At 38.3% G+C, this 120,129-nt stretch overlaps 2 protein-coding genes, 1 long non-coding RNA gene and 1 other non-coding gene across 7 annotated transcripts; 2 read left to right on the top strand and 2 right to left on the bottom strand.

The window, feature by feature from the left end:
- Window positions 1–2,306: 2,306 nt before the first annotated feature.
- Window positions 2,307–45,151, bottom strand: WDR89 (WD repeat domain 89). Of its 4 annotated transcripts, XM_060141667.1 has the most exons (4): window positions 45,083–45,122; window positions 43,208–43,345; window positions 25,116–25,244; window positions 2,307–3,895 (listed from the first exon to the last, which is right to left on the bottom strand). In XM_060141667.1, exon 4 carries the CDS (start codon window positions 3,863–3,865, stop codon window positions 2,705–2,707), a length of 1,161 nt encoding a protein of 386 aa, XP_059997650.1. In that variant the 5' UTR covers window positions 3,866–3,895; window positions 25,116–25,244; window positions 43,208–43,345; window positions 45,083–45,122; the 3' UTR covers window positions 2,307–2,704. The 4 variants fall into 4 exon arrangements, with proteins under 4 accessions (XP_059997650.1, XP_059997657.1, XP_059997665.1 ...); XM_060141674.1 differs by lacking the exon at window positions 43,208–43,345 and having other exon boundaries at window positions 45,102–45,151; XM_060141682.1 differs by lacking the exon at window positions 43,208–43,345 and having other exon boundaries at window positions 45,083–45,144.
- Window positions 45,152–45,524: 373 nt separating this feature from the next.
- LOC132515326 (uncharacterized) lies at window positions 45,525–87,783 on the top strand. The gene is made up of 3 exons (XR_009539135.1): window positions 45,525–45,608; window positions 85,168–85,332; window positions 87,084–87,783. It is a non-coding gene; the product is annotated as an uncharacterized LOC132515326 (long non-coding RNA).
- SGPP1 (sphingosine-1-phosphate phosphatase 1) lies at window positions 75,696–110,596 on the bottom strand. Its single transcript, XM_060141655.1, has 3 exons — window positions 109,753–110,596; window positions 84,946–85,035; window positions 75,696–78,154 (listed from the first exon to the last, which is right to left on the bottom strand). Exons 1-3 carry the CDS (start codon window positions 110,446–110,448, stop codon window positions 77,603–77,605), a joined length of 1,338 nt encoding a protein of 445 aa, XP_059997638.1. The 5' UTR covers window positions 110,449–110,596; the 3' UTR covers window positions 75,696–77,602.
- On the top strand, window positions 89,497–89,622 carry LOC132506270 (small nucleolar RNA SNORA61). The gene has a single exon (XR_009535767.1). It is a non-coding gene; the product is annotated as a small nucleolar RNA SNORA61 (small nucleolar RNA).
- Window positions 110,597–120,129: the final 9,533 nt, after the last annotated feature.

Below are 120,129 nucleotides of genomic sequence, written 5' to 3'. Positions count from 1 at the left end.
CAAATAACTCAATTTTGTTTCTTCTTATGGCTGAGTAATATTCCATTGTATATATGTGCCACATCTTCTTTATCCATTCATCTGTCGATGGACACTTAGGTTGCTTCCATGTCCTGGCTATTGTAAAGAGCTGCATTGAACATTGTGGTACATGACTCTTTTCGAATTATGGATTTCTCAGGGTATATGCCCAGTAGTGGGATTGCTGGGTCATATGGTTGTTCTATTTTTAGTTTTTTAAGGAACCTCCATACTGTTCTCCATAGTGGCTGTATCAATTTACATTCCCACCAACAGTGCAAGAGGATTCCCTCTTCTCCACACCCTCTCCAGCATTTATTGTTTGTAGATTTTTTGATGATGGCCATTCTGACTGGTGTGAGGTGATACCTCATTGTAGTTTTGATTTGCATTTCTCTAATGATTGATTAATGATGTTGAGCATTCTTTCATGTGTTTGTTGGCAATCTGTATATCTTCTTTGGAGAAATGCTGCATAGAAACTAAAGTTTAAAATGTTGTATGTCTTAAATGTTTTAAACTTCTCTTCATGTTTTAAACTTGAAGTATAGAACATGAGGGTAGTTTGGTCACAGAATTATAGGATGGAAAAGCAAGTATCTCCTGAAATCCAAATCTCTTTTATTTCCTAGGTTCAGCCATTGAGTTTGGTTAGCAACGAATACTGTTAGCTAAATAAATTTGGTTCCTGAGTTTCAGACAGCAAGAAGGAAGTGTTCACTTAGCAAGGGATGTGTCAAAAAAATTTATTGTAATCCGAGTTTAGATTGAATAGTTTGAATCTACTGTAATCTTCATGAATTTGGAGAGCATAAGTTCAGATAGCAGGAATATATCCTCAGAACTTTGAAGGCATTGATCTACCATTTTTTGTCATCCAGATTTGCTGAGTCTAATGCAGATGTTATTCTTGTTCCTAAGTGATTGTTTTTTACCCTCTCTTTGAAAACTTTTAAGATTTTCTCTTTATTCTTAGAGTTCTAAAACTTCACAGTGCTATGCCTTGGTGTGGGTCTTTTTCATTCATTACACTTGACACCCTTGTTGGGCCTTTCAACCTAAAGAATGAAGTTCTGGGATAGGCTCTTATGTTATTTCATTTTAATAATCCCTTCCTACCCCTTAGAAAGTTATTTTTTTTTCACTTTCTAACACCATCAGTCTGATATTAGACCCCTCCTGCGGCCTTTATCTTTTCTCTCACTTTGTCTCTTTCAGAGGTATTTCCTCACTTGCATCTTACAGCTCTAATGATTACTTCTGAATTTTAAATATTTTTTAAGAGCTCTGCTGTTTTATAACTCCTGTTGCATTTCCTGTTATTGCATAAAGGCAGTGTCTCTGAAAGTCTTTTTTACCAACTTTTCCCACTTACAATATAGTCAGCATTGTCTCATATCCTAAATATCTTGAAAACATGGTTTTTCATTTTAAACAGTCCTCTATCAAAAGATCAAAATGTATCAAATATTTTAAGCAGCATGAGGCATTATCAAATCTGTGTTTTCGATGTTCAGTCTAGAAGTAGTAGGGAGAATGAACTGGAGCAGATTAGAGTCTGTAATCTAGGAGAGAAATGATGAAAGTCTTATCTAAGGCAGTAGTGCCGGGGGGGTAAAGTCAAAAGAACAGGCTGACAGATTTTAGGAGGTGGAATGGCACAGGACTTGGCGATTGACTGGTTAAGGGAAAAAGGAAAAGTACTATATTACCCTCAGGTTTATGGTTTGGACAATACCAAGAATAGCTGAATCCCTCCAAATAAGAAACATGTATTTTTAATATATTTAATATAACAACAACTTACCTGTTGTTCAGTCTCATTTGAGTTAAGCTAAATCATATCTAAATATAAGTTACAAATGTTCTATAGAAAAATAAAAATTTCCCCCAGTGCTACAGTCTCAGAGATAAGATACCAAACCTTTAGAGGGATCAACTTTTTAATTAAGATTCTTTAGAGAAATATTTAAAAGGAAGGATGGAAAAATTAGCAGTAAACAAAAATTCAAGTTTAAAATTATGGATGGATGAAACACTATAAGAAAATTTTATCACAAAATATTGTAATATTTTGAAATAAAAAGTCATTCTACTATTATAAATACTTTTGTTTTTGTATATTCACTTTGAGTCTCAAAAAGCATTTTGCAAGGTAATTTCCTTTTCATCAGTGAAACACCTGTTTACTGTTTGACCAACAATATTAAAGTGTGGATGCAAATATTTACTAAATATACTTTTCTCAAATAAATGCAAATCACTATTTCAAATCATTATTTATAAATAATGAAGATGATTTAAAATGTAAAAAATTGAGCTTAAAAAACACAGCCCAAACCACCTGTTTTATAAAGTCACACCAGCCATCTACTTCTAAAAAGCCTTTATCAAAGCTATTTCTTCAAACTCAACATTTACTAATTCAACAGATGGGTTTTTAAAATGAGGAATGTAATTTTACTTTCAACTCACTGATTACATACTCAAATGGCGGCTTAAAAAAAATAATTTTGGAATACACAAAGACCTGAATTAAACCATTCTCAACATTTTTTCAGGACTGTTTGCTAACTGGCTTGTTTTTATTTACATATGAGCTTTAAACACGTCTACAACAGGTAGTACACAGAAATGATTATTTGCAACGATAAAACCTGTCAAGTAAACTCCCAATGTAACATCACTGCTTTTTCCTTTTCTTATAAGAATCATTACTATGAACTCGAACTCGCTGGTACACAGAGGATGCTATTTTCATGCTGTCTTTCTTTGTAAGCGTCTTCTCTACTGCTCCAGGTTTCCAAAGTAACAACTGTGCATCTTCTCCTCCAGTTAGCAAAGAATCATCCTGCATATTCCAACAGAAAGAACGGACTGTAGCAGCATGCCCTCCCTGAAGCCTGGTCACATGCACCAATCCTGATGTAGTACAGCTCATTATGTGAATAATTCCTGTGTTTGTTCCTCCAACTACAAACAATTTGTCTGTCTTTTCATGATATAGGCCGCCAATCAAATAGTCCAAAATCCCTTCTTTCACATTAATTACTTCTCTGACATCCGGGATGTTCAAACATGTAATTGGTTCATTGGTATCCAGATGATTAAGATCCCACCAGCAAAATCCTTCATCATGTGTCATGCAGTAAATCTGTTTATAATCTTTCCCAGACCAACCAATATAGCTTACTGATGAAACTGAGTTACAGGTTGTAACCAGTGCATCTTCTTCATTGTCAACAGTAATATCAAATACATTTACCAGGCCGTCAGTTGAACCTGAGACTACCATGTTGGGATTGCTGGGATGGAAACATACTTGAGTGATATCATCACTATGTGTCTCTGAATATGCACCAAGTGGGTCTTTAGTAGTAGACAAATCCTGAGAATTAATTCTTGCATCCCAAAATACCAACAATGCATCATCATCAACTTTTTCTGTACCAGCACAAATGACATGATCATTACAGCTGATATCAAAACTGATAAAAATATTGGAAGGGTAACCCTTGAACAGCTGGACAGGTTTTTCACTGGCTAATCGAGCATCCCAACATTTTACAGTGCCATCAGTGCATGAGGAATACACGCTGTCACAGGAATTTGCAAACTTGACTCCATTAAGTCCAGGATATCCTCTAAATTCTCGCAGTACATTTAATCTTTCTTTATCATATATTCTGATTGATCCATTAGAACATAAAACAGCAACCAAGCTTCCTTTTTCTGCTTGTACAGTCTTTGATGTGTCTATGCCAAGCAGATAAGTAGGCTCTTTAGTTTCTGAGGAACGTTTAACAATGTTCAAATTAGCAAATTGTTCCTCAATCTTCTCCATATCAGGAGTGCATCCAAGGGTAGTAAAAATCTGTAATAAAAACAAAAATTAAAATTAAACCCAAAGCGTCTCTACATTGTGATTAAATCAAGAACATTTCCCTCTGAGAGCTGGCACAAAACAACAGAACTAAAATCTAATAGTTTAATCATTTCCCTACCATGATGTAACTAAAACTCAGTTGCCTACTTCTAATTCAATCACTTTGTATATACTGAATCTACTGACAGTAAGAGAATTTTAAAACATGTACATACCTTGCTTAGTAATTCCTTTCAGCTCAAACCTAATAATTGGTCCTACGCACAGTCCTCCGCATTAGCCAGGATCTCCACTTTGAGATCATCTTCACCTGGCCCCAGCTGCCTTAACAACTATAGAATCTAAACATAGATGTGTTAGCAGAAAAATGGTCCCTCAAAGATGTTCATGCCATGGGGCTTCCCTGGTGGCGCAGTGGTTGAGAATCCGCCTGCCAATGCAGGGGATACAGGTTCGATCCCTAGTCTGGGAAGATCCCACGTGCCGTGGAGCAACTAAGCCCGTGCACCACAATTACTGAGCCTGCGCTCTAGAGCCTGTGAGCCACAATTACTGAGCCCGCGTGCCGCAACTACTGAAGCCCATGCACCTAGAGCCCGTGCTCCACAACAAGAGAAGACACCGCAATGAGAAGCACTGCAACGAAGAGTAGCCCCCGCTCGCCACAACCAGAGAAAGCCCGCATGCAGCAACGAAGACCCAACACAGCCAGAAGTAAATAAATTCATAAAAAAAAAAATGTTCATGCCTTAATCCCAGGAACCTATGAATATGTTAGGTCACATGGCAAAGAGGAATTGAGGTTGTAAATGGAATTAAGGTTGCTACTCAGTTGACCTTAAAATAGGGAGATTATTCTAGATTATCTGGGTGGGCCCAAAGTAATCACCAGTGCCCTTAAAAGTACTGGTAGAAGAAGCAGGCAGAATATGAGAGTCAGAGGGAGATGTTACTATGGAAGAAAGGTTCAGAGAGACACACTGCTGGTTTGGATAAAGGAGGCCAATAATTGGGTGGCCTCTAGAAAGCTGAAAAGGCAAGGAAACAGCCTCCTTTAGAGCTTCCATGTGAAAGTGCAGCCCTGCTAACACCCTGATTTTAGCCCATTGAGACCCATTTTGGACTTCTGACCTCCAGAGTTATAATAAATTTATGTTGTTTTGAGCCATCAAGTTTGCAGTAATTTGTTACAGCAGCAATAAAAAACTAATAGAGGTACCCAGTAGGAATTCTGGAGATGTGCTTCTCAGGCAGTAGCAGCTTGTAAATGTTGGAGATGCAATTTGAACTTAGGCATTCTGGCTTCAGGGACTCTGCTCTTAACCACCATGCTAGATTGCCTCTCTATGGTAGGTTGTATACAGAACAAGTTCAAGGCCAGAAAAATATGCATGCCTAGTGACTTTATCACAAACTTTTCTATCTTGCTTTCACCAATGAATATTCTAGCCTGCCTCACAAATTCACATTTTCATTCTTAAGATGAAATGCTTTTTTTTCTGTTGCTTTAGTGATAGCTTTTTAACCGTCTGTATTTTCGTCTTTACAAGGAGAAATGAACACTAATTCAAGAGTTGTTAGAAGGATTAACTGAAATAACGTGTCTGGCATATCATGATACACATTCAACAAATGTTACGTAAAAATGACCAGTATTACCATTATCAATACCACTAACACCACATGGGGAAGAATTTGGATCTATCAGAGTGGCTCCAAACAAAACAATTAAACCAAAAGGCAAAAAATATTTAAAAGTTGCATTGGGCTTCAAAAAAAGAATAAGCATCCTCCCCAACTTTAAATTTTGACTATTTAAAAACTTAAAAAGTTGAAAGAATAGTACAACGAACACACACACACATAGCCTTTCACCTCCGAGGTTCAACAACTTGCTTTCTTCTATCTCTATAAGCACACACACACACATTTTTTGATGAACTATTTGAAAGTTAACTGCAGACAAAATATCACTTCATTTCTAAATACTTTAACACAGAGCACCTCCCTAATCTTTTGTTCTCTTAACACTGAATTTTTTTTAAAGTCCAGGCCAGTTGTCTGATAATATGTCCCATATTCTGAATTTTTCTAATTGTTTCCTCCTCATGATTAGATTCCAGTTTAATATTGTTATCAGGGATAAAATTTAGGTGATGCTGGGTACTTTTTTTTTGGCTGCATTGCGTCTTCATTGCTGTGTGAGGGCTTTCTCTAGTTGCAGCAAGCGGGGGCTACTCTTCGTTGCGGTGCACAGGCTTCTCATTGCAGTGGGTTCTCTTGTTGCAGTGCACAGGCTCTAGGCACGTGGGCTTCAGTAGTTGCAGCACACAGGCTCAGTAGTTGTGGCACACGGGCTTCAGTAGTTGTGGCACGTGAGCTCAGTAGTTGTGGCTCATGGGTTCTAGAGCGCAGGCTCAAATTGTGGTGCATGGGCTTAGTTGCTCCGCAGCATGTGGGATCTTCCTGGGCCAGGGATTGAACCCATGGTCTCTGCACTGGCAGGCAGATTCTTAACCACTGCACCACCAGGGAAGCCCTGGGTACTTCCTATTGCATCACATCATAGAGACTCACAATAACAAGTTTGATCACTTACTTAAATTCTTCTTGGTGCTCAAACTGTCCCCAACTTGACCACTGAGAAACTCCTCAGGCAGCCAGCTTCTGTGTGCTTTTGATATGTCAATATCACAATTAGTATGTAAGCCCTAAATGGAACAACTCTGTACAAGAATAAGTCTGAAAATGGTGAGCATGCTTCAAGTATTCTGAGACTAAATGACCATTTATCTCTACAGCATAACTGTTGGTTTTACAACCAGATAGGCTTTTTAATGGCCTTCTCTCCTTCAACATGTCATGCTTGCTTCTGTCTCAGGACTGCAGCAATAGCTGCTTCTCTGCCTGGAATACTTTCTGTACCTTTTTTGTGTAACTCCTTCCTGTTATTCAGGTCTCAATATGTTATATCCCCAGAGAGAGCTTCCCTGATCAACCAACCTAAAGTAGCCTGTCACCCCCCATCATACTGCCCATTTTATTAATTAAAAAATTAAAAATGCTTAATTATGAAATATTTCAAATATACAAAGAAGTGTAGAAAAAAGGAAACAGACACCCAAGTACTGTACATATTACCCAGAGTTAACATTTTGCCACATTTGCCTCAGTTTTTTATTTAAAGAAATGAAACCTTATAGACACAACTCCTATGGTTAAGAAATGTTTTAAGTGGCATCACAATTATATGTACCTTTGTTGCAATTTGCTCTTTTCACTCAATATTTTTTAAAAACCTGATTTTACTGGTGAGGTGAACTTATTACCTGACTCTTTCTTGCTTTTTTGCTATCAATATGATTGTTGAATAAATGACTGAATAATTGATTCAACTTTCATGCATTAAGAGCTGAAGAGTTCTTCCAGGAGAAACAGAATAAATCTAAAATGATATTGCATGTGTCTGTGTGTTTGCAGGGGGAGCTGTGCTTATGGAAATTAGTAAAATAATGGCATTCTTTTTTTTTTTTTTTTTTTTTTTTGCTGTACGCGGGCCTCTCACTGTTGTGGCCTCTCCCGTTGCGGAGCACAGGCTCCGGACGCGCAGGCTCAGCGGCCATGGCTCACGGGCCCAGCCGCTCCGTGGCATGTGGGATCTTCCCGGACTGGGGCACAAACCCGCATACCCTGCATCAGCAGGCGGACTCTCAACCACTGTGCCACCAGGGAAACCCTGGCATTCTTTAGCAGTACTTTAAATAAAGTACAAAAAGGAAATATAGAAAAAGAATTTGTATTTGTGAAAAAAAAACTTATTTAACTTAATTTTTTTTTACTACAAGCTCTTCAAATACATCCTAAAATGTGTGTCCACTTAAGACTGTACTGCCTATACACTTCAAGGAAAAATCCTTTTTAATTCCAGATAGAAACAACTGCCCATTCTTGAAATACTAGTCAAAGTATTAATGAGATTACAAAAGAAACAATTCTTTGCTACTGCTTCATATTGATCTCTGCATATTAAATATCAGATTTTAAACAATAAGAAAGTTTAATGTGACTTTTAAGCTAATAGTAAGTTATAGGACTATGACTATGCACTGCTACCCCCAAGCAGGATAGTAGCGCAGTACTCCTTCCCTCCACAGTGCTGCCTGGAGAGTCTGTTTCACACTGGAACAGTCCCCTGCAAGGATTCTGGGGATTGATGAGGCAGGCAGAGTGGGCCCAGATGGAATGCTACAACAAACACTTTTAAGACAGTAGTAATGGTAACAATCTCAATGGTTGTCCACCTGACACACCGTTTAAATGCAGCATAGTACTTCAAAAAAAAGATAGATGTTAGAAGGTAGGTAGCTCCTACAACACTCTCATGCTGTAGAGTTTATATTCATTTGTCCATAGATACAAAGAGTAAAATAGTTTAATCTCTTAGGGAAAAGATGAAAACCTCTGGCTTATGCTTTAACACATTAATATGCAAGTGAATCATATTTGAAATATAACTTCCAAGGCTACATAGTTAATTTTAATTTAATATACTAATGGATCATTCTAAAATGATGAATAAACCCTTTTACTTCTATGTATGCCCTTCTCTGTGTTTTCTTTGTATGACCCACTTCCCAGTCCTCAAGATAAGCCATAGGCTCTCTTTTCTTATCACTTGACATTCTCACAAGGCAACCTCATTGACATTCATGTTTTCAAGTGCCACCTAAGTGCCAATGGGCTCATCTATTTACAAGTCCATATTTCCAAGTGTCTACTAGCCATTTCTCCTCGAACATGTCCCACTACACCTCAAAGTAAAACTGATTATTTATGCCCCCACCAACCTTCTCCTTAAAAACAAAATCAGAATATGCTTCTCAATGTTCTCCATGTTGGTCAATGGTATTGGCACCATGACAACACTCTGATCCACCCAGTTCTCTAAGCCAGAACCTCTGGGGAATATCCAACTCTCCTACTCAGGGCTCTCTTCCAATCCATTTCTTTTTTCTTTTCCTTTTTTGTTTTTAACATCTTTATTGGAGTATAACTGCTTTACAATGGTGTGTTAGTTTCTGCTTTATAACAAAGTGAATCAGCTATACATATACATATATCCCCATATCTCCTCCCTCTTGCGTCTCCCTCCCACCCTCCCTATCGCCCCCCCTCTCGGAGGTCACAAAGCACCGAGCTGATCTCCCTTCCAATCCATTTCTAAATCTCACTTCTGCTGAAGGCTACTAAGAGTATATTGAACTATAAGGTTCAATCTATTTCTGTAGATCAAAACAATATTGACAACTTCATATAGTTCAACCTAACAAAAACATATAAAGAAAACAAATAAGATTATCCATAATTTTAATCTTTTCTCTATTTATTTCTGTTAGATGCATAAAAGGAAGCTTAGTTAACATTCTAGACCTCAACAGGCTAGTGAGAGCTGAGGATGTAGAGTGAGCCTTTCTTATATTAATACACACACATACACACACACACACACACACACACACACACACACACACACAAATGAAAGAGGGGACAAAAAGAGAGGGACGGAAAAGAGTACTAAAGCAAAGAGTAGGGAGGAGAAAAGAAGAGAAATGAAGATAAGCCAAAAGAGAACAGCTGAGAAAAGAGAAAGTAATGGATGGAGTTTACCGCCACTACCTGTTGGATCATATTACAGTTCTTACTTTCCCAACACTGACATGAGACAAGGAGAAGAGGTCCAGGTAAAGGAAGTTTAGTAGAGTCTAAAGCTATGTTGGTTCACTTGGCTAAAGAGTTTTCATTAAAAAAAATTCCTTGTCCTTGAGTTAGCAGATGTAGCAAGCCACCATAACCAATTTAAATACTGGCCTAACTGTTCTGAAAAAATTACTAATATCTCATCTTGACCCACCTGGTACAGATCAGGAAATAGCAGACCCCCAGCAGTGTCCTGGCATTGAGCCACCACCACTGCTGTTGTGGTCTTTACTGGGATAAAGAATTCTCATGTCTGAATATAATGCAGTAGCTGGAAGATGTTTAGAAAGACACCCTAAAACAAACACCTTAGGCTAAGATTCAAGGGGGTGAAAATATTAACTTCTTGGTGAACTGCCACCTTGAAACACATTAGAAGGGAAATGCTGACTAATCTCTAATCTGAAGAAATGTCCTTAGGTAATAAAGAGTTAGTTACTTGATAACAAAATCCCTAAACATAAGTATTTCTTTTGTGGCTTTTGCCTTAGTAAAATTTAAGTTATCTTTATCAATCAAGATATTCTTTCATTTTACTTCCTATTAAAATAAACCCAATAAAATGTTATTTCTATATATAAAGTACATCCTAAATACATCTAGCCGCAACTAGGTGTTGCTCTTATTCCTGAATTGGCCAAGTTTGAATATGAAATCTGAAGGACAGCCTAGGTAGCTTAAGTCATTCCATGATGGAAGAGGAAGTAGCTTTCTTTCTCATTTAAACAAGATGAAAAAATGCATTAAACGAAAACACACATTTTATACCTATTTAGAAACTACTGATTACAAAAGGCACTATACTAAGTCTTTGGCATATTACTTTGTAGGAAGTCAGAAATGAGCAGTATCCTTAGAAATAGATATATTTCTGTCTTTCAGGTATGAATAAATGTTCATTATACTTGAAAGATCTGACAGCATAACCAACAAATACTATTACATTTTTACAACTAAAGAATAAGAGTTGTATTTGAACTGTACATTGGATAAAGGACTAGTTTTCTTTTGAAACAATTTAACAGACTTGGGTGAGAAAAACTAATTCCCCACAGCTGAAATTTAATACTGCCCATTGACCGCAAGGAACTAGCTCTGATGATTGCACAATGCAGAGATTCGGCTAATGTCCCCAATGCAGGGAGAAGCTAAATGGGAAAAGTCATTCAGGAATGGGCTCTAATAACTTCACAATCCACACTTATAATTTAATTACAATAATGCTAACATATCTATCAAATTGGGCTAGGATGATTGAGTCTCACAGAGAAGAAAATAATCATAATTGGAGTTCAACAAATGCTAGGCGGTGTGCTAGAAACTTATTGATAAATCTAATTTTTTTACCCTAATCATTTAACCCTATGAGACAGGTATTATTATCACCATTTTTCAGAGGAAACTGAAGTTCAGAGAAACTAGCTTGCCAATGCTCTCATAGGTAATAACAGGGGGAGTTTGATTTGAAACCCAAATTGTAACTTTAAAACCTGTGAACCTGTATTCATTTCAATTCTATGCTATTCCTTTTCCATGTAAGTACTAAAATATTAGTGTCAACTTTAATTAAGGAATATGCCTATTAGGCTTTGAGAGGAAAAATTACATATTAATTCTACATATAAGCAGAGGAGAAAGAAAGGGAGCAGGATGGGGGCTTCCCTGGTGGAGCAATGGTTAAGAATCCACCTGCTAATGCAGGGGACACAGGTTCGAGCCCTGGTCCAGGAAGATCCCACATGCTGCCGAGCAACTAAGCCCGTGTGCCACAACTACTGAGCCTGCACTCTAGAGCCCACGCGCCTAGAGCTCATGCTCCACAATAAGAGAAGCCACCACAATGAGAAGCCCGCGCTCCGCAACGAACAGTAGCCCCCGTTCACCACAACTAGAGAAAGCCTGCACACAGCAACGAAGACCCAATGCAGCCAAAAATAAATAAATAAATAAATTTATTTTTTAAAAAAGGGAGCAGGATGATTGAAAAAACACACAAGCACAGAAAAAGGTTACAGTAAGCAGCCATCACTTTTAATTTTTTTGTGTCCCATTTTTTATTATGGAATTTGTATGGAATAAAGAATAGTAAAAGAAACCCCTATGCAACCCATTATCCACCACGAACAATTACATTCCTCAAAACTTATTATTAGCAGTGGAGGGGTCAAACATATATCTTATTTTATTTGAAGGGCAATTAATAAACTGTAGAGGACATCTAGTATGATGGAACCCCTCCAACTCACCCCTCTTCCCCCTCCATGTGGCATCAACATTGTTTCAGTTGCCTGTAGCACCAGGGATGGATCCTGATTAACCTAACCATAGTAATGCCATCCTTTTAAACCAGTAATTGTTCAGAAACCTTACATTTTTGCCAGTCCACGCATGTATTCCCCTCCTAACTACAATCTGTTCACATGTGGAATGCTAATTCTAAAGGGTACCCAATCCAACTGATGGAAAGAACTTTAATTCCATGTGTATAAGATTCGACATTTTCTGACTATTTAAGTCAATTTGCAGTGGAGTTTTTGTTAATGCAGCCAGAACCAGCCTAACTAATTAGAGATAATCAAAGTCTTGGGTGTTATCACCAAGTACTGACTTAATGTAAGAGGCTCCTACAAATAAAGATTTAGGGAACATACTTTAAAAAGTCAAATGTCATTCATATTAAAGATGGGGACTTTGATCTTTTGTTCCCTTTAGAACATTCTATCCTCTCCCCTTTCCCACCTATTCCAAAAAATATGATACACAAAGGAATTGTCAGAAGACTATAAAAACCTATGCTCAGTAATAATGGTAGGATCCCTCATTCTAAAGACACCAACAAAACAAAAAAACAAACAAACCTCTAAAATGCTACAATATTTTAAAACTTAATATAAAACTCTATCTGGTAAGTTTGTGTATTTTTAAAATTTATCTATATTTTTGAATTTCTAAAATAGTCCCATGGCTCAAAATTCAAAAGTTTCCAAAACTAATATCTTAGAACATTTCTGTCCTCAAGCCCCTTTCTTCTCCCAGGAGTCGTCAAATGTTACCAGTTTCTTATGAATGTTTTCAGAGATTGTCAATTTGGAAATAATGCAGTGAAGTAATTTTCAGCTTGTCAATAATCTGTCAGTGTGGTACAATAAAAAAGCAATATACGTTTAAGAAAAAAATATACTAATTTCAAGCCCTTGTTCTACCACAAACTAGCAAAGTCATCATTGTACAAATTAACCCAACCTCAGTTTCTTCATCTTTAAAATGGGGATAGAAATGGACATACTTGATATTGAGCACCTTTTATAGCCAAGTACAGTGCTAAATGCTGGAGATTCAGATGAGAAACATACTTGCTGTCTTCAAGAAGTTAGGAGAAAGACCAGTAAACAATTACACTATAGGGTGATGGTACAAGGACAGAGATAATCAGAGGATGACACAGGAACACAAAGCAGAAGGATGTAGTGGGCATAATTCTTGGCATAAAGAAAATAAGCAAATATTGATTTCCTTTCTTTCTAATAACTTCATTTGATTTGCCTTATTTCATTTCACATTCACATTTTAAAAAATACCATTCTACAGCTTTTAAAAATGAAAGCATTCTGTTACTTTTATATTAAAACTATTTTTAAAAAATGAAACAATATGCAAAATTTCATGAATATCAAATCAGCAACTCTCAATTCTGAATAAACCACTGACATATCAAATTGAGTGGGTGTTTTGTTTGTTTTTTTTTTTTTGCGGTACGCAGGCCTCTCACTGTTGTGGCCTCTCCTGTTGTGGAGCACAGGCTCCGGACGCGCAGGCTCAGCGGCCATGGCTCATGGGCCCAGCCGCTCCGCGGCATGTGGGATCTTCCCGGACCGGGGCACGAACCCGTGTCCCCTGCATCGACAGGCGGACTCTCAACCACTGCGCCACGAGGGAAGCCCGAGTGGGTGCTTTTTAAGATTTCATTTTTAATTTTTTAATGAAAAATACATTTCTAAAGAGCAAATGAACTTCAGTATGTTTTAGAAGATGATATAGTTTCACTGAAGTGAAACAAGTTCTCAGTGAACTCCAAAATTCTTATCTTTTAGTTAGGTACCAATCAGAAAGGCTTAAGATCTACCCTATTAAAAATACCCTTGAATCTAAAAATATGTATATGTATAACGGATTCACTTTGCTGTATACCTGAAACTAACACAACATTGTAAATCAACTATACCCCCCAAAAAATTAAAACTACCTTTTGACCTCCTTGGACAAATGGCCTGAAATTGGGTCTGGACAGGGAAAATACAAGATGAGCCTACAGCATCAAATAGTGCCTGAAAGTAAAGAAGTGCTTAAAAAAAAAAAAAAAGACGCAAGAGCCAAGATCTCCCACTGGTCACTCTAGACCAGTTTGAGCAAAAAAGCAGCCAAACAATAAAATAAATACCCATGAATCCATACTGATAAAAATAAATGATTGAGTAAGTAAATAAATGAGGGAGAAGGGACATATCTTCCTTACAGAAAAATTCCAACTTATATAAGCAGATACAACCTCCTCTAGGAGGTGGAGCTCAGTTCTCCTCTTCTGGAGTATAGGCTGGACTTAATTACTTGCTTCCAAAGAACAGAGTATTGAAAGAGTAAAAGATAGTAAATTCAACTAGAGAAAATCAGAAGACACCACCTTAACCAACTGATCAAGGTCAGCATCTTTGGTAGTAAGTCATGTTGATGTCACTTGCCCTCTGATGTGATGTGATGAGAAAGATAGCTTACTTCTGTGGCATTCGTCTCAAAAATTCATAACCCCAGCCTAATCTTGAGAAAACGTCAAACAAACTCAATTGAGGGACAATCTACAAATACCTGGCTAGTACTCTTCAAGTTTCAATGTCGTGTTAGCAGAGCATTTGGAAGCAGTAGCTGCTAATGTCTAATGTCATGTGCTAGTGGCAAGGTCAGTGGCAAATGGGAAAAATCTAATGTTAGCTACAAAAGTTCTATACTGGACATTAAAGAACAGTCCCTCATATGCACTACCAGTATGCCCTAGAGAAATCAATACCTTGGGATAAAAAGCATGCATTGGTTTAACTTCTGCAGAACATTTCTGAGAAAACTTTTATATCAAAAATTTAGAAGGCTTCCCTGGTGGCACAGTAGTTAAGAGTCCGCCTGCCGATGCAGGGGACACGGGATCGTGCCCCAGTCCGGGAAGATCCCACATGCTGCAGAGCGGCTGGGCCCGTGAGCCATGGCTGCTGAGCCTGCGCGTCTGGAGCCTGTGCTCCGCAACAGGAGAGGCCACAACAGTGAAAGGCCCGCGTACAGCAAAAAAAAAAAAAAAAAAAAAAAAAAAGAAAAAATTTAGAGGAATTTGTGTGTATGTTTTAAACTGACACATAATTGGCCTTAAAACAATCTATCAAAGAACAATTTGTTTTAAATTGGGCAGAAGTGCTGCATATTTAGTGGAAGGTATGCTAAACTGACATCTGCTACAATTTCAATGTAATTTTCAATATCATATTCATTAATGACTGAGACAATGTCTTTGTAAATTAATCCTGGTTAGCGAGCCTGAATATACTATTTTTGTTCACACGAATGTTCAAGATACTGGTTGCAGCAACATATGGCACTTCATGCATCAAATACACTAAAATGCTTAGGGAGAGCACAGTTTTTAAAGTGCAGGAATTTGTTACCAAGGAAAAGAGGGAGGGGGTGGGAAGGAATGACACACACACACTTTCTCATGCAGTATGAGATTATCCTTCAGGTTCCAGATATAACATTCAAAGTATCTTTAAAAAACAAAGACATTTTCCTCAATAACATCTTGAGATATCCAGTTTCTCAAGTAAATCTTTCACCCAAAAGTCACCCTTTATAGTAAGTCTATGAATACCCAGCTTCTTTCAACAAGAACAATGAACTGCCTTTGCCTTTCCAAAACAACCAGCTGGTTAACCAAACAGAGAATAAACCAAACTTCTTCAGTCACCAGATGTCTTAATTTGGAACAGATAGTAGCAATGTGGAATAATCCAATTCTTGAATTGGTACTCTATGTTTACTACTTCTTTTTCTAATTCTCAATAGATGCTTTTAAAAACTAAGCAAATGCTCTCTGTAATAACTGCGATAACTCTGTAATAACTGCAAATGCTCTCTGTAATAACTGGAGGGGGAATAAAGAGTAGTGACCTATAATAGAATGATGTTAACATTATCAAAGAACAATCCACTTGAATATTATGTTATAGTTAAAAACTGATAAGCAATATCATTAAATCCCTAGGACTTCCCTGGTGGTCCAGTGGCTAAGACTCCATGCTCCCAATGCAGGGGGCCCAGGTTTGATCCCCGGTCAGGGAACTAGATCCCACATGGAGCAACTAAAGATCCCGCATGCCACAACTAACACCTGGTGCAGCCAAATAAATAAATATTTCTAAAAAATAATTAAATCCCTATTCAATAATTCAGAAATGATTCTCAAATGGCTAACATGACAGGCCTAAAACACAGTGGATTTAGCAAAGTCCCTTCTCTCAACAAAGAGCAGTGGGGAGACAGACAGATATATAGACAACTAATTATAATAATGAAAATAGTGATAAGTATTATAAAAAATAATATTGGGTAAGGCAAGAAATGGGGCAGGAATAGCCTTTTAGATTTGGTCATTAAAGGCAAGCCTCTCTCATGAGGTGAGATTTGAGCCAATACCAGAATAAAATGAGGGAGCAAAGTATTGGACCGTGCGAACCAAGAGAAAAATAATGAAACAAAAATAAAACCAAAAATAAACAAATGGGCCCTAACTAAACTTAAAAGCTTTTGCACAGCAAAAGAAACCATAAACAAAACGAAAATTCAACCCTTGAAATGGGAGAAAATATTTGCAAACGAAGCAACCGACAAGGGATTAATCTCAAAAATATATAAATGGCTCATGCAGTTCAATATCAAAAAAAACAAACAACCCAATCCAAAAATGGGCAGAAGATAATTTTCTCTCCTGGGCAGAGAAAAATAGCAAGTGGGCCAGTGCGGCTAACACTGAGTCAGAGAAAGAAAGTGGTGTAGGAAATAAGGTTGAAGGGGTAGCTGCAGTCAGATAAGAGCTTTGCAGGCCACGGTAAGGACTTCAGATTTTATTCTCAAGAGAGAAAGCAAGCCACTGCAGGTTGACAGCAGGTGAGAAACGTCTGTGAAGAGATTCCTCCAGCTGCTGGCTGGAAAACAGACCCAGGGCAAGAATGAAAGTAGTAAAGAGGCTTGTGCACAATTTTGGGCAAGAGATACGAAAGTAGGGAGAAGTGGCTGGATTCAGGCCACAATTATGAAAGAGGAATAAACAGCATTTTCTCATTAGACTTCAAGAGGGGTATGAGAACAATTGTCAAAGATGATTCTTAGGTTTCTGGCCTCAGCCACAAAGTGAATAGACCATTGGCATGTTACTTTTAGGATAATTATAAGCTTTCAGGATAATTACAAGATGATTAATTAGATAATTAGACAATTATCCAATTGTTTAAACAGTCTTTATAAACCGTGGTATATTAATACAATAAAATTATACACAGCAAAAGACAAAACAAAAACCCACACACCACTGGTACATGCAACAAGGTGGACGAATCTCAGAACTGTTTAGTGACAAAAGGTTGCTACAGGATTTCACTTATACAGAGTTTAAGAACAGGTAAAACAAATCTACAATGGTGGCAATCGGAATACCGGTTATCTTTTGGGGGAATCTGGACTGGGGAAGAAAGCAAGAGAACTCTGTGAGTCGTGATTATGCACAGATGTATACATTTGAAAAAACAAACAAATCATCACGGAGGAGAATGACCCTCTGCCTCCATCACAATTCTCACACTGAGTAAAAAGCATCAACAGTCTACTGCTGGAGGAGAAACAGCATGGTGAGAAATCCCCTATCTGGCACATGCCAGCAGTGCCTGCTAAAAGTTGCGAGTGGAGAAGAACAATGAGGAAAGCCCTCCAGCATCCCAGGCCCAACACTGCAGTGGCTTATTAACATCAAACAAAGGAGAGGTCTGAACAAGCACTATTAATTCACTCAAAATTATCATAGAACTAAATGTGAGGGCAAGAACTACAAAACTTCTAGGAAAGAAGCAGAGAAGTTACGACCCTGGGTTAGGTGAAGACTTCTTAGAATCCAAAAGCACAAACCAGCAAAGAAAAACTTGAATTAATTAAAAATTTAAACTTCTCTGCTTTTTGAAAATCAGTTAGGAAAATAAAATGTCAATCTCTGGGACTTCCCTGGCAGTACAGTGGTTAAGACTCTGTGGTTCCAATGCAGAGGGCACGGGTTCAATCCCTGGTCGGGGAACTAAGATCCCACATGCCGCTGCAGTGCAGCCAAAAAAAGAAAAAAGTCAGTCTAAAAGAAAAGAGGCGGGCTTCCCTGGTGGCGCAGTGGTTGAGAGTCCGCCTGCCGATGCAGGGGACACGGGTTCGTGCCCTGGTCCCACATCCTGTGGAGCGGCTGGGCCCGTAAGCCATGGCCGTTGAGCCTGCACGTCCAGAGCCTGTGCTCCGCAACGGGAGAGGCCACAACAGTGAGAGGCCCACATACCGCAAAAAAAAAAAAAAAAAAAAAAAAAAAGAGGTGAAGCTCAAGGTACCAGAAATCAAGTTTATTTGGGAACAGCAGAGGAATTGCAATTCGCAACAGCCAAGCTGCAACGAGTTACAGGCAAGTCTGTTGAAGGTTTAGGATGGGTTGCTTTTATGGGCAAGCGGTGCCAAAAAGCAGAGTCCAGTTGGGGGCCATGCAGCAAGTCACTGGTTCGAAGATAGGAAGAGATTCTTGGCGGATGCTCATTAGTCACAGGTTAAGTTTCGATAAATCTGTAAATTTGATAATTCTCTAAATCGGGTATTCATGGGAAATCAGTCTCTCAGTCTTTAAGTTTTGTTTTTCTGAGGGCACATGAATGGGTCTACATTTCATATCTTTTGGTTCCATTTTAGATTAAAATCCTTTCACTCTTCCCTCGCTTGAGCAGGATCTTTCACAGACAGTATCGCTGATCAACCTTATTGCGTGGGTATTTGTTTAGTCAGAGATGTTGTTAGATGTTGGGCTGTGTGTCCCTTGGAGCTGCAGAGGACCATTCTAAGATGTTCTGTTCCACCGAAGAGGGAAATGGCAAGTGGATTTTTGGCTTCATTTGAACAACAAGGGGAATCTCAGTCATAGTCCTCTAAGGTGGTCAGGTTGATTTCCATGGTCAATTGAGCCTCATGATGAGCCTTAGGAACTTTATTTTGTACATACGTCTGAGGGAAAGACATTTGCCTACTGAAATAAGACAGCAGAAATTTCATTAGGAGGATGACACCCAGGGTCAGAAGTCCAGTTATGGTTACTGACTGGAACAAACTTCTCAACCAGTTTCCCCAGCTACCTAATATTTAATAGGTTGAGAATGTCCCAAGTCCTGGAGCTTGGCCTATTTCAGTTAACAGATTGATACTGTCCATCATTTTTATTTCTTGCATTATTTTTCCCCATTTGTTAACATAAAAACAGCCTTCTTCCCCAAGCAGGACACAGGTTCCTCCCTAGTGTGCAGTGAGGAGGTGTAGTGCTCTGTGGTTTTGTAAGACTACTTCCGCTAGGCTGTCTGTTTGGGTTTGTTGATTTTCAAAGGCTCTAAGAGAAGCATTAAAGGTAGTTGCCATGACTACGGAGAGGTTTCAAATTGCTTTTTCAAGTCCGTTACTCCAACCCAAGGGGAAAAAGACTCAGGCAAAGGCACGCCCAAACCCCTTTCTATCTACTATGGGGTTATTTGTGGGCATCCATCCAAAATTATATCCATCCCAGCTTTGACGTGCTCTTTTAAGTTGTTAGGAGAAAGAACCCAGACTGGGTACATAGGCAGCGGAAGGGCAACAACTCCACAACGTCCCTTCCATTTAAGGAGGAGTGTTTCTGCACAGAAAGAAATAACCAGTGTTTTCTAAAGACAGGGTGTTAAGTGGGCCCCCTTTTTTTCCTGGTATAAAAGAAGAGCTCTCAGGATCAAAAACATGGTCATTTACACATAGCACATGACAGTCAGCATGGTGGGAATGGCTATAAGAACATTTTAAATTTCTATACATTTGGAATAATAGATGAGTTTGATTATTGCGGGTAAGTTTCTCATGGAGGTCTGGGGAATCTCTAGGGAGAAGGTGAGTCGAATTAAGTTCCCACCGTTCACCAGATTTTTGATCAATTCCCTATTAAGTACCATTGAAAGGAAGCACATCCGCTTCCCATTCCCTGGTACCATTATAATTTTCATTATCCCACCACAGAGCTACATTAATGGAGGAGACATTTAGTCTTCTTGATTCCAGCAGCGAGTGAATTCACGATCATCTGAGTCATACAGAATTGTATAGTTACAAGCGTTTAGTGGGAGGGAGGCCAGAGTTTTGCCAGTACCATAAATGTTTTCAAAACACAAAGAAAGATTTTGGGTAAGAGTCCAGACTTGATTAAGGGGTATTCCTTTATGGGCAGGGGGCACCCAATGGAATTCTGTAATGTCTGGTGCCAATTTGCTGCAAGGAATAACATGCACCTCTTCAAAGGTACCAAAGGAAAAGCCTACATCTCTGCCAGACAGATTTCTCCATCCTTCTAAGGTTAATGGCCAGGTTACCAGTTCAGGTTCATCATGAATGTTATTAGCTCTGGCACAAATCAAACCATCAGTAAGGCTGGCAGAATCAGGGAGTTTTGGTAAGGTGCGCCAAGGGATGCGCTAAAGCTAAAGAGAGCAGCAAGAAAGCCAAAGAAAGGGCAATTAGAACTTTAAGCAGCATGACACAGGCCTGTCTGGATATCTTGGGAAAGCTGTCTACTTCTGATGTCATCTGGTTCAGTAGAAAATTTTAGCTTTGAATCACCAGTTAGGTTGCAGATCCACTCAAGTTTGGGGGCCTTTTTACAGAAGAGACGCATGAATCCAGGAGTCCATCCCTTGGAGCTTAGCGACACAGGGGTTAGTCAGCAACAGCTGGTAGGGGCCCTTGCAACAAGGTTGGAGGGAAACTTTATGGCTATGTCTTCTCCAGCAGACGAAGTCACCAGGCTGCAAAGGGTGGTGTTTGACATCTTTGTCTCCTGGGAGCATGCTGTGGAAAGATTATTCCTCCAAAGCATTATTATTGTCAATGGATTTAATTAGACCTTTGCAAAACTGAAATATATCCCCTTTTATTATTTGTAGGTCAAAGGAAGCAGGGACTAAATGCATTGGCTGTCCTATAATTATTTCAAAGGGTGAGAGCTTATGAATCCTGAATGGAACGGGTCCAAGATTTAGAAGAACCAGCAGAAATATTTTTGGTTGAGGTATCTGGAGATTTTTAACTAATTTAGCCAATGGATCTTGATAATTCCATTTGTATGTTCAACCTGTCCTGAAGAGTGAGGATGATAAGCAAAATGAAAATGTTGTAGAACTGGCCAGATGGCACAGATTTGTGAAAGTACTTACCCAGTAAAGTGGGTTCTCCAGTCACTATGGAGTTCCAGGGAGGTTCCTCAAATGGAAGTAATCTTTTCTAAAAGGACTTTAGCTACAGAAGAGGCAGCTGCCTTTCTACATGGAAATGCTTCAGTCCATGTGAAAACATGCACACCATTACTAGTTTAATATATTTATATCCATGAGACAGGGACAACTGTATGAAATCCATCTGCCAGACCTCAAATGGTCTATTGGGTAAATCAAAATGTCCCCAGGCAGTGTAGACAGTCTCCTCTGGGTTAAATTTAGGACAAGATATGTGTTTTTTGTGGCCTTGCCAACGTTTCTCCACCAATATTGATTCATAAATGTTACCATTTTCTCACTGGACCAATGGTTTAATTCATATATAGTAGTTAAAAAGGGAAATTTTAGATTTTTTTTGGCAGGACCAATTTATTACTGTTTCCAAACCAGAGTCCCTTTACTTCACAGTACCAACAGCCTTTGATTTTCCAATTCTGTTTTTCTCTTTCAGAGGCCAACTGTTGTACTTCCCTGGCTAGTTCCCTTAGGTCCTTGCCAGGGGGAGTAGCCTTCTGGACTATGACAGAGGTTTGGTTTATAGATCTCAGAAGGGTGGCATTTTTTGCAGGATTCCTGGTGAGGTGGTTTCCTTTGGCTTCCAGAAAACCAGACTTGGAATGCCCAGGGACTTTAATGACAGCTAGAGCTGCTGGCAGCAGTACGGCATCCAACAAATTTTGGACATAAGGGCCATTCTTAATTTTAACTCCACTAGAAGTAAGGAAACCCCACTGTTTCCATAACATTCCAAAGTCATGGGCTATCCCAAAGGCATGTCAACTATCTGTACAGACATTTGCCGTCTTGCCTTTGGCTAAAACACGTTTGAGTGAGAGCACGTAAGTCCGCTTGTTGGGCTGAAGTGGTCGAAGGCAAGGGTGCAGCCTCAATCACCTTGCATACCTGGCACAGAATTTGCCATTCTCACTTTTTAGGCAGGAACCATCAAGTAACCAGATCAGCATTCACCAAGGGGGTTTCTTGTAAGTCATCATGAGGGGTCAAGAGGTGATCCATCAAAGTCAAACAGACATGGGGAACTTCATCAGTGCAAGAGGGAAGAGGGATAGCAGGGTTGAGACTGTTATAATGAATAAGAGTCATATGAGGGGAGGTTAGTAAGAGGATTTCATAGGTGGTAAGACATCTCGCTGAAAGGTGTTGAGTGTGGTGCAAAATTTAAGAAAGGCTCAACAGGCTAAGGTACAAAGATGATCAAGGAGGATCCTATAACAGTCTCTTCAGTAGCCTTTACTAAAAGAGTGGAAGCAGGCATCGCTCTAAGGGGTGGGGGTGGAGTATTCTCAGGCCACTGGATCTCACTGTTGGCTGTAGAAACCTAAAGGTCAGTGATAGTCCCCATGTTTTTGGGTAAGTAATCCGAGGGCATTCACTTCCTTTTCATATACAAAAAGGAAAAAGGGTAGCTGATAATTTAGGTGTCCAAAGGCAGGTGGATTTATTAGGCTTTCCTTCAAGATCTGAAAGGCCAAGCTATCTTGATCATCCAAACAATGGGGTCAGGTTGGTGTTCTTTAGTAAGGCATATAGGGGCTGAACCACTAAGGAGAAATTTGGGATCCAATTATGACAATGACCAGCTAGTCCCAGAAAGCCTCCAGAGAATTTTATGTCATTTAAATCAGTCTTTCAAACTTGTGAGAAGTCAGAAGGCCTCAGTAAAGCCTTGAGGCATGACTGTCCAGATGTACTGTTGTCCTTCAGGTAAAGGCAAAGAGACGCTGACTACCCCTTTCAACAGGGATACTAAAAACCCACTGTATAAGTTGACTAGAATGTAAAAGTTGCTTCCAGTATGGATGGATACCAACAGCATGTGGGGATTAGAAAAGACAGGACGGCAGAGAATTACAATGTTATTTATTGCCCTACGGTCTTGGACAAATCTCCATCCTCATCCTGTTTTTTTTTTTTGGCGGTACGCGGGTCTCTCACTGCTGTGGCCTCTCCCGCTGCAGAGCACAGGCTCCAGACGCACAGGCTCAGCGGCCACGGCTCACGGGCTCAGCTGCTCCGCGGCACGTGGGATCTTCCCAGACCGGGGCACGAACCCGTGTCCCCTGCATCGGCAGGCGGACTCTCAACCACTGCGCCACCAGGGAAGCCCCATCCTGTTTTTTTAACAGGCAAAATAAGGGTATTACAAGGACTAGCACAAAGGATAATAAGCCCTTGGGCCTTATGGTCCTCTATAATGGGCCTTATGCCCTGTCAACCTTCTTTATTCACAGGATATTTGTTTATTCTTAGGAGAGGTTTTGTGTGGTCAATCTGGATCATAATGGGAGGGGCACCATGAATTGTGCCTTTTTCTGTTAAGAATTTTGTCCAAATATTAGGGAATACCAGGTTTAATAGGACAGATGAGTACAAAGTTTGGACTGCCTTGGTTTGTAGAGTGCCAATAATGGCAAAAGGGGTTAAATTTTCCTAAGTGTAGAATTCAAACTCAAGGGATATTTCTGCCTTTTGAGAGAAAAAAAAAAGGCAGCATTGTATTTCTCCAGAAAATCTCATCCCAGTAAACGTTTGGGAGCAGGCATTTATCTTGCAAAGGTCCAGACAAAAAAATATGGGCTGAGAAATATGGACACATTGCAGTTTTTTTAAGACTCCCACTATTTGAACATACATATTACCCCAAGAAAGGGACTGTTTAATTGTAGTGGGGTTGAGCACTTATAAGAGTAGCTCCTGTGTCAATTAATACTGTAAGGTGGGACTTTCCTGGTGGCGCAGTGGTTAAGAATCCGCCTGCCAATGCAGGGGACATGGGTTCAAGCCCTGGTCCAGGAAGATTCTTCATGCCACAGAGCATCTAAGCCTGTGCGCCACAACTACTGAAGCCTGTGTGCCTAGAGCCCATGGTCCACAACAAGAGAAGCCACCGCAATGAGAAGCCCACGCACGGCAAGAGAGAGTAGCCCCGGCCTGCCACAACTAGAGAAAGCCCGCGCGCAGCAATGAAGACCCAACACAGCAATAAATAAACAAACAAACAAACAAACAAATGTATTAAAAAAAATACTGTAAGGAATTTGTCCCTGATCTGGAGAGTAGTTTCCTCCAGTCTACATAATGGCAGAACAAGGAACAGTCCCTGTGTGTCCTTGGAGTCCCATCATTGGGGGTGGGTTTGGCCATGGGTTCTTAGAAGGTTGTGACTACTTGGATTTCAATTTGTAGCAATCCTTTTACCAAGGTCAGGTTTTTTACAATAATGTCATAGTCCTGTAGGACGGATTTGCTTTGGAGTTTCTATCCGTTGGTGTTGTAGATTCAAAATCTTAGTTGTCTTTTTTCTAGAGTCACCTTCTATGGTGTGAGCTAATTTATTAGGCAGATTGACAAGGTCAGGGGTGAACACTGTCTCCCATTCGATACAGGTTCTTTTGACCAACAAGGATAAGTCCTTGTGCAGGCAATTTATACACATGGAATTAAAAGCCACCTGAGTGGGGACTTCTCTGGTGGCGCAGTGGTTAAGAATCCGCCTGCCGATGCAAGGGACACGGGTTCGTGCCCCGGTCCGGGAAGATCCCACATGCCGCGGAGCGGCTAGGCTCGTGAGCCATGGCCGCTGAGCCTGCGCGTCCAGAGCCTGTGCTCTGCAACGCGAGAGGCCGCAACAGTAAGACGCCCGTGTACCGCACTGGCTAGGATTCCCCAAGGGGGAGGCCACCTTTAGTACATTCAGATGACTAGATAAAATTATCAGAAACAAGAGTACTTACCAGAAAGACAATCTGTCTCTATCTAGATTTTGAATAAAGTAAGACAGCTCCACCAAAAGGAGGCAGCTTGAGATCTGAGAGGAGACTTACCAAACTGAAAGTTACAGCGACTCACAGAAGCAAACAGTGCAAAGGACTCAAGTGCAGGAACCTCACTTGATCCCGGAAGTTCAAGTGGTTGGCGCCTTCAGATCACTTATGACACCATGCAATGTCAACCTAAAAGAAAAGAGGTAAGCTGAGTTACCGAAAATCGAGTTTATCCTGGAGTAGCAGAGATATTGCAGTTCAGGACATGCATGCTGCAGTAAGCTACAGGTGAGTCCACTGAAGGTTTAGGCTGGGTTGCAATTATGGGCAAGGAGTGCAAAAGGGGAGGGTCCAATCAGGGGCCATGCAGAGTTCACTGGCTCAAAGATGGGGAGAGGTTCATTGGTCAGAGGTTAAGTTTCACTCTTTTGTAAATCAGGCATTTATGGGAAATCAGTCTCTCAGTCTTTAAGTTTCATTGTTCTGAGAGCACAAGTGTGAGATTCTCCATTCCATATCTTTCAATTCCATTTTAGATTAAAATCCTTTTACAGTTTTATCCACATCAGGCTGGAGGGACATATGGGGGTAGCCAAGGGAGGATGTAAAATAGACATTTGGATACATCAGTTTACAGCTCAGTATAAAACTGGGTCATCAGACTATAGGAAATAGGCAGTAGTTAAAAACTAGGGACTTGGATGAAACTCCCGAAGGGGAATTATACAGAATGATATAAAACAACAGGTCAGGGCTTCCCTGGTGGCACAGTGGTTAAGAGTCCGCCTGCCGATGCAGGGGACACAGGTTCGTGCCCTGGTCCGGGAAGATCCCACATGCCGCGGAGCGGCTGTGCCCGAGTGCCATGGCCGCTGAGCTTGTGCGTCGGGAGCCTGTGCTCCGCAACGGGAGAGGCCGCAACAGTGAGAGTCCCGCGTACCGCAAAAAAAACAAAAACAAAAACAAACAAGGAAAACAGGTCAAGAATGGAATCCTGAGGGCTTCCCTGGTGGCGCAGTGGTTAAGAATCCGCCTGCCAATGCAGGAGACACGGGTTCGGACCCTGGTCCGGGAAGTTTGCGGCATGTGGGATCTAACTAAGCCCGTGCGCCACAACTACTGAGCCTGCACTCTAGACCCCGCGAGCCACAACTACTGAGGCCTGCACGCCCTAGAGCCCATGCTCCACGAGAGGCCACCGCAATGAGAAGCCCACGCACCGCAGCGAAGAGAAGCCCCAATGCCACCATACATACATACACACATACATACATACATACATACATAAATATGAACTAGGAAAAAAAAAAAGAATGGAACCCTGAAACACCAGTTAAAGGAATGGGCAGAGGAAAAATAAAAACTATAAAGGAGACAAAGAAAGAACCAGAAGAACCTCAGAAAAGTGTCCAAACAATAGACAGCTAGTATTAACTGATTAATAACTAGGTTCCTGTATCAGTCTCTTCACATGTATTGCTTCATTTAACCCTACCAATAATCCTAAAAGATAATCTTTTTATTGCTGCTTTTTAGGTGAGGAAACTGAGGCTTAGAGAAATAGGTATTGCACAGTAGTTAAGAGAATGGGTATACCGCCAGACTCTCAGGGTTCAAATTCTGGCTTCACCAGCTGCATAGCACAGGGAGATCAGCTCCGTGCTTTGTGACCACCTAGAGGGGTGGGATAGGGAGGATGGGAGGGAGACGCAAGAGGGAGGGGATATGGGGATATATGTATATGTATAGCTGATTCACTTTGTTATAAAGCAGAAACTAACACACCATTGTAAAGCAATTATACTCCAATAAAGATGTTAAAAAAAGAAAATTCTGGCTTCACTAGTTATGTGTTTCAGCTTCCTATTCTTTAAACAGAGGTTAACAGTTCCAACCTAACAGGGTTGTTATAAGATATAAACTAATTACTACATGTTAAGTGCTCAGAATGATGCCTGGCCCGAAAGACCAGGAAGTGCCAGCACAGAGAATTTCAAAGAAATGCAAGTGTCGGGCTTCCCTGGTGGCGCAGTGGTTGAGAGTCCGCCTGCCGATGCAGGGGACGCGGGTTCGTGCCCCGGTCCGGGAAGATCCCACATGCCGCGGAGCGGCTGGGCCCGTGAGCCATGGCCGCTGAGCCTGTGCGTCCGAAGCCTGTGCTCCGCAACGGGAGAGGCCACAGCAGTGAGAGGCCTGCGTACTGGAAAAAAAAAAAAAAAAAAAAAAAAAGAAATGCAAGTGTCAAACGATAAACTTGCAGAATAACCTATTAGATTTTACATATATATATATATATATATATATATACACACACACACACACACACACATATCCCCCATGCTGTTAACCATGATAACTGACATCAAACTGAATATATACACTGGGGGCAGTGGGGGCAGGGAGACAAGCAGACTAGATACTTCTACAGTGAATTCACAGTATGAAATGTTCTCCCCAAAAGTCACCAAACAGAAAGATGCTTTAACACTTTAACATACTAATAATTCTTTTAATTTCCACGTTAACCAGTGCCTGAAATAAGGTTAAGCCAGAATGAGGCTTCCTAATACTGGAGAGCTTATAATCATGTCCACATATCTCTCATACAAAAGGCAACAGTTTATAAATATTTATAAATTGATAGTTAAAGATATCTTCTTTTACATTTTGAAGTATAGATTCACTATTTACTACTCCAAATTAGATGAGTATCCAAAAGGGATCTATTGAAATAGAAATCAAAACAGTGGTAAAAACCCTTAAACATAAATATTTATAGCTTTATATTCGTGTAAAGATTCAATAGGACAGACCAGTTCTCTTAACCACTTTGTGCCATATCACGGGAAGATCAGAATCTAGTTAAGTTCTAAACTCATTTCCTTTCCTCTGAACACAGTGAAAGATCCTGATATCAGAGAAATAACCAACAAAAGGCATAATTCTTGAACCATGCTACAAAAGCCGGATATTAAGAGGAAAAAAAAATTCCACACTTACTGTATAGATCTGATGTGAAGGATAAAAAGGATTGGAAATATTGTACTGTCAAGTTTAACTTTACTAAACATGAAGACTTAAGCTACCAAATTCTTTTTTTTTTTTTTTTTTTTTTTTTTTTTTTTTGTGGTATGCGGGCCTGTCACTGTTATGGCCTCTCCCGTTGCGGAGCACAGGCTCCGGATGCGCAGGCTCAGCGGCCATGGCTCACGGGCCCAGCCGCTCCGCGGCATGTGGGATCTTCCCGGACCAGGGCACGAACCCGCATCCCCTGCATCGGCAGGCGGACTCCCAACCACTGCGCCACCAGGGAAGCCCCAAATTCTTTTTTAATACTTGCCTTCTTTGCTCATGGCACTGATGACTACTGCCATCGAGCAACAGGTGCAAAAATTAGAGAATGACAAAAAACATCATTCAGGACTTAATTACAAAGTCTCTAAACAGAATAAATTTCCACTGTTACCCAGGATAACTGAGATTTTCTTAAGTTGTTTTTTCCTCTTCACCTAGCAATATAAATTCCTACCTCTATGTGAATTCCTAGATTTTATCCTCAACCCTGATCTCTCTTCAAAATTCCAATCCCATATTTCTAATGTCTGCCTAGACCTCTACCCTCGAACGTGCTGCCAAAACTTCAAATTAAATATACTCAAAATGTAACTCAAACATATATTCCTCATCTCTGTTAACTGCACAATCTTCTCAGTCACCAAGGCTCAAAATCTCAGAATTACCTTTGATTAAAAGGAGGCAAACGACAAGATTCTCCTCGCTAATAAAGCCTACCTTGAAAATCACCCATTACATCCATCTCCTCACTGTTTGTCCTGCCACTATCCTCCTGTTTTCCATTACCTCTCGCCTGCAACTGCAATAACCTCCTCTGTGCCTGATACAGAGCATGACAGGAAACACTTGACTTAACATCTGATTCCTGGCCAAAGATGTCAAGAACGGGAAAATTTCTTACTTCCCACACGAGAAATATCATGTGAGAGTTTTATTCTTAGAAGCCAACTTCATGTTGTAAAAAATATTGACACTCAGTATATCAGAAATAAAAGCAAATATAGAGAGAGCAGGAAGATGGCGGAAGAGTAAGACGCGGAGATCACCTTCCTCCCCCCAGATACACCAGAAATACATCTACACGTGGAACAACTCCTACAGAACACCTACTGAATGCTGGCAGAAGACCTCAGACCTCCCAAAAGGCAAGAAACTCCCCACGTACCTGGGTAGGGCAAAAGAAAAACAAGAATAAACAGAGACAAAAGGATAGGGACGGCACCTGCACCAGTGGGAGGGAGCTGTGAAGGAGGAAAAGTTTCCACACACTAGGAAGCCCCTTCGCGGGCGGAGACTGCGGGAGGCGGAGGGGGGAGCTTCGAAGCCGCGGAGGAGTGCGCAGCAACGGGTGCGGAGGGCAAAGCGGGGAGATTCCCGCACAGAGGATCGGTGCCGACCGGCACTCACCAGCCCGAGAGGCTTGTCTGCTCCCCCGCCGGGGCGGGCGGGGCTGCGAGCTGAGGCTCTGAGGCTCGGGTTTCGGTTTCGGACGGAGCGCAGGGAGAGGACTGGGGTTGGCGGCTTGAACATAGCCTGAAGGGGTTAGTGCACCACAGCTAGCCGGGCGGGAGTCCGGGGAAAAGTCTGCACCTGCCGAAGAGGCAAGAGACTTTTTCTTCCCTCTTTGTTTCCTGGTGCGTGAGGAGAGGGGTTTAAGAGCGCTGCTTAAAGGAACTCCAGAGACGGGCGCGAGCCGCGGCTAAAAGCGCGAACCCCAGAGACGGGCGCGAGCCGCGGCTGAAGGCGCGGAATCCAGAGACGGGCGCGAGCCGCGGCTGAGGGCGCGGACTCCAGAGACGGGCGCGAGCCGCGGCTGAGGGCGCGGACCCCAGAGACAGGCGCGAGCCGCGGCTGAGGGCGCGGACTCCAGAGACGGGCGCAAGCCGCGGCTGGAGGCGCGGACCCCAGAGGCGGGCGGGAGACGTTGGGGCTGCTGCTGCCGCCACCAAGGGACCTGTGTGCGAGCGCAGGTCGCTCTCCACGCCCCTCTTCCGCGGAGCCTGTGCAGCCCGCCACTGCCGGGTTCCCGGGATCCGGGGACGACTTCCCCGGGAGAGCGCACGGCGGGCCTCGGGCTGGTGCAGGGTCACGCTGGACTTTGCCGCCGCAGGCCCGACCCGCATTCCGTGCCCCTCCCTCCCCGCCGGCCTCAGTACGCCAGAACCCCCGAATCAGCGGCTCCTTTAACCCCGTCCTGTCTGAGCAAAAAACAGACGCCCTCCAGCGACCTACACGCAGAGGCAGGGCCAAATCCAAAGCTGAGCCCCTGTGAGCTGTGAGAACAAAGAAGAGAAAGGGAAATCTCTCCAGCAGCCTCAGAAGCAGCGGATTAAAGCTCCACAATCAACTTGATGTACCCTGCATCTGTGGAATACATGAATAGACAGCCAATCATCCCAAATTAAGGAGGTGGACTTTGGGAGCAAGATCTATGATTTTTTTCCCTATTCCTCTTTGTGTGAAGGTGTATGTGTATGCTTCTGTGTGAGATCTTGTCTGTATAGTCTTGCTTCCACCATTTGTCCTAGGGTTCTATCCGTCCATGGTTTTTTCTTAAAATTTTTTTCTTAATAATCAATTTTAATTTTAAGAACGTTATTATACTTTACCTTCGTCCTTTCTTTCTTTCTTTCTTTCTTTCCTTCCTTCCTTCCCTCCTTTAGACAACGAATCATCCAAAACTGAGGAGGTGGTCTCTGACAGCAAGATTTATGATTTTTCCCCCTTTACCTCGTTTAGTGAGGGTGTATGTATACGCTTCTGTGTAAGATTTTGTCTGTATAGCTTTGCTTCCAACATTTGTCCTAAGGTTCTATCCGTCCCTTTTTTTTTTCTTTTTTTTTCTAAATAAGAATTTTTTAATTCAAAAACTTTATTATACTTTATTTTATTTTTACTGTATCTTCTTTCTTTCTGTTTTTCCTTCTTTCCCTCCTTCCTTCCTCCCTCCCTCCCTCCCTCCTTTCGTTCCTTCTTGCCTTCTTTCCTTCTTTGCTTCTTTCTTTCTTTCTTCCTTCCTTCCTTCCTTCCCTCCTTCCTTCCCTCCTTTCCTTCTTTCTTTCCTCATACTTCTACTAATTCCCTCTACTTTTTCTCCCTTTTATTCTGAGCCGTGTGGATGAAAGGCTCTTGGTGCTCCAGCCAGGAGTCAGGGCTCTGCCTCTGAGGTAGGAGAGCCAACTTCAGGACACTGGTCCACAAGAGACCTCCCAGCTCCACATAATATCAAATGGCGAAAATCTCCCAGAGACCTCCATCTTAACATCAGCACCCAGCTTCACTCAACGACCAGCAAGCCACAGTGCTGGACAACCTGTGCCAAACAACTAGCAAAACAGGAACACAACCCCACCCATTAGCAGAGAGGCTGCCTAAAATCATAATAAGGCCACAGACATCCCAAAACACACCACCAGACGTGAACCTGCCCACTAGAGAGACAAGATCCAGCCTCATCCACCAGAACACAGGCACTAGTCCCCTCCATCAGGAAGCCTACACAACCCACTGAACCAACCTTAGCTACTGGAGACAGACATAAAAAACAGGAGGAACTACGAACCTGCAGCCTGCAAAAAGGAGACCCCAAACACAGTAAGATAAGCAAAATGAGAAAACAGAAAAACACACAGCAGATAAAGGAACAAGATAAAAATGCACCAGACCTAACAAATGAAGAGGAAATAGGCAGTCTACCTGAAAAAGAATTCAGAATAATGATAGTAAGGTTGATCCGAAATCTTGGAGATAGAATGGACAATAGAATGGACAAAATGCAAGAATCAGTTAACAAGGACCTAGAAGAACTAAAGATGAAACAAGCAACGATGAACAACACAATAAATGAAATTAAAAATACTCTAGATGGGATCAATAGCAGAATAACTGAGGCAGAAGAACGGATAAGTGACCTGGAAGATAAAATAGTGGAAATAACTACTGCAGAGCAGAATAAAGAAAAAAGAATGAAAAGAACTGAGGACAGTCTCAGAGACCTCTAGGACAACATTAAACGCACCAACATTCGAATTATAGGGGTTCCAGAAGAAGAAGAGAAAAAGAAAGGGACTGAAAAGATATTTGAAGAGACTATAGTTGAAAACTTCCCTAATATGGGAAAGGAAATAGTTAATCAAGTCCAGGAAGCACAGAGAGTCCCATACAGGATAAATACAAGGAGAAATACACCAAGACACATATTAATCAAACTGTCAAAAATTAAATACAAAGAAAGCATATTAAAAGCAGCAAGGGAAAAACAACAAATAACACATAAGGGAATCCCCATAAGGTTAACAGCTGATCTCTCAGCAGAAACCCTACAAGCCAGAAGGGAGTGGCAGGACATACTGAAAATGATGAAGGAGAAAAACCTGCAGCCAAGACTACTCTACCCAGCAAGGATCTCATTCAGATTTGATGGAGAAATTAAAACCTTTACAGACAAGCAAAAGCTGAGAGAGTTCAGCACCACCAAACCAGCTTTACAACAAATGCTAAAGGATCTTCTCTAGGCAAGAAACACAAGAGAAGGAAAAGACCTATAATAACAAACCCAAAACAATTTAGAAAATGGGAATAGGAACATACATATCGATAATTACCTTAAATGTAAATGGACTAAATGCTCCCACCAAAAGACACAGATTAGCTGAATGGATACAAAAACAAGACCCTTATATATGCTGTCTACAAGAGACCCACTTCAGACCTAGAGACACATACAGACTGAAAGTAAGGGGATGGAAAAAGATATTCCATGCAAATGGAAACCAAAATAAAGCTGGAGTAGCAATTCTCATATCAGACAAAATAGACTTTAAAATAAGGACTATTAAAAGAGACAAAGAAGGACACTACATAATGATCAAGGGATCGATCCAAGAAGAAGATATAACAATTGTAAATATTTATGCACCCAACATAGGAGCACCTCAATACATAAGGCAAATACTAACAACCATAAAAGGGGAAATCGACAGTAACACATTCATAGTAGGGGACTTAAACACCCCACTTTCACCCATGGACAGATCATCCAAAATGAAAATAAATAAGGAAACACAAGCTTTAAATGATACATTAAACAAGATGGACTTAATTGATATTTATAGGACACTCCATCCAAAAACAACAGAATACACATTTTTCTCAAGTGCTCATGGAACATTCTCAAGGATAGATCATATCTTGGGTCACAAATCAAGCCTTGGTAAATTTAAGAAAATTGAAATTGTATCAAGTATCTTTTCTGACCACAACGCCATGAGACTAGATATCAATTACAGGAAAAGATCTGTAAAAAATACAAACACATGGAGGCTAAACAATACACTACTTAATAATGAAGTGATCACTGAAGAAATCAAAGAGGAAATCAAAAAATACCTAGAAACAAATGACAATGGAGACACAACGACCCAAAACCTGTGGGATGCAGCAAAAGCAGTTCTAAGGGGGAAGTTTATAGCAATACAAGCCCACCTTAAGAAGCAGGAAACATCTAGAATAAACAACCTAACCTTGCACCTCAAGCAATTAGAGAAAGAAGAACAAAAAAACCCCAAAGCTAGCAGAAGGAAAGAAATCATAAAGATCAGATCAGAAATAAATGAAAAAGAAATGAAGGAAACAATAGCAAAGATCAATAAAACTAAAAGCTGGTTCTTTGAGAAGATAAACAAAATAGATAAACCACTAGCCAGACTCATCAAGAAAAATAGGGAGAAGACTCAAATCAATAGAATCAGAAATGAAAATGGAGAGGTAACAACTGACACTGCAGAAATAAAAGAGATCATGAGAGATTACTACAAGCAACTCTGTGCCAATAAAATGGACAATCTGGAAGAAATGGACAAATTCTTAGAAATGCACAACCTGCCAAGACTGAATCAGGAAGAAATAGAAAATATGAACAGACCAATCACAAGCACTGAAATTGAAACTGTGATTAAAAATCTTGCAACAAAGAAAAGCCCAGGACCAGATGGCTTCACAGGCGAATTCTATCAAACATTTAGAGAAGAGCTAACACCTATCCTTCTCAAACTCTTCCAAAATATAGCAGAGGGAGGAACACTCCCAAACTCCTTCTACGAGGCCACCATCACCTTGATACCAAAACCAGGCAAGGATGTCACAAAGAAAGAAAACTACAGACCAATATCACTGATGAACATAGATGCAAAAATGCTCAACAAAATACTAGCAAACAGAATCCAACAGCACATTAAAAGGATCATACACCATGATCAAGTGGGGTTTATTCCAGGAATGCAAGGATTCTTCAATATACGCAAATCTATCAATGTGATAAACCATATTAACAAATTGAAGGAGAAAAACCATATGATCATCTCAACAGATGCAGAGAAAGCTTTTGACAAAATTCAACACCCATTTATGATAAAAACCCTGCAGAAAGTAGGCATAGAGGGAACTTTCCTCAACATAATAAAGGCCATATATGACAAGCCCACAGCAAACATCATCCTCAATGGTGAGAAACTGAAAGCATTTCCACTAAGATCAGGAACAAGACAAGGGTGCCCACTCTCACCACTCTTATTCAACATAGTTTTGGAAGTTTTAGCCACAGCAATCAGAGAAGAGAAGGAAATAAAAGGAATCCAAATCGGAAAAGAAGAAGTAAAGCTGTCACTGTTTGCAGATGACATGATCCTATACATAGAGAAATCCTAAAGATGCTACCAGAAAACTACTAGAGCTAATCAATGAATTTGGTAAAGTGGCAGGATACAAAATTAATGCACAGAAATCTCTGGCATTCCTATATACTAATGATGAAAAATCTGAAAGTAAAATCAAGAAAACACTCCCATTTACCATTGCAACAAAAAGAATAAAATATCTAGGAATAAACCTACCTAAGGAGACAAAAGACCTGTATGCAGAAAATTATAAGACACTGATGAAAGAAATTAAAGATGATACAAATAGATGGAGACATATACCATGTTCTTGGATTGGAAGAATCAACATTGTGAAAATGACTCTACTACCCAAAGCAATCTATAGATTCAATGCAATCCCTATTAAACTACCACTGGCATTTTTCACAGAACTAGAACAAAAAATTTCGCAATTTGTATGGAAACAGAAAAGACCCCGAATAGCCAAAGCAATCTTGAGAACAAAAAAAGGAACTGGAGGAATCAGGGTCCCTGACTTCAGACTATACTACAAAGCTACAGTTATCAAGACGGTATGGTAGTGGCACAAAAACAGAAAGATAGATCAATGGAACAGGATAGAAAGCCCAGAGATAAACCCATGCACATATGGACACCTTATCTTTGATAAAGGTGGCAGGAATGTACAGTGGAGAAAGGACAGCCTCTTCAATAAGTGGTGCTGGGAAAATTGGACAGGTACATGTAAAAGTATGAGATTAGATCACTCCCTAACACCATACACAAAAATAAGCTCAAAATGGATTAAAGACCTAAATATAAGGCCAGAAACTATCAAACTCTTAGAGGAAAACATAGGCAGAACACTCTATGACATAAATCACAGCAAGATTCTTTCTGACCCACCTCCTAGAGTAATGGAAATAAAAACAAAAATAAACAAATGGGACCTAATGAAACTTCAAAGCTTTTGCACAGCAAAGGAAACCACAAACAAGACCAAAAGACAACCCTCAGAATGGGAGAAAATATTTGTAAATGAAGCAACCGACAAAGGATTAATCTCCAAAATTTACAAGCAGCTCATGCAGCTCAATAACAAAAAAACAAACAACCCAATCCAAAAATGGGCAGAAGACCTAAATAGACATTTCTCCAAAGAAGATATACAGACTGCCAACAAACACATGAAAGAATGCTCAACATCATTAATCATTAGAGAAATGCAAATCAAAACTACAATGAGATATCATCTCACACCAGTCAGAATGGCCATCATCAAAAAATCTAGAAACAATAAATGCTGGAGAGGGTGTGGAGAAAAGGGAACCCTCTTGCACTGCTGGTGGGAATGTGAATTGGTTCAGCCACTATGGAGAACAGTATGGAGGTTCCTTAAAAAACTACAAATAGAACTACCATATGACCCAGCAATCCCACTACTGGGCATATACCCTGAGAAAACCGAAATTCAAAAAGAGTCATGTACCAAAATGTTCATTGCAGCTCTATTTACAATAGTCCGGAGATGGAAGCAACCTAAGTGCCCATCATCGGATGAATGGATAAAGAAGATGTGGCACATATATACAATGGAATATTACTCAGCCATAAAAAGAAACGAAATGGAGCTATTTGTAATGAGGTGGATAGACCTAGAGTCTATCATACAGAGTGAAGTAAGTCAGAAAGAAAAAGACAAATACCGTATGCTAACACATATATATGGAATTTAAGAAAAAAAAATGTCATGAAGAACCTAGGGGTAAGGCAGGAATAAAGACGCAGACCTCCTAGAGAACGGACTTGAGGTTATGGGGAGGGGGAAGGGTGAGCTGTGATGGGGCGAGAGAGAGTCATGGACATATACACACTAACAAACGTAGTAAGGTAGATAGCTAGTGGGAAGCAGCCGCATGGCACAGGGATATTGACTCGGTGCTTTGTGACAGCCTGGAGGGGTGGGATAGGGAGGGTGGGAGGGAGGGAGACGCAAGAGGGAAGAGATATGGGAACATATGTATATGTATAACTGATTCACTTTGTTATACAGCAGAAACTAACACACCATTGTAAAGCAATTATACCCCAATAAAGATGTTAAAAAAAAAAAAAGCAAATATAGATTTCACAAACATTTCTTAAGTACATAAACTAAACACTTAATTTTTATAAAGTACGACATACATTCTTTTGTTGTTTCTGCATGAACTGCAGATGTTTGAACATGTGAATTACACACTATATTTTATAGCAAGCCCAGACTCATCAATACTTTAATAGGCTAGGCAAAATATTTTCCCCACAATACAACTGCAGAAGAGTTGCTACTCTCTCCAAGAACCCTACATCACTTTCTTGAGTTATCTAGATAATACCCATGCTTCAAGATATAGCTCAAATTCTACCAGTACTACAAAATCCTTCTTAACTCAGCCTAAAGTGAGTTTCTACTTCCTCTGAATGCCAAAAGATCAACTGTTATTCATTTAGCAATCATATACCAAATATACTAAAGTGTTATTTATCTCTAGTTATATGTTTTATATATTTATATTTGCTTCTTTCTCAGTGTAAAGTATAAACTTCTTAAGGACAGGAACCGTATTTTCCAATTCTCTAATATCAATCCTTCACCAGCCTGAGACTAACTCCACAGCTTACCTCACGAAATGCTACTTCCCATAAGAGGAGTATAAAAATATAAACACATACAAAACACACTCAATAGAGGCAGGCAGGAGGCAAAGATAAGGAACTACACATAGATGTAAAACAATGACAGACAAAGACAGGAAACACACACACACACACACACACACACACACACACACACACACAGACCAAGCTTTAGAAGCAGCTATCCCTTTTGTGGAGAAATTAAATACTAGTAATATTATCAATATTGATAAAACATCCATAACCACAGTTTAGAGGTAAATTCACTCAACCTCCTAACATTATAGAAAGCACCAGGAAGGCATAACTGAGGAAGCTAAGGAAAGGGCTAGGATTTGGGAACATCATCTTACCATCTTACACAGTACCCTACAGGCAGAAAGTATTCAACAAACACCTGATGGTTTGAATGCAATTTAATAACTAGATCTGCAAACCCAAATCTCAGACCAGAATGTTCAAAATGCAACTCTTCTTTCACAAAATACTTTACGGGATCAAACTAACTCAAAATTCCAGTATAATGCACTAAATACTTTGTGCTTTGCTTATATGATACAAACATGCTTTTGATGCCAAAAAGATACATCCACATAATAATCTTTAAAGATTTTAAAAAATAACCCAGTGATTCATAAAATTGTATTCTTCCTATTTTTATAATGGCTCAGGGTGTTTGTGTGATTTTCAGGCTCCCTTCTTAGTTCCTAAGAAATAACTTCAATTTGACTTTACAACCTCAGGGTGGGGTGGGGGCAGGGGAAGGGAAAGTTTGGAAAGAATAAAATAGCTCTGCAAAAATAATTCAGTGCTACATTAAATACAAATTAATGATAGGCTAATGAAATCACAGTGGCGCAGTGGTTAAGAATCCGCCTGCCAATGTAGGGGACACAGGTTCCAGCCCTGGTCCAGGAAGATCCCACATGCCGCGGAGCTACTAAGCCCATGCGCCATGACTACTGAGCCTGCGCTCTAGAGCCCGCGAGCCACAACTACTGAGCTCACGTGCCACAACTACCGAAGCCCACGTGCCTAGAGCCGGTGCTCCGCAACAAGAGAAGCCACCACAATGAGAAGCCCGTGCACCGCAACGAAGAGTAGCCCCCGCTCACTGCAACTAGAGAAAGCCCGCTCACAGCAATGAAGACCCAAAACAGCCAAAATTTAAATAATTAATTAATTAAAAAACAACAACAACAAACACTAACCACTATGAAAAATTTAGCTTCAGTATCTATTCTTTCTTCCTTTCTTGAAAATAGATGCCTGTCATGCATGCTAACAACTTTAGGTCTGAGTAATACAGGGCTGAAGGATTCATGAAGAAACGGAAGCAGTCTGACAGAATTAGAACCAAGATAAAAATAATCTAACAAGCAGCCAAGAATTGGAAACACAATGGAAAACGAAGGAACGTGCCTCTGAGATGGACCTAGTCAATATGAGTGAGCTGAAAGGTGTTAAAGGTGGAAATGAAGGCAGTGTTTTTACGGGAAAAGATCTGCACTAGAAGTAAGGAGGCTTACTTTCTTTTTTTTGCCTGTGACCTTCAGTAAATCACAGATCCAATCTGAATCTTGGTTGCCTCACATTTCCACTTGTTCTGTTTACTGATACTTTTGTATGCATCAGTGACATTAACAGTAACTAAGACATAATGAACTCTTGTTATAATCCAGGCACTGTTCTAAATGCCTTATATGCATTGTATCTCATTTAACCTTCCAGACAGCCCTACAAAATAGGTACACTTACTTCTCCCATTTTATATAATTAGGAAGTAAAGCTTAGAAAAGGTAGGTGATACACCAGAGGTCACTTTGCTCACAAATGCATAGCAGGGACTGAAACTCAAAACTGGTTTCAGAGCCCACACTCTTAAATACTTTCTTATACTGCCTCTCAAATGATATAAAGGAAATATTTTACAAAGCATTCTTAAATGGCCATTCAAATGTAAAGTCCTGTTATAATTCTTATTTGCACTAATCAAAATGACTTCATACAACCAAGCAACATAAAGTTAAAATATTTAAAGCATGAATATGTGGAAGGCCTTAACAAAGTTTTTTAAGACAGTGGTAATATCAATGATGCGAAATCCAGTGCAAATTTTAGTTGAATGGATGTGTAAATTTCCAAGTATTTATAGGCTTAGAGACTTAAAGTATCAGCTACAAGATATAATTTAAAATATAAGCCGTCCCCTAGAGCTTTTTCTCTTTTAGCTGTTATTTCACATTAATACTTGATGAATGATACTGAATAAAATCATTAAAGGAAGGAATTTATTTAATAGTGTTTGTCAGGCACTGTTTTAAGCACTTCACAAATATTTACTCATTTAATCCTAACAGCCTACAAAGTAGTTATAATTGGAACCAGTATTCAACTCAGGTCGTCAGGTTTAAGGATCTCTTAACCACTAGCTCCATTGCAATTCAAGAAATGGTGAAATTCTTTTTTTTTTAGGCCAATATAAAGTACTAATGATCAGGATGAATGTCCACAAAGAGAATGGAGCCATCACTTACCTCAGCATACATACTAATACAAAGGAACATGTAAAAGAAATATATTAACTGATATGGTAAACTAATCTACACTATCAGGAAGTTATTAGTCTTTGGAAGAAGAGGTTTCTTTTAATTTTCCTATGAAATTGTACTGTTGGCAAACCAAAGGAATGAAATTGGGAAAATAATATTAATTAACACTAATATTAATTTTAAAGAGTTGATAGACAGGATTTTTATCATTTTTTGGTCCAGGCATCTTATGAAGCAGCAAAAAACTTAAAAAAAAATCACATGAACTAGTGGATTTCACAATAAAATTCATGCTAAATTTGAACCCTTTTAAGGTATAACAGATACTTAATACAACCTTGTATTTTGTTTATGAAAGAATTACATTTTTCAAAGAACTACAGTATTTCTTATTTTATCTGTTTCTCACAACTCCGAGAGTTAAGTAGGAGAAGTACTATTATTCTTATTTTACAAATACGAAACTTAAGCTCAGAAAAGTTAAATATTTTGCATGGTCTAGATATACCTTCTGACTCCGAGTGCTGCTTCTATTACATCATGCTGCCAAAATGTTAAGCTTTATACTTTTCAAGTTGTTTCACAGCCAAGAAAATTTGGAAAATATACAGCAGAAAACATAATGAAGTTTTATGGTCGTTAAAATGTAAAGAGATTTGCTAAAAATCTCATTATTATATGATGTACAAGTTATCTAGCTGAAATGATGAACAAGTTAATTCAGCCAAAATGAACTTGGAACCCAAGAAAAATCTGCATTTAAAGCTAAGTGATAGGGAGTTACTTACACACACACACACACACAAACAAGGTAACTGAATCCAATTTTAAATGCATAAATGTGAAATAACGTAACTCTACAATAATACTATTTTTCAGGAAGTAAAAAAAAATCACTTCTAACTACCATTCATCTCAATCACTTAAATGCTAGCTTCCCAGAGATTATCCGTTTCAAAGATAGTTTTCAAAAATGTTCATTCCGGGGCTTCCTTGGTGGCGCAGTGGTTGGGAGTCCGCCTGCCGATGCAGGGGACGCGGGTTCGTGCCCCGGTCCGGGAGGATCCCACATGCCGCTGAGCGGCTGGGCCCGTGAGCCATGGCCGCTGGGCCTGCGCGTCCGGAGCCTGTCCTCCGCGGCGGAAGAGGCCCACAACAGTTAGAGTCCCGCGTACCGCAAAAAAAAAAAAAAAAGAAAAAAAAGTTCATTCCGGGACATACCTGGTGGCGCAGTGGTTAGGAATCCGCCTGCCAATGCAGGGTACATGGGTTCCAGCCCTCGTCCGGGAAGATCCCACATGCCGCAGAGCAACTAAGCTCATGCGCCACAACTACTGAGCCTGCGCTCTAGTGCCCGCGAGCCACAGCTACCGGACCCCGTGCGCCTAGAGCCCGTGCTCCGCAACAAGAGAAGCCACCGCAATGAGAAGCCTGCGCACCACAAGGAAGAGTAGCCCCCATTCACCGCAACTAGAGGAAGCCTGCATGCAGCAATGAAGACTCAACGCAGCCAAAAATAAATAAATTTATTTTAAAAAAATTTTTAATGTTCATTCCTCTGTATCTATTTCACCTGAATTACTACCCAGCCAAGGAACAGAGAAGACTGGTGAACCAAATAGGAACATTTAACAAATAACTGAAATAGCTTAGGTTTGGATTATCAGTTATATAATTATCGAGAAAACACCCAATAAACTGTACCTTAAGTGCACAAAAATAAAAATGTAGCTATAAACTGTGTACTATACCCTCACAGCCCTAAGTTAGGTGGTGGACCACCCACATTGGACTTGCAAAGAAGACGGCCTAAAACTAGTCTTGTAATCATTAGCTTGACATCATTTGAGGGAATAAAAGCACTAAAGAAGCTGATAAAGAATTTTTTTGGAATAAGTTATTTGTGGAAAAATATTACAGAAGTTTTTCCTCGGGCCCACTTTACCATGCATGAGAGTGGTTCAAACTCAGACGTTTTTTTAAAATTTCTTTTTAAAAATTATTATTTTTTATTGGAGTAGAGTTGATTTACTTTATGCTGTACAGCAAAGTGAATCTGTTATACATATACATATATCCACTCTTTTTTAGATTCTTTTCCCATATAGGCCATTACAGTCAAACTCAGACCTTGATCTGGTACCCTGTAGACTGCTGATACAAGAGCCATGCCTGGAAAAGTCCAAGAGACTGTGGCTGGATACCTGCTCAAACAGAACAAGGACAAATGGGTGCATCGCACTGCATTGTTATTTATAGAGCAAAGGATGTGAGACTTTTTCTTGTGGACCTGATGATGGCAAAGGTATGGAGCCAGCAAAAAAAAGAACTTTGTGTAATAGGTTTGTCTAGAGGCATCTGGACGTCAACAGAGTTCACAGGGTGAAGAAACTAAAGGCTGGAAACTAAGGACTGAGGACAAGTCTTAAGAAGTTGGCTACAGGTACTGCCCATTGTAGCAGACTGCTAACTCATCAGCAGATCACTAGGGTAGGCACACAACTAGACTGGTTAGGTGTGGCTATGTGACAGAGTCCTAGCCAAAAGAACCTGAGAAAAAGCAATGTATGTCACTTGTAGGACTGGCCCACAGAAATGTCCCGCATGTGCTTCTCCTTGCCCTTTACCCTTCCATCTCCACGCAAAAAGCACAGAGACTGTTACAGAGTAGTTCTTATATACTGAATGCCTACTTGAAGCTGGGTTCTTTCGTATTTTATCTTATTCCAACATATCCACACTGGGTGGGATGGTAACAAACCCAACTCATCAGATTCTGTCTCCTGAGAATTATTAATTCCAGCCAGACATGAGAGGAACAGAATATTACCTCCTTCTGAAGATACAACAAAACACTGAAGTCATCAGAGCTACTATCTCCTTGCTGGGGGGACTAGAGGATATCAATCATGAGGGACTATCAGTCCAGTTCTCCAAGAAGCCTAGTGCATATTCTAGCCTTAGGAGTAATGAGACTCAGCGTATTTAGTTGCATAGATGGCTTCCTTATAATAAATCCCCATCATCTGAGGTCATGCTTCTTAAACTAGGGAACACACCTATGACTATAGTAAACTGGCTATTATAAGAAGCCACAAAATAAACTGTCTATCTCCGTAGAACAGCAATGTTATGATGTGGCAATAGTTCAAAATAGTATCAAATACAAATATGAAATTAAATGCAATACATGAATTTTTAAGGCAGAAGATTAGAATATGAAGAAATTTCACTCTTCTAAGGGGTTAATTCAGGCTTTGTATCCACATTATCATAGGAATATTCATTTACCTCTTCTGTTTTCCAGGGGAAAAGCTGAAGTACCAACCTATGGTAATTTAGAAGGGTCTTTTCACAGCAATCCAGAAGTCATTTTTTTTTTCTCTTACAGCATATCCTACTAGACTTTAAGCTGCACTAGGATAGGATATGTTTTACCCTTCTTTATACCCTTTGTGGCAAGCTAAAAATAATGCACCCCCAAAACATCCAAGCTCTAATTCCTGGAACCTATGAATGTTTCCTTATACATCAAAAAGGAGTTTATAATTAAGCTAAGGATCTTGAGATGGAGAGATTATTCCGGATTATCTAGATGGGAACTAAGTATAAACACAAGTGCCCCCACTAAGACGAAAGCAGACGGATTTGACTACGGCAGAGAAGGTGATGATTACGGAAGCAGAGATTGAAGTGATGTGCTTTTAAAATGAAGGAGCCACAAGCCAAGGAATATAAAAGGCTACCAGAAGCTGAAAAAGGCAAGGAAATGGGACCTCCCTTCAGAGTCTCCAAAAGTAATCAGAACTCAGAAAAGCAGTTAAATGAGCTGATCTACTTTTGCTTTATGCTATCTACAGCAGTCTGAGGAAAGAATACAAACCAGACAAGTACCACTTCTGCATTCACAGGGAATACTATCCTGAACCCTGGATAAGCAGATAAGTGGGCCACATACGCTTAAAAGGTATTTCACACTCAAGTGGCACTAGGCTGCATGTTATCCACTGTATGTGTGTATATACAGAATACTTTAATTATAATATATATTGCATATTAATGATAGTCTAGCTTCCAGAGGAAAGAATTTGAAAAGCAGAAAACTGTCATATGTAGTTAACATCAGTAATTTATATATTATATCATTTAATCCTCACGACTCCAGGAAGTAGACAAGTCTGGAATTGATTTCAATTCTGCAGTGGAGGAAGCGGCGGCTGAGAAGGTGACTTGCCCAAAGGTTAGTAAATGGCTCCTACTCTTATGTCTTTCTACTAGATCATTTTACCTCGATAACATCAATCGATTTACTTCTAGGTATGTTGTATTAACTTCTAAAATAACTTCAAGTTAGGAAAGAAAACAAGACCAACATTTTACAAGCAATACCATATTTAAATTTTACGTGCGTGGAAGCCGAATGTCACACTCAATTAAGTGGTCAGAGAAAAGCTGAAGAGAACACGTGGACGAGTAACTTAACATATGTTTCTTCGCATGAAAATGAGAACCGTAACAGTACCTAACCCTTTAGATGTTGCTGTGTGGATTAAATGAGATAATACACGTAAAGTGCCTATCATGAAAGCTAGTCTCAGAGTTCGTACTATATACTCCAGCACGTCTCTTCCCAAAGGAAAATCTGCTTTCTGACCCCGAAAATTAACCAACCCAGGAGGTGGGTAATTTAAGAATGCGAGGGAAGGGAATGAGGGTAGGGGAAAAATAGGTCCTGGCTACCTCTCTTTGAACACTTGACGAATAGGCGCTTTGTTTTTACTCAAAAATAACCCAGAGGAGTGCTGGGGGCGGCTTCGGCGACACCAACCTAACCCTTGGAAGGCCCGCGGGGCAGGGACAGCACGGGCATGACCCAGGGGCTCCGACAACTGCACCAGAAGCCCCAACACGTGGTTCTCTCCTCCCAGCTCCTCCCCATTTCCGTCTGCTCCTCGTGCTACAGGCTCAGCGGCTTCGGCTTTCTACAGTCAACCGGCTCTGTCGCTGCCCGTCTAGAGAGCTGCCCATCCCAGGAAACTGCACAACGCAAGTCTGGGAAATATACCTCATCAGAGATCCCACACCTGCTGCAGGAGAGAACTCGGAGCACAGCCTCTGCGCTGACCGGTCGACCGGAACTCCACCCTCCACCTCTCTGATTGGATAAACGCACAAAGGAGGCTGCAGAGGATTGGTCAGCAGCAGAGAGGCGGGCCATAGCCCAGGGGAAGGGAAAGAGGTTGGGCGGGGGGAGCGAAGAAGCGCCAGGGAGTGGCGTCTCTCCGGATTGGACGAATGCAAGATATCTGCGCCAGCGTAGACCCAGCTTCCGTATAGCGCTGCACAGCACTGCCCTTTACGTTACGTTAGCGGAAGTTTTAACGACTTATCGTTTGTGCAGAAAGCTTAGGTCGCGTTGCTGCGTGGCCAATAAAGAGCAAGAATAAAACGAGTTCCGCCTCTTCCTCGGACGAGTGGGTCCCTCTGTTGACATAGGGCGATGTGACTTTCTTTCAGCGTTTAGACGCTGGAACTCCCACAGAGCCACACTCCGGTAGAGAATTGCTATGTTGACTAGACAGTAACTGCGGGTGAGAAATACTTAGTAGTTCGAATCGGGCCCTGAAACACCCACATACGCTCAGAACTCGTATGATTTCAGCGTTGTAATGTGAAAGAATTAGGGCTTCTCGCGGTCATTTGCTTGGCTGTGTCATTGGCTGAAAAAGCTGTCAATTTGAATGTAACTCCGCCTCCACCCCCAGGGAACCTTGGGATTTCAAGTTTCGGGCGCAAAGATCCTATGGCTTTAAATGTGGTTGTCGCTGAGCTCTTCGTTGCTAACAACCGCTGACATTTATTGTGGTTTTCATGTGTTCCGTTGTGCTTTTTTAATCCTTTCACTTATCAGCACCATTAAGGCCAGAGGACACTTAGGAAAACTGGAAAGACTTCATGTATGTTTGTAAAGATAAATACTAGTGTTTCAAACATTCCACTACTGTGCCTGGCTCTCTGCTAGATGTTCGTAATTAACGTACTAAGCGGATACTAAGTCTTAGCTTTTGCCTTTACAACAAAATGGTCTTTGATTTGCATATTAGTGTCCATTCGAGGATATTTGAAAAGCGCCCTAAACTTAACAGCTATCTCTACTGTTTTGTCGCTGCTTACATAAATCAAGTGTTGATACGACATGAAGCAGAACTGGCTGCTGTCTTGACAGAAAAATAGTGCTGTAATTAAAATGTCAAACGTGACCAGTTTCAGGAGGCACGCACATTGTATATTATTCGAGATTGTATTATCACGTCTATTTTCAGTCTTATTGGAAACATGTTAGTTTAAGGCAGAATTTCCCTGCCTTTATTGAATCATGAACTCCTTTCACTTCTGTGAGCACATTTAGTAATGTTTCATCACTTTGTGTTTAGCAAATGTAAAAATCAATGTATAAATACCAAAACTTTTTGAGTGGAATTTTTCCTTCCAACAAATTTTTTTCTATTTAATATGTAATACAAATTTTCATATATGTAAGAAAAGGGCTTGTTGCTGGACTAAAAATTAAGTACACTTTTAGAGGATTTAAGCCAAGCAGAAACTGCTTTTTCGACTGATGGTTGGAATAATTGCTTTTATGTTTAAAAAAAATCAAATTATTTTAATAATTTTTTGTGTCTTGTTTGTAGATGATGAGAGAAGGTTTCAGGTTTTATTTGCAAATGAAACATGAGAAACATAACTTTTTTATAATTCTCAATAAATAGCCAAATTGGGTGTAATCACCACTATATTTCTCCTTTAAATATTTGATATGATGTACTAAGTGACATATATGGATACGAAAATCACCCTGAGACAAAAATGCAGATTTATTAGTTTTAATGCTTTCCATTAACTAACATTTTGAAAGAATGTTCCTTTTGACTCCTATTTTAAATCAGTGGTCCATTTGGGATGTTAATTAAATTCGTTTGACTAAGAATAAAAACCATTAAAAACTGCAGGTACCAAGACTGCTACTGTCGTTAGCAGGGTTCAGCAGAGTGATAAATCAACTGAGTGACTGACTCCTAGACACATTTGGCTGATCGGTATTAACTGTCCTAAGTGCTCACTCTTTCAGAGTCTTTTGTACGCTCTCAAAGTGTTCCATTTTAAAGAGAAAAAACTTCAGTAGTTATTTTTTGTTTAACTGAGAATTTAAAAGTAGAAATTGCAACAGGCACCATTACTGCTTTTTAAGATGTGAACCCAGGAATCACCTTGGTACACCATCTGTTGGGAAATAGTTTAAGGAATGACCTCAAGGTGAGATAAATGCAAGATAACTTTTGAGATACAGGAAGAGAATAGTACAATCCCCATTTGTAATATTTACTTTTTAATATCAACATTTTTCTTTTTCTTTTTATATCTGTATTTTTAAAAATAGTGAACATGATATAACAGTATAAACTTTGAAATCTAACCATATATATGTATATATGTTTATATATATATATGAATGGTTAAAAAAATTATTGAGAAATATGTGATCAAGAAAGGTGTGGAGGTGTTAAAGAAAAGATTATTCATGACACTTTTTAAGATGGTAAGGCAGACTTTATTCAACGGGGGCTACTGTGGTAGGGTTTTGTAATAGGGGAGAGAGATTGGACTCAACTCTGAATACAACAGGAAAAGTGGGAATTTATAGCCAAGGAGTAGGGGATAGGGGGTCAGTGGATGGAAAATTACTATGAAGAAACATCAGGCATAAGGGGGATTATTGCTACATCACTCAACAGTATTCTTACCAAAAGTAGGTGGGTGTAATCAGACATCAGCTGGGGGATAATGAAGGATGAGACACTCAATCAGATATTGAGGGAGGGTGATTCTGGTTAAGCTGCCTTAGCAGAATTCTTGCTACAGGATTCTTAAACGCTACAAGGAAGGACATGGGAGCTGAAGGTCAAGCCTAGTCAAAAGAGCACACATGTATATACAGCCCACACATACTCTTACTCCTATATATACATAAAAATATTTGTATTTGCTATTGTTAAAATATGAAGTCTGAATTACACATAATAACTGCTTGAAAATACTCAGGCACAATCACTATACCAGGGCTCAACCAGAGAAACAGAATCAGTAGGGGACACATATTAAGGAATTTTTTGCGAGGAATTGACTTACACAGTTGTAGGGGCTGGCTAGGGGATAAGTCTGAAATCTGTAGAGCAGGGTGTCAGGAGAGGCAGGCGGGAACTCTCAGGCATGAGCTGAAGTTGCAATCCACAGGCAGAATTTCTTCTGAGTACCTCAGTTCTGTTCTTAAGGCCCTTCCACTGATTGAATCAGGCCTACCCAGGTTATCCAGAATAATCTTTATTTATTTATTTATTTTGTTTTGTTTTGTTTTTTGCGGTACGCGGGCCTCTCACTCTTGTGGCCTCTCCCGTTGCGGAGCACAGGCTCCGGACGCGCAGGCTCAGCAGCCATGGCTCACGGGTCCAGCCGCTCCGCGGCACGTGGGATCCTCCCGAACCGGGGCACGAACCCGTGTCCCCTGCATCGGCAGGCGGATTCTCAACCACTGCGCCACCAGGGAAGCCCAGGATAATCTTTATTTAAAGTCTACTGATTATGAATGTTAATTACACCTACAAAATACCTTCACAGCAACACATAGATGAAGAATTTCAGATCATTCGTTTGAGAGTCCGGTTTCAGGCTTGGAACTCATTCCAAAGAACCGTGTTTGACACTGTGTCTTGTATTTGGGGGAGTGGGTTAGTATAAGCATATAGGATGTACAAACCAATTCCATTTTCCACTCTCTGGTAAAATACATCTAAAAGGAACAGCTCTACCTTCAAACTCCATTCCAGCCTACCTCTCTAACTCCCTACCTCTTTTGGCCGGCTAGTCCTTGAGATCTTGGCCTCACAGACTACATTTGAAGTCTTTGGCTCCATTCTTTAGCACCAGGAATACTTTGCCCAACTCTTCAATCACAGAGGTTTCTCAGTAAATAAGGCCCACTCGTAGGCAAGCCGGCCTCTACTATATGAGGAGTGCTTCCTGGTAAGCTACCAGCTCTAAAGCTTTTGAAAATGTCAGCAACACTGCCCTTGAAGCCAGAAGGTGGAGCGGTGGCTAAAACATCCTGTAACAGGTGCCAGCTCGTTTATACCAGTCACCATGCCCAAATTTTTTCAAGATAGTGGTGGTATTTTAACTACTTCAGTTTTAAGATGGACTTTCCTATTACCCCTTTTAATTTAGACAGCTGAAAGTTGAGGAAGAGGCAGAGCTAGTACTGAAACTGATAATTATGTTGATCGAAAACACTACCTACCTCCAGAAAACCTCTCCATAGGGCTGCTCAAAAGTGGTGAATCAACTGCTTTAAGCTGTTTGTTCTCTTCCTGCCACTTTGCAGTTAAAAAGAATGAACAGACAGTAAAGTAGCACACTAAATGGAGTCAAGAGGAGAAGACAGACCAGGCTATCTGACAAACTGGTCTTTGGGTCTTCTGTTTAATTAAGAATTAGGACCATAGTTTATTTAAAGAGAGAGGTGTGGTTAGGATCAATAGGAACAGCTTAGGATCTTAATAATTGCTATGAATATTCATTTTTTTCTGCTTTTCTTTTTCGGCCGTGCTGCGTGGCTTGTGGGATCTTAGTTGCCCGACCAGGGATTGAACCCGGGCCCCGGCAGTGAAAGCGCCCAGTCCTAACCACTGGACCACCAGGGAATTCCCATCACTTTTTTATTAGATAAGTTATGAAAGTCCCCTTTTACCCATGCATGTGAAATTGATCCAGGGTCCTTCCTCAAGATCAGCTCTAAAAGGATATAGCTGAAAGAGTTATTGAATTGCTAAGATGAACGCCACTACACATTTACACTTTCTTTTTTATCGTGATTCTATTTTTCCAGTTTACTTTTAAAATCTGTTCAGTGTGGAAAAGTTCAATTGTATACAAAAGTAGAAAAAAATATCATGAACCCTTATGTATATGAGCCTATCACCCAACTTTAACTGATGGCTCAACTTACTTATATCTATGCTCTCACCCACATTCCCACCGCATCTCCTATCTGATTATTTATAAGAAAATCCCAGCATCATTTCACTTGTAAATAGTACTCTTTGTAACTCTATATAATGACTTCCCCCCCCAAATGTAACTACAATAGGCAGATATTTTAATAATATCTATTACTCAAAACTAGGTGTGTGATTTTGAGCAAGTTGTTTAATCTCTCTAAACCTCAAATTACTCATCAGGTGACCATATATTCCTTTCAATGGGGTTATGAAGATTAACACAGTGGAAATAAAGTGCCCAGCACAGTGCATGCCACAGTGCAGACGTTCAGAAACTATTGGTTCAAATTCCAACATTTGGTCTACTTTCACCACTTGCTCTGAGAGATTATGGGAAGGATGACCAAAACCAAGATGTTTGCTGAGCCCTTTAGTTGTTGAAAATTATCCTTGAAAAAAGAAAAAAACTTCAATGATAGCACTAGGAGTGTACAACAGCCAGGAAGTGGAATCTAAGAAGTTTAAATGAAGTAGATCAAAGTTATAGGCAAAGTAGAGTAGAGCCCAGTAATAAGATAATTGATATGAACTTATGTGAAATATACTCCTTGACTAATCTCATATCCTTAGGGTTTTTCTTTTTTTATGTGATCTCCAGTTGATCCATATGATGGTATAATACAAAACTATTCATCTGAGCTGTAAAAGAAATATGAAACCTTTCTGTTTTCTTTTGTAGGATTTCTGGAACTTTTAGCCCCCAGACTCAAATACCACTGGTATCCCCACTTATTGTCTACATCTTTTTGGATTTACATATTGTGTGATTCTCTCTCACCTCTATTCTAGAAAAATATTTAGTAGGAGGTTGGCTTTGATTTTCTAAGCATTATATTAAATAAATTTCCTTGCCAGATGGCACAATATCCTAAGTTGTGCCGAGCATTATAAAGATGAATCTGATCATGATTGCCAGCATCTTGATATCTGAGCAATAATAATATCACATCGCAACAAAACCGTGTTTTCTTTCATTTAGAGAAATATGTTGTGTATAGAAAAATATATAAATAAAAGAAAATTTTAAAAAATATGTTGTGATGATGGAGATAAAATATAGGGTCACAGTGAGAGTCAGCAGCTTGAATAAGTTTGCAATCAGATGATTATAAATGATTACAGATGATTGCTCTTAGGCTGATGAAGTGAACGGTTAGAAGAGGAAAGGAACATTAAGTAGATTGTCTCAGTCATGAATATATTAATCTAATTAATTAGCATTTTCTCACTCTTAAATTCCCAAATTGAAAATCTAAACATGGTAGTTCTTGGTTGTACTATAAAACTGACTACTTTTGATAATCATTTCCCACTTAAACTTGTAGCATGTAATAATTTTTCCTATAAAACTTCCACACTAAGAAAATGTATATTTCAAAAAAAAAAGACATATTTGAGTACTAGTTAGAGCAGCATGAGCAGCGAAGGAAAGAGAACTGTTTCAAAGAGCAAAGTCATAAATACCAAGTCTAAGTGAGCTAAATTGTAACCTTTGTCCCCCACCCTTGAGAGAATGCTCTGTGCAGGAGAAAACAAATCTCCCTCTTTTCCCTTTTAGATGCCTTGACTACCTATTTGGTGGGCTAAGATAAGGGAAACCAAGGACTTCACAGTTTTGCCAGGTCTTTGAGTAGATAGATGGTAGAACCACAGGTAGATGACTGTAACATGAAATGGTTACCATATGGTAATTTCTTATGTACAAGAAGGCCTCTGGGCATGATTAGGAAGCTGGATAATAAAAAATGAGAAATGGAAACCACTCTGCAAAAATAATATAAAGTATTACATGTATTATGGCCAGGAATTTACATAAAATGTGCTTTATTTAGAAAATGTTTCTCCTTAATATGAGTCGATTCATTCATTCAACAAATATTATCTATCACCTGTTATGTACTCAGTACATTTTACATCCTGGAATTACAATGTTAAACAAAACAAAGTTCCTGCCTTCATGCAGCTTACCTTCTAGTGGGAAGACACTAGAAATATAAATATAATGTATATTTTTAAAGTATATAATATAATTTCAGCTAATGACAAGTACTATGCAGGGTGGAATATTCAAATATTTAACATTGGTATGGCCAGCTTTGTGATACTTGGTATGGGTTCATATTCCCTTGTCCTCCTCTGTATTTGCTCCCTTCCCTGCCTCACTTCCCTTTCCTGCTCACTCCAACTTCCTTGACATTGAACTTCCCAATAACATGTTAGTATATAAGCTTTCGCTTGTAACTACGTTCCTACATACCCCTTCCGACTCCCACCCTAACCCCTCAGAACATGGGCCGGCCTTAGACTAGCTGTGACTGGTGTTATGCCTTTAGTTGCCAGATCATGGGAAAGTCTGGGAGATGCTAGGATAGCAAGAACAGGGGATGCACTCAGGATGTGGGGCAGCAGCTATCTGCTTGCCAGCATAGAAGGAGAGTATCTCAATATTATAACAATTGATGTAGCCCTGCTAAAGTAAATCAGGTGAAAATCAGCCCTGCTCCTCTGAAGAAAAATAAAGCAAGCTAAGAGGGTGGAGAGTTATAAAATAGCTGTGTTTTAACTCTGTATTCTTCCTGAGAAGTATAGAGTCTTTGGGAGGTGTGTGTGTGGGGATATTTTATACAACAGTTATCTGCTGGATGACCAGAGAGCATGGGAGATCTGTTTACCACACACTGATGGGGAGACTTCAGTGGGAACAAAACTAGGAGTGCCAAAGACAACCTTAGACTCTTCTGATAGTGCCTCCTTTGTGTTGTCCTGGACTGAATAATTCATATTTGGGGATATATATTACAACGACAAATTGTTTCCTATAGACTGGACTGGTATGATAGAGACATCCGAGTACAAGACAATTTTGTAGGTGGGTGTATTCTGTGTGTGTTTTAAGGGGAGCAGAGGTTGCAAGAAGGAAATACTAGGAACCTCAGGGGTGCCCTTCTTTCTGAGGCACTTAATCACATGTCCTCTGAGGCCTTGAATCATCAATTGTATCCTCACTTTATTTTCAACCTTTTCCTCAGTTCTACCTTTTCCTTCTTCCTACACATATGTAAGTCTGTTCCATTCTATAAAAACCTTTCCTGTGACCCTGAGAACCCATTGATTTATTCCATTTTCTATATCTTATATGCTGCCTCTATTTCATCATCTCACCCTCATTCTTTGATCAGGTAGAATATAGCGTTCATCTCTAGGCTTCCATGAAAACTTCTCTCAGAGGTCACAAATCAACTCTTAATTGCCAAATCCAAGGGTTTTCTCTACTTTGTCTGACAGGACCTACCTACATTTGAAAATGTTGACCCCTGCATCTTGTGAAATACCATTGGCTTCTGATTTCCCTTCATCCTAATCCTCTTTCAGTCCCTCTGCCTCCTCCTAAATGTAATGTCCCCAAAGTCCCACAAAAAACTGCACCTTCGCTGTTGCCCCTCTCAGTGGCTTCCTTATCCTAGCCAACCACATACACGAAAGCCCTTTACATAATTTTTGACCCTCAACTTAACCCTTTGCATTCAGTCACACACTGATAGCATCTGGAAGAAGAAAAACACATTCTCCTGTACCCCTGCTTTCCCCACTGCTACCTTCCTAACTCAGACCCTCTTTACTGTTTACTTGGACTTTGCAATAGCTTTAAACCAGCTTTGCCTCTACTTTCTCCCTCCTTCAGCCTCTTCTCCATAAAGTCACCAGTGCTTTACCTTGTAGAGAGAGCAAATCCTTGACTCTCCTGCTTAAACCTTCTGTGGATTTTTGGTTTTAAAAGGTAGAGTAACATAACAATTTCTCTCTACTTCCTCCTATTTTCTAAAATTATCATAAAGGAATGAAAAAAAGTTAATAATCCAGAAGGACCAAGCAAACAAGAGGGAAGAAAAGAGATTTTAATGGATTTTTAGAAGATGGAAATTGAGTAGAAGGTGGTAATTGATTTAGCAGGGTGGAAGAAGTAACCATTTAAGGAACAAAATATGTAAATCTTGGGCTTGCCTGGTGGCGCAGTGGTTGAGGGTCTGCCTGCCGATGCAGGGGACACGGGTTCCTTCCCCGGTCCGGGAGGATCCCATCTGCCGCGGAGCGGCTGGGCCCGTGAGCCATGGCCGCTGAGCCTGCGCGTCCGGAGCCTGTGCTCCGCAACCGGAGAGGCCACAACAGTTAGAGGCCCGCGTACCGCAAAAAAAAAAAAAAAAAAAAAAAAAAAAAGTAAATGTTAATGAAAAGGCAGGTAATTAGCTCTGTTCTCTTCCTATTCATTTGGATGAACGTGTAAGTGTTTCTCATCTGTTTCAGCTTATGGTATTTGTTAAATTCTGAGTTAAGAATGAAGTACAGGAAGAACTATTTTTCTTGAGCCATTAAAAGAAAGATATCCCAGAGAGGTTATGTTTTCAGTAATAAATGACTTTGCTAATAAAAACAATTTTGCATGGGAAAGCAAAACTGATTTTTTTTAGTGGAGCAACTGGTTTCACTAGAATAAATGAATTCTCTGGAACATGGTTACAGGGCTAATAACACGTGAAATCAAATCACTGGATTCTTCATTGGTAAGTTACAATGACAGGAAAGTTGGAGCCAGACTGTATGAAATTCTACAGAATATCATCTATTTTAATGGAAACAAGACTTTAAAATTTTAGTGTAGACTCTTTACAATACTTTTTAATTAGCCGTAGAATGGGCATGAAATTTTTTTATACAACAGAGAGAGGTTTACTGATATTTTGTGGCAGAGTACTTAAAAGAGCTGCCAAAATGAAGATGAGTTTCACATTTTCCCTTTACAAAAGAGAAAGTGTTTCAAATTTCCTGTGCTGACAAGGGGCTCTCTGCAAATGCAATGTTGGCAGATATTTTGGGGAACAGAAAAAAGGAACACTTTATCTGTTCCTTCAAGGTAATAACGACCTTTTCACAATGAATGGAAAAGTAATTGCTTATCAAAAGCAAGTACAGGGACTTCCCTGTTGGTCCAGTGGGAAAGAATCTGCCTTCCAATGCAGGAGACTTGGGTTTGATCCCTAGTCGGGGAACTAAGATCCCACATGACACGGGGCAACTAAGCCCGCACGCCACAACTACTGAGTTCGGGTAACTTAAAGAGAGAGAGTCTGTGTGCCAAAAAATACAGAGCCCACACACCCTGGAGCCTGCACACCACAACTAGAGAGAGAAAACCCGCACACCACAACTAGAGAGAGAAAACCCGCACACCACAACTAGAGAGAAGCCCACATGCCACATGTAAGAGCCCACGTGCTGCAACTAAGACGCGACGCAGCCAAATAAATAAACTAAATAAATAAAATTTTTATTAAAAAAAAGGTGATTCACTGAGTAGCCATCATATTTTAAAAAAAAAAGCAAGTACAATTTGAAAACACGTTTGGAAATGTTTCTATCATTCTGTGATTTTATTGCTGAAAATGATGTTTTGTCATCTATAAAAAATCAAGTCTGCTGAAATTGGGAAACAGAATTGTCAAACTTGTTTGAAAGTTTTCCAATGAAGACTTACAGTAGATATTTAATCCATATGTTAGATATACACCATCTGATTGACATTAGGGAAGATTTCTAGTGGAATTTCAACAAAAACTTCTACTTTTCTAGTGGAATTTTCAACAGAAATTTCCATAATTAGGATATAGATAATAAAAAATGAGTATCCTGATTTTGCACCACTTCCCTTTGAACCTTAGTACCTTTTTGAAGTATGTTTTTCATACATTATAGACATTAAAACCAAGAAGTGAAATAAATTGAATGTAGAATCAGACTTTCAAGAAGCTTTATATCCAAATTGTTAAACCAAGATTTTAAAATATAATGAAATTATAATAATTATTATTATTGCTGAGAGCAAAACATTTGAGAATGATTAATAAGTAAAAATTATTTTAAAATCTCATCCTTTAACAATTTTGATTCCATGTATATTTTATAATACAAAGAACATTATTATAGTACATGTGGGTAATTTATTAAGTAAAGTTTAGGGATAGATGATTAAAATTTTTTTATGATGAATGTGCAATCAACAAAGTTTGGTGACCACTGGTCTAGTGAATAGTAAGTACTTCATTGACAGAATGCTCTTTAATCAAACTCTCCAAGCTGATACAATTAAATATTTTAATTTCATTCTGAAATAGGTAAAAATCCAAGATATAAGAATAAAAATATAATTTCCAATTTTTTCTTGGCCAAACAATTTTACATGAAGTAACATAGTGTGTGGAAGCATCCTTCCTATAACAGGAGAGCTATGTCAAGAGAGCAAACATGTGGACCAGCCTGCTGCAGAATGGATTGGGGTCTGCCTTACTTGTTGACTCTCAAGAGCTAAGAGAGATGGGCCACCTTTCACACATTAATTCTACTCAACACAGATGTCATAGTCTCACCATTTCACCAAATAGATAAATCCCTCTTGCATTCACAGAGGTGGAGAAAGCAGCATCTCCCTAAAACTTCCCAAAGAATGCAAGTTTTGGCAGACATTCCTGTCTTAATGGCTGAGGGAAAATGTACAAGAATAAGAGAATGAGTTCCCTCAAAAACAGTCAAAAAATCCAAAGGCAACTGTTTAAAAATTTAATACAAAGTTCAGTCACTTTGTATAAAGTGATAAAGAGAAAAGACCCAGTTAGAAAATAAAATGAATAAAAGATCCCATATACTATTTCAAAGATTATATACTCGGGGAAAAACCTAAGAAATGTTCTGGGCCTGTATGAAGCCAATTGGAGGATACTGAAGACGATTTGAGTATATTTGAGTATAATTTGAGTGAGCTTGGTTGTCACTTCTTCAGGGAAGACTGCCCAGACCCCCAAGGTTAGATCAAATCACTTAATATAGGCCCAGCATGTATCTCTCCCTTCACAATTTTATGTTTATATGTACAATTGTTTGCTTAATCTCTATTTCCCCTACTGGATTTCATAAAATCTATGATAACAGATACACTACTTTAGTTACAATTATATCTCCAGTGCCTAGCAGAGTTCTCAGTATAATAGGCACTCAACAGATGTTTCTTAAGTTAGTGATGAATGAATGAGATGGAAAGACATATATTGTGCTTGGTTAGAAACAATAATGTAAAAGTGTTATTGCTATGTAAATCTCTACACTGAATATAATAATCAGAATATCAACAGCATTATGTTTTGGAACTTGACAAAGTGTTACTAGAATTCATCTAGATTCTGGGGATGAATGGTGGTGACAGTCGCACAACAGTGTAAATGTGCACAACTGTACACTTAAAAATGGTTAAAATGCTGAATTTTATGTGTATTTTACCACAATAAAACAATCTGACTGGCCAAAAAAATTCTTCTAGAAATATGAGAATAGATGGAAAAAAAACTTTTTTAAAAAAGAGCATTTATGGAGGATTAATTAGTCTTATAAGAATTTTAAACTTATATAGCTACAGTACTTGAAACTCTTTGCAACCAGATAAACAAATCAACGAAGCTGAATAAAGAATCCAGAAAAAGACTAATATTTATATGGGAATTTAGTATATGATAAAGATGATATTTCAGAATAATGAGTAAAAGATGGCTGATTCAACAATAGTTTTGGAAAAATAGTATAGCCATAAAAGAAAAAGACTGAATTTAAATTATCTCACCACTTTAGAAAAATTATGAACTTTGAAAAGGTGATTTGCATTCTTGATAAAACAAAAAACCTTGAAACAGCACAAAAATATATACACTAAAAAGTGAATAGGGAAGCAGGTACTTTCATATACTATTAGTGGTGCTATAAATTGATATAACCTATCTGGAGGGCAATTTGACATCTATCAACAATGAAATCCACAAAAACTTTGACTTGTCAGTTACTTTGCATAAATGCATTAAAATGTATATACAAGGATAGACTCTGTATCACTGTAATTTTTAAAAACCTAGCAATATCTTAAATTTATATATAGAATACTGGTTAAACTATGCTACAAGAATACAATAATATGCAGCCATTAAAATTAGGTAGATCCTTCATACAATTTTTAAATGAAGAAACTGTACAGAACCATATATATAGCTCATTTTTATTTAACTTTCAAAGGGATTTTTATGCTAGTGTATACATTTTTTAAAAGTCTACAGGGTCAGCAGTGGTTACTTCTGAGGAGTAAAAGGAAGACTTTTATTCTCCCCTTTTTATCTGTTATATTTTAATTTTTTATGTAACTATGAGCAAGTTTTATTAACTTGTGATAAACTTTAAAAAATATCAGTGCACCAAAATGGCCACATAAAATAGCTACATTAAAATGTCACGTACCGGGCTTTCCTGGTGGCGCAGTGGTTAAGAATCTGCCTGCCAATGCAGGGGACATGGGTTCGAGCCCTGGTCCGGGAAGATCCCACATGCCGCGGGGCAGCTAAGCCTGTGTGCCACAGCTACTGAGCCTGCACTCTAGAGCCCGCGAGCCACAACTACTGAAGCCTATGCGCCTAGAGCCCATGCTCCGCAACGAGAGAAGCCATGCAATGAGAAGCCCGCACACGGCAATGAAGAGTAGCCCCCGCTCGCTGCAACTAGAGAAAGACCGCGCATAGCAACGAAGACCCAATGCAGCCAATAAATAAATAAATTTATAAAAAATAAAATCAAATGTCATGTACCCATTCAGAAATCTTTGCTGCAATCCCCCTTCTAGAAAAAAGCAGCCTCTAAGCTCCAAGAACAGGGTCTCTATACAGACTGGAATAGCACATGAAAATTTGTTCTTCCAGATATTGACTGTAGGAGAAAATTAGACTCTCCATTGTTAAAGGAGAATTAAATTGTAGTTACAAAGTTATGGAAGTAATTTATTTGTAAATTTTCAAAGACTTTCATTAAAAAGGGCTTTCATTTAAACACAACTAATTTTTTAAAAATTAAATAGTTCATCTCAAAGCATTCAGGTCAATTTCTTTCTAACTGACGTTTAGCTATAAAACAATACACTTTATCACTTTTTCTCTATCAAAGACAGCGAAAGTAAGTTGTTAATGTTACTTCCTGATTTTGCAAAACTCTGATATATGCTTTGAATGGCTACAAGAAATAGAGTTCTTTCTCTTGAAAACACAACTACTGTTCCACTCTTCTGTGGTTATACATATTACTAAATTTTGAAATGTAAATGTTGATTCTCGAGGGAGCACTCTCTTCATAAGATAAAAGTATTGTGAATACTATTCTTGAAATACCACTTACAGGAATAGAACCTTTTTAAGAAATGCCAACCTATATCACCAGAATTTGTATTGAACACTTATTTGAAACATTTATATATTGAGAACCTTGAAAAATGTAGCATATGTAGGTTAAGGTCCCACCAATATTATTAATGATACATTAGTAGGTATATAATATTGGAAATCACCATCTTGCTCTCCTTTGAACATAGTGGAGAGGAAGAACTGTGTAAGTCTGGCAACAAAGACTAATTTCCAATCTGGTAATAATACATATTCGCCTTTTATAGTTTGAACTGGTAGTTAAATTATTAACAATTAGGAGGTCTTCATTCTTTGTCATCTGTTAAGGACTCCAATAGCATGAGAGGTATGGGTTTCTTGCAGTTGTTTTACACTTTTATAATTATTATGGTACTAACTTATGGGGTTTTTTTCCCCTTGCAATAGAAATGTCTTTAAGTGCAGTATTTCAAATTTGGGATTTTAAGGAAAGTTTGCATAGCAGAAAATAAAATGCTGATTTGATAATCTGGATAAATTTAGGGCAATAGTCAGAAATTTCAGTTCAACTTACTCTAGAAGAAACCGAGTTCATTAAATACACATTATTGAATATACTAGATGTATTTTTATAGGAACTTTCATAAACATTCTTCCTCTTTTCTTTCAAACCAAACCATGATTTATAAGGATTATTATTTTTGAGGCAGGAGAAATTATTTTTATATTGACAGTTTTTCATCAAAATACTGTCAATTTAAATGTTGATAAATGTTTAGATGGTATTTGAAACATGGTAGTTTATGCTATTGCATGATTATTAATAAACATTAGTGATATATGATTTTCCATTGCACTAATTGAAATGTGGATTTAATAAAGACAGGAAAGTAATGCACCTGCATTTGATTGGTAGCAATGAATTCAAAACAATTTGGAAAAATTTTTTAATGAATTGTAAATATGTTGAATACATGAATTTAAAACAATCATAATCACTATCAATCATTTCAAGGTTACATGATAATTCTGAAGCACAGATTGTCTAGACATTCATATAGTTACAAGATAAATTAAGGACAAAGTTCAGAAGGAGAAACAAAGATGTCACTCTTAAGGTTATTGTTAAAAAATGCTTTGAATCTGATGATGTAGATATCCATTAAACCCATGCTATAACTTTCACTATAAATAAAATGTTGATTAGTAAAGAGCATTTTCAATTTTTATTTTAAAAAAACACTGAAAATAAATGTTCTCAGTTTTACAAATATGAATCACACAATTATTGATCTCAATGGTGGGGTTCTGTCTTAGACCTTCCCTGGCATACACAGCACTGGCAAATGTGAGGATGCCACTTCAAGCCTCGTGTCCATAGCACAGATTGACCAACGGAGGTAACTAGGACCAAACCAGAGTCAGAGAAAGTAAGAGAGGGCCTTGGGTAGTGAGCACAGGTTCAGCAGAGTCAACACTATGCCTGTAAATACTGGCTAGATCATCTACTTTCTGACACTGGGTTGATATTATACAAAGAAGCGAGCTTTTAATTTCTTTATGTAAAGACCTTCAATAATTGCGAGGCTGAAAGGAGAACTCAGTAGGAGAAGCACACTTTCTAGATGAAGGGATCTTTTTTTTTTTTTTCTTGCGGTACGTGGGCCTCTCACTGTTGTGACCTCTCCCGTTGCGGAGCACAGGCTCCGGACGTGCAGGCTCAGCGGCCATGGCTCACGGGCCCAGCCGCTCCGCGGCATGTGGGATCTTCCCGGACCGGGGCAGAAACCCGTGTCCCCTGCATCGGCAAGCGGACTCTCAATCACTGCGCCACCAGGTAAGCCCGTGAAGGGATCTTTTTAAAGGATCTGATCATTTTGAAATGCAGTATAATATATTATTATGTAATATTATATGTAATACAGCAATGTAATAGATGTACAAATAAACTTGTAAAAAAAGGGGGGGGAGAATTTTTGCAAGGCATATGTTACAAATGGGTAGTGAGGCAAAAATTCAACAAATAGTTCTGTTCTTCACAGACAAATATGTCAAAAATGACTGTACGTAGTTTTGATGTGTCAGGAATTGGCTCTGGGTACCTGAGACTTCTGAGTTCAAGCCCCAGGGACTTAAGGAGAGGAACTTCTCTCACTTGTGGGATCATTGGTGCCCAATGTGAGTAATCATTTTTCCTCCAGCTCTGAGGTTTCTTAATATATCACAATTGGCCAATAGACCACAATACCCTTAAAAGACTTTCAGTCAGCTCTGAGGCCTTGAAAGGGTTTGGCAGTATAGCATCTAGGCCAAGTCCACCAAGTAGATCAGTAACTTAATAACTATGTGGCTTATTTAATAAGAAAGTACCATTATAATATGTTACAATATAATAACTCAAGTGTACACCCAAATTACCTGTTGGGCTTGTTAAAAAAATTGCTGGTTCCAGCCTCCAAATCTTTTCTGATTCAGTAAGTCCTAGATGGGGCCTGGGAATATGCATTTCTAACAAGTTCCCAGGTGATGCTGATGCTGCCGGTCAGGGAAATGCACACTGAGAATCACTGCTCCAGGTAGTTTAGCTAATCCCCTAGACGTGGTTCCCTGATGTTTTCTCTTTGTTTGACAAATGTGAGATAAAAGCTGGATTAATGGTACTGAAATTTATTGCTTAAGATCAGGTGCTACAAAGTCATTGGATGGATAGTCCTAGCCTTAGGTTTTACATTCTTTCCGATTCATATGCAGTCTAATCTTAGATTTAATGTAGATTTAAAAAACTGTATATAATAAAATTAGTTCTAGCGTGTAGTACCTACTAATTTCACAAATTTATAAACTTCAGAAATATACTTACTGCCTCATTCTCCAATTCTTTTGTTCCCCCTCTAACTCATTATAATCTGACTACTAATCCTACCACATATATTATTGAATTTGCTCTCTTTAAAGTTAAACAAGAAACCCATGGCTTTTCTCTACCCTTATCCTGAATCCTTCCACTAGCATTTGACACTATTGATCTCTTTTTTCTTCTGGGAACTCTTTCCTCCCTTTCAGTCTGGATTTTAGAGACCTTTTCATTGACTTCTTATCTTCCACCCCCTTTCTCTTGCCCTTGGCAGATATCACTATCAACAGAATTTGAATAATTCTTCACAACACAGCCCTTTAACGCTGATCGGTTTTTGTCCTTGAGGTGAAACGTGTTGTAAAGACTCCCTCCAGAAGCAGATTTTAAGTACTAATTTTCTTAAAATAAATTATACATTTTTGATATACTTCAGTATACCAACAGCTATTAAATATAAAGGGAATACAAATAGCAATAAATATCCATTAAAAATGATAGTTACGAAATGTCCGGTACTGGACTTTTAAACATTCTACTATAACTTGCTGAAGACGTGTACAGGCAGGGAGTCAACAGAGATGAATAAGATGACGATGATGAAAGATCAAACTTAAAATTATTTGTAGAGGTAATTTTAAGGGTCTTCTATCTTCTTACAGTCCCATGGTGATTTCTGAGACAAAAGAGAATTTCAGATCTAACTAGACTGGGACAGAGAATACATTCTTGATGATAAAGCAAAAACTTTCTCTTTGGATCTAGCTATTAAAAGAAACAAACTTGCTTTATGTTTCAAAATTACTTTGGGTACAAGGGCTCTTTAAATCTCTGTGGAAAAAGGAAATAGAAATGCTGTTAGGAAAGAGGACAGGATATAGTCTTATTTATTCACCTCTGTTGGCTCCCTGCCTATTTGCAGTCACATGCAATTACAAAATAATAATAATAATAAATAAAGACACATAGAAGAATCTTTAGAGTAGCATTATTATAGCAAAAAATTAGCAGCAATCTGAAAGTCCATGAATATAGTAAGCATTAAGTAAACTCTGGTAGATTTATGTAATTGTACCATGCAGCACTGTAAAATAATAAGGTAGATCTATTCAGTCATTCATAGGATCTATTCAGTCATTTATTGAGTTGGTGCTGGGAATAATGTAGAGAACATGATAGATATGGTTCCTGCCCTCATGGAGCTTCCAGGCTAGTGGGGAAAGAATATAACAAGCAAACAATTAAACAACATAATTTCAGTGCTATGAAAAAAATACAACAGGATAATGTGATAAAGAAAAACATGTAGGAGATGGGGGCCCATTAGATAAGATGACCAAGGAAAGCTTCATTGAGGAGGTGCTATTTAAACTGAGATCTGAATGATGAGGGGAAGCCATGCAAATGAAGACGTAGGGAGAGATGGCAATGGCAAAGGCTGTGATGCTTGAGTTAGAGAAAAAGGCCATTGTGACTGGGATGAAGTTTAAGTCAAAGAAGTAGGTAGTAAAATCCAGATGGAGTAACTATATACAGATGGGAGTGGGGGACACAAATTCTATACATACTAGAAGAAAACATGGGGAAATATCCTCTGGCTACAAGGTAGGGAAAGCTTTCATAAATAAAACTTAAAAAGCATAAGCCAGGAATCCCCTGGCGGTCCAATGGTTAGGACTCGGCACTTTCACTTTCGAGCACCCGGGTTCAATCCCTGGTTGGGGAACTAAGATCCCAGAAGCCACTCAGCGTAGCCAAAAAAAAAAAAAAGAAAAAGCATAAGCCATAAAGCAAAAGGTTAATAAGTTTACTATCTTAAACTAGAAAAAAACTCCATACTGCAAAAGATATAACAAACAAGGCTCAATAAGTGACGTAGATAAAGATTAAAGAATTCCTACAGGGGCTTCCCTGGTGGCGCAGCAGTTGAGAGTCCGCCTGCCGATGCAGGGGACACGGGTTCGTGCCCTGGTCCGGGAAGATCCCACATGCCGCGGAGCGGCTGGGCCCGTGAGCCATGGCCGCTGAGCCTGCGCGTCAGGAGCCTGTGCTCCGCAACGGGAGAGGCCACAACAGTGAGAGGCCCACGTACCGCAAAAAAAAAAAAAAAAAAAAAAAAAGAATTCCTACAAATCAATTTTTTAAAGACAATCCAGTAGAAAAATGGGTAAAACACTGGAGTAGGCAAACCACAAAAGGAAACTCGAATGGTCATAGAGGGAAAAGCATTCAATTGCACTGAGGAGTAGAGATGCAAATAAAAGCAACAAGATACCATTTCATACTCATATATTAGCAAAAACTAAAAAGCATAAAAATAGGATATGCTGGCAATGATGTGAAGCAAAAAAGTACTGTTATTGGGATTGTAATTGGTACTATTGCTTTGGAGAGCAATTTGTTTGTAGCTACTAAAATTATGAATGTGCATAATTCACAACCCAGTACTTCCACTTTGGATATGTACCCAAGAGAAACTCTTGCATAATTCCACAAGGAAATTGTCACAAAGGTTTTTACAGAACTTTTTATTTTTCATTTTAGTTTTAAAAAAGTGTACAATTCAGTGATTTTTAGTATACTCTCAAAATTATGCAATGATCACCAATAACTAATTAGAAGATTTTCATCATTTCAGAAAGAAACCCCATATCCATTAGCAGTTATTCCCCAATCACTCCTCCCCCACCTCCCCCTGTCCCTGGCATCTACTTTCTGTCCGTCCATATTTGCCTATTCTGAACATTCCATGCAACAGATTCACCAAATATGTAGTCTTTTATATCTGGCTTCTTTCACTTAACACAATTTCAAAGTTTCATCCATTTTGTAGCATATATCAATACTTTTTATGGTCAAATAATACTCCATTGCATGGACATCCCACATTTTGTTTATCCATTCATCAAGTGATGGGCGTTTGGATTGATTCCACTTTTTGGCTATTATGAATAATGCTACTATGAGTATTTGTGTTTAAGTTTTCGTGTGGATGTAAGGTTTTTTTTAATTGAAGTATAGTTGATTTACAATACTGTGTTTCAGATGTACAGCATAGTGATTTTTTTTTTGCAAATTATATACCATATAGGTTATTACAAGATATTGAATATAATTTAACCCTGTGCTATACAGTAGATCCTTGTTGCTTATCTATTTTATGTATAGTAGTTTGTTAACCCTACATTCCTAATTTGTCCCTCCCTTCCTCCCTATCCCATTTGGTAACCATAAGTTTGTTTTCTGTACTGAAACAAACTCACAGACATGGACATATGTTTTTAATTCTCTTGGGTAAATACCTAAGAGTGAAATTGCGGGGTCATATAATTATTCTGCTTATATTTTGAGGAAGTGCCAAACTGTTTTCCAAAGACACTGCACTATTTTACATTCCCATTAGCATGTTTGAGAATTCCAATTTCTCCATAGCCTCACCAACACTTGTTATTGTCCGTCTTTTTTTTTTTTTGGCGGTACGTGGGCCTCTCACTGTTGTGGCCTCTCCCGTTGCGGAGCACAGGCTCCGGACGCGCAGGCTCAGCGGCCATGGCTCATGGGCCCAGCCACTCCGCGGCATGTGGGATCCTCCCAGACCGGGGCACAAACCCTTGTCCCCTGTATCGGCAGGCGGACTCTCAACCACTGCGCCACCAGTCATCCTAGTGTGTGAAGTGATATCTCATTGTGGTTTTGATTTGCAGTTCTCTAATTGACAAATGAGGTTGAGTATCTTTTCATGTGCTTCTTGGTCACTTGTATATCTTTTTTGGAGAAATGTCATTCAAATCCTTTGCCTATTTTAAAAATTGGGTTATTAATCTTCTGTTATTAAGTTGTAAGAGATCTCTATATATTCTAGATACTAGACCCTTATCAGATATTTTCCTCCCGTTCTGTGGATTGTCTGTTTCCTTTTTTGATGGTATCCTTTGAGGCACAAAAGTTTCTGATTTTGATGGTCCATTTTATCTATTTTTTCTTTTATTGTTTGTGCTTTTGGTGTCATATATAAGAAATTGCCTAATCCAAAGTCACAAAGATTTATTCCTATGTTTCCTTCTAAGAATTTTATAGTTTTAGCTCTTAGTTTATCCATTTTGAGTTAAGTTTTGTAAGTCTATTTTTTTTTTTACCTTTAGATTTTTTTTTTTGAGCAAGTTTAGGTTTACAGAAAAACTGGGGGCAAAATACAGATATGCCCCCAATCCCCTCCCCAACTCCCCCTATTAATTTTTGCATTAGTGTGATATTTGTTACAATTGAGGAGCCAACATTGATACATTATTATTAACTAAAGTCCATAGTTTACATTAGGGCTCACTCTTTGTGTTGTACATCAAAGCATGTTATTTTAATATTATTATTTAATTTATTTATTTAATATTTAATATTATTTTAATATAAAATTGCATATTAATATGTGAAAGAAGCCAATCTGAAAAGGCTATTACTGTATGATTCCAACGATATGACATTCTGGAAAAGGCAAAACTATGGAGACAGTGAAAAGATCAGTGGTTGCCAGGGCCTTAGGGGGAAAGAGGGAGGCATAGGCAGAGCAAGGGGATTTTTAGGGCATTGAAATTATTTTGTATGATGCTATAATTGTGGATACACGTCATTATATATTTGTCAAGCCCATAGAGTATACAACACAAAGAGTGAACTCTAATGTAAACTATGGGTTTTGATTAATTATGATGCGTCAGTGTTGGTTCAGCTATTGTAACAAATGTACTGCACAGGTGCAGGATGTTGATGGTGGTAGAGGCTATGTAAGGTTTGGGGAGAGGAGAGGTGGGGGAATGTGAGAACCCTCTATCCTTTTCCTCAATTTTACTGTGAAACTAAAACAGCTCTAGAAAATAAAGTCTATTATATTTTTTAATGAAACATATTGATAATTTAATTGTCCCTTCTAGAGGAGTAAATTGTGGTATAATTATATAATGAAATACTATACATTAGATAACAAATGAATTAGATCTATAAATTATAAACAGGGATATATCTCAAAAACATAATGCTGAATCAAAGAAAAGCAATTGTTGAATGATACCATTGATGTATATTTAAAAGAACACATAAAATATTGGACACTGGTTATGGATATACAAATATGTGCATAAAAGTAAACAATGGACTGGAAGGACTCATAACAATTGCCTCTGCAAATCATGAGAGGAGGTGGGAATATGGCAATGATTAAAAGAAGCTTAGGTTCATCTGTAATGTTTTACTCCTTTTTAAAAATAAACGAAATCACTAATCATCAGGGAAATGCAAATCAAAATCACAATGAGATATCACCTCACACCTGTTAGAATGGCTATTATCAAAAAGACAAATAAAGATATGCAGAAAAGGGAATCCTGTACACTGTTGGTGGCAATGTAAATTGGTGTAGCCACTATAGAAAGCAGTATGTTAGTTGCTCAAGAATTTTAAAAAGGACTACTGTATGATCCAGCAATTTTACTTCTGGGTATTTACCCGAAGAAGGCAAAAACACTAACTTGAAAAGGTATCTGCACCCCCATGTTCATTGTAGCATTACTGATAATAGTTAAGACATGAAGCAACCTAAAAGCCCATCAATGGATGAGTGGATAAAGAAAATAAATACACGTATGTACACACACAATGAAATATTATTTAGCCATATAAAAGAATGAAATCTTACATTTGCGACAACATGGATGGAGCTTAAAGGCATTATGCTAAGTGAAATAAGTCAGACAGAGAAAGATGAACACCATATGATCTCATTTATATGTGGAATCTGAAAAACAAAAATACAAACCCATGGATACAGAGAATAGACTGGTGGTTGCCAGAGGTGGGGGGAGAAGAGTGGGCAAAATGGGTGAAGGTGGCCAAAAGGTACAAACTTCCAGTTATAAAATAAATAAGTCATGGGGATGTAACATACAGTATGGTGACTATGGTTAATAATACTGTATTATATACTTGAAAGTTGCTAAGACAGTAAATCTTAAAAGATATTATCATAAGAAAAGAATTGTAACTGTGTAGTGATGGATGTTAACTAGGCGTATTATGGTGATAATTTCATAATATATACATATATCAAATCATGTGTACACTCAAAACTAATATAATGTTATTTGTCAATTATATCTCAATTATATTTATTTTATATCTCAATTTTAAAAAGTAAAATACAATAGACTGGAAGCAAATATGACAAAATACCAAGGGTAGTTCATTCTAGGTAATGGCAATATAGATATTTATTATATTCTTTTAACTTTTCTGTAATTGTTATAAATTCTCAAATAAAACACGGAATGGGTGGTGAGGAAGTGAAGACAATATACAGACAATTCGCGAGAAGCTGAGAACAGAGCCATGAGGCAGACCGTGTTTGTGTGCTCCTGGCAGCAGTTTAGTAGATAGGGAAAAGTCCATGTTTCAGGATAAAAAAGATAACTCCAGGAGAGAAATTCTCTATGAACTCCAATATATATCATTAACTGGAAAAAAAAGAGGGGAGCAATTTGCAGAACAATATGTACAACATCCTGCTTTTGTTTAGAAAACCCAACTTTTATAAAACACAATTATGTATTTCAACACGCGTGAATATATACATACAAAAGAAAAAAAAAACCCTCCAAATGGCAACACTGGTTACTTCTGGGAGAAGAATGCAATTGTTATAATGGTCAAATAGGACTTCTGCTTTTCTTGTATTTGAATTTTTTTACACCACCAATGTATCCATATATATCTCATGTAATTTTTTGTGGCAAGTTAACTTCTCATTTCTGTGAAAAAATTTCACTGTAAGAAAACAGCTGACTGACATTCAATAACCTCATGTTTTCTAACAGAACTTTTGAAACATTTTTTAAATGCCTTACTGCAATGAGCACTGTTGAAATTTTAGAAATGTTCTCATGAACAAGGGTAGTGATTTTATGTTCTGCTTATTTTATTTTTAAAAAATATAACTTGATAATGTGCTCTGCAATTTTTAAATGTCTTGAATTTATTACAAGGGTCTTATTTTCTAAAATACAACATGAATCTTCAATGTTCATACGAGATTTATGCTTGTAATGAGGTAGTTTTACATTCTTTATCAAGCATTCTTTTCTGTTTTTTCTTTTAGTTCTGACTGAGATTCCCAAAGGGAATTTTCTTCTTTCTCTCTCTCTCTCTCTTTTTCATTTACTGTTCATCTCCATAGCTAGCAAGATTTGTTGAATGAATTATAGAATTACTGAGGTCTTTGGCGTCTACCCTGTCCTTGTCCCCCTCCCTTTACTTTTTAAAGAACCATCTGTTTAGGGTGATTACAGTTCACAGCTATTTGGATAGTAGGCTGGATTAGGTAATGCCTAGTGGTCACTTTAAACCTTGTGATTCAAACAAGAATTATAACGGAGACTTATAACCTCTTATTATGACCCTTCTAAAGCTATTAACTCATTGTTTCTCTTTGGAGAAACTTGAAACTTTCTTAAACGGGTGCCTACAAACCTTTTACGGACAGGACAAGATAGGCTCCTTCGACTCTATTCCCTCAGTGAAAAGGGAGTAAAATTTTTTCCGTTAAATTTCAGTATCCTCATAAAACCAATAGAAATATCCCTTTTGCTTCTGCATGCTTCGTCTAGTACAGTTTATTAAATTTTAGTGTTGAAAGGGATCTTAGAGAACATCAAGTTCAACGTCTTCATTTTATATGTGAGGACATGGTGTTTCACGAAGACGGAGCTAGTGCCTAAAGGTATACAGCAAATTATAGTCAAAGACAAAACAAAGTCAAAACAAAAATTCTGCTCTTCTGACGTCATCTGTAACATACTGGCTTGAGTCTGTTTCTTTTATTCAACATACTTGTTTTGTTGTATTTACTGGAGAAAACAGACACAGAATGGGAACATAAAAGTCAGTACCAGTTTGGCACCAGCATCTTCATGCAGAATGGAATTCATACACAAAAATTTTCACAAGGATGAACAAGAGTTCTGTAAAAAATGAAGAGTTCTTTATCAGGGTCAGGATTTGAGAGAAACGACTGCTTGCGAGCTGGGAATCTGAAGTCAGCTTTATGATAGACTTGCAAGGGCAAGAATAAGAATGTAACATATTATGACATGGAACACCTTAAAGTCCCCCAAAACAAAATTCTATGATCTTTCTGTTCTACTTACAAAACCATCTCATGGAAAAGTCGCCAAATGGTTCTTTGAATGAGAGTTTCAAGTGAATGATATGGAATGGCTATACTTGCAGATCTGCACTGTCTAGTAACATGTTTGAGGGCTAACTGGAAGGTAAATATAAGACAATATAGTTATTATGTCCTTTTAAAATAGGTAATAGACACACATACACACTTCTAATGAGGAAGCTAAGAGCCCTCCTGAACAATAATGTTGAATCAGAAAAATCAGGTGCTCATGGGTGTACTGTGGATTATCTGACATATATAGAACATATTTATGGTGTGTCTGTGATTCTACTAGCAAACATCCTTCCTACACTCACCCCACGATCCATGTCTCAAGCAGTTGGGGTTGATCAGATGTGTGATAGGTTCTGACTTCAAACCAAAGAAGAAAGTTCAGTCTCAAGTATGGTGGGATAGGAGATAAATTGAAGAACACCAACATTACTCCCAGAGCATGTCTAGAAATCCCAGTGCATCCCCTGGGAGGTAGTCCTTGTCGTGGAACACATGAAAGGCCTGCAAACTCTGCAGTCCTCACGCTGCATTCCTTAGGGTCGTTCACGGGGTTCTTGGTGTGCCATTATTTGCTTTACAACCCTCTAGTGAGGGTGGAAGATTGGGGGCGTATAACTTCACATTCAAAGTTCTCCTAAGTCACTTGGGGCTCCTTTAAATAACTGCAACTGTAGCAGTCATGATCTCATGTCACCAAACTTCAAGGCCTTGGGCTTCTTCATATAAAATCCAGGATTAATAATAAAAAATTGCCTTACTTCTCTTCTCAATAAGTAAACAAGACTTAAAGCTAAACACACAACTCTCTTCCTTTATCACAGATTAAAAATATATCCTTATTTATTGAACAAACAATAGTTTTGATTACCTTCAAGTTGGGTGTAATTTCATCCACAAGCAATAAATAGTGCAGCTCTTCTACTGGTAAAGAAAGGCAACATCCACTATTACCATTCTTTACTGAATAATTTAACGAACTTCTCAGCTTTACATTCTACCACTCCCTTCCAGGTACCTTGATGCTCCAGACAAACTGCAATCCATTTGTTTGCCAAACAGATCTAATACATCCCATTTCCATGTTTTGGTTCATCCGATTACTTCTACCTAAAATGTATCCTCTGTCCCACCACACTGCTCTTAGCCCATTGAAATTTTATTTCACTTATTTCATTTGTTCATTTATTTCAACAATGCATCATAAAGTTACAATCTGCCTAAGTATTTAAGAAGCCTGCACATGATTATCTGCTAATAATATTATAGATTTATGCACTTGGTAAGAAATTGCCATATATGAGCTCTAAGATGCCAGATACATCTAAAGTATTTTGTAATTCTTACCATATGACCCAGCAATCCCACTCCTGGGCATATTATCCAGACAAAACTATGATTCAAAGAGATACATGCACCCCTATGTTCATAGCAGTACTATTCGCAATAGCCAAGACATGGAAACCACCTAAATGTCCACTGACAGATGAATGGATAAAGACGATGTGGTACATATATACAGTAGAATACTATTCAGACATAAAAAAGAGAACAAAATAATGCCATTTGCAGCAACATGGATGCAACTAGAGATTATCATACTAAGTGAAGTCAGAAAGACAAAGACAAATACCATATATCACTTATATGTGGAGTCTAAAATATGACACAAATGAACATATCTATGAAACAGAAACAAAATCAGGGACATTTGAATAGACTGGTGGTTGCCAAGGGGGAGGGGGGTGGGAGAGGGTAGGAGTGGGAGTTTGGGATTAGCAGTGCAAATTGTTATATATAGAATGGATAAACAACAAGGTCCTACTGTATAGCACAGGGAACTATATTCAGTATTCTGTGATAAACCATAATGGAAAAGAATATGAAAAAGAATGTGTATGTATATATACATACATACATATATATATATATATAAAACTGAGTCACTTTTCTGTACAGCAATTAACACAACATTGTAATTCAACTATACTTCAATAAAAAATAGATTAAAAAAATAAAGTACTTTGTAAATCTACGATTAGCCTTAACATATATAACATAGTTGGAAAATGTAGACAACTTATTTTTAGAAAAGGAAGAAAAATATTTCAGATATAAATGTCATGTTTGGGTTATAATTAATTAATGATATTTATAAATTAAGTTATATGTTAATTTAAAAAATTTACAGCTTGTATCCATGAATAATTTAAATAAGATTTTGGGAATATACTGCCAAGAGAAAGAAATATTTTTAAAATATTTATTTTGTAAAGCTACTTGAAACATTTTGCAGAGTGGAAATGTTGAGGGACTATAACTTCTTTTTTTTCTTTTACTTTTTCAAGTTTGTCATCACAGCATTTCAATAAGAAATTAGCAAAAGTAACACCACCATTAAAATGAGTTTGGTGAATTTTATCCCTTAAGTCAGCCCAGATAAAAGCAGGGAGGGGGACACTGGGGGAACTTTAAATATTAGGGGAATTAGAATCCACTTTATTGTCACCAACCCCAGTTGAGTCCCACAAGTCTGGGCCTGGAGACATTTGGAATCCAGGGGAGTCTTTGTGCTTAAGCAAAAAAATTGATATTTAAGCCCTGACTATATCTCATCTACATTTTAATTATAAATATCACTTTAATTATAAAAATCACAGATTGTGAAGTAGTTGGTTATGTGAAAGATTAAAGATCAAACTGTACAAAGTAATATTCTCAAGAACATATTTATATAGCTTATTACTAGAAACTAAAGTTATATCCCCATATATGCAGAATATTTTCTTCTCAGTTTTAATTCCAAAGAAAATAACATCTTAAAACTTATTTGGATACAAATCACATTCTATACAATGGGGTATTATAGTAATTACATGTAAAACATTTCAAGAATCTAAATGATTATCCTTTAAATATTTGCATGAAAAGTGACAAAATTTTTCTAGATGAATTGGATGCATTTATTTACAATCTAAACCTTTAAAACAACTAGAACAAGAAATAAAATGTAGACTATTACAGAATTTTATACTTTTTTAGATCACTGATCTCTCTGAGAAGCTGATGAAAATTGTAGAATTTTTCACCCAGATAAATACACATACTGAAGCCTGTCTAGGGACTGGGTATTCATTCAATATATATTATTATGCATGCTCTGTCCCAGGGATCCAGAAGTAAATAGAGGCACAAGCCACTTTTCCTCATAGAGCTTACATCATGGAGATGAAGACAGAAAATCTAAGAAAATAATACATAAATAATCACAGGTTGTGATATGTGCTACAATGGATTTCAGTTATGAGAACCCCTAATTTAGGACAAGGGACAAACCTCAAATCTGAAGAGGTAATATTACCGTAGTAACTATTTTTTAAAAAGAGAATCCATTTTACATCTCATAAGAACATGTCACTATGTAACAAAGGAAACTTTAAAAATATGTATTAAATCAAATATTTTGCAAACAGCATAATAGGTAAGTGTATGAACTTTTAAAACCTGAGATAATGGACTTTATGACATTTAAGGTTGAAATAAACCCAATGATGTTGTAGACATCATGATATAGTATACATCATAAAGCTATTTTAAAATTCACTTGGCTTTTAGAAAATGACAGGAAAATACCCTTTAAAAACACACTTTAGATTTCTGTCATATCCTGTCACTTACAGTACTAGAAGCTAGGCTTTTTAGACATCCATGGAAAGTGCACCAAGACTAAACATGATGAAAGGAAAAAAGGACAAATTAGCAGATACCAGATAGTTGAGGTTAAAAAGTTAGTGTTTATTTCTGTAAACATTTTTATTTAAAAAATATATTTCTTTTATTTTTCTTTGAATTTTCCCTCCTGTGTGTCTCACAAGGAAGGCATGGCATGCTTTGTTTATAAAGATTTGTAGTGGTCTGGTGTGCTTAAAAATGAAGAACTTTCTAAAATGTCCTTTGTAATTAGCATGTTAAAACTTATTTTTATTGTGCTATTTATAGTCTATGTAACCACCATTAAAATCCAAGTGTAAAAGTTATTTAAAATTCAAGTTTTAAAGTTTTCTTTTTTTTTTTGCCGTACGCGGGCGTCTCACTGCTGTGGCCTCTCCCGCTGCGGAGCACAGGCTCCGGACGCGCAGGCTCAGCGGCCATGGCCCACGAGCCCAGCCGCTCCGCGGCACGCGGGATCCCCCCTGACCGGGGCACGAACCTGAATCCCCTGCACCGGCAGGCGGACTCCCAACCACTGCGCCACCAGGGAAGCCCTAAAAGTTTTCTTTTTAACTTATGTATATAACAGCAAAAACTGGAAGAACATGACCAAAACTTGACAAAATAATAGCGTAGTAACATCCACTACATCAAATTACTTTCTCAAACTATTGCCTCTTCCCTTTCTCAAAATAATCTCCACAGTAAACAACAAAAACTCCCTTCAGAAAAACTAATTCAGCTATAAAGTTGCATTTTAAAAACTGGGCCTTATTGATGTCCAGATTAAACAGTTTGGTTTTAAATCTAGAGTAAACATTCTTCATTAACGAGAATGAAATTGCTTTGGCAATAAAAAAATCTTTGCATATAAAATTGTGTGATTATACACAATTTTACTCAAAATAAAAACATTTTAACATTTACTCATCTTTATCAAACATTTTATGAAAATCTGCCTTTAAATTATACTCATATCACTGAATTAATTTTTATGTTGTCTTTGAAAGACACATTTAATAAACATTACTTGTAAAGAAAGCTAGTAGATAAAATTAAATTACATAAATCTACTATAGTAGCATTGCTTTATATTAGGTCTTATAATGACTTTCAGGAAGCCCTAGTTTTTGCAGTTCACATGTCATGGTACTTTATAATTACAAAATGAAATGTCCATATGTTTTTTTTGCTTGTAAAAGTACCTGTTCTTTGTATTATGATTAATTCCTGGATTAATGGATTAACAGCCAACTACCTACAATACTCAGTCGTGGATTTTACTGAAACATGTTTTATGCATAAGTTTTAAAAATAAAGTTATGAAACTTTTCACTAAAAGTACAGTGTCAGAATGATCATATATAGAGTCCAAAGCAGTTTGAACCTTAAAGAATTTCTTCAATGTCTTCTATTTCTAAAAACAGTACTTATATTGAATAAAATGCTTCACAGGAAAAGACTGCTAGAATGAAAATACTAGATATATTTTATAAATCTCTACCAGACAATACAGAAACAAATGCATACAAGGCAAACAAAACACCCTCCAATCTTGAATTTGGCTTTTATTTTAAAATACATTTAGCATGGAACTATCATAGGACAGAAAATAATAAATCACAAAGAAATGGAATATTTTTGAATACCTTTTAAGCTAGATATAAAAATTAATAAGATAGTGTATACTCAAATTATGGGAAATAGTCCCTAAAATTTGATTAAGTGAACACATTTTGAAAGAAAAGTTCTTTGCACATTTTCCAACGTACCGATATGTTCCTAAGTGCCTTGGTTTTCTGTTAACTAATAGGTAAATGTCGAAAATTTAGTTGTTTTACTTACAATTATCAGATTCACTATTGGCAAAAATTACCATGTCCCTAAATTCTCAATCATAATTATAAAAATATGAGCTCAAATAGTTATGCTGCCCAAAATAGAAACATCTTAAGTTGATACCTCTGGATAATCAGACAGATATTGCACTAAGTCAGTAATTCCATACCTGATGCTCATATTTACATGGAAAGTTAATTCTCTTCTTTACGAAAAACTTACTACAAATAAACTTAATGTTAACCTAATTACAATTACACTTCAAAATATAAAGGCACGAACAGAATAAAGAATAGTTTAATATTTATACTCAAATATTCCACCATGAAAATAACAAAAGGTTGAAAAAAATAATAGGACCTAAAATACTGATACTTTAAAATTTTATAATTTACCACAGTAGCTAATAAATGGTATTAAAAGTTAACACTGCTAAACCCAATCATTTCCAAATAATTTAGAAAAATGGTTTGTTTACATATGAAATGTGCATTGTCCCATCTATAAAGTTCAATTACAGTTCCATTCACTGGAAATATCTACCTGTAGTATAAACGATCAAGACAATGTACAAAAAATATATCTTGTTCCTATAACTTACAATGCACAGAAAAATACCTACAAAAATGGAAATATTTATCCATTTAGGTTCCCAATAAATTAGTGAGAAAGTTTAGTCCATTCCACATTTCTTTCTAAACAAAGGCTGAAGAACTGAAGGTGGTTTACTGCTAGCCCTGTTAGCTTGACAGATATTTTTTAAAATATTTGTCTGATTATATGTAACTTAAGATAAAGTTAGTCTTATTTTTATATCACAGTATACATGGCATTTCTTAATTCAGCAACAGAAAGGCACAATTAGCAAGCAATAAAATTCAGTACCTGAATTATTAAACTAATGTCCAGAACAAGTGCAAATAAAGTACATTCAACACAGTGTACAGAACTGGGAAACAAAAAAAAAGGAATTCAAAAACTAATTTTTCTGAAAATTTGGTCCATTAAAAATGCCTCCTATGTTCAACATCATGAGTAACATGAAAGGTGATGGCAGTATAAAAAGAGGCAGGAAACCAATATGTGGTAGCATACGAATTCTGGTCTAGTAATTATGCAATTTGATTAGGAAATGGCTCCCATAGTAAATAAACATTAAATATATCTGTTAATAACAACATACCTGTATTAAGTCCAAATACACAGGCACAACTGTTTGCATATTATTATTGATTTTATAATACACCCCCATGGTTTAAAAAAAAACTTAGGTATATTATTTTATATATAACATATATTAGATACATAATTATATATTATGTTCCTTAATATATATTATATATAACTTGAATCCATAACAGCATAAAACTCTCCAAATATTACATGAACATTCCAAATGGATACTTATCATTTTCTCAATGTTGAAATAGCTCAGCTCACCTAAAACAATAACTGGATGTGCAATGATAAAATGCACTGACTCCTAAGAATTTACTTAAATAATTATTTAAGTTAAATTCCTGCAAAAGCCTAACTCTGATTTGGCTTTTAACTAGAATATGGTTTTAGATATCAGTAACTGATACCCTCCTTTCTTATCGTAAACAGTATTTCTCCATCAAGAGATACCAATAAAGAAAAATATGTAAGGAACAAAAAATGTGATCGAGAAACCAACCATTCCATAGGTAATATACCGATAAGGAAGTTCAACTTCCATGTGCTGTCTTGCTTTTCGAACATCATCACATGGTATATTGAAGATTTTACAGGCTAAAGGAATAGTGATCCTTTTCATTATATCTCTGACTACTAGTACAAACAACATCCCTACGAGAATTCGCAATATGGCTTTTCCAAACAGAGTCACTGAAATGGGGGGCCTAGGTAAAGGTAATATATCCAGAGGAGGATCTAATATTAGACCCATTTTATAGGTAAAATGAGATCCACATGCAATCCCAGCACCACTTCCTAGAATCTCAGCTGTGTCTCCCCGGGATGTACTCCAAGTGTCTAGAGTGAAAGAAAAGATCCCCAAGGCTAAATGAAGCCCGATGATGATTAATGGAGCATATTTGTGAGTTTGGTTGAAGTTGTCAATCAGGTCCACAAATGGATAGAAGATAGCTAAGATTAAAATGGTATATACGAATCCAGCAATAACATCCTGAGAAAAGAAGAAGGTAGAGTTGTTTAGTATAATACTTTTTTGGCATTTAAGGAAATATATATATATATATATATATATATATTTCACATTTCAATGTTAATAAATGTACATTTTTAAATATGTCACATTCTTAAAGTAAACTTTATATAATAGGTACTAAAAGCTGTTTTAATAATACTAAAAAGATTCACTGATGATAATAAAATGATTACACTTTTATAGCTCTGCCCTTTTACAAATTAATACATATATGCTATACACAAATGTATATTCAAATGAACAATAAACTATGCTTAACGTATGTAGTGATTTCTGGGGAAAACAATATACAGCTGACCCTTAAACAACATGAGTTTGAATTGTGTGGATCCACTTAACTGCTGATTTTTTTCAATAGTAAACAGTAGTACAGTCCTACATGATCCCCGTTGGTTGAATCTGAGGATGCAGAACCCCTGATACAAAGGAACTGCAGATACAGAGGAACCAAGTTTATGAAGGGCACTCTGTAACGATAGGTGGATTTTTGATTGTGCTGACCTCTGTGTTGTCCAAGGATCAACTGTACTTATTTTTCAAAGACTTCATCTTCATGCATTTAATATAATAATCACACATTTAAATACATAATTATTTCCATGACTAAAGAGGATACAAAGCCTATTTTTCCTTTTCCCATTCATTCATTTATTCACTGAACAAATATTGAGTACCTACATGTGCCTGACGCTATTTTAGGGGCTGAGGATACACTGCTTAATAAATGAAAAGATTCCTAGGCCATAGAGCTTACATTTTAGTGGGGATGATTGACAATAACCATGTGAGTAAAAAATAGATAAATATTACAATTTCAGATTGTTATAAAGAAATTAAAACAAGACAATGGGATAGAATGATGAAAGACCCTATTAGAGTGATTAGGGAAACCTGTCTGAGGAGGTGACCCTTGAGCAGAAATTTGATTCCAAAAAAGAGTCAGCCCTATCTTTAGATCTAAGAAGTGTCCCAGGTAGAGGGAATACCAAGTGCCAAGGCCTTGAGGCAGAAAAGAACCTAGTGAGTTCAAGGAACTGAGAGAAATTCCGTGTGGCTCAAATAGTGAGAAGAGTGATGTGATATGAGATCCAAGAGACAGGCAAATGTCAAATCATGTAGATAGGGCCCCTGTAGGCTAGGTAAGAAGTTCAGATTTTATTTCAAAAGTGATAGGGAGCCTGAAAGATTCCCAAGTAGGAGTGTAATAAAATCTGATGGATATTTATAGAAGAACATTCCATCTGCTGTGTAGAGAATATATTATAGGGGTAAAGTATGGAAGACAGGAGACACTAGTGGGAGGCTACTGTAGTGGTTCACTCTAGATATGGTCCATATAAAGAGACGTACATAGATGGATTTAGTAAAATATTTTAAAATTAGAGTTGACGAACTTCAACTTGGTGATGATCTGAATGTAAGAGAGAAGCAAAAGAAAAAGGGATCAAAAATGACTCCTACTCCTACTTTTAGGTACAAACAACTGGGTAGAAAATAGAAGATGGTTTATTGGAGGAAATAACACTATTATTAAAAGAACTTTCCTTTCTGAATCATTCCTGACATGAACAAAACTGTTTCAGAATTTCCACCTTAAAACAAACAAAACGAAACCCTGGGATCTAGTATCACTGAAAAATTGATCGGAAGAGTTGCTTATATTCACTGCCTCCACCTTCTCACTTCTTATTTTTTCCTAAACTCATCACTGCATTGAAACCACTCTTTTCATGGATACTAGTGACCTTTATGCTGCCCAAAACAATGGTTACTTCTCAACAGCGTTCAGTACAGTTAAGCAGCAGAGTAGGTGCTTAATGTTTTTCTGTCCTAAGATTTTTATTATGTAATAGTTAGTACATAGAATAAGATACGTAAAGTATATGTGAAATTACAAAAAGAATATCTATGAAATCACTGCCCCCAAAAAGAACTATAATATTACCAGTACTTTGAATCTATTGGTATGTTGTTTCCTAGTTCTATCACTCTGCATAAGCCTGAGTATTAGCTGAATAAATACCTGCTTTTAAAAACTGTTTTATCACATATCTCCAAACAAAACATTACCTAGTTTTGCTTCTTCCTGAGCTTTATAAAAATGTTAGGCAGTATGCATTCTCTTTTGATTTGCTTTTTACACTTAACATTAAGTTTTTAAGATTCATTCATCATATGTAGTTAGTTATAGGTCATTCACTGTCACAACCATGTAATATTTTATTGTGTGGTTATACAATTTATCTATTTTCCCACTGATGGTCACTTAGGATGTTTTCAGCTTTTGGATTAGTTCATTGGTTATCGTTGAGCTTTCTTAATTGGTATATATTCTTAAACCAAGCAGCATTATAAACAATGCCTCTATGTTCTTTCTTTTTATGTTCCCATATGGGTCTATGAAAGTTTCTCCAGGACATATGCCTAGGAATGTAATGGCAGAATCATAGTATATGTGCACGTTCAATTTTACAAGACAATAAAAAATTTCCAAAATGTTTACAGAAATTTATATCCCATCAGTTGTTGGTATTTCTTGATGTTTTATTTGCATTTCCCTGATAATTAATTAAGCATTATTTCATATGTTTATGGACTGTTCCTTTTCTATACAATGTATATTTGTGTCTTTAAGGCAACTATTCCTTTGGATTTTCTTTTTCTTACTGATTTACATGGTTATATATATATATACATATATGATAACACATCAATTATATTTTTAGATGTATATTTCAGTATGACAGAAAACATCCAATATTTGTTGTCCTCTGCTTTTCTTTTATAGCTCTATGAATAATAAACTTAGATTACTACAAGTCTCTATACAAATCTGCCTCCTTTTCTGATTGAATTATTAATTATTTATAATATTATCCTGGATAAAAAGGCACATTTAATTTCCATGCTACAGAATCAGAAAGAAGAATGATTGAATTCAGGACATAAACATGGTGGCTATCACTGTAATATCAATTTAATGTACAATATTAAAATGTGTAAGTGGTTTTAAGCATTACAGCACAAAGTATGCAATAAAGAAAAGCTGATGTTAAAGGTAGCATAAAGAACTCAAAGTAGGAAATTTTCCAAAAAGAAACAGGAAATAATTTTAGATACTTATTAATTATAGATAACATATATGCCATAAAAGTTAATTAATTACACATTTGAATGGAATGTTCATGGTTATCAAATTTATGGTAGAAGATATCAAATACCATAAATTCAATAAAGATTTCTTATGTTTTAAATCTGAAATTGTCTCCTTTTCATTTCTTCCAATCAGTAAATAAAACTAGAGAGGCTAGTGATTCGCTGAGGCTAGAATTCAAGACTTCTGCTGGCTCCTAGGGTTTTTTTTTTTTAATTGTAACATATTTCAGGTGTTCTGCTTCTAATTCAACATGTCAGTGATGCCAACAGGGTTTCTAACAAAATGTATTATTGGAATGCAATTCTTGATTATAAAGGCATTATTAGGGATGGATTTTGAAATTTTTATCTTTAATTAAAATTCAAATTTAATACATGTTCAGTACAGAAAAACTAGAAAATATGGATAAACAATAACAAGTAATTATTACCCAGAAATAACCACTATTAAAACTCTTAGTGTTTACTGTTATGGATCTTTCTCTATAACATGATTTCAGGATTTTTCCTGTTGTTTGGTTAGTTTGATTTTTATGTCTTGTTATAAAAATGGGTTTGAGAGGTACATTCTACTTTATGATCTCATAATACCTTTCTAAAAAGACTTTCCACATATAGAAAAATAAACTTTTAGTACAATTTTGGGTAAATGTAATTATAACATATTCATAATTTTACTAATGTAGAAACAAAACAGTAATTTGTCAAGTACTTAATCTAGTAATTTAAAAATGGCTTGTGTTTCAAGAAATTTTTAGAGCTAGGTTTGATGATGAATAAAGGAAAAATGGGGACTTCCCCATTAAGTTACGACTCTGCACTCCCAATGGGTTCGACCCCAGTTGGGGAACTAAGATCCCACATGCCGCATGGCACGGCCAAATAAATAAACAAACAAACAAATACATACATAAATAAATAGAGGAAAAATGGATGTGGTAACTCCTCTACTTTTCTGGGGATTAAGAAAATCTATTTAGGAAGGTAGGCAAATGTTAAAAATAAACTTAAGTGTTGCTCTTTGTGTTATAACAATAAAAACAAAGCATATGGAAAATACTCAACAAAGTGCTCGTTAATATAAATTATTTAGACTACATTATTAGAACTTTCTTCTTAATGTTAATAAAGACATCTGCTTAGATAATATGGCATCTAAGCACCTATTAGCAACTTCTAGGGCATACTCTGCCTATAGTTCCATAGTAATTTCACAATAAACAATGAAGATACAAATTATGATTAAGAAAATAGTTCAAAATGCAGGTAACTACTGAAGCATTAAAATATAGGAAAAAGTGAAAATTGTGGGAATATATTAGATCCATAATGTAAAAAGGGGGGTTCATTATGACTATAATTTCATATATCAATTATCAAATGATAAAACCAATATATTATTGATTAGGAATAATTGTGCTTATAATACAGAAACATAATTTACGATGCTTGCAAGTCATCTGTGATTTTACTTTTAAAAGGAAAACAACTTGCAATGCTATACATAATAAAATTCAGTAGCTAGTCAGAATAAAACTGATAAAGACATTTTATGGGACAAGATCGTTTTTGAATAATTAAAAGATGGGCTGGGGAATTCCCTGGTGGTCCAGTGGTTAGGACTTGGTGTTCTCATTGCTGGGGCCCGGGTTCAATCCCTGGTCTGGGAACTAAGATCCCACAAGCCTCACAGCGTGGCCAAAAAAAAAGACCGAGGGTTATCAGACTCATGATTTGGTTGTCAGACTCATGATTTGAAAAATAATAAATCAATATTGTTTTTACTTCAGCTGATTCAAGAACAGATGTTATCCAGTATCTAAACATGAACTGAACTCAGCTTAAATATTTAATTAATTCACTATACATTTCCTTTTCTTTTAAGAACAGCATGGTTGAGATTACATATTCAATATATTAAGATTCTTATTCCTCTTTTATGATGATAATGAATCTAGGGATAATATTATCATTCATAGATGCATAACCTTTTGTTAGTTTTTTAGGTGCAACATTGCTGATTGGTAGTGGAAGGGAATAACTGTAACATGGCACAGAGATGGAAAACATTTTCTTGTGACTAATATTAGATTTGATATAAAAATGTGATACTTAGTCTATTATAAAACTAGTAGAGATTAGTCAGAAAGACAGAATTATATGCCAATTCATAATTTGCATTAATATAAATAATTATAAAAAATAAAACACAAATAGCTTGCTTCTTAATATAGCATTTGGCACTTCTGGTAATTTACTAGTGAAGGGGCAGCTGCTGGAAGCAAGCAATCTGAGGAAGAAGTAGAAACCCAATACTTCTACAGCTACGAAATAAGCTAATGAGACACTTTTATGAGTAGAAAAGTCTAAAAATGTGAACTTGTTAAGGACAAGAAAAATTTTATATAACCTATTATAAACTTTTGGATTCCATGAATTCATTTCTATCTCTCCATCTTTCTTCTGATTCTTTATCTACAAGATAATACATAATACATTCACAGAGTGTCATAAGAGACACCACACTAAATGCAAGGGATAGAGGGTTACTTTTCTCATGTTGCTTATTATCTAGTGGGAATGAAAGATAAAGAAAAAAGCAATAGCAATTTAGCATAAGTGCTATGCCAGAATTATGTTCAATATGCTCTGGGAGAAAGGCTACCTAACCAGTCCTGAGAAAGGAAAGATGGGGAAGGTAATGAGGCTTTAGGAGATAATGTTTTTTTGTGTGTCATGAAGAACAGGAGAGGACAGTCCGTTAGGCAAAGAAAAGGGAAAGGGCATTCCATGTGGCGGTTAAGGCATTCCTAATGGTATTGGGATATGAAACACCCTTTGCATTTGAGGAAACATAAGTCATTCAGTATGGCATCATACTTGTGTTTAGGACAGTAAATTACAACAGGAGGCTAAACACTGTACGGAGCAGTGTCTTATTGGAAGTGGGGCTGCTAATTAAGAAGCTGCTGCAGTAATCTGGTTAAGAGATGGTACAGGCCAGAACTAGGAAATGTCAATGGGATGGAGGGGAAGGGAAGTGAGTAGGCGTGGCTGGCTGAAAGAGTACAGGGTCTCTGTGCTGCTGCTTTTGAAACTGAATTGCATTCTCAAAATAAAATATCTGATGTAAGCCCTAAAATACTGTCAGGAAAGAGAAGAAAACTAGAGTTTAATATTCAAATACAAGTGGCACCAGGACAGTTTTAAGTTCATTTAGCTTCTAGTCACTGGGTCCTCACTTATAAGTAGAGCTCCTTGGTGTCTGTATTTACATTGTTGGTTTTGACTCAGTGGTAGGAAAGGCATAGAAGAGAATGAGAAAGAAAAGAAAAGTGAAAATGGAAGGAGGGAGAAATGTTATCCTGAGTATAATACTTGGTTATTGTGGGAACTGTTTGTATGAAATACGTGATAACTACATTAAAACTTTACAAAGCATCCTGTTTCTATTTTTGCAAAACAAAGAAGATTTACAGTAACTATATTTTCTCATTTAGGTTTCCAGTAAGTTTGAAAATGAGTAAAAATTATACAATTGCCTGTCGATTTTAGAAAAAAATAAAGCTCTATGAACACAATGTTTTCCTTACCAGAATGGAGTGCATGCCCATGTAAATTCTACTTAGGCAAACTAGAGAACACCAGCAGGGAATAAGAATCAGTCCATATATAAGAGGATACTAAAGGGAAAAAAAAGTAAAATTAGTTAAATAAATTAGGTTAAATATAAACAAGCAAATAAAAAATCACTATACTACAAAACTCCAGGAGAACAAGAACTATGTGTTTTTTACTCTCCGTTGTATTCCCAGCATCTAACCATAAGCATGGCACATAGCAGACATTCAGGAAATACTTTTACATGAATGAACAAATGAATCAAATGGAATGCTTCTACAGTCTTCGTTGTGGGAATTGGCTCATTTTTGCTTCTACAGTAAAGATTCAATCACTGGTATGCTACAGAAGAAAAACAGGTAAGAGACATACTTTTACTGTGGCTCCAAAATGAAAGTGCCTCTGGAATAACACCTGAATCTGGTCCAGGTGAGTATCATTGCTCCCTTGGGGAGGAGGCATTATCTCCCTCTCACTTCCATCAGTGACTGACTGCTATTTGCCATTTCCACTTCTTCCTTTTGATATTCAGCATCACGTAATTTGTTGTCCATTTTTGCCCCTCCACTAAAATTTCAAATGGCAACCTTATTGCAAAAAATTTTGGTGGGATACTGGGAGCAGAAAGCCATAAATTGGGAAAAAACTTAAAATGTAGACAACTCTTAGTATTAATGGCACTGGTATTAGACTTGGCTTTGAAGCTCCTGATATTAAACGGAAGGAGGAAATGATTGATGGATGGGCATGTGCCTGATAACTTCAAATTTCTCAATGAAATTGAAGCTGAGATAGTTCAATTCAATAAGAATTCAAGGTGGTTCAATAAGAAGTGGAGTTGAAAGAGTTAAGTAACGTTGCAAGAAGAGTGGTCAAGATTTAGTACACAGTTGTTTTGATTTGACTTCTCTACTGCTTTTAACATGGCCCACATATTTCTTCCTGAAAGTCTAAATACCTTGATTTCTACAGCATCACACTCTCGTGGTTCCCCTTTCACCACCTATTTTTTCTGTGTTTTCTGCACACGAGCATGTATTCCTCTAATTGTTCCTTAAACGTTAGTGTAACTAAGGGTTCTGCCCTTAGTAGTTATTGGCAGTCTCACCTTTTCTTATCTTTTAACTACTACTTAGCATGCTGAACACCTATCCATGTCCTTGGATTAAGAACCATTTAGCCAACCCCTGCACGTATCTCCATCTTGAGATCCTTATGGAGTTAAACATACTATACCTCAAACCCAACTCATCATCCTACCACCTAGACTTGTTCCTCCTCTCATATTCCCTATGTCACTTGGAAGTATCATAATCTAAATGAGAAGTATGAATTATCCTTGATTTCTCCCTTATCCCTCATATTCAACCAATAAGCAAGTCTTGCTGATTTTACTTTCTAAATATTTCTTGATTCTGTCATCTCTTCACCCTACTTATAATGTCCTTATTCGGATCCTCATAGTTTCTTTTCTAGGCCCCATGTATTTCTCCAGACATTCTTCCATATGCATGAGGAACTTGGTTAATGGGGCAGACAGACATGTAACCCTATAAGGAGGTTAAGGGCTATGACAGGAGTATAATAAAAATTCAGAGGGAGTGTAAGGGATGGGCCTTTAACTTAGTTTAAGGATGTTAGTTGAGTCTCCCAGATTAAGATTCAAATTGTCCCAAAAGATAAGTCGGATTTACTCTTTAGAGGAAAAAGGAGCACAGGGCAAAAAAGATAGAGGACATTACAAACAGCAGGAGCAAATGAAGAAATGCTTGTGTCCAAGAAGCTGTAAGTAGTGAGGTTTTCTAGGAGAATAAGTTTTAAATTCTTGCTGAGGAAAAGCACTAAATAATAAAAACAAAATATGCAATTATACAATATGTAAATATATAAATGACATTTTATATAAAATATACAAATTATACAATAAAACATGATAAGTACTATGGAGAAATAAAAAGAGAACAGGTGTTGAAACAGTAATGTTCACCAAATATTCCTTGTGCTCCTTTTGCAGTTAGATTGGGGCCATGTGACTGGTTCTGACAATGAACTGGGAAAAAGGTGACTTCTGCCCCTTTCAATCATTCTATGAACTCTCTCTTCCCTACAGATGGGACGCTGGAAGCTGCATGTTGAGATGCATCACAAGATGGGCAAACTTCCATCAGCCTGGGTCCCTGAGGTTCTAAGTGGAACAGAGTCGTTTGCTAACCCATAATGGATATGAAACACAAATGACAAATAAGCTTTCGTTGTTAAGCTGTTTTCAGGGTTAAGTCATTACCAGAGCATAACCACACCTATCATAATTAAAACTGTAACAGAAATAGGATTAGGAGTATGGGAGTGTGAGTGGGGCAGGTTAAAGTATTAAAAGATAGTCAGTGGAGGCTTTATATTGACAAGCTGAGATTTAAGGCAAGACTGGATGTAAGTGAGAGAATTAGCCAACCAGGTATCTGAGGAAAGAACCTATATGAGGGAGTGGGATCAGGTAGAGCAAAGTCTTTAATGAGGAAATGTGACTGGCAAGGAAGCTAGTGTGGCTAGAACAGAGAGAGCAGGTAGGAGGAGAGGTGAGAGAGGTCATGGCAACCAGAGCCTAAGAGCCCTCCGTAAGAAATCTGATTTTGTGGTGAATCAAATGGGGAGCCATTGCAGGGTTTTGAGCAGAGCAGTGTCATGGGATTAGACAATAAGGGAGCAAGGGTGGAAGCAGGAAGACCAGTTAGGAGGCTGCTGTTACAATCTAGATGAGAGATAACAGTGGCTTTTGTCTCTGTAGCAGGCACTCAGGTATTTTCAATTTTTCTGTTAATTTTTTTTTCAACTGTTAATAGCAAGGGAGAGGCAAAGAAGTAAAAACTACCACCACCACCAAAAAAGTCTCCTATGCGTCTTTCTTCTTTCTCCTTTTTCACTTAGACCCCATAAGGAAGTAAAAAAGTACAAAGTTATTGGTGGGAATTCTCTTACACAATAGATAGAAGAAAATTTCACTTATTAAGTCTCAAAAGCTAGGACTGAAGGTAGGCAAAGAAGCGTTTTAAGTTAACTGAATTTAACTTAACTTAATCCACCTTTATTCAGGTTTACTAACTCCAAGGTGTTTAAATGGGAGAGTTAGGAATGCAAACAAGCTAGATGCGGAAGCTTTTCCCCTATTCCAGAGCACCTTTAGATCTCACTGGGGTAAGATGACTACTTGGGAAAAGAACAAGTCATTTTTTTTTTTATTGATGTTTGATTTTTTTAAGCAATTAGTCTCTACCTTCACAATATTTTCCCTAGATTTTTTTTGAGGAAAGAAACACATTTGGGGGAAGACCTGATTCAGTTCTGACTACATAACTTTCACATTCGCTCCCCACAGAACAGAATTCAGTATAATTACAGTATCAAAGCAAAGAAGTATTTTATCAAGCAATCTTTTAAGCAGATAAAAAAGATCACAGATTTTAATGACTATAAAAAGTAAAACCGGGCTTCCCTGGTGGCGCAGTGGTTGAGAGTCTGCCTGCCGATGCAGGGGACACGGGTTCGCGCCCCGGTCCGGGAAGATCCCACATACCGCGAAGTGGCTAGGCCCGTGAGCCGCGGCCGCTGAGCCTGCGCGTCCAGAGCCTGTGCTCCGCAACGGGAGAAGCCACAACTGTGAGAGGCCCGCGTACCGCCAAAAAAAAAAAAAAAAGTAAAAGCACCTAGAAAAACTAGATAAAGTAATATTCCTAAAGTGGGATCATGTTGGGGGAGGAAGATTATGCATAATAACAATTCATCTGGCACACTTATTTTATATTTAAGAATATCCAAATTATAACTTCCTTTTTATTTTATGTTAAAGTGTCTCTAAAATTTAGGACCACTAATATTTAGGACCACTGTCCTCATTTAGACATTGCTGGAAAGAAAACAGATTTATGTGGAATTATCCTTTCCTAAGAAATGACAGAATCTATTACAAATATATAAAATATACATAGACCACTCCTTTTCAGTCATTTTTGTTAGTTCCCGCCTTTATTCACAGCTCTTTAGTATTAGTGTGCCCATTTCCCAATCTACACTCACTCCCTTAGTGATCTCATCCAGTCCCAAGGATTTATATACAATCCATTTGTCCATGACTCAAATTTCCATCTCTAGCCAGGACACGTCTCCTGAATCTCAGACTTTTATATCCAACTGCCTACGTGATCAATGTCTAACAGGCATCTCAAATGTAACATGACTAAATCTGAACTCCTGATTTCTCTGCCGTCTCCACATCTGACCAACTTAAATTCCTATGGTTATCTCCTTCCTAATAAATGACTTCTCCACTGTTCCATTCCTCAGGCCAAATACCTTGTTGTTAACCTTGACTTCCTCATTCATACCCATCATCCAATCCATTAAAAGTGTCAGTTATACCTTCAAAATATATCTAGTTATTAATTGTAATCCCCATGGTAACCACAAAGAAAGTATCTAAAAAATATACACAAAAGGAAATAAGAAGGGAATCAAAATGGTATGCTATAACCCTCCAGTTCCCTTTTCCATTGGATCTGAACCCTGGTCTCAGTGGTCGTAAAAGGAGGAATAATAGTCCTGAAGCTGTGCTCATAGTGTCTGCTATATAGCATGTGGGCTAGTTTAAAACAAGGTAAAAAAAAAAAAAAAAAAGGTACACTATAAAAAACTCAAACACAAAAGAAAACAGCAATGTAGGAAATTAGAAGTAAAAAACGCATAAGACACACAGAAAACAAATAGCAAAATGTCAAAAGTCATTCCTTATCAGTAATTACTATAGATGGAAATGGTTTAAACTCTCCAATGAAAGGCAGAGATTGATAGAATGGATAAGAAAGCACGATCCAACTATATGCTGCCTAAAGAGACTCACTTTGGGTCCAAAGACACAAATAGGTTGAAAGTGAACAAATGGAAAAACATATTTCATGCAAATAGTAACCAACAGAGAGAACTATGTGGCACTACTAAAATCAGACAAAACAGACTTCAGGTCAAAAATTGTTACCAAAGACAAAGGACAATATGTATTGATAAAAGGATCAATTCTTTAAGAAGATATAATGATTATAAACACATTTGCACCAAACAAAGCCCAAAAATAACTGAAGCAAACATTGACAGAACTGGAGAAATAGTTCTATAAGCCAGTCTCATCAGCATTGAAAACCTGCTTTTCCACATAGCCTTTTTCCTAAATAACACTTAGCAGACAACCTAAAGATTCTCCCACAGCCTCTTGATCTTGACTCAGGATTATTGCAAGTTTAACATTTTTCATGCTGTACAGTCTTTTGAAATGTGCAAGCCAGTCAGTACTACAAGAGAAGAATTTAATATTTTCCTTACTCTGGGTAACATGATTTCATTGGCTTTCAGCTTCATAATGATGCTGTCCACTATGCTTTCTTTTTTTTAATTGGTTATCATCTCATGAATCCACAAAGTCAGACACTTTTCCATCTTTTCCATAGCTTCATCAGACACTACAGATACTACTTCAGCATTTCCAGAGTGGCCTTACATACACATCAGTGAATTTCCTCTTCCATTTTCTGGATGTACTATATTGTTGATGCATTAATATTGAACTCATGGCCAAAAGAACTATAACTGGTGCCTGAATGAATCTTACTTCACACATGTATATTTCCTTTGTAAAGCATATCACAGCCTTCTTGTATGTAGGAACACTAAACAGCACTGCAGCTTGGGGACCATTTTAAACAGCAAAGCCATCAAAAAAAAGCACAAAGACATGACAAATGTGATACTGAACAGACTGCAAAAAGGACTCTTGTTTACAGTATAACAGCTGAAACAAGAAAGCAGTTTATTGCCTTGCTCAGCCTTGGCTGGGAACATGTATACCAGATGACTCAAATTTTTCACCACTCTGCACAGGTCTGAATGTACTGATTCTCGAGTGACAAATTCTACTGAGTAGGTAAACTTACAAACAAGCAATGCATGAAAAATGAGGATCAACCGTATGTAGAAATTAAACTACTCTTTTTTTTTTAATTGTTGTTTGGCTGTGTTGGGTCTTAGTTGCAGCACGCATTGCAACTCGAGGGCTCTTCCTTGCGGTGTGGGGGCTTCTCCAGTTGCAGCCCACGGGCTTCTCTCTAGTTGTGGCCCGCAGGCTCTAGAGCGGAAGGGCTCAGTAGTTGCGGTGCAGGCTTAGCTGCCCCGTGGCATGTGGGATCTTATTTCCCTGACCAGGGATCGAACTCATGTACCCTGCATCAGAAGACAGATTCTTTTTTTTTTTTTTTTGGCGGTACGCGGGCCTCTCACTGTTGTGGCCTCTTCCGTTGCGGAGCACAGGCTCCGGACACGCAGGCTCAGCAGCCATGGCTCACGGCCCTAGCCGCTCCGTGGCATGTGGGATCTTCCCGGACCAGGGCACAAGACCAGGGCATGAACCCGTGTCCCCTGCATCGGCAGGTGGACTCTCAACCACTGCACCACCAGGGAAGCCCAGAAGACAGATTCTTAACCACTGGACCACCAGGGAGGTCCCGAAATTAAACTACACTTAAATAACCATAGGCCAAAGATAAAATCACAGGGAAGTTATAAAATAGAGACAAGTAAAAACAAAACACAACATAATAAAAATCATGTAATACAATAAAAGCAGCACTCAGAGGGAAGTGTATAACAGTGGAGCCCTACGTTAAAAAGAAAGAAATCAGTCACAACTCTGTACCTTGAAGACTAGAAAAAGAAGAGCAAACTAAATGCAAAGCTAGCAACTGAGGGAAATAACAAAATGATAAGAGTGGAGAAAAATGAAATACAGAATAGAAAAACAAGAGAAGCAACACAACTAAAAGTTATTTCTTTAAAAAGAACAACAAGGGCTTCCCTGGTGGCACAGTGGTTGAGAGTCCGCCTGCCGATGCAGGGGACATGGGTTTGTGCCCCGGTCCGGGAAGATCCCACATGCCGCGGAGCGCCTGGACTTGTGAGCCATGGCTGCTGAGCCTGTGCGTCCAGAGCCTGTGCTCCGCAACAGGAGAGGAGAGGCCACAACAGTGAGAGGCCCGCGTACTGCAAAAAAAAAAAAAAGAACAACAAGACTAATAAATCTACAGCCTGGCTGACAAAAAAATCAATCAATGTAATACACCACATGAATAGAATGAAGTAAAAACAAAACAGAGCACACGGGCTTCCCTGGTGGCGCAGTGGTTGGGAGTCCGCCTACCGATGCAGGGGACACGGGTTCTTGCCCCAGTCCGTGAGGATCCCACATGCCGCGGAGCGGCTGGGCCCGTGAGCCATGGTCGCTGAGGCTGCGTGTCCGGAGCCTGAGTTCCGCAACGGGAGAGGCCACAACAGTAAGAGGCCCGCAAAACAAAACAAAACAAAGCAAAAAAATCACATGATCATCTCAATTGGTGCAGAAAAAGCATTTGACAAAATCCAGCACTCCTTCCTAATAAAAGGTCTCAAAACCTTGGAATAGAAGGGAACTTCCTTAACGTGATAAAGGGCATTTATGAAATATCTACAGACACTATTATGTTCAATGGTTGAAAGACTGAAAGGTTCCTCCCACCCTGCCTTCCAAGATTAGGAACAAGACAAGGATGTCTACCTCTCACCATTGCTATCTAACACTGTATTGTAAGTTCTAGCCAGAGCAATTAGGCAAGGAAAAGAAATAAAAAACATCTAAATTAGGAAGTAAAACTATCTCTATTCATAGATGACATGATGTTAAAAGGAGAAAATCCCAAAGAATCCACAAAAAACTACTAGAGTTAAGAAATGAATTCAGCAAGTTGCAGGGTACAGGATCAATGCACAAAAATAAGTTTTGTTTCTATACACCAGCGATGAGTAATCTGAAAAGGAAATTAAAAAAACAATTCAATTTACAATAGCACCCAAAAGAATAAAATACCTAGGAACAAATTTAGCCAGATAAATAAAAGAATGGTATACTGAAAACTACAAAACATTAATAAAAGAAATTAAACACCCTTATCTTTGACAGGATATATTTATGCATTAGGATATATCTTATGTATATTCTATATGTACATATATATTACAAATACTTATATGTACGTAAAATAATAGTATTTATTTTAATTATTGTCTAGTGTCTGCATATAGTAGGCAGTCAATAAATACTTGTTGAATGAAGTAAATGTAAGCCTTTAGCCACTAAGAACATCAGTCTTACAGTAACTCATTCAAGATAACTTGGGGTCAAAAGCCATGGTATCATTCAACTCCTGGCCTCAAACCTGGGCTACGTTAAACTTTAGTTCTAAGAGCATCTCTGGAATTCACCATGATAAACTGCAATCTGAAAATCCTGTTGAGTAAACTAGGAAAGGGAACTTCCAATACTTGTTTTAGAACAAACATTATTAGGTAAGGATTCTGTAGCTTAAGCTTTTAAAAGTAATCTACACTTTCTAAAACAAAGTAACTCAAGTTGCATAGAAATATAAAAGCCACTTAATTCAACAACACAATATGAACTATATTTTCTACACTAAAAGCAAAAATAAATAATCAAAAAAATTTAATCAAAATAGCATGTTTTCCTTCATGGTACTTTCCACACCAGTAGACTAATGTAGAGTAATATGTCGGTTCAAATAGGTAAAACAAAATCTGACCCATATACGGTCATTTAATGTACATATTAATAAAGATGTGTACTAAAACATTTTCAACTCAATCTACTGTTTTGACCTATACACATTTGTTGTCATCTTAGTTACTGTTTCACTGTCAAACTTTTATATCACAATTTAGCAAAAGAACTCATCAATAGAACTTAATTATAATTTTAAATGTCTTTTATATTACAAACCACAATAAGGAAATACTATTTATTAGCAAACTAGTTGATGTGACCTTATGTTAACAAAATAAGTCCATTTCCCAATTCCTATTATAGGGAAGGGATTTGTGAGGAAAAAAGATAAGGGCTACATGTAATATTATATAGATTGCATCATTTTAGAGCTGCTAAAGGAAGCTCTAAAGCCCACAGCTTTCCAGATAGTTAAGGTGAACAACAAATTCTTAATTCCCTCTGCAGAAACCAGAGTAGAAACAAAAGAAATTTAGTAAATCTCGTCTTCCAGGCAGTATCCAATTCATTAATTCATTATGATTGTAACCTGTCGAATCATTTTTAATCTAATTGTCTCTTGGATAATATAGCCTATTTGCTCACAAGGTCCCAGAAAATCTCTCCAGTGTCTAGTACAGATTCTGTAGAGACTTTTTTTTTTTTTTTTTAATTCCTAATTCAAATCTCTAGGGTTGGGAGCAAATCTAGTCTGGGATGACAACAGCTCTTCTGGAGCTGCCTCAGCACTTGGGAGAGTAAGTGGAATAAAGGCAATTAAGTACAGTAATTTTCAAAATGCAAAAGGCATTGCAATAGAAAACTCAAACTGGATTTTTTTATACCCCAAATTCAATTCTAGGCAGATGTTAGAAGAAATGTGTGTGGGTTTGTTTTCTACTGAGATGTTAACAGATTAAATAATTTAACGTACAATTTACCATGTACCAGGCACTATTCTAAGAGCTTTACAAATATTAGCTCATTTAATCATCAGAACAACCCTAAGGGGTAGGTGTTCTAATTTAAATGACACAGGCAGAGAGAGGCCCAAAATCAAACAGGTATTAAGTTACAGAGATGAGATTCAAACACTGGAAGTCTGATTCCCAAGTCTGAGCTCTTAACCACTATACTAAGCTGTATAAAGTGTATTATTTGTTTAATTCCTTGTATCCCTAGGATCAAAAATACCACAGATACATTTTACTTAGTTTTTCTTAGAATGGAGGCTAGGTACAAACTTCACTTAATTGCAAGTACAAAGGATCTTACACTAATTCCTCTCCCCTCTCTTTACAAAATAAGAAACAGACCCAGCAATGCTAAATAACATTTAGTATTATATTCTAGTGGCCTATTCTGATGATTTTTCCAATTTACCATGCTTATTACTTTACACTTTTATCACTACACAAATAAGTTATAATTTTGAGTTTGGTAAGGGTTCCTAGCTTCTATTTTCTTTTTCTTAGAGAATGTTGAGCTTTATCTGCTGAATTTATGTTATTTCCTCTAAAAAGAATGTTTTTACTTAAGTCTTTAGATCTTATCAAAAAGGATGAAAGAGGGAATTCCCTGGCAGTCTAGTGGTTACGACTCCTCACTTTCACTGCTGAGACTGCGGGTTCGATCCCTGGTTGGGGATCCTGCAAGCTGGGCGGCCAAAGAAAAAAGCAAAATAACAACAACAACAGCAAAAAGATGAAAGAAAAATGTACAAATCCTTCCTATTTTCAAATCAATAAAAAATTACCAAACCCAAAACAGATTATATGACCTCCTAGATGTTTTTAATTTCATGTCACTATCTAATCTTTTCATTGCAAATCCTATCACAGAACACTTATCTAAACATTTCCTTCAGTTATTCTACCAAATGTTTTTACTTTTACTGATATGCTTTCCTTAAATATTTATCACTCATAATTGGAATTATGTTTTATATTAGGACATTTTCCATTCACACTCACTGATGTCAGTAAGTTAATAAAATTACTTACAATTAAAGCAGTTATAGGGCTGCCCTGCTGGCACACTGGTTAAGAATCCGCCTGCCGGGCTTCCCTGGTGGCGCAGTGGTTGAGAGTCCGCCTGCCGATGCAGGGGACACGGGTTCGTGCCCCTGTCCGGGAAGATCCCACATGCCGCGGAGCAGCTAGGCCCGTGAGCCACGGCCGCTGAGCCTGCGCATCCGGAGCCTGTGCTCCGCAACGGGAGAGGCCACAACAGTGAGAGGCCCGCGTACCGCAAAAAAAAAAGAATCCGCCTGCCAATGCAGGGGACACAGGTTCGAATCCTGGTCTGGGAAGATTCCCACATGCCGCGGAGCAACTAAGCCTGTACGCCACAACTACTCAGCCTGCGCTCTAGAGCCTGTGAGCCACAACTACTCAGCCTGCGAGCCACAACTGCTGAGGCCCACGCGCCTAGAGCCCGTGCTCCACAACAAGAGAAGCCACCGCAATGAGAAGCCCGCGCACCGCAACAAAGAGTAGCCCCCACTCGCCGCAGCTAGGGGGAGCCCGCGCGCAGCAACAAAGACCCAAAGCAGCCACAAAAAAAAAAAAATTAAATTAAAAAAAAGCAGTTACAAAGACTGTTCTTAGTAGAAGTCAAAAATTTTTAAAGTAACTTAAACATGGGACAAAGAAAGCACCAAGAAAAAATATTATATTTTCCATTTGAGGAATGGACAGTGTTTATATGAACAACAAAGGACAGGAAGAACACATTAATGATATATCTTGCATTGTTCTCATACACTGCTAGTGGAGTAAAAATTGAGGCAACCTTTCTGGAAAGCATTTTGTCAATACTCAATGAGCTATAAATGTTCATATACATTGAATCAGTAACCTCTCTCCTAGAATTCTTCACTAAAGAAATAGAAATGAGGGCAAGGATTATATATAAATATGTTTATAATAAAATTATATATACCATACAACAATGAATAAATCAACATTTATTGATAATAAAGTAGTGCTTAAAATATCAGTTTTTGGGAATTCCCTGGCAGTCCAGTGGTTAGGACTCGGTGCTTTCACTTCCGAGGGCCTGGTTCAATCCCTGGTCGGGGAACTAAGACCCCATAAGCCACGCAGCGAAGCCAAAAAAATAAAATAAAATATCAGTTTTTGGAGCTACACAGACCTGGATCTAGCCACTTACTACATGCATTTATTGGGACCCTAAAAATGTAAATAACAGATATTAAATTATCTTGAAGGGAAAAAAAGAGATGTATCTGTAAAGATACAGAGCATCTCACAGGACCCTAGGGCAGAATGAGGCTAAGCTTCAAGAAGAAACTGGAATTATAAACTGGACGGTCACAGGACCATCTCTTCTCTTTACATATCCACTTCATTCTTCTTTTTCTGCAGACTAGTTTCTCTGTTCTTCAGTCCACATGGTAGATAAAGCTTTCTGAATTCACTACTTCTTCATTGAGGAACCTGCCCAAACAGTACTCTTCTCAGTTCCTGATGGGCAAGAACACGTAGAGAAAATATGGCAGCCCTATAGGTGAGGGAACCTTCAGAGGGCTGGGAACTCGGCAGACTCTCCGAAAGGTGCCTACTTCTTCAGGTGTGGGACCATGGGCTAGTTTCATAGTCCCTTTGCAATGCAGTTTCCTTGTTTATAAAGATAATAATATCAACTGTAAGGACAACCCTATAGTATAAAAAGTATTTTGCAGGAATATGAAAATATTTCATTCATTAATAGTTTTCTAGGAATTTTTACTGATAGAAAATTTATGACATAATGTATTAGTCAGAATTCTTTAGAGAAAAAGAACCAATAGGATGTATATGTATACATATATATTGAGAGATTTATTATAAAGAATTGGCTTTATATTGGATTTATTTTAAGGATTATGGAGGTTGGCAAATCCAAAATCTTCAGGGTATAAAAGCAGCCTGGAGACCCAGGGAAGACTTGACGTAGCTCAAGTCCAAAGGCAGTCGGCTGGCAGAATCCCTTCCTCCTTGGGGGAGGACAGTCTTTTTTCTCTTAAGGCCTTCAACTGATTGGATAAAGCTCCACCCACATTATGGAAGGTAATCTACTTTATCCAAAATCTACTGATTTAAATGTTAGTGTCTTTTAAAAATATCCTCACAGAAACATCTAGAATAGTGTTTGACCAAAAATCTGCGTACTGTGGCCTAACCAAGTTGACTCAAAATTTACCATCACATTATATTAAATAAAAAAAGAATAAAGTCCGTATACAATATGGTCCCAATTATTTCAAAATTGTAAGGAAATAAAGTTAACACTAGCTTTTTCCTATTCTTCTATTTTCCAAGCCTTCTATAAGGTTCAGTACTTATCCCGTTTATCTTTAGTAGCATTTAACAATATTAACTACTTTCCTTTTCCAGAATACCCTCTCTTTCTTTCACTTGTAGTTTATAGTATATTCTTTTTATGATACTGTCCAATCTATATGCCTCTCTTCGCAAACATCCCCACTTAGACCCAGCAGTGTGGCCCTGGAGACATGCTCATACTGTGTGATCCTGCTCTCTTGACCACAGCCCCTGAATCAGACACTTGGCTCTAGGGAAGCAAATCCATTGGCTGGGCTGAGCCGATTAGATTCTTTTTCCTAATAGTAATAAAGTCAGAAAGTCAGTCAGTCTCTGTTACGTGCTTGAATTTGGAAATGACATAGAACTAGGGGTGAGCCTGACATACACATGCCAAAGTACAGACAGAAAAGAAAGAAGCAGAAATGAGAGACCATGCAACCTCAAGAAACAAAGATGGATGGCATGCCTTTAGTTCTGATAGCATTCCAGAGCCTAGCTCCAATCCCTCATGAGACCTGGTAGCACTTTCTTATCCTTGACTTCCACGAGACAGCCCCCCTCTAGCCTTCAAATAACGTTTTTTGGTTTTTTTGTTTGTTTGTTTGCTTGCTTAAGCTAGTTCAAATGGGTTACTAGAACACTGCACCCCCACAACACACATACACACACACACTCACACACACACACTCACACACACACGCTGCCTTAGTTAGACAATCCCTAAGATATCCTCTTAACCTCTCGAACTGCTACTTGTCAGATTCTGTTCCAGGTTCTTTTTACTCTATCCATTCCTTAAATATTGATGTCTTTAAATTTTTTTTTCCTATAGACCCTCTGTTCTTCTTACTCTGTATCCTCACTGAGGGCAATATCATCCACTCTAATCACTTTGTTCTGCACGTCTATGTTGTTGACACCAAACCTGTCCAGGTCTCTTTCATGTATACAGCTGCCTCCTAGATAGTTGCAAATGGCTGTCTTACAGACACGTCAAATTCAACGTATCTAAAACAGAACTCATCTCCTCCACGCTCCTGCCCCTTTCCACAAATCTGACCTGATTTCAATATCTTCTATCTCTATAAATCAAACTAGTATTTCTCACCTTTCCAAACATCTGGAAATTTGGGAATAATCCTTTATTCCACTTTTTCCTCTTTACAGCCACACCCAGTTAATCACCATGCCTTGTCAGTCTACCTCCTAATAACTCTCAAATTCACCATTTCTCTCTACTGCCACCTAAAGGTCAGGGGCCAGCAAAGTCTTTTTCTGTAAAGAGCCAGAAAGTAACTATCTTGGGCTTTGTGGACTATACAATCAAGGTCACAATTACTCAACTCTGCTGTTGTAGCACAAAAGCACCACAGACAATTATGTAATGAATGAACACAGCTGTGTTCCAATAAAGCTTTACTGTATAGCCCCTAAAATTTTGAATAATATAATGTACACGTGTCACAAAATATCATTCTTCTTTCGACTTTATTCAACTATTTAAAAATGTGAAAACCATTCACAGTTCACAAGTCATATAAAATCAGGCAGCAGGCCTGTCTGCAGTCTCCTGATCTAGGTCCCCATCATCTCTCCCTTACACTGGCAGAGTAACCTCTTACTAGGCCTGGCTTACCTGCCTCCAGTCTTGCTTCTCTCCAGTCCATTTTCCATCCATACAGACACAAGAGTATTTCTAAAACACCAATCTAATCTCCTTGAGCAAACAGACCATATTTGTTTTAGTCACTCTGATATCTGGAGGGCTTATGTTATTGCCTAGTACTTATTAGAAATGTGAAGAGATCATATTTGTGGAATTGAATGTTATTACCTTGATTAAAGCTTTTCAGTCAATGAGAAGGAAAAAAGTGTACAACTACAACAGAACTAATATACTTGTCATTATTCTCAGCTGAGATGATTTTCCCTATAGAGAACAGATGAGACTATCCTACAAATTATTAAACTAATGGCGAGTTGAACAAAGTTTATATGTGATCAATGTATAAAAACCAAGGGCATTTCTATATTCCAGCTACAAAAATTAGAATATTTGAATTTTAACAAGATATCATTTACAACAGTAACAAAAATAAAGTAACTAGAAATAAATCCAACAAAAGATATGCTTGATCCATATGGAGAAAATTACAAAACTTCATGAAATGCATTTAAGAAAACATAAATAAATAAGATTTACCATATTCAAACATAAGAAAATTCAAAATTGTCAGGCTATCAATTCACTCCATATTAATTTATAAATTCATTGCAATTTCAGTAAAAGTCCAGACAGGTTTTTACATGGAAATTAAAGGGCTGATTCTAAACTGTATATTGAAAACAAATATTCAAAAATAGCCAACACAGTCTTGAAGAATATGATAGAGAACTTTCATAAACAGATACCAAGACTTATTCTAAAGCAACTATACCAATTAAGAAAGGTGATAATATTGCTAAGGAGAGAGACAAACAGGCCAGTGAAACAAAACAGAGAACCCAGAATTAGACCCATAGATATATGGGAACTTGATATGTAACATAAGTGGCATTATAGATAAGTGGAGAAAGGATAAACTATTCAAAAACGGCACAAGGTCAGTTAATTATTTATATAAAACATTACATCAGATCCATACCTCACAGCACGTACAAGGCAACTGAAGGTGGATCAAAAACTTAAATGTGAAAGGACAACTTTATCTTTCCAATTAAAAAAAAAAAACCACAAAAGGATTTTTCTTTTAGAACTAGACAGAATCGAAAGTACACGAAGACAGATAAATAAAAACAGCAAGAATTCTGAAAAAATATTTATAAAACTACAATAAATTTAATAGTATAGTACTTGCACAAAATATTAGATATATCAATTCTAAATCAAATTATGGACATTGACCCAAATATATACCTATACTTAATATATGATAAAAGTGACAGTTCAAGTCAGTAGGGAAAAATGGATTATTCAATAAATAGTGCCATTGGGAAATATCAAGTTGGATTCCTTTCTCAAAACAAGAGATGATTCAAAAATTTAAGCATAAAAAATGAAACCATAAAAGTACTATAAGAAACCATGGTAGAGGGGGCTTCCCTGGTGGCACAGTGGTTGAGAATCCGCCTGCCAATGCAGGGGACACGGGTTCGAGCCCTGGTCTGGGAAGATCCCATATGCCATGGAGCAGCTAAGCCCATGTGCCACAACTACTGAGCCTGCGCTCCGGAGCCTGTGCTCCACAACAAGAGAGGCCGCGACAGTGAGAGGCCCGTGCACCGCGATGAAGAGTGGCCCTCGCTCACCACAACTAGAGAAAGCCCTCGCACAGAAACGAAGCCCCAACACAGCCAAAAATAAATTAATTAATTAAATTTAAAAAAAAGAAACCATGGTAGAAAGCCATCCTAATATTACACAAAATTGCGAAACTATGAAATAAAAGATTGATACATAGGGCTTCCCTGGTGGCGCAGTGGTTGAGAGTCCGCCTGCCGATGCAGGGGACGTGGGTTCGTGCCCCGGTCCGGGAAGATCCCACATGCCGCGGAGCAGCTGGGCCCGCGAGCCATGGCCGCTGAGCCTGTGCGTCCGGAGCCTGTGCTCCGCAACGGGAGAGACCACAACAGTGAGAGGCCCGCGTACCGTAAAAAAAAAAAAAAAGATTGATACATAAAAAGAAAAATTTCTCCTTGGAAAAAAAGTCAGAAGAGAAGTAATGATTAGGGAAACATACTTCCAAATCACACCACAGTCAAAAGGCAAATTTCACCACTACATAAAAGGCTTCAAAAACTAGTAAGTGGGCTTCCCTGGTGGCGCAGTGGTTGAGAGTCCGCCTGCCGATGCAGGGGACACTGGTTCGTGCCCCGGTCCGGGAGGATCCCACATGCCACAGAGCGGCTGGACCTGTGAGCCATGGTCGCTAAGCCTGCGTGTCCAGAGCCTGTGCTCCGCAACGGAAGAGGCCACAGCAGTGAGAGGCCCACGTACCGCAAAAAAAAAAAAAAAAAAACTAGTAAGTAACCCAAGAGGAAAAAAAAAATACGTCCACACAAAAACTTATGCAAAAATATCCATGGCAACACTATTCAGAATAACTAAAAAGTGAACTCAAATGTCCAACAACAGATGAAAGCATAAATAAAATGTGGTATATCCATCCAATGGAATATTACTCTGCAATAAAAAGGAATGAATTACTGATACATGCCATAATATGGATGAATCTTAACATATTATGCTAAGTGAAAGAAGCTATTCACAATAGACTACATATGTATGCTTCCATTTGCATGAGATGACAATAGTAGGCAAATCTCTAGAGTGGATTAGTGGTTGCCTAGGGGTACCTAGGGATTGGGGGAAAATAGAGAACAACTGCTATGGGTATGGGGTTGCTTTGGGGGATGATGAAAATGTTCCAAAGTTGATTGTGGCGATGGTTGTACAATACTATGAATACACTGAAAGCCACTGAATTGTATATTTTAAATGGATGAATTGTATGGTATATGAATTACATCTCAGTAAGCTGTTATATGTTAAAAAAAAAAAAACAGTAGAGGTAAGAGAATTTCTGTTTCTGCCCATAAATGATTAACTGTTGTAAAAGAAAACAAAGCTATTCCACTGTAAACAACAAGAAAACTAGACAAATTATATGAAAGAACTGTTTTCAGATACTGGAAAACAAATAGCACAGGACTGTGATTCATGAGAAAAGGGAAAACAAATGAGATGAGCCCTATGACTGCCCTGGCTTGCTGCTAGAGGCAGTCTCCAGGCTGTAGCACAGGAGGAGGAAGCAAAACAAAGTCCAACAGTCTCACTGAGTTGAGGGGAGAGAAACAGGAGTTCCCAGAGGTCAAAGCAGCCATAATTTTCAAAAGAGTACTGGAGAGAGGACTCTGCACAGAGAAAGAGCCCCGTGGGGGTGGAGGGGTCTCTGCAAATCATTGGCTGAGTACTAACCTGTGCACACACGGGATGAAAATCCATCAGGCTTTTCTATTGGAAAGCAGTAGGCCAAATAATTCCCAAAGCTTACACAGGCCTGTAATTGCTTTCCCACCAGGCAGAGTGCTGAGGGAATTGGGTAGTCTTTGGAAGGTTATCACCTTAGTAGTGAGGCTAAATTAGCTCTAGACTATGGTTATTCTAGACCCACTCTAGCAAGCCTAAAAAGATTAAACTGACAAGTAATTTAATTGTACACTAGACCAAAGACCCAATAGGAACTTCCAGATATAAAATATATAGTATCTAAAATCATATCTCATTCTACTTGATGAGTTTACCAGAAAACTAGACATTGCAGAAGACCAGTGAATTTGAAGTTGTAGCAATAGAAACTATCCAAAATGAAGCACAGAGAGCAGAAACACTGCAATCATCATCATCATCTTCTTCATCGTCGTCATCATCATCATCATAGCATTAGTGATTTACAAGTGACCAGTGTTAAACAAATCTAACATACATGAGATTGAAGTTCCAGAAGGGGATGATGTGAGAGAAGAAGGGAGAAAAAAATATTTCTAGAAATAATGCTGGAACACTCTACAAAAATAATAATGTATTCTGAGTATTATAACATATGTGGATGTAAAATGTACGACAACAATAATACAAAGGAGGGAGGGCTTCCCTGGTGGCGCAGTGGTTGAGAGTCCGCCTGCCGATGCAGGGGACGCGGGTTCGTGCCCTGGTCCGGGAGGATCCCACATGCTGCAGAGCGGCTGGGCCCGTGAGCCATGGCCGCTGAGCCTGTGCGTCCGCAACGGGAGAAGCCACAACAGTAAGAGGCCCGCGTACCGCAAAAAAAAAAAAAAAAAAAAGTTGGGAAAAGGGAAAAATGAAGTATACTGTTGCTATACTTGAAATGGTGTAACATTATTTGAAGGTAGAGCAAGGACTTAAAGAAAAAAAAAGAAAACCAAAGAGGTATAGTTTTTAAAAATTAGTAAAATACCAACAATCTGATAGGAAAAAAAATAGAGAAAGTCTTTGAATTGGCAGTACTGGAATAGTCAACTTTTAAATAAATTACGCTGTTAATATACTGGAACATCATGCACATGTGAAAAAAATCAGATAGCTCTCTGTATAAAACATGGAAAATGCAAATACGGAGAGGCAATATAACAGTAGTATAGTGTCACTTCATAGCAGAACTGCCTGGGTCTGAATCCAGGCTCTGTTAGGTACTTGCAGAGTCATTTTGGGCTAGTTACTTATCTTCCCTCTGCCTCAGTTTCTTCTGCAAACCAGTGACAATACTCATGGGATTTTATGGAGATTAAAAGTCATGTAAGGCATTTAGACAATCGCAAGCACAAAATTAGTATTCATTAATTTTTGGGTAAAAGAAAAGGAAAATCTCCCCAATATATTTCTACATTAAAAAACCAAGGTCCAGAACGGTATGTTGCCATTTGTATGAAAAATAAACTATATAAATATATGCCTACAAAAGTAAAGACTATCTCTATAAGACTAAATAAGAAACTTCTAACAATGAATCCCTCTGGAAATGAGATTCTCATAGCTGTGGAACAGAAAAAGAAGAGAAACTGTACTCTCCTCTTCATATTTTTATGTAAATATTGAATTTTCTACAATCTATTACCTGTTCAAATAAATTAATTTAAAATGAAGATTTAATAATAAGTACTTATAAAATCAGGAAAATGTGCATTTCAAACACAAGTATCATACTAGGTAAAAAGAAATAAAGTAGCGAACCAATTTGATTTTTTAATAAACTGTGTTTCTTCCAAGAATTACTATAATGATCAGTTTCCTTGGCTCTTGAAGCCTTTTCTGGTCTCTCTCATTTGTGACCTACTTTTCTAACTCTTATGTCTTGCCTTTCTTTTATTGTTTCATGATCTCACAGATATCTTCCTTTTTAATCTACAATAAACTACATTATGATGGAATATCTTATGTTCTTTTTTTCCCCAAAGACTTCATTATGCTTAATTTTTTATTTATATTAGGAAGATAGAGGAAAGGAAAGGTGATCAAATCAGCATTTGATTTCAGTCAACAACTTAATGTTTAAAAGAAATATTTGTCACTATTGCACATGTATGTACACATTATTTTCTCAAGGTATATAAAAGCTGTTTTTGTATTTTAAGAACACACATATCTATTTCAAAAATTTTATTATTGCAAAGATTATTTAAAAATCACAAAGTATGATATGAAAAGAGTTTTCTCTGTAAGCTCTGGAGTTTGTCTGTAAGTTTAAAGACAGCTTGTGGGACTTCCCTGGTGGAGCAGTGGTTAAGAATCCGCCTGCCAATGCAGGGGACAGGGCTTCGAGCCCTGGTCCGGGAAGATCTCACATGCCGCGGAACAACTAAGCCTGAGCACCACAACTACTGAGTCTGCGCTCTAGAGACCGGGAGCCACAACTACTGAGCCCTCGCACCACAACTACTGCCCGCACGCCTAGAGCCCATGCTCCGCAACAAGAGAAGTCACTGCAATGAGAAGCCCGCGCACCGCAATGAAGAGTAGCCCCCGCTCGCTGCAACTAAAGGAAGCCCGCGTGCAGCACCGAAGACCCAATGCAGCAAAAAATAAATAAATTTAAAAAAAAAAGACAGCCTGTGACTCACTAGCTATGTTACTCTAAGTCATTTATCCTTCCTCTATGTCAGTTTCCTAATCTGTAAACTTGTATTAATAGTAGGACCAAACATTGGGATGTTTTAAGAGCAGACTAAATGAGGTAATAAACATTTCAAACAATGTCTGACCCATAGTAAGACCGTAATAAATGTTAATAAAGATAATAATATAACTATTATTATTATTAAAAGTAGTGAAAGAATATGCCCTAGTTGGGAATGGTAACCCTATAGGTAACACCTATAGGTTACCTATAGGTAACCCTATAAAATGTGAGATGTCACTAATTTTTTAAAAATGAAATTCATCTAAAACTTGCTTAATGTTATTAAATTAAATATATAATTAGAACTCATTATATGCCATATTATTTAAAAATTAAGACTTTTTCTTTCCGGAAAGAACATGCAGACATAAATACAAAAGGAGTGCTTTATTTTTTATTTTAGATTATTCTTCAAAATACTATGTTCTTAATATCTGATGTACCTTACTTCTTATTTTTTTTCCCAATTCAGACTACAAAAAATTCCAACAAATAATATGAGAGCAATAATCATTATCTTGGCCAATGGATCAAGCTATTTAATACCTGGAGAAATGCCATAACACTTTCTATCTTGCATTACTGGAAAAAATTCTTCCAGCATATCAAATAATTGTTTGGAGCCATACTGTTTCAATCTCCCTTTTTGTATTATTAACATATCTTTACAAGAGTCAAAGAATCGAACTGCAAAAGAACTGAGACAGCAATGTCGTAGAAATATAAAATATATTCTAAGGATCAAGAGTTGATTTTACTGGCTGGAGGTTGGTTTGTTCGTTCTGCGGACCAGTCCCTTAATTTAAGAAAAAAGTTAATAACTATGAAGAATCTAAGGGGACTTCCCTGGTGGCGCAGTGGTTAGGAATCCGCCTGCCAGTTCAGGGGACACAGGTTCGATCCCTGATCCAGGAAGATCCCACATGCCGCAGAGCAACTAGGTCCATGTGGCACAACTACTGAGCCTGTGCTCTAGAGCCCATGAGCCACAACTACTGAACCCACGTGCCACAACTACTGAACCCAGGCGCCTAGAGCCTGTGCTCTGCAACAAGAAAAGCCACCGCAATGAGAAACCCGCGTACCACACGAAGAGTAGCCCCTGCTCGCTCCAACTAGAGAAAGCCCACGCACAGCACTGAAGACCCAATGCAGCCAAAAATAAATAAATAAATAAAATTAAAAAAAAAAAGAATCTAAGGAATCAGACTTCCTTGATATTTTTGAAGGGATTGAAGAAAGTACATTTTTTCCTCAAAAATATTTGGGGAATTTCAGTAAAATGCAATACCCCTCACTTATCTAATGGATCAGAATCTCTGGGAGTAAGGTGCAGAAACTGCACTTTACAGAAGCCCCAAGTGATTTTTCTTGCTTACTGTCATTTTAAGAACAAATGAATAATGAAACAGAAAAGGTTCATATAAAAGGCTCCATGTGAGTGAACCTTGTCCAGATTTCAAGTTAAGAACATGAAGTGAGGAGTGAGTGAAGTAGTTGTCTCAAGCCAAAGGGATGGCATGTGAGATAACTCAGTTTCCAGAGACGTTTCAGCATCCTAGGCACTAGAAATAAACACACCTGTCCTGAATAAGCAGTAGGAGCACAAGCAGATGGAAACAACTGTCAATCAAAACTGCTATTAATTAGAAAAACACTAGGCTTGCATTGTTTAATTCTTATCCCACTTTCCAATATATATTTTTTTCATTACCCACTCTGGAAATATAAGCCTTCTAAGTACTATAATACTAATTGGCAGAGAAGAGGACCAAAACACCTTAAGCAAAGGAAGGTACTTTTGTTTTCAATCAAAACAAGGATTTTTTTAAAAAGTAAAAAATTTAAAAAGTCATTTTGGTTTTTTGTACTGCATTATTACAACCAAACATTTATAAACACAAAACTTTCATGTACGGGAGTCTTTCTTTCAAAACAACTAACCAGGGCTTCCCTGGTGGCGCAGTGGTTGGGGGTCCGCCTGCCGATGCAGGGGACACGGGTTCATGCCCCGGTCCGGGGGGATCCCACATGCCGCGGAGCGGCTGGGCCCGTGGGCCATGGCCGCTGGGCCTGCGCGTCCGGAGCCTGTGCTCCGCAACGGGAGAGGCCGCAGCGTGGGAGGCCCGCGTACCGCAAAAAAAAAAAAAAAACAACTAACCAAAGACAATCATTCAAATTTTGGAAGTTTATTCAAACTTAGAGTGGACACGTAAAAGAAGAAACAATTTTCCAAGATTAATTCTAATGTAACTGGTCAGTTTCCACATCTGTAAAATGACAGTTTGAGACTAGGTGATTTTTAAAGTCCTGTCTAGCTCAAATTCTAAAACTGTATGATATATAAATTCCTCAAACTTTGAATTAAATATACTAGGTTGTTCAAAAACTGTAATGTAAGCATATTCTGATAATTCAAATAACCCTGAAGTGTTAAAATATTGATAGCTGCATCCCATAAACAATCCAGCAGTACTGTTTTCAGACTTCCGGTTAGCATGTGTTCTGAATGAATGATGAGCAACAACTACTTTCTCTTTCTTGGACTGCTAATATTAATAGCTTGCAACATAGCTACTCAACGAGGAGTTACAAGAGGCTCTATCATTATGGAATCTGGAAAATCTCATAAAAATAAGAGAAACATCATTAGCTAACCAGTTAATATGATAAGTCAATGACAGTCTTAAATTCTGAAGCATTTAGATTAAATAAACTTGAGATATTTATCTATTATGCAAAACAGGCAGCACTAATTTACAATCTGAATATTACTGTGTATCTCCTTAGGTTAAACAGGAAAAAAAAAAACTGTTCATGGTACTCTTCCCTCATAATTCTGCCATTCTTACTATATACATTACATACTTTCCATGTTCCTGTAAGAGAGATGCACTGCACAGAAATGTCCATGAGGACAAGGGTTTATCTATACTGAAATTAAGCCTGAGATAAGTAAGCTTACCATAATGGAGTTTTATACAGAATGTGTATTTCTCAGTGTGAGATGATTTTGTGCTGTAATGGAAAAAAAATCAAGGAAGTCTGATTCTTTAGATTCTTCATAGTTATTAACTTTATTCTTAAATTAAGGGACTGGTCTGCAGAATGAACAAACCTCCTTACAATTTAAAAGGCAGATAACTAACACAACATTGTAAACCAACTATACTTTTTAAAATAAGAATTTTAGAAAGACAGATAAAAAATCAGTCTAAGAATAAATTTTGCTTCTATATAAAAAAAGAATTAGCTTTTAAATCTAAGTAACATTTACAGACCATGAAAAACTGAAAAATGGGAGGCCAGAAGAAGTACGCAAAATATAAAAGTTTACTGTTAAAAACTCATCCCCAGCTGTCAGGCTGATCTTGCTGTCATATTTACCATTTTTACAAACCCACTAGTCTGACCAAGAACCCTAATTTTAAGAATAACTTTAAAACCATTTGTAAAGCTAATTCAACAATAATACTGTAGCTCAAAGTGGTAGTTCAGATCAGTGATCCAAAAGCTAATTAAACTGTGTCTATCAGCAAATTAGCAACCACACCCCTTTAAAAGAGCAGTCAGGCGGTGCTCCATTAACTTCCACAAAGGGTGGCTTTCATTTAAAATTCATTACTTCATTGCTTGAACGACCATGTTTGTTTCATAAACATTGTCTCGGGATAAAGCCAATGACTTTACCTACGCCTGAAACAGAAATCAGTCTGGCGAAAGGCACCATATAAAACGGGTGAATCTTAGTCACCCAACTATTAATTATAAGGACATTACATTAAGTAATCATAATTATATTCTGTGCATCACAAGAATTAAAATCGCTTAGAAACTCAACCAAAGCCCGATGATAATGTATTACTCCACAAATAGTGTTTACTTTAGGTTCCAAGAAAGGTATTACTATTAAAATAGAGTTTGACGACTAAGTCTGAAGGTTTCCCCCATCGTTTCATTATTTTTTTAAAAGCTAAAAAGGGCCTGTTTGCGGGTACTGTGAAAACCTGTGGGAAGAGAGGTTTGGGAGGGGAACGGCCAAATTCAAATAACTGCAGACAGCAACAACGGCTCGGAGTCCTTTAACTCCCCTAGGCTGAGCCGGGCGAGGACAGGGACCCTTACCTGCCAGCGGCCATAGGTGAGGAGGATCATGGAGATGGGTATGGCGGTGCCGGACATGGCATGGGTGGAGGGCATGCTGTACTCTGAGTTGTAGAAAACCTCCAACTTGACCACGGGCGGCGAGGCGGGCCGCGGCCAGCGGATGATGTCCTTGGTGCACTGGCCCAGGTACATGGCCAGCACCCAGATGACCACGAGCCTCCGGCCCACTAGGGCGTCCAGGTTCCAGATCCAGAAGGGGAAGAACAGGATGTAAAAGAGTTCATTGCCCAGCTCCGTGCCGAAGCAGAACAGGTAGTAGAGAGGCATGTTGCTCACGTGGGCCAGCTGGCCCTCCTCGCCCGTCAGCGAGTTGCGGCGCAGGACCCCCGCGCGGCGCTGCGAGGCCGGGCCCAGCTCGGTCGCCCGACCGTTCCGCACGCCGTTAGGGGCGCCGCCGCCGTCTGGCTTGGCTGGGCACTGATTGCGGTCGCTCCCAGGCGGCGGGGGGCCTCCGGACGCCCCCAGCTGCCGCTCTCGGCGCCTGGATTCTCCGGCGAGGGGCGCCTCCGCCTTCTCATCCTCCCTCGGGTCGGCGGCAGCTGTGGCGGTGCGGCTCACCGGCGCTTCCACCCCGCACAGCCGTTGGAAACGAGCCACTTTCTGAGGGTCCTGCAAACTGCCGACCAGCTGGACCAGCCGCTGCCTCAACGACATGATAACGGGACCGCGCGGTCCGCGGGCCGGAGGACGGCGGCGGGAGGGTGGACCGGCCGCCGGTGCAGCCCCGATCTGTCTCCGCGCGCCTCGCCGGCGGCGCCTCCCTCCCCCCGCTCGAGTCTGCCGGGTGACGGCGCCACAGGCCTCAGCGGCCGCGCGCCCCCGCCCCGCGCGCCCCTCCTTTGCCGCGCGCTCCGCCACTGCCCGCGGCCTCCACGCGCCGGCGCGCGCCGCGCCCCGCCCCGCCCCCATGGCCACTATGGAAGGGGGCCCGGCCGCTTGGGTCCGCCCCGAGCTCACACGGGCGGCGTCAGGGCGCCTGAGGCTCGGCGGAGCCGCGGCCTTGAGGTTCTCCTTATTAATACCCACCAGGCGTCGCGGCGCTCGGCGGGCGGGACTTTGCGCGTCCTCCTTCTCCAACTCCAGCCCTCGTTCCCCGCCAGCTGGGGTTGCTGGCTTCTCTCGGTCCAGCGTTGACTGGGAGAGGCCACGATCCTGGTGCCAGGTTCGGCGGTGCCAGTGGCCAAGCACCCGGACGACCTGCTGGCACAGAATCAAATGGTGAATGAAGGCTAAGTAACCACCATGCGCCCGGAATCGTTCGACTCAAGGAATAACAAGTAATTACGGAGCTGTCCCTGACGGTTGGTGTCCTGAAAGCCACGTGCCAGTTGACTAGTGGTGACAAGAGTAGATATAGATCCCAGGACAATAGCGTGTCATTGATTGTCAAAAGTTCGCAAACAGCTGAAGTAAAACCAATATATCACTGAAGTAGTAATTAGTGAAAGGGTATTGTGCACACACCAAAAAACAGTTTGCAAACTAGAATCACTCAAACCAAAACATGGAGTGAGGCTCAGGGATATATTGTTATAAAGCAGCTTATATAGTGAAAAGGCCGTGACTGTTTCTTCTTCATAGTGATTGGTTAAAATAGTAGAATTTTCAGTGGTTACCTCATTATCAACCGTGAGAAACAGTTCAAGTTTTGTTTATAATTTCCAAAGGCATAAGCAAGAAATGACTAAATTGGTTTTGTCTGCCCAGGGAATTTTCAAGACTGGCCTTTGTTTGGTTTTAAGAGATCACAGTTATTATTGATTTACATATAGAATTTCCTTTTAGTAAATTCTAATAGCTAGCAGGGTTGCACAGAAGATACATAATTGGTGGCTGAACACAGGGTGTAGATTTTTGAGTTTGATAAGGCTGGTTGAGAGACTTAACTTTCATGTTTCACAAGTTACAAACTTGACTTCTAGAAAGAATGGTTTTTTATCAGAAGGGCTCTGAACTCTAATTCCAGGAAGTTATTTCAGGTACGGTGAATGTCTATAATTTTAAAATTTGAACTTCTTCCAAGAAACAGGCTGGAAACTTCCCCTCCCTTATGTCATTAGAAATATTTTCTTCTTTCCCAGGGAGAATTATTCTCCTTCTCCCACTCCACTTGCCAGGCCGTGGCCATGGAAAGATGAATAAATCATCAACCGTGTGCTCAAGTTGCTCACAGTATAAATGGGAGACAGAGATAGATCCACCTCTGGAGTACAGAGCAGATGGTAAGTGCTACAACTGAGTCATAAACAACATGCTCTGGAAAGAAGAAACAAGTTGACTAGGGACAGCAAGAAAGGTGTTAAGAGGTGATCCAATTGAGCTGGATCATAATTGAAGAGCAAGATATGAATAAGTGGAGAAGTCCATCTGAGGAAGAGAGAAAATGAATAAAGACAGGGGATGGAAATGTGCAAAGATGTATTTGGTAAACAATTAATAGCTCATAGAATACAGAGTAGGAAGGGTAAGTGGCTGGAATGGGGTTAGAAACGGAAGATAGGACCAGATTGTAAAGGCTGGGGATTTTATTTTGTAAGCAGTGGGGAGCCATCAAAGGCCTTTAAGCTAGGCAGTGACACCAGCAGAACTGTGCTTTAGAAAGATGACTAGGAAGGAAATCAGCAATGAATTGCCAGAGGTTAGAGACCAAAGGCCAGGTAAATCATTAGAAGATGATTACAGTAATCAGGCGAGAGAATCAGTGCCTGAACTAGAATCGGGTTCTGGGAATTGGAAGGAAGGGATTTGAAAGGATTTCATTTGAATTCAGAGATCTGCAGGCAAATAATAGTCCATCCCTGATTGGAAATTATTGTGTCTAATATTGAGACATTTCTAATCTAGTGAGGAAGACAAAACATGAGAAAACATGCAAGTATATTCAAAGATGTAAAGCCAGGCATAATAAACATTTCTAGGAAGTGAGATACAAGCAATCACTATGTGGAGTGAGAGGCAGAGAGGCGGCATTGGGTTAGCTGTGATTGGTTCTGTGAAACAGACATAGTCAAGGAGCAACTGTGTTCGTAGAAAGAAATGTCGAACAGTCTCAGTGAGGCACTTTACACGTGCTTTTCTGTGAAAATAATTTGTTTGTAGGGGAATTATTCAGATTTATCCAAGAAATTTTTATTCTGGGCATTAGTCTAAAGATAGCAGAAAAAGAGGAAAATATATAAAACAAAGTAGAAGGTGATCTTTACAGATCTTACTCTATTTGAGGTGGGGGTCCTGATAAACCCATCATAAATTGAAAATATCGTAAGTCAAAAATGTATTTAATACACCTAACCTACCCATCATCTTAGCTTAGCCTAGCCTACCTTTAAACGTGCTCAGAACATTTACTTTAGCCTACAGTTGGCCCAAATCACCTAACACAAAGCCTATCTTATAATAAAGTGTTGAATATCTCATCTAATTTATTGTATACTGTAGTGAAAGTGAAAATCAGAATGGCTGGGTACAGAATGGTTATAAGTGTCTCAGCTGTTTACCCTTATGATCTATTGGCTGACTGGGAGCTGCAGCTCCCTGCCCTGCCCAGCCTTTTGTACTGCATATCCCTAGCCCTGGAAAAGATCAAATTCAAATTTGAGGTATGGTGTCTACTGAATGTGTAATATTTTGCACCATCATAAAGTCAAAAAATCTTAAATCGAACCATCACATACTGGGGACTGTCTGTGTATTCCATGGCCAAATTATAACTCCTTCAGCACTGGCAGATTTTATCAGAATGCAGTATTCCCTTTAAAGGCAATGGAGACAAAAATGATGGGGAAATGGGAATTTGGCCTACGACTGCACTAAAGAGGAAAAAGAATGCAAGTTGTTAAGAGGCTAACACTGTCCTGCTGGTGCAATAAATCTGTTAATGATAAGGACAAAGTCTAAGCTGGAAACCAAAACACCACACTGGAAAGAATAGTAGTTTTGGTGGATGCTATTCACATTCAGTCTGAACTTTTTATAATAGAATATCTTAAAACTTAACAGAAATTTAACTATATCAAAAGATTCAAACTTAAACATTCTGTGGCAAGCATTTTTATAATAAAGCATAAACATTTTTTAAAAGAAAAAAATATTGCTCCCAAGTAAGGATATAACTATATGGGTGTGATTCAGTGTCTTGCCTGCAAGGCCAAAAATGTCTTAATCCATGTCCCACAATCAACATGTTAAACAAATTTTGTTATATCCCTCTCCCTCTGTACTTCAGTTTAACTTTATGCAATATTGAAACATTCTTCTTGTTTTGAATTTTATTTATTTTTTTATACAGCAGGTCCTTATTAATCATCAACTTTATACACAGCAATGTATACAGGTCAATCCCAATCACCCAATTCATCACACCACCACCCCCACACCCCCTGCTTTCCCCCCTTGGTGTCCATTCGTTTGTTCTCTACATCTGTGTCTCAATTTCTGCCCTGCAAACCGGTTCATCTGTACCATTTTTCTAGGTTCCACATATATGCATTAATATATGATATTTGTTTTTCTCTTTCTGACTTACTTCACTCTGTATGACAGTCTCTAGATCCATCCACATCTCTACAAATGACCCAATTTCGTTCCTTTTAATGGCTGAGTAATATTCCATTGTATATATGTAACACATCCTCTTTATCCATTCGTCTGTCGATGGGCATTTAGATTGCTTCCATGACCTGGCTATTGTAAATAGTGCTGCAATGAACATTGGGGTGCATGTGTCTCTTTGAATTATTGGTTTCTCTGGGCATATGCCCAGTTGTGGGATTGCTGGATCATATGGTAATTCTATTTTTAGTTTTTTAAGGAACCTCCATACTGTTCTCCATAGTGACTGTATCAATTTACATTCCCACCAACAGTGCAAGAGGGTTCCCTTTTCTCCACAACCTCTCCAGCATTTATTATTTGTAGATTTTCTAATGATGCCCATTCTAAGTGGTGTGAGGTGATACCACATTGTCGTTTTGATTTGCATTTCTGTAATAATTAGTGATGTTGAGCAGCTTTTCATGTGCTTCTTGGCCATCCGTATATCTTCTTTGAAGAAATGTCTATTTAGGTCTTCTGCCCATTTTTGGATTGGGTTGTTTGTTTCTTTAATATTGAGCTGCATGAGCTGTTTATATATTTTGGAGATTAATCCTTTGTTGATTCATTTGCAAATATTTTCTCCTATTCTAAGGGTTGTCTTTTTGTCTTGTTTATGGTTTCCTTTGATGTGCAAAAGCTTTGAAGTTTCATTAGGTCCCATTTGTTTATTTTGGTTTTTATTTCCATTACTCTAAGAAGTGGATCAAAAAAGATCTTGCTGTGATTTATGTCAAAGAGTGTTCTTCCTATGTCTTCCTCTAAGAGTTTTATAGTGTCAGGTCTTACATTTAGGTCTCTAATCCAGTTTGAGTTTATTTTTGTGTATGGTGTTAGGGAGTGTTCTAATTTCATTCTTTTACATGTAGCAGTCCAGTTGTCCCAGCACCACTTATTGAAGAGACTGTCATTTCTCCACTGTATATCCTTGCCTCCTTTGTCATAGATTAGTTGACCATAGGTGTGTGAGTTTATCTCTGGGCTTTCTATCTTGTTCCATTGATCTATGTTTCTGTTTTTGTTCCAGTACCATATTGTCTTGATTACTGTAGCTTTGTAGTATAGTCTGAAGTCAGGGAGTGTGATTCCTCCAGCTCCGTTTTTTCCCCTCAAGACTGCTTTGGCTGTTTGGGGTTTTATGTGTTTCCATACAAATTTTAAGGTTTTTTGTTCTAGTTCTGTAAAAAATGCCATTGGTAATTTGATAGAGATTGCATGGAATCTGTAGATTGCTTTGGGTAGTAGAGTCATTTTCACAATATTGATTCTTCCAATCCAAGAACATGATATATCTCTCCATCTGTTGGTGTCATCTTTAATTTCTTTCATCAGTGTCTTATAGTTTTCTGCATACAGGTCTTTTGTCTCCCTAGGTAGGTTTATTCCTAGGTATTTTATTTTTGTTGCAATGGTAAATGGGAGTGTTTCCATAATTTCTCTTTCAGATTTGTCATCATTAGTGTATAGGAATGCAAGAGATTTCTGTGCATTAATTTTGTATCCTGCTACTTTACCAAATTCATTGATTAGCTCTAGTAGTTTTCTGGTGGCATCTTTAGGATTTTCTCTGTATACTATCATGTCATCTGCAAACACTGACAGTTTTACTTCTTTTTCAATTTGTATTCCTTTTATTTCTTTTTCTTCTCTGATTCTCATGGCTAGGACTTCCAAAACTATGTTGAATAATAGTGGTGAGAGTGGACATCCTTCTCTTGTGCCTGATCTTAGAGGAAATGCTTTCAGTTTTTCACCATTGAGAATGATGTTTGCTGTGATTTTGTTGTATATGGCCTTTATTATGTCGAGGTAGGTTCCCTCTATGCCCACTTTCTGGAGAGTTTTTATCATAAATGGGTGTTGAATTTTGTCAAAAGCTTTTTCTGCATCTATTGAGATGATCACATGGTTTTTATTCTTCAATTTGTTAATATGGTTTATCACATTGATTGACTAACGTATATTGAAGAATTCTTGCATCCCTGGGATAAATCCCACTTGATCGTGGTGTATGATCCTTTTAATGTGTTGCTGGATTCTGTTTGCTAGTATTTTGTTGAGGATTTTTGCATCTATAGTCATCAGTGATATTGGTCTGTAATTTTCTTTTTTTTTGTAGTATCTTTGTCTTGTTTGGTATCAGGGTGATGGTGGCCTCATAGAATGAGTTTGGGAGTGTTCCTTCCTCCGCAATTTTTTGGAGGAGTTTGAGAAGGATGGGTGTTAGCTCTTCTCTAAATGTTTGATGGAATTCACCTGTGAAGCCATCTGGTCCTGGACTTTTGTTTGTGGGAAGATGTTTAATCACAGTTTTAATTTCATTACTTGTGATTGGTCTGTTGATATTTTCTATTTCTTCCTGGTTCAGTCTTGGAAGGTTATACGTTTCTAAGAATTTGTCCATTTCTTCCAGGTTGTCCATTTTATTGGCATAGAGTTGCTTGTAGTAGTCTCTTAGGATGCTTTGTATTTCTGCGTTGTCTGTTGTAACTTCTCTTTTTCATTTCTAATTTTATTGATTTGAGTCCTCTCCCTCTTTTTCTTGATGAGTCTGGCTAATGGTTTATCAATTTTGTTTATCTTCTCAAAGAACCAGCTTTTAGTTTTATTGATCCTTGCTATTGTTTTCTTTGTTTCTATTTCATTTATTTCTGCTCTGATCTTTATGATTTCTTTCCTTCTGCTAACTTTGGGTTTTGTTTGTTCTGCTTTCTCTAGTTCCTTTAGGTGTAAGGTTAGATTGTTTATTTGAGATTTTTCTTGTTTCTTGAGGTAGGCTTGTATAGCTATAAACTTCCCTCTTAGAACTGCTTTTGCTGTATCCCATAGGTTTTGGATCATCGTGTTTTCATTGTCATTTGTCTCTAGGTATTTTTTGATTTCCTCTTGGATTTCTTCAGTGATCTCTTGGTTATTTAGTAATGTATTGTTTAGCCTCCATGTGTTTGTGTTATTTACATTTTTTCCCTGTAATTCATTTCTAATCTCATAGCGTTGTGGTCAGAAAAGATGCTTGATATGATTCCAGTTTTCTTAAATATACTGTGGCTTGATTTGTGACCCAAGATGTGATCTGTCCTGGAGAATGTTCCATGCATAGTTGAGAAGAAAGTGTAATCTGCTGTTTCTGGGTGGAATGTACTATAAATATCAATGAAATCTATCTGGTCTATTGTGTCATTTAAAGCTTCTGTTTTCTTTTTTATTTTCATTTTGGATGATCTGTCCATTGGTGTTAGTCAGGTGTTGAAGTCCCCCACTATTATTGTGTTACTTTCAATTTCCTCTTTTAGAGCTGTTAGCAGTTGCCTTATGTATTGAGGTGCTCCTATGTTAGGTGCATATACATTTACAATTGCTATATCTTCTTCTTGGATTGATCCCTTGATCATTATATAGTGTCCTTCCTTGTCTCTTGTAACATTCTTTATTTTAAAGTCTATTTTATCTGATATGAGTATTGGTACTCCAACTTTCTTTTGATTTCCATTTTCATGGAATATCTTTTTCCATCCCCTCACTTTGTCTGTATGTGTCCCGAGGTCTGAAGTGGGTCTCTTGTAGACAGCATATATATGGGTCTTGTTTTTGTATCCATTCAGCAAGCCTGTGTCTTTTGGTTTTAGCATTTAATCCATTCACGTTTAAGGTAATTATCAATATGTATGTTCCTATGACCATTTTCTTAATTGTTTTGGGTTTGTGTTTGTAGGTTCCTTTCTTCTCTTGTGTTTCCCACTTAGAGAAGTTCCTTTAGCATTTCTTGTAGAGCTGGTTTGGTGGTGCTGAATTCTCTTAGCTTTTGCTTGTCTGTAAAGCTTTTGATTTCTCCATCGAATCTGAATGAGGTCCTTGCCGGGTAGAGTAATCTTGGTCGTAGGTTCTTCCCTTTCATCACTTTAAGTATATCATGGGACTCCCTTCTGGCTATAGAGTTTCTGCTGAGAAATCAGTTGTTAACCTTATGGGAGTTCCCTTGTATGTTATTTGTCATTTTTCCCTTTCTGCTTTCAATAATTTTTCTTTGTCTTTAATTTTTGCCAGTTTGATTACTATGTGTCTCAGCGTGTTTCTCCTTGGGTTTACCGTGTATGGGACTCTCTGCTCTTCCTGGACTTGGGTGGCTATTTCCTTTCCCATGTTAGGGAAGTTTTCGACTATAATCTCTTCAAATATTTTCTCTGGTCCTTTTTCTCTCTCTCTTCTCCTTTTGGGACCCCTATAATGTGAATGTTGTTGCATTTAATGTTGCCCCAGAGGTCTCTTAGGCTGTCTTCATTTCTTTTCATTCCTTTCTCTTTATTCTGTTCTGCAGCAGTGAATTCCACCATTCTGTCTTCCAGGTCGCTTATCCGTTCTTCTACCTCAGTTATTTTGCTATTGATTCCTTCTAGTGTGGTTTTCATTTCAGTTATTGTATTGTTCATCTCTATTTGTTTATTCTTTAATTCTTCTAGGTCTTTGTTAAACATTTCTTGCATCTTCTGGATCTTTGCCTCCATTCTTTTTCTGAGGTCCTGGATCATCTTCACTATCATTATTCTGAATTCTTTTTCTGGAAGGTTGCCTATCTCCACTTCATTTAGTTGTTTATCTGGGGTTTTATCTTGTTCCTTCATCTGGTACATAGACCTCTGCCTTTTCATCTTGTCTATCTTACTGTGAATGTGGTTTTTGTTCCACAGGCTGCAGGACTGTAGTTCTTCTTGCTTCTGCTGTCTGCCCTCTGGCGGATGAGGCTATCTAAGAGGCTTGTGCAAGTTCCCTGATGGGAGGGACTGGTGGTGGGTAGAGCTGACTGTTGCTCTGGTGGGCAGAGCTCAGTAAAACTTTAATCTGCTTGACTGCTGATGGGTGGGGCTGGGTTCCCTCCCTGTTGGTTGTTTGGCCTGAGGGGACCCAACACTGGAGCTTACCTGGGCTCTTTGGTGGGGTTAATGTGGACTCAGGCAGGGCTCATGCCTAGGAGTACTTCCCAGAACTTCTGCTGCCAGTGTCCTTGTCCACACGGTGAGCCACAGCCACCCCCCGCCTCTGCAGGAGACCCTCCAACACTAGCAGGTAGGTCTGGTTCAGTCTCCCCTGGGGTCACTGCTCCTTCCCCTGGGTCCCGATGTGCACACTACTTTGTGTGTGCCCTCCAAGGGTGGAGTCTCTGTTTCCCCCAGTCCTGTCGAAGTCCTGCAATCAAATCCCACTAGCCTTCAAAGTCTGATTCTCTAGGAATTCCTCCTCCCATTGCCAGACCCCCAGGTTGGGAACCTGACGTGGGGCTCAGAACCTTCACTCCAATGGGTGGACTTCTGTGGTATAAGTGTTCTCCAGTCTGTGAGTCACCCACCCAGCAGTTATGGGATTTGATTTTACTGTGATTGCGCCCCTCCTATGGTCTCATTGTGGCTTCTCCTTTGTCTTTGGATGTGGGGTATCTTTTTTGGTGAGTTCCAGTGTCTTCCTGTCGATGATTGTCCAGCAGCTAGTTGTGATTCTGATGTTCTCGCATAAGGGAGTGAGAGCATGTCCTTCTACTCTGCCATCTTGGTTCCTCCTCTGAAACATTCTTAAGACTTGTGTTCTATAAAGGTAAATGTTGCTGTCATTTCTAATGGAACTTTCCTAAAAGTAGTGGGAAAACACAATATACAGTCTTAGCCTTGGTCATTTTACCTTCAACAGGTAATTTATCATATTGAGTTGTGATAAATCATTGATTCAGCTACTTTTACAATGAGTTCAAAGAAC

The sequence above is a fragment of the Lagenorhynchus albirostris genome, chromosome 1, assembly GCF_949774975.1.
Source record: "Lagenorhynchus albirostris chromosome 1, mLagAlb1.1, whole genome shotgun sequence".
Classification (NCBI taxonomy): domain Eukaryota; kingdom Metazoa; phylum Chordata; class Mammalia; order Artiodactyla; family Delphinidae; genus Lagenorhynchus; species Lagenorhynchus albirostris.
This window is presented reverse-complemented; position numbering and strand designations above follow the sequence as displayed.

Excerpts from the sequence above, each read along its gene's own strand:
- SGPP1 (XM_060141655.1), bottom strand. The coding sequence starts at position 110,448 with ATGTCGTTGAGGCAGCGGCTGGTCCAGCTGGTCGGCAGTTTGCAGGAC. Across the intron at positions 85,036-109,752 it reads TCACCTATGGCCGCTGGCAG|TATCCTCTTATATATGGACT; the intron begins GTAAGGGTCCCT and ends TTTTCCCTTTAG. Across the intron at positions 78,155-84,945 it reads TGGGCATGCACTCCATTCTG|GATGTTATTGCTGGATTCGT; the intron begins GTAAGGAAAACA and ends TTCTTTTCTCAG.
- WDR89 (XM_060141674.1), bottom strand. The coding sequence starts at position 3,865 with ATGGAGAAGATTGAGGAACAATTTGCTAATTTGAACATTGTTAAACGT.